Below are 141,536 nucleotides of genomic sequence, written 5' to 3'. Positions count from 1 at the left end.
GTGGAATTGGCAAAGGGATATTTGGAAGCCCATAAAGGGCTATGGTGAAAAAGGAAATATCTTCCTTTAAAAACTGGAAAGAAGTTTTCTGAAAAACTGCACTGTGTTCTGTTAATACACCTCACAGAGTTACATTTTTCCCTTCAAGAAGCCTTTCGCTAAGGCTGTTCTTGTGGAATTGGCAAAGGGATATTTGGAAGCCCATAGAGGGTTATGGTGAAAAAGGAAATATCTTCCGTTCAAAACTGGAAAGAAGCTTTCTGAGAAACTGCTCTGTGTTCTGTTAATTCATCTCACAGAGTTACACCTTTCCCTTCAAGAAGCCTTTCGCTAAGGCTGTTCTTGAGGAATTGGCAGAGGGATATTTGGAAGCCCATAGAGGGCTATGGTGAAAAAGGAAATATCTTCCGTTCAAAACTGGAAAGAAGCTTTCTGAGAAAATGCTCTGAGTTCTGTTAATTCATCTCACAAAGTTACATCGTTCCCTTCAAGAAGCCTTTCACTAAGGCTGTTCTTGTATAATTGGCAAAGGGATATTTTGACGCCCATAGAGGGCTACGGTGAAAAAGGAAATATCTTCCGTTCAAAACTGGAAAGAAGCTTTCTGAGAAACTGCTCTGTGTTCTGTTAATTCATCTCACAGAGTTACATCTTTCCCTTCAAGAAGCCTTACGCTAAGGCTGTTCTTGTGGAATTCGCAAAAGAATATTTGGACGCTCATAGTGGGTTCTGGTGAAAAAGGAAATATCTTCCGTTCAAAACTGGAAAGAAGCTTTCTGAGAAACTGCTCTGTGTTCTGTTAATTCATCTCACAGAGTTACATCTTCCCCTTCAAGAATCCTTTCCCTAAGGCTGTTCTTGTGGAATTGGCAAAGGGATATTTGGAAGCCCATAGAGGGCTATGGTGAAAAAGGAAATATCTTCCGTTCAAAACTGGAAAGAAGCTTTCTGAGAAACTGCTCTGTGTTCTGTTAATTAATCTCACAGAGTTACATCTTTCCCTTCAAGAAGCCTTTCGCTAAGTCTGTTCTTGTGGAATTGGCCAAGGGATATTTTCAAGCCCTTAGAGGGCTATGGTGAAAAAGGAAATATCTTCCGCTCAAAACTGGAAAGAAGCTTTCTGAGAAACTGCTCTGTGTTCTGTTAATTCATCTCACAGAGTTACATCTTCCCCTTCAAGAAACCTTTCGCTAAGGCTGTTCTTGTGGAATTGGCAAAGGGATATTTGGAAGCCCATAGAGGGCTATGCTGAAAAAGGAACTATCTTCCGTTCAAAACTGGAAAGAAGCTTTCTGCGAAACTGCTCTGTGTTCTGTTAATTCATCTCACAGAGTTACATCTTTCCCTTCAAGAAGCTTTTCGCTAAGGCTGTTCTTGAGGAATTGGCAAAGGGATATTTGGAAGCCCTTTGAGGGCTATGGTGAAAAAGGAAATATCTTCCGTTCAAAGCTGGAAAGAAGCTTTCTGAGAAACTGCTCTGTGTTCTGTTAATTCATCTCACAGAGTTACATCTTTCCCTTCAAGAAGCCTTTCGCTAAGGCTGTTCTTGTGGAATTCGCAAAGTGATATTTGGAAGCCCATAGAGGACTATGGTGAAAAAGGAAATATCTTCCGTTCAAAACTGTTAAGAAACTTTCTGAGAAACTGCTCTGTGTTCTGTTAATTCATCTCACGGAGTTACATCTTTCCCTTCAAGAATCCTTTCCCTAAGGCTGTTCTTGTGGAATTGGCAAAGGGATATTTGGAAGCCCTTAGAGGGCTATGGTGAAAAAGGAAATATCTTCCGTTCAAAACTGGAAAGAAGCTTTCTGAGAAACTGCTCTGTGTTCTGTTAATTTATCTCACAGAGTTACATCTTTCCCTTCAAGAAGCCTTTCGCTAAGGCTGTTCTTGTGGAATTCGCAAAGTGATATTTGGACGCACCTAGAGGGCTATGGTGAAAAAGGAAATATCTTCCGATCAAAACTGGAAAGAAGCTTTCTGAGAAACTGCTCTGTGTTCTGTTAATTCATCTCACAGAGTTACATCTTTCCCCTCAAGAGGCCTTTCGCTAAGGCTGTTCTTGTGGAATTCGCAAAGGGATATTTGGAAGCCCATAGAGGGCTATGGTGAAAAAGGAAATATCTTCCGTTCAAAACTGGAAAGAAGCTTTCTGAGAAACTGCTCTGTGTTCTGTTAATTCATCTCACAGAGTTACATCTTTCCCTTCAAGAAGCCTTTCGCTAAGGCTTTTCTTGTGGAAGTGGCCAAGGGATATTTGGAAGCCCATAGAGGGCTATGGTGAAAAAGGAAATATCTTCCGTTCAAAACTGGAAAGAAGCTTTCTGAGAAACTGCACTGTGTTCTTTTAATTCATCTCACAGAGTTACTTCTTTCCCTTCAAGAAGCCTTTCGCTAAGGCTGTTCTTGTGGAATTGGCAAAGGGATATTTGGAAGCCCATAGAGGGCTATGGTGAAAAAGGAAATAGATTCCTTTAAAAACTGGAAAGAAGCTTTCTGAGAAACTGCTCTGTGTTCTGTTAATTCATCTCACAGAGTTACATCTTTCCCTTCAAGAAGCCTTTCGCTAAGGCTTTTTTTGTGGAATTGGCAAAGGGATATTTGGAAGCCCATAGAGGGCTATGGTGAAAAAGGAAATATCTTCCGTTCAAAGCTGGAAAGAAGCTTTCTGAGAAACTGCTCTGTGTTCTGTTAATTCATCTCACAGAATTACATCTTTCCCTTCAAGAAGCCTTTCGCTAAGGCTGTTCTTGTGGAATTGGCAAAGAGATATTTGGAAGCCCGTAGAGGGCTATGGTGAAAAAGGAAATATCTTCCGTTCAAAACTGGAAAGAAGCTTTCTGAGAAAGTGCTCTGTGTTCTGTTAATTCATCTCACAGAGTTACATCTTTCCCTTCAAGAATCCTTTCGCTAAGGCTGTTCTTGTGGAATTGGCAAAGGGATATTTGGAAGCCCATTGAGGGCTATGGTGAAAAAGGAAATATCTTCCGTTCAAAAATGGAAAGAAGCTTTCTGAGAAAATGCTCTGAGTTCTGTTAATTCATCTCACAGAGTTACATCTTTCCCTTCAAGAAGCCTTTCGCTAAGGCTTTTCTTGTGGAATTGGCAAAGTGATATTTGCAAGCCCATAGATGGCTATGGTGAAAAAGAATATATCTTCCGTTCAAAATTGGAAAGAAGCTTTCTGAGAAACTGCTCTGTGTTCTGTTAATTCATCTCACAGAGTTACATCTTCCCCTTCAAGAAACCTTTCGCTAAGGCTGTTCTTGTGGAATTGGCAAAGGGATATTTGGAAGCCCATAGAGGGTTACGGTGAAAAAGGAAATATCTTCCGTTCAAAACTGGAAAGAAGCTTTCTGAGAAACTGCTCTGTGTTCTGTTAATTCATCTCACAGTGTTACACCTTTCCCTTCAAGAAGCCTTTCGCTAAGGCTGTTCTTGAGGAATTGGCAAAGGGATATTTGGAAGCCCATAGAGGGCTATGGTGAAAAAGGAAATATCTTCCGTTCAAAACTGGAAAGAAGCTTTCTGAGAAAATGCTCTGAGTTCTGTTAATTCATCTCACTGAGTTACATCGTTCCCTTCAAGAAGCCTTTCACTAAGGCTGTTCTTGTGGAATTGGCAAAGGGATATTTTGACGCCCATAGAGGGCTATGGTGAAAAAGGAAATATCTTCCGTTCAAAACTGGAAAGAAGCTTTCTGAGAAACTGCTCTGTGTTCTGTTAATTCATCTCACAGAGTTACCTCTTTCCCTTCAAGAAGCCTTTCGCTAAGGCTGTTCTTGTGGAATTGGCAAAGGGATATTTTCAAGCCCTTAGAGGGCTATGGTGAAAAAGGAAATATCTTCCGCTAAAAACTGGAAAGAAGCTTTCTGAGAAACTGCTCTGTGTTCTGTTAATTCATCTCACAGTGTTACATATTTCCCTTCAAGAAACCTTACGCTAAGGCTGTTCTTGTGGAATTCGCACAGGGATATTTGGACGCCCATAAGGGGCTATTTTGAAAAAGGAAATATCTTCCGTTCAAAACTGGAAAGAAGCTTTCTGAGAAACTGTTCTGTGTTCTGTTAATTCATCTCACAGAGTTACATATTCCCCTTCAAGAAGCGTTTCGCTAAGGCTGTTCTTGTGGAATTGGCAAAGGGATATTTTGAAGCCCATAGAGGGCTATGGTGAAAAAGGAAATAACTTCCGTTCAAAACTGGAAAGAAGCTTTCTGAGAAACTGCTCTGTGTTCTGTTAATTCATCTCACAGAGTTACATCTTTCCCTTCAAGAAGCCTTTCGCTAAGGCTGTTCTTGTGGAATTGGCAAAGGGATATTTGGAAGCCCATAGAGGGCTATGGTGAAAAAGGAAATATCTTCCGTTCAAAACTGGAAAGAAGCTTTCTGAGAAACTGCTCTGTGTTCTGTTAATACATCTCACGGAGTTACATCTTTCCCTTCAAGAAGCCTTTCGCTAAGGCTGTTCTTCTGGAATTTAGAAAGTGATATTTGGAAGCCCATAGAGGGCTATGATGAAAAAGGAAATATCTTCCTTTAAAAACTGGAAAGAAGTTTTCTGAAAAACTGCTCTGTGTTCTGTTAATTCATCTCACAGAGTTACATCTTTCCCTTCAAGAAGCCTTTCGCTAAGGCTGTTCTTGAGGAATTGGCAAAGGGATATTTGGAAGCCCATAGAGGGCTATGGTGAAAAAGGAAATATCTTCCGTTCAAAGCTGGAAAGAAGCTTTCTGAGAAACTGCTCTGTGTTCTGTTAATTCATCTCACAGAGTTACATCTTTCCCTTCAAGAAGCCTTTCGCTAAGGCTGTCCTTGTGGAATTCGCAAAGTGATATTTGGAAGCCCATAGAGGACTATGGTGAAAAAGGAAATATCTTCCGTTCAAAACTGTTAAGAAGCTTTCTGAGAAACTGCTCTGTGTTCTGTTAATTCATCTCACGGAGTTACATCTTTCCCTTCAAGAATCCTTTCCCTAAGGCTGTTCTTGTGGATTTGGCAAAGGGATATTTGGAAGCCCTTAGAGGGCTATGGTGAAAAAGGAAGTATCTTCCGTTCAAAACTGGAAAGAAGCTTTCTGAGAAACTGCTCTGTGTTCTGTTAATTTATCTCACAGAGTTACATCTTTCCCTTCAAGAAGCCTTTCGCTAAGTCTGTTCTTGTGGAATTCGCAAAGTGATATTTGGACGCACCTAGAGAGCTATGGTGAAAAAGGAAATATCTTCCGTTCAAAACTGGAAAGAAGCTTTCTGAGAAACTGCTCTGTGTTCTGTTAATTCATCTCACAGGGTTACATCTTTCCCCTCAAGAGGCCTTTCGCTAAGGCTGTTCTTGTGGAATTCGCAAAGGGATATTTGGAAGCCCATAGAGGGCTATGGTGAAAAAGGAAATATCTTCCGTTCAAAACTGGAAAGAAGCTTTCTGAGAAACTGCTCTGTGTTCTGTTAATTCATCTCACAGAGTTACATCTTTCCCTTCAAGAAGCCTTTCGCTAAGGCTTTTCTTGTGGAAGTGGCAAAGGGATATTTGGAAACCCATAGAGGGCTATGGTGAAAAAGGAAATATCTTCCGTTCAAAACTGGAAAGAAGCTTTCTGAGAAACTGCACTGTGTTCTTTTAATTCATCTCACAGAGTTACTTCTTTCCCTTCAAGAAGCCTTTCGCTAAGGCTGTTCTTGTGGAATTGGAAAAGGGGTATTTGGAAGCCCATAGAGGGCTATGGTGAAAAAGGAAAATAGATTCCTTTAAAAACTGGAAAGAAGCTTTCTGAGAAACTGCTGTGTGTTCTGTTAATTCATCTCACAGAGTTACATCTTTCCCTTCAAGAAGCCTTTCGCTAAGGCTGTTCTTGTGGAATTGGCAAAGAGATATTTGGAAGCCCGTAGAGGGCTATGGTGAAAAAGGAAATATCTTCCGTTCAAAACTGGAAAGAAGCTTTCTGAGAAACTGCTCTGTGTTCTGTTAATTCATCTCACAGAGTTACATCTTCCCCTTCAAGAAACCTTTCGCTAAGGCTGTTCTTGTGGAATTGGCAAAGGGATATTTGGAAGCCCATAGAGGGCTATGCTGAAAAAGGAACTATCTTCCGTTCAAAACTGGAAAGAAGCTTTCTGAGAAACTGCTCTGTGTTCTGTTAATTCATCTCACAGAGTTACATCTTTCCCTTCAAGAAGCCTTTCGCTAAGGCTTTTCTTGTGGAAGTGGCAAAGGGATATTTGGAAGCCCATAGAGGGCTATGGTGAAAAAGGAAATATCTTCCGTTCAAAACTGGAAAGAAGCTTTCTGAGAAACTGCACTGTGTTCTTTTAATTCATCTCACAGAGTTACTTCTTTCCCTTCAAGAAGCCTTTCGCTAAGGCTGTTCTTGTGGAATTGGAAAAGGGATATTTGGAAGCCCATAGAGGGCTATGGTGAAAAAGGAAAAAGATTCCTTTAAAAACTGGAAAGAAGGTTTCTGAGAAACTGCTCTGTGTTCTGTTAATTCATCTCACAGAGTTACATCTTTCCCTTCAAGAAGCCATTCGCTAAGGCTTTTTTTGTGGAATTGGCAAAGGGATATTTGGAAGCCCATAGAGGGCTATGATGAAAAAGGAAATATCTTCCGTTCAAAGCTGGAAAGAAGCTTTCTGAGAAACTGCTCTGTGTTCTGTTAATTCATCTCACAGAGTTACATCTTTCCCCTCAAGAGGCCTTTCGCTAAGGCTGTTCTTGTGGAATTCGCAAAGGGATATTTGGAAGCCCATAGAGGGCTATGGTGAAAAAGGAAATATCTTCCGTTGAAAACTGGAAAGAAGCTTTCTGAGAAACTGCTCTGTGTTCTGTTAATTCATCTCACAGAGTTACATCTTTCCCTTCAAGAAGCCTTTCGCTAAGGCTTTTCTTGTGGAAGTGGCAAAGGGATATTTGGAAGCCCATAGAGGTCTATGGTGAAAAAGGAAATATCTTCCGTTCAAAACTGGAAAGAAGCTCTCTGAGAAACTGCACTGTGTTCTTTTAATTCATCTCACAGAGTTACTTCTTTCCCTTCAAGAAGCCTATCGCTAAGGCTGTTCTTGTGGAATTGGAAAAGGGATATTTGGAAGCCCATAGAGGGCTATGGTGAAAAAGGAAATAGATTCCTTTAAAAACTGGAAAGAAGCTTTCTGAGAAACTGCTCTGTGTTCTGATAATTCATCTCACAGAGTTACATCTTTCCCTTCAAGAAACCTTTCGCTAAGGCTTTTCTTGTGGAATTGGCAAAGGGATATTTGGAAGCCCATAGAGGGCTATGGTGAAAAGGGAAATATCTTCCGTTTAACCTGGAAAGAAGCTTTCTGAGAATCTGATCTGTGTTCTGTTAAATCATCTCACAGAGTTACATCTTTCCTTTCCAGAAGCCTTTCGCTAAGGCTGTTCTTGTGGAATTGGCAAAGGGATATTTGGAAGCCCATAGAGGGCTATGGTGAAAAAGGAAATATCTTCCGTTCAAACCTGGAAAGAAGCTTTCTGAGAAACTGCTCTGTGTTCTGTTAATTCATCTCAGAGAGTTACATCATTCCCTTCAAGAAGCCTTTCGCTAAGGCTTTTATTGTGGAATTGGCAAAGGGATATTTGGAAGCCCATAGAGGGCTATGGTGAAAAAGGAAATATCTTCCGTTCAAAGTTGGAAAGAAGCTTTCTGAGAAACTGCTCTGTGTTCTGTTAATTCATCTCACAGAGTTACATCTTTCCCTTCAAGAAGCCTTTCGCTAAGGCTGTTCTTGAGGAATTGGCAAAGAGATATTTGGAAGCCCGTAGAGGGCTATGGTGAAAAAGGAAATATCTTCCGTTCAAAACTGGAAAGAAGCTTTCTGAGAAAGTGCTCTGTGTTCTGTTAATTCATCTCACCGAGTTACATCTTTCCCTTCAAGAATCCTTTCGCTAAGGCTGTTCTTGTGGAATTGGCAAAGGTATATTTGGAAGCCCATTGAGGGCTATGGTGAAAAAGGAATTATCTTCCGTTCAAAATTGGAAAGAAGCTTTCTGAGAAACTGCTCTGTGTTCTGTTAATTCATCTCACAGAGTTACATCTTTCCCTTCAAGAAGCCTTTCGCTAAGGCTGTTCTTGTGGAATTGGCAAAGGGATATTTGGAAGCCCATAGAGGGCTATGGTGAAAAAGGAAATATCTTCCGTTCAAAGTTGGAAAGACGCTTCCTGAGAAACTGCTCTGTGTTCTGTTAATTCATCTCACAGAGTTACATCTTTCCCTTCAAGAAGCCTTTCGCTAAAGCTTTTCTTGTGGAATTGGCAAAGTGATATTTGCAAGCCCATAGATGGCTACGGTGAAAAAGAAAATATCTTCCGTTCAAAATTGGAAAGAAGCTTTCTGAGAAACTGCTCTGTGTTCTGTTAATTCATCTCACAGAGTTACATCTTCCCCTTCAAGAAACCTTTCGCTAAGGCTCTTCTTGTGGAATTGGCAAAGGGATATTTGGAAGCCCATAGAGGGTTATGGTGAAAAAGGAAATATCTTCCGTTCAAAACTGGAAAGAAGCTTTCTGAGAAACTGCTCTGTGTTCTGTTAATTCATCTCACAGTGTTACACCTTTCCCTTCAAGAAGCCTTTCGCTAAGGCTGTTCTTGAGGAATTGGCAAAGGGATATTTGGAAGCCCATAGAGGGCTATGGTGAAAAAGGAAATATCTTCCGTTCAAAACTGGAAAGAAGCTTTCTGAGAAAATGCTCTGAGTTCTGTTAATTCATCTCACAGAGTTACATCGTTCCCTTCAAGAAGCCTTTCACTAAGGCTGTTCTTGTGGAATTGGCAAAGGGATATTTTGACGCCCATAGAGGGCTATGGTGAAAAAGGAAATATCTTCCGTTCAAAACTGGAAAGAAGCTTTCTGAGAAACTGCTCTGTGTTCTGTTAATTCATCTCACAGAGTTACATCTTTCCCTTCAAGAAGCCTTACGCTAAGGCTGTTCTTGTGGAATTCGCAAAAGGATATTTCGACGCTCATAGTGGGTTCTGGTGAAAAAGGAAATATCTTCCGTTCAAAACTGGAAAGAAGCTTTCTGAGAAACTGCTCTGTGTTCTGTTAATTCATCTCACAGAGTTACATCTTCCCCTTCAAGAATCCTTTCACTAAGGCTGTTCTTGTGGAATTGGCAAAGGGATATTTGGAAGCCCATAGAGGGCTATGGTGAAAAAGGAAATATCTTCCGTTCAAAACAGTAAAGAAGCTTTCTGAGAAACTGCTCTGTGTTCTGTTAATTAATCTCACAGAGTTACATCTTTCCCTTCAAGAAGCCTTTCGCTAAGGCTGTTCTTGTGGAATTGGCAAAGTGATATTTGGAAGCCCATAGAGGGTTATGGTGAAAAAGGAAATATCTTCCGTTCAAAACTGGAAAGAAGCTTTCTGAGAAACTGCTCTGTGTTCTGTTAATTCATCTCACAGAGTTACATCTTCCCCTTCAAGAATCCTTTCACTAAGGCTGTTCTTGTGGAATTGGCAAAGGGATATTTGGAAGCCCATAGAGGGCTATGGTGAAAAAGGAAATATCTTCCGTTCAAAACTGTAAAGAAGCTTTCTGAGAAACTGCTCTGTGTTCTGTTAATTAATCTCACAGAGTTACATCTTTCCCTTCAAGAAGCCTTTCGCTAAGGCTGTTCTTGTGGAATTGGCAAAGGGATATTTTCAAGCCCTTAGAGCGCTATGGTGAAAAAGGAAATATCTTCCGCTCAAAACTGGAAAGAAGCTTTCTGAGAAACTGCTCTGTGTTCTGTTAATTCATCTCACAGTGTTACATATTTCCCTTCAAGAAACCTTACGCTAAGGCTGTTCTTGTGGAATTCGCAAAGGGATATTTGGACGCCCTTAGAGGGCTATGGTGAAAAAGGAAATATCTTCCGTTCAAAACTGGAAAGAAGCTTTCTGAGAAACTACTCTGTGTTCTGTTAATTCATCTCACAGAGTTACATCTTTCCCTTCAAGAAGCCTTTCGCTAAGGCTTTTCTTGTGGAAGTGGCAAAGGGATATTTGGAAGCCCATAGAGGGCTATGGTGAAAAAGGAAATATCTTCCGTTCAAAACTGGAAAGAAGCTTTCTGAGAAACTGCACTGTGTTCTTTTAATTCCTCTCACAGAGTTACTTCTTTCCCTTCAAGAAGCCTTTCGCTAAGGCTGTTCTTGTGGAATTGCAAAAGGGATATTTGGAAGCCCATAGAGGGCTATGTTGAAAAAGGAAATAGATTCCTTTAAAAACTGGAAAGAAGCTTTCTGAGAAACTGCTCTGTGTTCTGTTAATTCATCTCACAGAGTTACATCTTTCCCTTCAAGAAGCCATTCGCTAAGGCTTTTTTTGTGGAATTGGCAAAGGGATATTTGGAAGCCCATAGAGGGCTATGGTGAAAAAGGAAATATCTTCCGTTCAAAGCTGGAAAGAACCTTTCTGAGAAACTGCTCTGTGTTCTGTTAATTCATCTCACAGAGTTACATCTTTCCCTTCAAGAAGCCTTTCGCTAAGGCTTTTCTTGTGGAATTGGCAAAGTGATATTTGCAAGCCCATAGATGGCTATGGTGAAAAAGAAAATATCTTCCGTTCAAAATTGGAAAGAAGCTTTGTGAGAAACTGCTCTGTGTTCTGTTAATTCATCTCACAGAGTTACATCTTCCCCTTCAAGAAACCTTTCGCTAGGGCTGTTCTTGTGGAATTGGCAAAGGGATATTTGGAAGCCCATAGAGGGTTATGGTGAAAAAGGAAATATCTTCCGTTCAAAACTGGAAAGAAGCTTTCTGAGAAACTGCTCTGTGTTCTGTTAATTCATCTCACAGAGTTACACCTTTCCCTTCAAGAAGCCTTTCGCTAAGGCTGTTCTTGAGGAATTGGCAAAGGGATATTTGGAAGCCCATAGAGGGCTATGGTGAAAAAGGAAATATCTTCCGTTCAAAACTGGAAAGAAGCTTTCTGAGAAAATGCTCTGAGTTCTGTTAATTCATCTCACAGAGTTACATCGTTCCCTTCAAGAAGCCTTTCACTAAGGCTGTTCTTGTGGAATTGGCAAAGGGATATTTTGACGCCCATAGAGGGCTATGGTGAAAAAGGAAATATGTTCCGTTCAAAACTGGAAAGAAGCTTTCTGAGAAACTGCTCTGTGTTCTGTTAATTCATCTCACAGAGTTACATCTTTCCCTTCAAGAAGCCTTACGCTAAGGCTGTTCTTGTGGAATTCGCAAAAGGATATTTGGACGCTCATAGTGGGTTCTGGTGAAAAAGGAAATATCTTCCGTTCAAAACTGGAAAGAAGCTTTCTGAGAAACTGCTCTGTGTTCTGTTAATTCATCTCACAGAGTTACATCTTCTCCTTCAAGAATCCTTTCACTAAGGCTGTTCTTGTGGAATTGGCAAAGGGATATTTGGAAGCCCATAGAGGGCTATGGTGAAAAAGAAATATCTTCCGTTCAAAACTGTAAAGAAGCTTTCTGAGAAACTGCTCTGTGTTCTGTTAATTAATCTCACAGAGTTACATATTTCCCTTCAAGAAGCCTTTCGCTAAGGCTGTTCTTGTGGAATTGGCAAAGGGATATTTTCAAGCCCTTAGAGGGCTATGGTGAAAAAGGAAATATCTTCCAATCAAAACTGGAAAGAAGCTTTCTGAGAAACTGCTCTGTGTTCTGTTAATTCATCTCACAGAGTTACATATTTCCCTTCAAGAAACCTTACGCTAAGGCTGTTCTTGTGGAATTGGCAAAGGGATATTTGGACGCACCTAGAGGGCTATGGTGAAAAAGGAAATATCTTCCGTTCAAAACTGGAAAGAAGCTTTCTGAGAAACTGCTCTGTGTTCTGTTAATTCATCTCACAGAGTTACATCTTTCCCCTCAAGAGGCCTTTCGCTAAGGCTGTTCTTGTGGAATTCGCAAAGGGATATTTGGAAGCCCTTAGAGGGCTATGTTGAAAAAGGAAATATCTTCCGTTCAAAACTGGAAAGAAGCTTTCTGAGAAACTGCTCTGTGTTCTGTTAATTCATCTCACAGAGTTACATCTTTCCCTTCAAGAAGCCTTTCGCTAAGGCTGTTCTTGTGGAATTGGAAAAGGGATATTTGGAAGCCCATAGAGGGCTATGGTGAAAAAGGAAATAGATTCCTTTAAAAACTGGAAAGAAGCTTTCTGAGAAACTGCTCTGTGTTCTGTTAATTCATCTCACAGTGTTACATCTTTCCCTTCAAGAAGCCATTCGCTAAGGCTTTTTTTGTGGAATTGGCAAAGGGATATTTGGAAGCCCATAGAGGGCTATGGTGAAAAAGGAAATATCTTCCGTTCAAAGCTGGAAAGAAGCTTTCTGAGAAACTGCTCTGTGTTCTGTTAATTCATCTCACAGAGTTACATCTTTCCATTCAAGAAGCCTTTCGCTAAGGCTGTTCTTGTGGAATTGGCAAAGAGATATTTGGAAGCCCGTAGAGGGCTATGGTGAAAAAGGAAATATCTTCCGTTCAAAACTGGAAAGAAGCTTTCTGAGAAAGTGCTCTGTGTTCTGTTAATTCATCTCACAGAGTTACATCTTTCCCTTCAAGAAGCCTTTCCCTAAGGCTTTTCTTGTGGAATTGGCAAAGTGATATTTGCAAGCCCATAGATGGCTATTTTGAAAAAGAAAATATCTTCCGTTCAAAATTGGAAAGAAGCTTTCTGAGAAACTGCTCTGTGTTCTGTTAATTCATCTCACAGAGTTACATCTTCCCCTTCAAGAAACCTTTCGCTAAGGCTGTTCTTGTGGAATTGGCAAAGGGATATTTGGAAGCCCATAGAGGGTTATGGTGAAAAAGGAAATATCTTCCGTTCAAAACTGGAAAGAAGCTTTCTGAGAAACTGCTCTGTGTTCTGTTAATTCATCTCACAGAGTTACACCTTTCCCTTCAAGAAGCCTTTCGCTAAGGCTGTTCTTGAGGAATTGGCAAAGGGATATTTGGAAGCCCATAGAGGGCTATGGTGAAAAAGGAAATATCTTCCGTTCAAAACTGGAAAGAAGCTTTCTGAGAAACTGCTCTGAGTTCTGTTAATTCATCTCACAGAGTTACATCGTTCCCTTCAAGAAGCCTTTCACTAAGGCTGTTCTTGTGGAATTGGCAAAGGGATATTTTGACGCCCATAGAGGGCTATGGTGAAAAAGGAAATATGTTCCGTTCAAAACTGGAAAGAAGCTTTCTGAGAAACTGCTCTGTGTTCTGTTAATTCATCTCACAGAGTTACATCTTCCCCTTCAAGAATCCTTTCACTAAGGCTGTTCTTGTGGAATTGGCAAAGGGATATTTGGAAGCCCATAGAGGGCTATGGTGAAAAAGAAATATCTTCCGTTCAAAACTGTAAAGAAGCTTTCTGAGAAACTGCTCTGTGTTCTGTTAATTAATCTCACAGAGTTACATATTTCCCTTCAAGAAGCCTTTCGCTAAGGCTGTTCTTGTGGAATTGGCAAAGGGATATTTTCAAGCCCTTAGAGGGCTATGGTGAAAAAGGAAATATCTTCCGTTCAAAACTGGAAAGAAGCTTTCTGAGAAACTGCTCTGTATTCTGTTAATTCATCTCACAGAGTTACATATTTCCCTTCAAGAAACCTTACGCTAAGGCTGTTCTTGTGGAATTCGCAAAGGGATATTTGGACGCCCTTAAAGGGCTATTTTGAAAAAGGAAATATCTTCCGTTCAAAACTGGAAAGAAGCTTTCTGAGAAAGTGCTCTGTGTTCTGTTAATTCATCTCACAGAGTTACATCTTTCCCTTCAAGAGCCTTTCGCTAAGGCTGTTCTTGTGGAATTGGCAAAGGGATATTTGGAAGCCCATAAAGGGCTATGGTGAAAAAGGAAATATCTTCCTTTAAAAACTGGAAAGAAGTTTTCTGAAAAACTGCACTGTGTTCTGTTAATACACCTCACAGAGTTACATTTTTCCCTTCAAGAAGCCTTTCGCTAAGGCTGTTCTTGTGGAATTGGCAAAGTGGTATTTGGAAGCCCATAGAGGGCTATGGTGAAAAAGGAAATATCTTCCGTTCAAAACTGGAAAGAAGCTTTCTGAGAAACTGCTCCGTGTTCTGTTAATACATCTCACAGAGTTACAGCTTTCCCTTCAAGAAGCCTTTCGCTAAGGCTGTTCTTGTGGAATTTAGAAGGTGATATTTCGAAGACCATAGAGGACTATGGTGAAAAAGTAAATACCTTCCGTTCAAAACTGGAAAGAAGCTTTCTGAGAAACTGCTTTGGGTTCTGTTAATACATCTCACAGAGTTACATCTTTCCCTTCAAGAAGCCTTTTGCTAAGGCTGTTCTTGTGGAATTGGCAAAGGGATAATTCGAAGCCCATAGAGGGCTATGGTGAAAAAGGAAATATCTTCCGTTCAAAACTGGAAATAAGCTTTCTGAAAAACTGCTCTGTGTTCTGTTAATTCATCTCAGAGAGTTACATCTTTCCCTTCAAAAAGCCTTTCGCTAAGGCTTTTCTTGTGGAATTGGCAAAGGGATATTTGGAATCCCTAGAGGGCTATGGTGAAAAAGGAAATATCTTCCGTTCAAAACTGGAAAGAAGCTTTCTGAGAAACTGCTCTGTGTTCTGTTAATTCATCTCACAGAGTTACATCTTTCCCTTCAAGAAGCCTTTCGCTAAGGCTGTTCTTGTGGAATTGGCAAAGGGATATTTTCAAGCCCTTAGAGCGCTATGGTGAAAAAGGAAATATCTTCCGCTCAAAACTGGAAAGAAGCTTTCTGAGAAACTGCTCTGTGTTCTGTTAATTCATCTCACAGTGTTACATATTTCCCTTCAAGAAACCTTACGCTAAGGCTGTTCTTGTGGAATTCGCAAAGGGATATTTGGACGCCCTTAGAGGGCTATGGTGAAAAAGGAAATATCTTCCGTTCAAAACTGGAAAGAAGCTTTCTGAGAAACTACTCTGTGTTCTGTTAATTCATCTCACAGAGTTACATCTTTCCCTTCAAGAAGCCTTTCGCTAAGGCTTTTCTTGTGGAAGTGGCAAAGGGATATTTGGAAGCCCATAGAGGGCTATGGTGAAAAAGGAAATATCTTCCGTTCAAAACTGGAAAGAAGCTTTCTGAGAAACTGCACTGTGTTCTTTTAATTCATCTCACAGAGTTACTTCTTTCCCTTCAAGAAGCCTTTCGCTAAGGCTGTTCTTGTGGAATTGCAAAAGGGATATTTGGAAGCCCATAGAGGGCTATGTTGAAAAAGGAAATAGATTCCTTTAAAAACTGGAAAGAAGCTTTCTGAGAAACTGCTCTGTGTTCTGTTAATTCATCTCACAGAGTTACATCTTTCCCTTCAAGAAGCCATTCGCTAAGGCTTTTTTTGTGGAATTGGCAAAGGGATATTTGGAAGCCCATAGAGGGCTATGGTGAAAAAGGAAATATCTTCCGTTCAAAGCTGGAAAGAACCTTTCTGAGAAACTGCTCTGTGTTCTGTTAATTCATCTCACAGAGTTACATCTTTCCCTTCAAGAAGCCTTTCGCTAAGGCTTTTCTTGTGGAATTGGCAAAGTGATATTTGCAAGCCCATAGATGGCTATGGTGAAAAAGAAAATATCTTCCGTTCAAAATTGGAAAGAAGCTTTGTGAGAAACTGCTCTGTGTTCTGTTAATTCATCTCACAGAGTTACATCTTCCCCTTCAAGAAACCTTTCGCTAAGGCTGTTCTTGTGGAATTGGCAAAGGGATATTTGGAAGCCAATAGAGGGTTATGGTGAAAAAGGAAATATCTTCCGTTCAAAACTGGAAAGAAGCTTTCTGAGAAACTGCTCTGTGTTCTGTTAATTCATCTCACAGAGTTACACCTTTCCCTTCAAGAAGCCTTTCGCTAAGGCTGTTCTTGAGGAATTGGCAAAGGGATATTTGGAAGCCCATAGAGGGCTATGGTGAAAAAGGAAATATCTTCCGTACAAAACTGGAAAGAAGCTTTCTGAGAAAATGCTCTGAGTTCTGTTAATTCATCTCACAGAGTTACATCGTTCCCTTCAAGAAGCCTTTCACTAAGGCTGTTCTTGTCGAATTGGCAAAGGGATATTTTGACGCCCATAGAGGGCTATGGTGAAAAAGGAAATATGTTCCGTTCAAAACTGGAAAGAAGCTTTCTGAGAAACTGCTCTGTGTTCTGTTAATTCATCTCACAGAGTTACATCTTTCCCTTCAAGAAGCCTTACGCTAAGGCTGTTCTTGTGGAATTCGCAAAAGGATATTTGGACGCTCATAGTGGGTTCTGGTGAAAAAGGAAATATCTTCCGTTCAAAACTGGAAAGAAGCTTTCTGAGAAACTGCTCTGTGTTCTGTTAATTCATCTCACAGAGTTACATCTTCTCCTTCAAGAATCCTTTCACTAAGGCTGTTCTTGTGGAATTGGCAAAGGGATATTTGGAAGCCCATAGAGGGCTATGGTGAAAAAGAAATATCTTCCGTTCAAAACTGTAAAGAAGCTTTCTGAGAAACTGCTCTGTGTTCTGTTAATTAATCTCACAGAGTTACATATTTCCCTTCAAGAAGCCTTTCGCTAAGGCTGTTCTTGTGGAATTGGCAAAGGGATATTTTCAAGCCCTTAGAGGGCTATGGTGAAAAAGGAAATATCTTCCAATCAAAACTGGAAAGAAGCTTTCTGAGAAACTGCTCTGTGTTCTGTTAATTCATCTCACAGAGTTACATCTTTCCCTTCAAGAAGCCTTTCGCTAAGGCTGTTCTTGTGGAATTGGAAAAGGGATATTTGGAAGCCCATAGAGGGCTATGGTGAAAAAGGAAATAGATTCCTTTAAAAACTGGAAAGAAGCTTTCTGAGAAACTGCTCTGTGTTCTGTTAATTCATCTCACAGTGTTACATCTTTCCCTTCAAGAAGCCATTCGCTAAGGCTTTTTTTGTGGAATTGGCAAAGGGATATTTGGAAGCCCATAGAGGGCTATGGTGAAAAAGGAAATATCTTCCGTTCAAAGCTGGAAAGAAGCTTTCTGAGAAACTGCTCTGTGTTCTGTTAATTCATCTCACAGAGTTACATCTTTCCATTCAAGAAGCCTTTCGCTAAGGCTGTTCTTGTGGAATTGGCAAAGAGATATTTGGAAGCCCGTAGAGGGCTATGGTGAAAAAGGAAATATCTTCCGTTCAAAACTGGAAAGAAGCTTTCTGAGAAAGTGCTCTGTGTTCTGTTAATTCATCTCACAGAGTTACATCTTTCCCTTCAAGAAGCCTTTCGCTAAGGCTTTTCTTGTGGAATTGGCAAAGTGATATTTGCAAGCCCATAGATGGCTATGGTGAAAAAGAAAATATCTTCCGTTCAAAATTGGAAAGAAGCTTTCTGAGAAACTGCTCTGTGTTCTGTTAATTCATCTCACAGAGTTACATCTTCCCCTTCAAGAAACCTTTCGCTAAGGCTGTTCTTGTGGAATTGGCAAAGGGATATTTGGAAGCCCATAGAGGGTTATGGTGAAAAAGGAAATATCTTCCGTTCAAAACTGGAAAGAAGCTTTCTGAGAAACTGCTCTGTGTTCTGTTAATTCATCTCACAGAGTTACATCTTTCCCTTCAAGAAGCCATTCGCTAAGGCTTTTTTTGTGGAATTGGCAAAGGGATATTTGGAAGCCCATAGAGGGCTATGGTGAAAAAGGAAATATCTTCCGTTCAAAGCTGGAAAGAACCTTTCTGAGAAACTGCTCTGTGTTCTGTTAATTCATCTCACAGAGTTACATCTTTCCCTTCAAGAAGCCTTTCGCTAAGGCTTTTCTTGTGGAATTGGCAAAGTGATATTTGCAAGCCCATAGATGGCTATGGTGAAAAAGAAAATATCTTCCGTTCAAAATTGGAAAGAAGCTTTGTGAGAAACTGCTCTGTGTTCTGTTAATTCATCTCACAGAGTTACATCTTCCCCTTCAAGAAACCTTTCGCTAAGGCTGTTCTTGTGGAATTGGCAAAGGGATATTTGGAAGCCCATAGAGGGTTATGGTGAAAAAGGAAATATCTTCCGTTCAAAACTGGAAAGAAGCTTTCTGAGAAACTGCTCTGTGTTCTGTTAATTCATCTCACAGAGTTACACCTTTCCCTTCAAGAAGCCTTTCGCTAAGGCTGTTCTTGAGGAATTGGCAAAGGGATATTTGGAAGCCCATAGAGGGCTATGGTGAAAAAGGAAATATCTTCCGTTCAAAACTGGAAAGAAGCTTTCTGAGAAAATGCTCTGAGTTCTGTTAATTCATCTCACAGAGTTACATCGTTCCCTTCAAGAAGCCTTTCACTAAGGCTGTTCTTGTCGAATTGGCAAAGGGATATTTTGACGCCCATAGAGGGCTATGGTGAAAAAGGAAATATGTTCCGTTCAAAACTGGAAAGAAGCTTTCTGAGAAACTGCTCTGTGTTCTGTTAATTCATCTCACAGAGTTACATCTTTCCCTTCAAGAAGCCTTACGCTAAGGCTGTTCTTGTGGAATTCGCAAAAGGATATTTGGACGCTCATAGTGGGTTCTGGTGAAAAAGGAAATATCTTCCGTTCAAAACTGGAAAGAAGCTTTCTGAGAAACTGCTCTGTGTTCTGTTAATTCATCTCACAGAGTTACATCTTCTCCTTCAAGAATCCTTTCACTAAGGCTGTTCTTGTGGAATTGGCAAAGGGATATTTGGAAGCCCATAGAGGGCTATGGTGAAAAAGAAATATCTTCCGTTCAAAACTGTAAAGAAGCTTTCTGAGAAACTGCTCTGTGTTCTGTTAATTAATCTCACAGAGTTACATATTTCCCTTCAAGAAGCCTTTCGCTAAGGCTGTTCTTGTGGAATTGGCAAAGGGATATTTTCAAGCCCTTAGAGGGCTATGGTGAAAAAGGAAATATCTTCCAATCAAAACTGGAAAGAAGCTTTCTGAGAAACTGCTCTGTGTTCTGTTAATTCATCTCACAGAGTTACATCTTTCCCTTCAAGAAGCCTTTCGCTAAGGCTGTTCTTGTGGAATTGGAAAAGGGATATTTGGAAGCCCATAGAGGGCTATGGTGAAAAAGGAAATAGATTCCTTTAAAAACTGGAAAGAAGCTTTCTGAGAAACTGCTCTGTGTTCTGTTAATTCATCTCACAGTGTTACATCTTTCCCTTCAAGAAGCCATTCGCTAAGGCTTTTTTTGTGGAATTGGCAAAGGGATATTTGGAAGCCCATAGAGGGCTATGGTGAAAAGGGAAATATCTTCCGTTCAACCTGGAAAGAAGCTTTCTGAGAATCTGATCTGTGTTCTGTTAAATCATCTCACAGAGTTACATCTTTACTTTCCAGAAGCCTTTCGCTAAGGCTGTTCTTGTGGAATTGGCAAAGGGATATTTGGAAGCCCATAGAGGGCTATGGTGAAAAAGGAAATATCTTCCGTTCAAACCTGGAAAGAAGCTTTCTGAGAAACTGCTCTGTGTTCTGTTAATTCATCTCAGAGAGTTACATCATTCCCTTCAAGAAGCCTTTCGCTAAGGCTTTTATTGTGGAATTGGCAAAGGGATATTTGGAAGCAAATAGAGGGCTATGGGGAAAAGGAAATATCTTCCGTTCAAAGCTGGAAAGAAGCTTTCTGAGAAACTGCTCTGTGTTCTGTTAATTCATCTCACAGAGTTACATCTTTCCCTTCAAGAAGCCTTTCGCTAAGGCTGTTCTTGTGGAATTGGCAAAGAGATATTTGGAAGCCCGTAGAGGGCTATGGTGAAAAAGGAAATATCTTCCGTTCAAAACTGGAAAGAAGCTTTCTGAGAAAGTGCTCTGTGTTCTGTTAATTCATCTCACAGAGTTACATCTTTCCCTTCAAGAATCCTTTCGCTAAGGCTGTTCTTGTGGAATTGGCAAAGGGATATTTGGAAGCCCATTGAGGGCTATGGTGAAAAAGGAAATATCTTCCGTTCAAAATTGGAAAGAAGCTTTCTGAGAAACTGCTCTGTGTTCTGTTAATTCATCTCACAGAGTTACATCTTTCCCTTCAAGAAGCCTTTCGCTAAGGCTGTTCTTGTGGAATTGGCAAAGGGATATTTGGAAGCCCATAGATGGCTATGGTGAAAAAGGAAATATCTTCCGTTCAAAGTTGGAAAGAAGCTTCCTGAGAAACTGCTCTGTGTTCTGTTAATTCATCTCACAGAGTTACATCTTTCCCTTCAAGAAGCCTTTCGCTAAGGCTTTTCTTGTGGAATTGGCAAAGTGATATTTGCAAGCCCATAGATGGCTATGGTGAAAAAGAAAATATCTTCCGTTCAAAATTGGAAAGAAGCTTTCTGAGAAACTGCTCTGTGTTCTGTTAATTCATCTCACAGAGTTACATCTTCCCCTTCAAGAAACCTTTCGCTAAGGCTGTTCTTGTGGAATTGGCAAAGGGATATTTGGAAGCCCATAGAGGGTTATGGTGAAAAAGGAAATATCTTCCGTTCAAAACTGGAAAGAAGCTTTCTGAGAAACTGCTCTGTGTTCTGTTAATTCATCTCACAGAGTTACACCTTTCCCTTCAAGAAGCCTTTCGCTAAGGCTGTTCTTGAGGAATTGGCAAAGGGATATTTGGAAGCCCATAGAGGGCTATGGTGAAAAAGGAAATATCTTCCGTTCAAAACTGGAAAGAAGCTTTCTGAGAAAATGCTCTGAGTTCTGTTAATTCATCTCACAGAGTTACATCTTTCCCTTCAAGAAGCCTTTCGCTAAGGCTGTTCTTGTGGAATTCGCAAAGTGATATTTGGACGCACCTAGAGGGCTATGGTGAAAAAGGAAATATCTTCCGTTCAAAACTGGAAAGAAGCTTTCTGAGAAACTGCTCTGTGTTCTGTTAATTCATCTCACAGAGTTACATCTTTCCCCTCAAGAGGCCTTTCGCTAAGGCTGTTCTTGTGGAATTCGCAAAGGGATATTTGGAAGCCCATAGAGGGCTATGGTGAAAAAGGAAATATCTTCCGTTCAAAACTGGAAAGAAGCTTTCTGAGAAACTGCTCTGTGTTCTGTTAATTCATCTCACAGAGTTACATCTTTCCCTTCAAGAAGCCTTTCGCTAAGGCTTTTCTTGTGGAAGTGGCCAAGGGATATTTGGAAGCCCATAGAGGGCTATGGTGAAAAAGGAAATATCTTCCGTTCAAAACTGGAAAGAAGCTTTCTGAGAAACTGCACTGTGTTCTTTTAATTCATCTCACAGAGTTACTTCTTTCCCTTCAAGAAGCCTTTCGCTAAGGCTGTTCTTGTGGAATTGGAAAAGGGATATTTGGAAGCCCATAGAGGGCTATGGTGAAAAAGGAAATAGATTCCTTTAAAAACTGGAAAGAAGCTTTCTGAGAAACTGCTCTGTGTTCTGTTAATTCATCTCACAGAGTTACATCTTTCCCTTCAAGAAGCCTTTCGCTAAGGCTTTTTTTGTGGAATTGGCAAAGGGATATTTGGAAGCCCATAGAGGGCTATGGTGAAAAAGGAAATATCTTCCGTTCAAAGCTGGAAAGAAGCTTTCTGAGAAACTGCTCTGTGTTCTGTTAATTCATCTCACAGAGTTACATCTTTCCCTTCAAGAAGCCTTTCGCTAAGGCTGTTCTTGTGGAATTGGCAAAGAGATATTTGGAAGCCCGTAGAGGGCTATGGTGAAAAAGGAAATATCTTCCGTTCAAAACTGGAAAGAAGCTTTCTGAGAAAGTGCTCTGTGTTCTGTTAATTCATCTCACAGAGTTACATCTTTCCCTTCAAGAATCCTTTCGCTAAGGCTGTTCTTGTGGAATTGGCAAAGGGATATTTGGAAGCCCATTGAGGGCTATGGTGAAAAAGGAAATATCTTCCGTTCAAAATTGGAAAGAAGCTCTCTGAGAAACTGCTCCGTGTTCTGTTAATTCATCTCACAGAGTTACATCTTTCCCTTCGAGAAGCCTTTCGCTAAGGCTGTTCTTGTGGAATTGGCAAAGGGATATTTGGAAGCCCATAGAGGGCTATGGTGAAAAAGGAAATATCTTCCGTTCAAAGTTGTAAAGAAGCTTCCTGAGAAACTGCTCTGTGTTCTGTTAATTCATCTCACAGAGTTACATCTTTCCCTTCAAGAAGCCTTTCGCTAAGCCTTTTCTTGTGGAATTGGCAAAGTGATATTTGCAAGCCCATAGATGGCTATGGTGAAAAAGAATATATCTTCCGTTCAAAATTGGAAAGAAGCTTTCTGAGAAACTGCTCTGTGTTCTGTTAATTCATCTCACAGAGTTACATCTTTCCCTTCAAGAAGCCTTTCGCTAAGGCTGTTCTTGTGGAATTCGCAAAGTGATATTTGGACGCACCTAGAGGGCTATGGTGAAAAAGGAAATATCTTCCGTTCAAAACTGGAAAGAAGCTTTCTGAGAAACTGCTCTGTGTTCTGTTAATTCATCTCACAGAGTTACATCTTTCCCCTCAAGAGGCCTTTCGCTAAGGCTGTTCTTGTGGAATTCGCAAAGGGATATTTGGAAGCCCATAGAGGGCTATGGTGAAAAAGGAAATATCTTCCGTTCAAAACTGGAAAGAAGCTTTCTGAGAAACTGCTCTGTGTTCTGTTAATTCATCTCACAGAGTTACATCTTTGCCTTCAAGAAGCCTTTCGCTAGGGCTTTTCTTGTGGAAGTGGCCAAGGGATATTTGGAAGCCCATAGAGGGCTATGGTGAAAAAGGAAATATCTTCCGTTCAAAACTGGAAAGAAGCTTTCTGAGAAACTGCACTGTGTTCTTTTAATTCATGTCACAGAGTTACTTCTTTCCCTTCAAGAAGCCTTTCGCTAAGGCTGTTCTTGTGGAATTGGAAAAGGGATATTTGGAAGCCCATAGAGGGCTATGGTGAAAAAGGAAATAGATTCCTTTAAAAACTGGAAAGAAGCTTTCTGAGAAACTGCTCTGTGTTCTGTTAATTCATCTCACAGAGTTACATCTTTCCCTTCAAGAAGCCTTTCGCTAAGGCTTTTTTTGTGGAATTGGCAAAGGGATATTTGGAAGCCCATAGAGGGCTATGGTGAAAAAGGAAATATCTTCCGTTCAAAGCTGGAAAGAAGCTTTCTGAGAAACTGCTCTGTGTTCTGTTAATTCATCTCACAGAGTTACATCTTTCCCTTCAAGAAGCCTTTCGCTAAGACTTTTCTTGTGGAATTGGCAAAGTGATGTTTGCAAGCCCATAGATGGCTATGGTGAAAAAGAATATATCTTCCGTTCAAAATTGGAAAGAAGCTTTCTGAGAAACTGCTCTGTGTTCTGTTAATTCATCTCACAGAGTTACATCTTCCCCTTCAAGAAACCTTTCGCTAAGGCTGTTCTTGTGGAATTGGCAAAGGGATATTTGGAAGCCCATAGAGGGTTACGGTGAAAAAGGAAATATCTTCCATTCAAAACTGGAAAGAAACTTTCTGAGAAACTGCTCTGTGTTCTGTTAATTCATCTCACAGTGTTACACCTTTCCCTTCAAGAAGCCTTTCGCTAAGGCTGTTCTTGAGGAATTGGCAAAGGGATATTTGGAAGCCCATAGAGGGCTATGGTGAAAAAGGAAATATCTTCCGTTCAAAACTGGAAAGAAGCTTTCTGAGAAACTGCTCTGTGTTCTGTTAATTCATCTCACAGAGTTACATCTTTCCCTTCAAGAAGCCTTACGCTAAGGCTGTTCTTGTGGAATTCGCAAAAGGATATTTCGACGCTCATAGTGGGTTCTGGTGAAAAAGGAAATATCTTCCGTTCAAAACTGGAAAGAAGCTTTCTGAGAAACTGCTCTGTGTTCTGTTAATTCATCTCACCGAGTTACATCTTCCCCTTCAAGAAGCCTTTCGCTAAGGCTGTTCTTGTGGAATTGGCAAAGGGATATTTTCAAGCCCTTAGAGGGCTATGGTGAAAAAGGAAATATCTTCCGCTCAAAACTGGAAAGAAGCTTTCTGAGAAACTGCTCTCTGTTCTGTTAATTCATCTCACAGTGTTACATATTTCCCTTCAAGAAACCTTACGCTAAGGCTGTTCTTGTGGAATTCGCAAAGGGATATTTGGACGCCCATAACGGGCTATTTTGAAAAAGGAAATATCTTCCGTTCAAAACTGGAAAGAAGCTTTCTGAGAAACTGTTCTGTGTTCTGTTAATTCATCTCACAGAGTTACATATTCCCCATCAAGAAGCGTTTCGCTAAGGCTGTTCTTGTGGAATTGGCAAAGGGATATTTGGAAGCCCATAGAGGGCTATGGTGAAAAAGGAAATACCTTCCGTTCAAAACTGGAAAGAAGCTTTCTGAGAAACTGCTCTGTGTTCTGTTAATTCATCTCACAGAGTTACAACTTTGCCTTCAAGAAGACTTTCGCTAAGGCTGTTCTTGTGGAATTGGCAAAGGGATATTTGGAAGCCCATCGATGGCTATGGTGAAAAAGGAAATATCTTCCGTTCAAAACTGGAAAGAAGCTTTCTGAGAAACTGCTCTGTGTTCTGTTAATACATCTCACAGAGTTACATCTTTCCCTTCAAGAAGCCTTTCGCTAAGGCTGTTCTTCTGGAATTTAGAAAGTGATAATTGGAAGCCCATAGAGGGCTATGGTGAAAAAGGAAATATCTTCCTTTAAAATCTGGAAAGAAGTTTTCTGAAAAACTGCACTGTGTTCTGTTAATACACCTCACAGAGTTACATTTTTCCCTTCAAGAAGCCTTTCGCTAAGGCTGTTCCTGTGGAATTGGCAAAGTGGTATTTGGAAGCCCATAGAGGGCTATGGTGAAAAAGGAAATATCTTCCGTTCAAAACTGGAAAGAAGCTTTCTGAGAAACTGCTCTGTGTTCTGTTAATACATCTCACAGAGTTACAGCTTTCCCTTCAAGAAGCCTTTCGCTAAGGCTGTTCTTGTGGAATTTAGAAGGTGATATTTGGAAGACCATAGAGGACTATGGTGAAAAAGTAAATACCTTCCGTTCAAAACTGGAAAGAAGCTTTCTGAGAAACTGCTTTGGGTTCTGTTAATACATCTCACAGAGTTACATCTTTCCCTTCAAGAAGCCTTTTGCTAAGGCTGTTCTTGTGGAATTGGCAAAGGGATAATTCGAAGCCCATAGAGGGCTATGGTGAAAAAGGAAATATCTTCCGTTTAAACCTGGAAAGAAGCTTTCTGTGAAACTGCTCTGTGTTCTGTTAATTCATCACAGAGAGTTACATCTTTCCCTTCAAGAAGCCTTTCGCTAAGGCTTTTTTTGTGGAATTGACAAAGGGATATTTGGAAGCCCATAGAGGGCTATGGTGAAAAAGGAAATATCTTCCGTTCAAAACTGGAAAGAAGCTTTCTGAGAAACTGCTCTGTGTTCTGTTAATTCATCTCACAGAGTTACATCTTTCCCTTCAAGAAGCCTTTCGCTAAGGCTGTTCTTGTGGAATTGGCAAAGAGATATTTGGAAGCCCATAGAGGACTATGGTGAAAAAGGAAATATCTTCCGTTCAAAACTGTTAAGAAGCTTTCTGAGAAACTGCTCTGTGTTCTGTTAATTCATCTCACGGAGTTACATCTTTCCCTTCAAGAATCCTTTCCCTAAGGCTGTTCTTGTGGAATTGGCAAAGGGATATTTGGAAGCCCATAGAGGGCTATGGTGAAAAGGGAAATATCTTCCGTTCAACCTGGAAAGAAGCTTTCTGAGAATCTGATCTGTGTTCTGTTAAATCATCTCACAGAGTTACATCTTTCCTTTCCAGAAGCCTTTCGCTAAGGCTGTTCTTGTGGAATTGACAAATGGATATTTGGAAGCCCATAGAGGGATATGGTGAAAAAGGAAATATCTTCCGTTCAAACCTGGAAAGAAGCTTTCTGAGAAACTGCTCTGTGTTCTGTTAATTCATCTCAGTGAGTTACATCATTCCCTTCAAGAAGCCTTTCGCTAAGGCTTTTATTGTGGAATTGGCAAAGGGATATTTGGAAGCCCATAGAGGGCTATGGTGAAAAAGGAAATATCTTCCGTTCAAAGCTGGAAAGAAGCTTTCTGAGAAACTGCTCTGTGTTCTGTTAATTCATCTCACAGAGTTACATCTTTCCCTTCAAGAAGCCTTTCGCTAAGGCTGTTCTTGTGGAATTGGCAAAGGGATATTTGGAAGCCCTTAGAGGGCTATGGTGAAAAAGGAAATATCTTCCGTTCAAAACTGGAAAGAAGCTTTCTGAGAAACTGCTCTGTGTTCTGTTAATACATCTCACAGAGTTACAGCTTTCCCTTCAAGAAGCCTTTCGCTAAGGCTGTTCTTGTGGAATTTAGAAGGTGATATTTGGAAGACCATAGAGGACTATGGTGAAAAAGTAAATACCTTCCGTTCAAAACTGGAAAGAAGCTTTCTGAGAAACTGCTTTGGGTTCTGTTAATACATCTCACAGAGTTACATCTTTCCCTTCAAGAAGCCTTTTGCTAAGGCTATTCTTGTGGAATTGGCAAAGGGATAATTCGAAGCCCATAGAGGGCTATGGTGAAAAAGGAAATATCTTCCGTTCAAAACTGGAAATAAGCTTTCTGAAAAACTGCTCTGTGTTCTGTTAATTCATCTCAGAGAGTTACATCTTTCCCTTCAAAAAGCCTTTCGCTAAGGCTTTTCTTGTGGAATTGGCAAAGGGATATTTGGACCCCTAGAGGGCTATGGTGAAAAAGGAAATATCTTCCGTTCAAAACTGGAAAGAAGCTTTCTGAGAAACTGCTCTGTGTTCTGTTAATTCATCTCACAGAGTTACATCTTTCCCTTCAAGAAGCCTTACGCTAAGGCTGTTCTTGTGGAATTCGCAAAAGGATATTTGGATGCCCATAGAGGGTTCTGTGAAAAAGGAAATATCTTCCGTTCAAAACTGGAAAGAAGCTTTCTGAGAAACTGCTCTGTGTTCTGTTAATACATCTCACAGAGTTACAGCTTTCCCTTCAAGAAGCCTTTCGCTAAGGCTGTTCTTCTGGAATTTAGAAAGTGATATTTGGAAGCCCATAGAGGGCTATGGTGAAAAAGGAAATATCTTCCTTTAAAAACTGGAAAGAAGTTTTCTGAAAAACTGCACTGTGTTCTGTTAATACACCTCACAGAGTTACATTTTTCCCTTCAAGAAGCCTTTCGCTAAGGCTGTTCCTGTGGAATTGGCAAAGTGGTATTTGGAAGCCCATAGAGGGCTATGGTGAAAAAGGAAATATCTTCCGTTCAAAACTGGAAAGAAGCTTTCTGAGAAACTGCTCTGTGTTCTGTTAATACATCTCACAGAGTTACAGCTTTCCCTTCAAGAAGCCTTTCGCTAAGGCTGTTCTTATGGAATTTAGAAGGTGATATTTGGAAGACCATAGAGGACTATGGTGAAAACGTAAATACCTTCCGTTCAAAACTGGAAAGAAGCTTTCTGAGAAACTGCTTTGGGTTCTGTTAATACATCTCACAGAGTTACATCTTTCCCTTCAAGAAGCCTTTTGCTAAGGCTGTTCTTGTGGAATTGGCAAAGGGATAATTCGAAGCCCATAGAGGGCTATGGTGAAAAAGGAAATATCTTCCGTTCAAAACTGGAAAGAAGCTTTCTGAGAAACTGCTCTGTGTTCTGTTAATTCATCTCACAGAGTTACATCTTTCCCTTCAAGAAGCCTTACGCTAAGGCTGTTCTTGTGGAATTCGCAAAAGGATATTTGGACGCTCATAGAGGGTTCTGGTGAAAAAGGAAATATCTTCCGTTCAAAACTGGAAAGAAGCTTTCTGAGAAACTGCTCTGTGTTCTGTTAATTCATCTCACAGAGTTACATCTTCCCCTTCAAGAATCCTTTCACTAAGGCTGTTCTTGTGGAATTGGCAAAGGGATATTTGGAAGCCCATAGAGGGCTATGGTGAAAAAGGAAATATCTTCCGTTCAAAACTGGAAAGAAGTTTCCTGTGAAACTGCTCTCTGTTCTGTTAATCATCTCACAGAGTTACATCTTTCCCTTCAAGAAGCCTTACGCTAAGGCTGTTCTTGTGGAATTGGCAAAGGGATATTTTCAAGCCCTTAGAGGGCTATGGTGAAAAAGGAAATATCTTCCGTTCAAAACTGGAAAGAAGCTTTCTGAGAAACTGCTCTGTGTTCTGTTAATTCATCTCACAGAGTTACATATTTCCCTTCAAGAAACCTTACGCTAAGGCTGTTCTTGTGGAATTCGCAAAGGGATATTTGGACGCCCTTAAAGGGCTATTTTGAAAAAGGAAATATCTTCCGTTCAAAACTGGAAAGAAGCTTTCTGAGAAAGTGCTCTGTGTTCTGTTAATTCATCTCACAGAGTTACATCTTTCCCTTCAAGAGCCTTTCGCTAAGGCTGTTCTTGTGGAATTGGCAAAGGGATATTTGGAAGCCCATAAAGGGCTATGGTGAAAAAGGAAATATCTTCCTTTAAAAACTGGAAAGAAGTTTTCTGAAAAACTGCACTGTGTTCTGTTAATACACCTCACAGAGTTACATTTTTCCCTTCAAGAAGCCTTTCGCTAAGGCTGTTCTTGTGGAATTGGCAAAGTGGTATTTGGAAGCCCATAGAGGGCTATGGTGAAAAAGGAAATATCTTCCGTTCAAAACTGGAAAGAAGCTTTCTGAGAAACTGCTCCGTGTTCTGTTAATACATCTCACAGAGTTACAGCTTTCCCTTCAAGAAGCCTTTCGCTAAGGCTGTTCTTGTGGAATTTAGAAGGTGATATTTCGAAGACCATAGAGGACTATGGTGAAAAAGTAAATACCTTCCGTTCAAAACTGGAAAGAAGCTTTCTGAGAAACTGCTTTGGGTTCTGTTAATACATCTCACAGAGTTACATCTTTCCCTTCAAGAAGCCTTTTGCTAAGGCTGTTCTTGTGGAATTGGCAAAGGGATAATTCGAAGCCCATAGAGGGCTATGGTGAAAAAGGAAATATCTTCCGTTCAAAACTGGAAATAAGCTTTCTGAAAAACTGCTCTGTGTTCTGTTAATTCATCTCAGAGAGTTACATCTTTCCCTTCAAAAAGCCTTTCGCTAAGGCTTTTCTTGTGGAATTGGCAAAGGGATATTTGGAATCCCTAGAGGGCTATGGTGAAAAAGGAAATATCTTCCGTTCAAAACTGGAAAGAAGCTTTCTGAGAAACTGCTCTGTGTTCTGTTAATTCATCTCACAGAGTTACATCTTTCCCTTCAAGAAGCCTTTCGCTAAGGCTGTTCTTGTGGAATTGGCAAAGGGATATTTTCAAGCCCTTAGAGCGCTATGGTGAAAAAGGAAATATCTTCCGCTCAAAACTGGAAAGAAGTTTTCTGAGAAACTGCTCTGTGTTCTGTTAATTCATCTCACAGTGTTACATATTTCCCTTCAAGAAACCTTACGCTAAGGCTGTTCTTGTGGAATTCGCAAAGGGATATTTGGACGCCCTTAGAGGGCTATGGTGAAAAAGGAAATATCTTCCGTTCAAAACTGGAAAGAAGCTTTCTGAGAAACTACTCTGTGTTCTGTTAATTCATCTCACAGAGTTACATCTTTCCCTTCAAGAAGCCTTTCGCTAAGGCTTTTCTTGTGGAAGTGGCAAAGGGATATTTGGAAGCCCATAGAGGGCTATGGTGAAAAAGGAAATATCTTCCGTTCAAAACTGGAAAGAAGCTTTCTGAGAAACTGCACTGTGTTCTTTTAATTCATCTCACAGAGTTACTTCTTTCCCTTCAAGAAGCCTTTCGCTAAGGCTGTTCTTGTGGAATTGCAAAAGGGATATTTGGAAGCCCATAGAGGGCTATGTTGAAAAAGGAAATAGATTCCTTTAAAAACTGGAAAGAAGCTTTCTGAGAAACTGCTCTGTGTTCTGTTAATTCATCTCACAGAGTTACATCTTTCCCTTCAAGAAGCCATTCGCTAAGGCTTTTTTTGTGGAATTGGCAAAGGGATATTTGGAAGCCCATAGAGGGCTATGGTGAAAAAGGAAATATCTTCCGTTCAAAGCTGGAAAGAACCTTTCTGAGAAACTGCTCTGTGTTCTGTTAATTCATCTCACAGAGTTACATCTTTCCCTTCAAGAAGCCTTTCGCTAAGGCTTTTCTTGTGGAATTGGCAAAGTGATATTTGCAAGCCCATAGATGGCTATGGTGAAAAAGAAAATATCTTCCGTTCAAAATTGGAAAGAAGCTTTGTGAGAAACTGCTCTGTGTTCTGTTAATTCATCTCACAGAGTTACATCTTCCCCTTCAAGAAACCTTTCGCTAAGGCTGTTCTTGTGGAATTGGCAAAGGGATATTTGGAAGCCCATAGAGGGTTATGGTGAAAAAGGAAATATCTTCCGTTCAAAACTGGAAAGAAGCTTTCTGAGAAACTGCTCTGTGTTCTGTTAATTCATCTCACAGAGTTACATCTTCTCCTTCAAGAAGCCTTTCGCTAAGGCTGTTCTTGTGGAATTGGCAAAGGGATATTTGGAAGCCCATAGAGGGCTATGGTGAAAAAGAAATATCTTCCGTTCAAAACTGGAAAGAAGCTTTCTGAGAAACTGCTCTGTGTTCTGTTAATTCATCTCACAGAGTTACATATTTCCCTTCAAGAAGCCTTTCGCTAAGGCTGTTCTTGTGGAATTGGCAAAGGGATATTTTCAAGCCCTTAGAGGGCTATGGTGAAAAAGGAAATATCTTCCAATCAAAACTGGAAAGAAGCTTTCTGAGAAACTGCTCTGTGTTCTGTTAATTCATCTCACAGAGTTACATATTTCCCTTCAAGAAACCTTACGCTAAGGCTGTTCTTGTGGAATTGGCAAAGGGATATTTGGACGCACCTAGAGGGCTATGGTGAAAAAGGAAATATCTTCCGTTCAAAACTGGAAAGAAGCTTTCTGAGAAACTGCTCTGTGTTCTGTTAATTCATCTCACAGAGTTACATCTTTCCCCTCAAGAGGCCTTTCGCTAAGGCTGTTCTTGTGGAATTCGCAAAGGGATATTTGGAAGCCCTTAGAGGGCTATGGTGAAAAAGGAAATATCTTCCGTTCAAAACTGGAAAGAAGCTTTCTGAGAAACTGCTCTGTGTTCTGTTAATTCATCTCACAGAGTTACATCTTTCCCTTCAAGAAGCCTTTCGCTAAGGCTGTTCTTGTGGAATTGGAAAAGGGATATTTGGAAGCCCATAGAGGGCTATGGTGAAAAAGGAAATAGATTCCTTTAAAAACTGGAAAGAAGCTTTCTGAGAAACTGCTCTGTGTTCTGTTAATTCATCTCACAGTGTTACATCTTTCCCTTCAAGAAGCCATTCGCTAAGGCTTTTTTTGTGGAATTGGCAAAGGGATATTTGGAAGCCCATAGAGGGCTATGGTGAAAAAGGAAATATCTTCCGTTCAAAGCTGGAAAGAAGCTTTCTGAGAAACTGCTCTGTGTTCTGTTAATTCATCTCACAGAGTTACATCTTTCCATTCAAGAAGCCTTTCGCTAAGGCTGTTCTTGTGGAATTGGCAAAGAGATATTTGGAAGCCCGTAGAGGGCTATGGTGAAAAAGGAAATATCTTCCGTTCAAAACTGGAAAGAAGCTTTCTGAGAAAGTGCTCTGTGTTCTGTTAATTCATCTCACAGAGTTACATCTTTCCCTTCAAGAAGCCTTTCGCTAAGGCTTTTCTTGTGGAATTGGCAAAGTGATATTTGCAAGCCCATAGATGGCTATGGTGAAAAAGAAAATATCTTCCGTTCAAAATTGGAAAGAAGCTTTCTGAGAAACTGCTCTGTGTTCTGTTAATTCATCTCACAGAGTTACATCTTCCCCTTCAAGAAACCTTTCGCTAAGGCTGTTCTTGTGGAATTGGCAAAGGGATATTTGGAAGCCCATAGAGGGTTATGGTGAAAAAGGAAATATCTTCCGTTCAAAACTGGAAAGAAGCTTTCTGAGAAACTGCTCTGTGTTCTGTTAATTCATCTCACAGAGTTACACCTTTCCCTTCAAGAAGCCTTTCGCTAAGGCTGTTCTTGAGGAATTGGCAAAGGGATATTTGGAAGCCCATAGAGGGCTATGGTGAAAAAGGAAATATCTTCCGTTCAAAACTGGAAAGAAGCTTTCTGAGAAAATGCTCTGAGTTCTGTTAATTCATCTCACAGAGTTACATCGTTCCCTTCAAGAAGCCTTTCACTAAGGCTGTTCTTGTGGAATTGGCAAAGGGATATTTTGACGCCCATAGAGGGCTATGGTGAAAAAGGAAATATGTTCCGTTCAAAACTGGAAAGAAGCTTTCTGAGAAACTGCTCTGTGTTCTGTTAATTCATCTCACAGAGTTACATCTTCCCCTTCAAGAATCCTTTCACTAAGGCTGTTCTTGTGGAATTGGCAAAGGGATATTTGGAAGCCCATAGAGGGCTATGGTGAAAAAGAAATATCTTCCGTTCAAAACTGTAAAGAAGCTTTCTGAGAAACTGCTCTGTGTTCTGTTAATTAATCTCACAGAGTTACATATTTCCCTTCAAGAAGCCTTTCGCTAAGGCTGTTCTTGTGGAATTGGCAAAGGGATATTTTCAAGCCCTTAGAGGGCTATGGTGAAAAAGGAAATATCTTCCGATCAAAACTGGAAAGAAGCTTTCTGAGAAACTGCTCTGTGTTCTGTTAATTCATCTCACAGAGTTACATATTTCCCTTCAAGAAACCTTACGCTAAGGCTGTTCTTGTGGAATTCGCAAAGGGATATTTGGACGCCCTTAAAGGGCTATTTTGAAAAAGGAAATATCTTCCGTTCAAAACTGGAAAGAAGCTTTCTGAGAAAGTGCTCTGTGTTCTGTTAATTCATCTCACAGAGTTACATCTTTCCCTTCAAGAGCCTTTCGCTAAGGCTGTTCTTGTGGAATTGGCAAAGGGATATTTGGAAGCCCATAAAGGGCTATGGTGAAAAAGGAAATATCTTCCTTTAAAAACTGGAAAGAAGTTTTCTGAAAAACTGCACTGTGTTCTGTTAATACACCTCACAGAGTTACATTTTTCCCTTCAAGAAGCCTTTCGCTAAGGCTGTTCTTGTGGAATTGGCAAAGTGGTATTTGGAAGCCCATAGAGGGCTATGGTGAAAAAGGAACTATCTTCCGTTCAAAACTGGAAAGAAGCTTTCTGAGAAACTGCTCTGTGTTCTGTTAATTCATCTCACAGAGTTACATCTTTCCCTTCAAGAAGCCTTTCGCTAAGGCTGTTCTTGAGGAATTGGCAAAGGGATATTTGGAAGCCCATAGAGGGCTATGGTGAAAAAGGAAATATCTTCCGTTCAAAGCTGGAAAGAAGCTTTCTAAGAAACTGCTCTGTGTTCTGTTAATTCATCTCACAGAGTTACATCTTTCCCTTCAAGAAGCCTTTCGCTAAGGCTGTTCTTGTGGAATTCGCAAAGTGATATTTGGAAGCCCATAGAGGGCTATGGTGAAAAAGGAAATATCTTCCGTTCAAAACTGGAAATAAGCTTTCTGAAAAACTGCTCTGTGTTCTGTTAATTCATCTCAGAGAGTTACATCTTTCCCTTCAAAAAGCCTTTCGCTAAGGCTTTTCTTGTGGAATTGGCAAAGGGATATTTGGAATCCCTAGAGGGCTATGGTGAAAAAGGAAATATCTTCCGTTCAAAACTGGAAAGAAGCTTTCTGAGAAACTGCTCTGTGTTCTGTTAATTCATCTCACAGAGTTACATCTTTCCCTTCAAGAAGCCTTACGCTAAGGCTGTTCTTGTGGAATTGGCAAAGGGATATTTGGACGCCAATAGAGGGATATGGTGAAAAAGGAAATAGATTCCTTTAAAAACTGGAAAGAAGCTTTCGGAGAAACTGCTCTGTGTTCTGTTAATTCATCTCACAGAGTTACATCTTTCCCTTCAAGAAGCCTTTCGCTAAGGCTTTTCTTGTGGAATTGGCAAAGGGATATTTGGAAGCCCATAGAGGGCTATGGTGAAAAGGGAAATATCTTCCGTTCAACCTGGAAAGAAGCTTTCTGAGAATCTGATCTGTGTTCTGTTAAATCATCTCACAGAGTTACATCTTTACTTTCCAGAAGCCTTTCGCTAAGGCTGTTCTTGTGGAATTGGCAAAGGGATATTTGGAAGCCCATAGAGGGCTATGGTGAAAAAGGAAATATCTTCCGTTCAAACCTGGAAAGAAGCTTTCTGAGAAACTGCTCTGTGTTCTGTTAATTCATCTCAGAGAGTTACATCATTCCCTTCAAGAAGCCTTTCGCTAAGGCTTTTATTGTGGAATTGGCAAAGGGATATTTGGAAGCAAATAGAGGGCTATGGGGAAAAGGAAATATCTTCCGTTCAAAGCTGGAAAGAAGCTTTCTGAGAAACTGCTCTGTGTTCTGTTAATTCATCTCACAGAGTTACATCTTTCCCTTCAAGAAGCCTTTCGCTAAGGCTGTTCTTGTGGAATTGGCAAAGAGATATTTGGAAGCCCGTAGAGGGCTATGGTGAAAAAGGAAATATCTTCCGTTCAAAACTGGAAAGAAGCTTTCTGAGAAAGTGCTCTGTGTTCTGTTAATTCATCTCACAGAGTTACATCTTTCCCTTCAAGAATCCTTTCGCTAAGGCTGTTCTTGTGGAATTGGCAAAGGGATATTTGGAAGCCCATTGAGGGCTATGGTGAAAAAGGAAATATCTTCCGTTCAAAATTGGAAAGAAGCTTTCTGAGAAACTGCTCTGTGTTCTGTTAATTCATCTCACAGAGTTACATCTTTCCCTTCAAGAAGCCTTTCGCTAAGGCTGTTCTTGTGGAATTGGCAAAGGGATATTTGGAAGCCCATAGAGGGCTATGGTGAAAAAGGAAATATCTTCCGTTCAAAGTTGGAAAGAAGCTTCCTGAGAAACTGCTCTGTGTTCTGTTAATTCATCTCACAGAGTTACATCTTTCCCTTCAAGAAGCCTTTCGCTAAGGCTTTTCTTGTGGAATTGGCAAAGTGATATTTGCAAGCCCATAGATGGCTATGGTGAAAAAGAAAATATCTTCCGTTCAAAATTGGAAAGAAGCTTTCTGAGAAACTGCTCTGTGTTCTGTTAATTCATCTCACAGAGTTACATCTTCCCCTTCAAGAAACCTTTCGCTAAGGCTGTTCTTGTGGAATTGGCAAAGGGATATTTGGAAGCCCATAGAGGGTTATGGTGAAAAAGGAAATATCTTCCGTTCAAAACTGGAAAGAAGCTTTCTGAGAAACTGCTCTGTGTTCTGTTAATTCATCTCACAGAGTTACACCTTTCCCTTCAAGAAGCCTTTCGCTAAGGCTGTTCTTGAGGAATTGGCAAAGGGATATTTGGAAGCCCATAGAGGGCTATGATGAAAAAGGAAATATCTTCCGTTCAAAACTGGAAAGAAGCTTTCTGAGAAACTGCACTGTGTTCTTTTAATTCATGTCACAGAGTTACTTCTTTCCCTTCAAGAAGCCTTTCGCTAAGGCTGTTCTTGTGGAATTCGCAAAGTGATATTTGGAAGCCCATAGAGGGCTATGGTGAAAAAGGAAATAGATTCCTTTAAAAACTGGAAAGAAGCTTTCTGAGAAACTGCTCTGTGTTCTGTTAATTCATCTCACAGAGTTACATCTTTCCCTTCAAGAAGCCTTTCGCTAAGGCTTTTTTTGTGGAATTGGCAAAGGGATATTTGGAAGCCCATAGAGGGCTATGGTGAAAAAGGAAATATCTTCCGTTCAAAGCTGGAAAGAAGCTTTCTGAGAAACTGCTCTGTGTTCTGTTAATTCATCTCACAGAGTTACATCTTTCCCTTCAAGAAGCCTTTCGCTGAGACTTTTCTTGTGGAATTGGCAAAGTGATATTTGCAAGCCCATAGATGGCTATGGTGAAAAAGAATATATCTTCCGTTCAAAATTGGAAAGAAGCTTTCTGAGAAACTGCTCTGTGTTCTGTTAATTCATCTCACAGAGTTACATCTTCCCCTTCAAGAAACCTTTTGCTAAGGCTGTTCTTGTGGAATTGGCAAAGGGATATTTGGAAGCCCATAGAGGGTTACGGTGAAAAAGGAAATATCTTCCATTCAAAACTGGAAAGAAGCTTTCTGAGAAACTGCTCTGTGTTCTGTTAATTCATCTCACAGTGTTACACCTTTCCCTTCAAGAAGCCTTTCGCTAAGGCTGTTCTTGAGGAATTGGCAAAGGGATATTTGGAAGCCCATAGAGGGCTATGGTGAAAAAGGAAATATCTTCCGTTCAAAACTGGAAAGAAGCTTTCTGAGAAACTGCTCTGTGTTCTGTTAATTCATCTCACAGAGTTACATATTTCCCTTCAAGAAACCTTACGCTAAGGCTGTTCTTGTGGAATTCGCAAAGGGATATTTGGACGCCCATAACGGGCTATTTTGAAAAAGGAAATATCTTCCGTTCAAAACTGGAAAGAAGCTTTCTGAGAAACTGTTCTGTGTTCTGTTAATTCATCTCACAGAGTTACATATTCCCCATCAAGAAGCGTTTCGCTAAGGCTGTTCTTGTGGAATTCGCAAAGGGATATTTGGAAGCCCATAGAGGGCTATGGTGAAAAAGGAAATACCTTCCGTTCAAAACTGGAAAGAAGCTTTCTGAGAAACTGCTCTGTGTTCTGTTAATTCATCTCACAGAGTTACATCTTTGCCTTCAAGAAGACTTTCGCTAAGGCTGTTCTTGTGGAATTGGCAAAGGGATATTTGGAAGCCCATCGATGGCTATGGTGAAAAAGGAAATATCTTCCGTTCAAAACTGGAAAGAAGCTTTCTGAGAAACTGCTCTGTGTTCTGTTAATACATCTCACAGAGTTACATCTTTCCCTTCAAGAAGCCTTTCGCTAAGGCTGTTCTTCTGGAATTTAGAAAGTGATAATTGGAAGCCCATAGAGGGCTATGGTGAAAAAGGAAATATCTTCCTTTAAAATCTGGAAAGAAGTTTTCTGAAAAACTGCACTGTGTTCTGTTAATACACCTCACAGAGTTACATTTTTCCCTTCAAGAAGCCTTTCGCTAAGGCTGTTCCTGTGGAATTGGCAAAGTGGTATTTGGAAGCCCATAGAGGGCTATGGTGAAAAAGGAAATATCTTCCGTTCAAAACTGGAAAGAAGCTTTCTGAGAAACTGCTCTGTGTTCTGTTAATACATCTCACAGAGTTACAGCTTTCCCTTCAAGAAGCCTTTCGCTAAGGCTGTTCTTGTGGAATTTAGAAGGTGATATTTGGAAGACCATAGAGGACTATGGTGAAAAAGTAAATACCTTCCGTTCAAAACTGGAAAGAAGCTTTCTGAGAAACTGCTTTGGGTTCTGTTAATACATCTCACAGAGTTACATCTTTCCCTTCAAGAAGCCTTTTGCTAAGGCTATTCTTGTGGAATTGGCAAAGGGATAATTCGAAGCCCATAGAGGGCTATGGTGAAAAAGGAAATATCTTCCGTTCAAAACTGGAAATAAGCTTTCTGAAAAACTGCTCTGTGTTCTGTTAATTCATCTCAGAGAGTTACATCTTTCCCTTCAAAAAGCCTTTCGCTAAGGCTTTTCTTGTGGAATTGGCAAAGGGATATTTGGAACCCCTAGAGGGCTATGGTGAAAAAGGAAATATCTTCCGTTCAATACTGGAAAGAAGCTTTCTGAGAAACTGCTCTGTGTTCTGTTAATTCATCTCACAGAGTTACATCTTTCCCTTCAAGAAGCCTTACGCTAAGGCTGTTCTTGTGGAATTCGCAAAAGGATATTTGGATGCCCATAGAGGGTTCTGTGAAAAAGGAAATATCTTCCGTTCAAAACTGGAAAGAAGCTTTCTGAGAAACTGCTCTGTGTTCTGTTAATACATCTCACAGAGTTACAGCTTTCCCTTCAAGAAGCCTTTCGCTAAGGCTGTTCTTCTGGAATTTAGAAAGTGATATTTGGAAGCCCATAGAGGGCTATGGTGAAAAAGGAAATATCTTCCTTTAAAAACTGGAAAGAAGTTTTCTGAAAAACTGCACTGTGTTCTGTTAATACACCTCACAGAGTTACATTTTTCCCTTCAAGAAGCCTTTCGCTAAGGCTGTTCCTGTGGAATTGGCAAAGTGGTATTTGGAAGCCCATAGAGGGCTATGGTGAAAAAGGAAATATCTTCCGTTCAAAACTGGAAAGAAGCTTTCTGAGAAACTGCTCTGTGTTCTGTTAATACATCTCACAGAGTTACAGCTTTCCCTTCAAGAAGCCTTTCGCTAAGGCTGTTCTTATGGAATTTAGAAGGTGATATTTGGAAGACCATAGAGGACTATGGTGAAAACGTAAATACCTTCCGTTCAAAACTGGAAAGAAGCTTTCTGAGAAACTGCTTTGGGTTCTGTTAATACATCTCACAGAGTTACATCTTTCCCTTCAAGAAGCCTTTTGCTAAGGCTGTTCTTGTGGAATTGGCAAAGGGATAATTCGAAGCCCATAGAGGGCTATGGTGAAAAAGGAAATATCTTCCGTTCAAAACTGGAAAGAAGCTTTCTGAGAAACTGCTCTGTGTTCTGTTAATTCATCTCACAGAGTTACATCTTTCCCTTCAAGAAGCCTTACGCTAAGGCTGTTCTTGTGGAATTCGCAAAAGGATATTTGGACGCTCATAGAGGGTTCTGGTGAAAAAGGAAATATCTTCCGTTCAAAACTGGAAAGAAGCTTTCTGAGAAACTGCTCTGTGTTCTGTTAATTCATCTCACAGAGTTACATCTTCCCCTTCAAGAATCCTTTCACTAAGGCTGTTCTTGTGGAATTGGCAAAGGGATATTTGGAAGCCCATAGAGGGCTATGGTGAAAAAGGAAATATCTTCCGTTCAAAACTGGAAAGAAGTTTCCTGTGAAACTGCTCTCAGTTCTGTTAATCATCTCACAGAGTTACATCTTTCCCTTCAAGAAGCCTTTCGCTAAGGCTGTTCTTGTGGAATTGGCAAAGGGATATTTGGAAGCCCATAAAGGGCTATGGTGAAAAAGGAAATATCTTCCGTTTAAACCTGGAAAGAAGCTTTCTGAGAAACTGCTCTGTGTTCTGTTAATTCATCTCAGAGAGTTACATCTTTCCCTTCAAGAAGCCTTTCGCTAAGGCTTTTTTTGTGGAATTGGCAAAGGGATATTTGGAAGCCCATAGAGGGCTATGGTGAAAAAGGAAATATCTTCCGTTCAAAACTGGAAAGAAGCTTTCTGAGAAACTGCTCTGTGTTCTGTTAATTCATCTCACAGAGTTACATCTTTCCCTTCAAGAAGCCTTTCGCTAAGGCTGTTCTTGTGGAATTGGCAAAGAGATATTTGGAAGCCCGTAGAGGGCTATGGTGAAAAAGGAAATATCTTCCGTTCAAAACTGGAAAGAAGCTTTCTGAGAAACTGCTCTGTGTTCTGTTAATTCATCTCACAGAGTTACATCTTCCCCTTCAAGAAACCTTTCGCTAAGGCTGTTCTTGTGGAATTGGCAAAGGGATATTTGGAAGCCCATAGAGGGCTATGGTGAAAAAGGAACTATCTTCCGTTCAAAACTGGAAAGAAGCTTTCTGAGAAACTGCTCTGTGTTCTGTTAATTCATCTCACAGAGTTACATCTTTCCCTTCAAGAAGCCTTTCGCTAAGGCTGTTCTTGAGGAATTGGCAAAGGGATATTTGGAAGCCCATAGAGGGCTATGGTGAAAAAGGAAATATCTTCCGTTCAAAGCTGGAAAGAAGCTTTCTAAGAAACTGCTCTGTGTTCTGTTAATTCATCTCACAGAGTTACATCTTTCCCTTCAAGAAGCCTTTCGCTAAGGCTGTTCTTGTGGAATTCGCAAAGTGATATTTGGAAGCCCATAGAGGACTATGGTGAAAAAGGAAATATCTTCCGTTCAAAACTGTTAAGAAGCTTTCTGAGAAACTGCTCTGTGTTCTGTTAATTCATCTCACGGAGTTACATCTTTCCCTTCAAGAATCCTTTCCCTAAGGCTGTTCTTGTGGAATTGGCAAAGGGATATTTGGAAGCCCTTAGAGGGCTATGGTGAAAAAGGAAATATCTTCCGTTCAAAACTGGAAAGAAGCTTTCTGAGAAACTGCTCTGTGTTCTGTTAATTTATCTCACAGAGTTACATCTTTCCCTTCAAGAAGCCTTTCGCTAAGGCTGTTCTTGTGGAATTCGCAAAGTGATATTTGGACGCACCTAGAGGGCTATGGTGAAAAAGGAAATATCTTCCGTTCAAAACTGGAAAGAAGCTTTCTGAGAAACTGCTCTGTGTTCTGTTAATTCATCTCACAGAGTTACATCTTTCCCCTCAAGAGGCCTTTCGCTAAGGCTGTTCTTGTGGAATTCGCAAAGGGATATTTGGAAGCCCATAGAGGGCTATGGTGAAAAAGGAAATATCTTCCGTTCAAAACTGGAAAGAAGCTTTCTGAGAAACTGCTCTGTGTTCTGTTAATTCATCTCAGAGAGTTACATCTTTCCCTTCAAATAGCCTTTCGCTAAGGCTTTTCTTGTGGAATTGGCAAAGGGATATTTGGAACCCCTAGAGGGCTATGGTGAAAAAGGAAATATCTTCCGTTCAAAACTGGAAAGAAGCTTTCTGAGAAACTGCTCTGTGTTCTGTTAATTCATCTCACAGAGTTACATCTTTCCCTTCAAGAAGCCTTACGCTAAGGCTGTTCTTGTGGAATTCGCAAAAGGATATTTGGACGCCCATAGAGGGTTCTGTGAAAAAGGAAATATCTTCCGTTCAAAACTGGAAAGAAGCTTTCTGAGAAACTGCTCTGTGTTCTGTTAATTCATCTCACAGAGTTACATCTTCCCCTTCAAGAATCCTTTCACTAAGGCTGTTCTTGTGGAATTGGCAAAGGGATATTTGGAAGCCCCTAGAGGGCTATGGTGAAAAAGGAATTATCTTCCGTTCAAAACTGTAAAGAAGCTTTCTGAGAAACTGCTCTGTGTTCTGTTAATTCATCTCACAGAGTTACATCTTTCCCTTCAAGAAGCCTTTCGCTAAGGCTTTTCTTGTGGAAGTGGCAAAGGGATATTTGGAAGCCCATAGAGGGCTATGGTGAAAAAGGAAATATCTTCCGTTCAAAACTGGAAAGAAGCTTTCTGAGAAACTGCACTGTGTTCTTTTAATTCATCTCACAGAGTTACTTCTTTCCCTTCAAGAAGCCTTTCGCTAAGGCTGTTCTTGTGGAATTGGAAAAGGGATATCTGGAAGCCCATAGAGGGCTATGGTGAAAAAGGAAATAGATTCCTTTAAAAACTGGAAAGAAGCTTTCTGAGAAACTGCTCTGTGTTCTGTTAATTCATCTCACAGAGTTACATCTTTCCCTTCAAGAAGCCTTTCGCTAAGGCTTTTCTTGTGGAATTGGCAAAGGGATATTTGGAAGCCCATAGAGGGCTATGGTGAAAAGGGAAATATCTTCCGTTCAACCTGGAAAGAAGCTTTCTGAGAATCTGATCTGTGTTCTGTTAAATCATCTCACAGAGTTACATCTTTCCCTTCCAGAAGCCTTTCGCTAAGGCTCTTCTTAAAAATTGGCAAAGGGATATTTGGAAGCCCATAGAGGGCTATGGTGAAAAAGGAAATATCTTCCGTTCAAACCTGGAAAGAAGCTTTCTGAGAAACTGCTCTGTGTTCTGTTAATTCATCTCACAGAGTTACATCTTTCCCTTCAAGAAGCCTTTCGCTAAGGCTGTTCTTGTGGAATTGACAAAGAGATATTTGGAAGCCCGTAGAGGGCTATGGTGAAAAAGGAAATATCTTCCGTTCAAAACTGGAAAGAAGCTTTCTGAGAAAGTGCTCTGTGTTCTGTTAATTCATCTCACAGAGTTACATCTTTCCCTTCAAGAAGCCTTTCGCTAATGCTGTTCTTGTGGAATTGGCAAAGGGATATTTGGAAGCCCATTGATGGCTATGGTGAAAATGGAAATATCTTCCGTTCAAAAATGGAAAGAAGCTTTCTGAGAAACTGCTCTGTGTTCTGTTAATTCATCTCACAGAGTTACATCTTTCCCTTCATAAGCCTTTCGCTAAGGCTGTTCTTGTGGAATTGGCAAAGGGATATTTGGATGCCCATAGAGGGCTATGGTGAAAAAGGAAATAGCTTCCGTTCAAAGTTGGAAAGAAGCTTCCTGAGAAACTGCTCTGTGTTCTGTTAATTCATCTCACAGAGTTACATCTTTCCCTTCAAGAAGCCTTTCGCTAAGGCTTTTCTTGTGGAATTGGCAAAGTGATATTTGGAAGCCCATAGAGGGCTATGGTGAAAAAGAAAATATCTTCCGTTCAAAATTGGAAAGAAGCTTTCTGAGAAACTGCTCTGTGTTCTGTTAATTCATCTCACAGAGTTACATCTTCCCCTTCAAGAAACCTTTCGCTAAGGCTGTTCTTGTGGAATTGGCAAAGGGATATTTGGAAGCCCATAGAGGGTTATGGTGAAAAAGGAAATATCTTCCGTTCAAAACTGGAAAGAAGCTTTCTGAGAAACTGCTCTGTGTTCTGTTAATTCATCTCACAGAGTTACACCTTTCCCTTCAACAAGCCTTTCGCTAAGGCTGTTCTTGAGGAATTGGCAAAGGGATATTTGGAAGCCCATAGAGGGCTATGGTGAAAAAGGAAATATCTTCCGTTCAAAACTGGAAAGAAGCTTTCTGAGAAAATGCTCTGAGTTCTGTTAATTCATCTCACAGAGTTACATCGTTCCCTTCAAGAAGCCTTTCACTAAGGCTGTTCTTGTGGAATTGGCAAAGGGATATTTTGACGCCCATAGAGGGCTATGGTGAAAAAGGAAATATCTTCCGTTCAAAACTGGAAAGAAGCTTTCTGAGAAACTGCTCTGTGTTCTGTTAATTCATCTCACAGAGTTACATCTTTCCCTTCAAGAAGCCTTACGCTAAGGCTGTTCTTGTGGAATTCGCAAAAGGATATTTGGACGCTCATAGAGGGTTCTGGTGAAAAAGGAAATATCTTCCGTTCAAAACTGGAAAGAAGCTTTCTGAGAAACTGCTCTGTGTTCTGTTAATTCATCTCACAGAGTTACATCTTCCCCTTCAATAATCCTTTCACTAAGGCTGTTCTTGTGGAATTGGCAAAGGGATATTTGGAAGCCCATAGAGGGCTATGGTGAAAAAGGAAATATCTTCCGTTCAAAACTGTAAAGAAGCTTTCTGAGAAACTGCTCTGTGTTCTGTTAATTAATCTCACAGAGTTACATCTTTCCCTTCAAGAAGCCTTTCGCTAAGGCTGTTCTTGTGGAATTGGCAAAGGGATATTTTCAAGCCCTTAGAGGGCTATGGTGAAAAAGGAAATATCTTCCGCTCAAAACTGGAAAGAAGCTTTCTGAGAAACTGCTCTGTGTTCTGTTAATTCATCTCACAGAGTTACATATTTCCCTTCAAGAAACCTTACGCTAAGGCTGTTCTTGTGGAATTCGCAAAGGGATATTTGGACGCCCATAACGGGCTATTTTGAAAAAGGAAATATCTTCCGTTCAAAACTGGAAAGAAGCTTTCTGAGAAACTGTTCTGTGTTCTGTTAATTCATCTCACAGAGTTACATATACCCCTTCAAGAAGCGTTTCGCTAAGGCTGTTCTTGTGGAATTGGCAAAGGGATATTTGGAAGCCCATAGAGGGCTATGGTGAAAAAGGAAATATCTTCCGTTCAAAACTGGAAAGATGCTTTCTGAGAAACTGCTCTGTGTTCTGTTAATTCATCTCACAGAGTTACATCTTTCCCTTCAAGAAGCCTTTCGCTAAAGCTGTTCTTGTGGAATTGGCAAAGGGATATTTGGAAGCCCATAGATGGCTATGGTGAAAAAGGAAATATCTTCCGTCAAAACTGGAAAGAAGCTTTCTGAGAAACTGCTCTGTGTTCTGTTAATACATCTCGCAGAGTTACATCATTCCCTTAAAGAAGCCTTTCGCTAAGTCTGTTCTTCTGGAATTTAGAAAGTGATATTTGGAAGCCCATAGAGGGCTATGGTGAAAAAGGAAATATCTTCCTTTAAAAACTGGAAAGAAGTTTTCTGAAAAACTGCACTGTGTTCTGTTAATACACCTCACAGAGTTACATTTTTCCCTTCAAGAAGCCTTTCGCTAAGGCTGTTCTTGTGGAATTGGCAAAGTGGTATTTGGAAGCCCATAGAGGGCTATGGTGAAAAAGGAAATATCTTCCGTTCAAAACTGGAAAGAAGCTTTCTGAGAAACTGCTCTGTGTTCTGTTAATTCATCTCACAGAGTTACATCTTTCCCTTCAAGAAACCTTTTGCTAAGGCTGTTCTTGTGGATTTAGCAAAGGGATATTTGGACGCCCATAGAGGGCTATGGTTAAAAAGGAAATATCTTCCGTTCAAAACTGGAAAGAAGCTTTCTGAGAAACTGCTCTGTGTTCTGTTAATACATCTCACAGAGTTACAGCTTTCCCTTCAAGAAGCCTTTCGCTAAGGCTGTTCTTGTGGAATTTAGAAGGTGATATTTGGAAGACCATAGAGGACTATGGTGAAAAAGTAAATACCTTCCGTTCAAAACTGGAAAGAAGCTTTCTGAGAAACTGCTTTGGGTTCTGTTAATACATCTCACAGTGTTACATCTTTCCCTTCAAGAAGCCTTTTGCTAAGGCTGTTCTTGTGGAATTGGCAAAGGGATAATTCGAAGCCCATAGAGGGCTATGGTGAAAAAGGAAATATCTTCCGTTCAAAACTGGAAATAAGCTTTCTGAAAAAATGCTCTGTGTTCTGTTAATTCATCTCAGACAGTTACATCTTTCCCTTCAAAAAGCCTTTCGCTAAGGCTTTTCTTGTGGAATTGGCAAAGGGATATTTGGAACCCCTAGAGGGCTATGGTGAAAAAGGAAATATCTTCCGTTCAAAACTGGAAAGAAGCTTTCTGAGAAACTGCTCTGTGTTCTGTTAATTCATCTCACAGAGTTACATCTTTCCCTTCCAGAAGCCTTTCGCTAAGGCTGTTCTTAAAAATTGGCAAAGGGATATTTGGAAGCCCATAGAGGGCTATGGTGAAAAAGGAAATATCTTCCGTTCAAACCTGGAAAGAAGCTTTCTGAGAAACTGCTCTGTGTTCTGTTAATTCATCTCAGAGAGTTACATCATTCCCTTCAAGAAGCCTTTCGCTAAGGCTTTTTTTGTGGAATTGGCAAAGGGATATTTGGAAGCCCATAGAGGGCTATGGTGAAAAAGGAAATATCTTCCGTTCAAAGCTGGAAAGAAGCTTTCTGAGAAACTGCTCTGTGTTCTGTTAATTCATCTCACAGAGTTACATCTTTCCCTTCAAGAAGCCTTTCGCTAAGGCTGTTCTTGTGGAATTGGCAAAGGGATATTTTCAATCCCTTAGAGGGCTATGGTGAAAAAGGAAATATCTTCCGCTCAAAACTGGAAAGAAGCTTTCTGAGAAACTGCTCTGTGTTCTGTTAATTCATCTCACAGAGTTACATATTTCCCTTCAAGAAACCTTACGCTAAGGCTGTTCTTGTGGAATTCGCAAAGGGATATTTGGACGCCCATAACGGGCTATTTTGAAAAAGGAAATATCTTCCGTTCAAAACTGGAAAGAAGCTTTCTGAGAAACTGCTCTGTGTTCTGTTAATACATCTCACAGAGTTACAGCTTTCCCTTCAAGAAGCCTTTCGCTAAGGCTGTTCTTGTGGAATTTAGAAGGTGATATTTGGAAGACCATAGAGGATTATGGTGAAAAAGGAAATACATTCCGTTCAAAACTGGAAAGAAGCTTTCTGAGAAACTGCTTTGGGTTCTGTTAATTCATCTCAGAGAGTTACATTTTTCCCTTCAGAAAGCCTTTCGCTAAGGCTTTTCTTGTGGAATTGGCAAAGGGATATTTGGAAGCCCATAGAGGGCTATGGTGAAAAAGGCAATAGGTTCCTTTAAAAACTGGAAAGAAACATTCTGAGAATCTGCTCTGTGTTCTGTTAATTCATCTCACAGAGTTACATCTTTCCCTTCAGGAAACCTTTCGCTAAGGCCGTTCTTGTGGAATTGGCAAAGGGATATTTGGAAGCCCATAGAGGGCTATGGTGAAAAAGGAAATATCTTCCGTTCAACCTGGAAAGAAGCTTCCTGAGAATCTGATCTGTGTTCTGTTAAATCATCTCACAGAGTTACATCTTCCCCATCAAGAAATGTTTCGCTAAGGCTGTTCTTGTGGAATTGGCAAAGGGATATTTGGAAGCCCATAGAGGGCTATGGTGAAAAAGGAAATATCTTCCGTTCAAAACTGGAAAGAAGCTTTCTGAGAAACTGCTCTGTGTTCTGTTAATTCATCTCACAGAGTTACATCTTCCCCTTCAAGAAGCGTTTCGCTAAGGCTGTTCTTGTGGAATTCTCAAAGTGATATTTGGAAGCCCATAGAGGGCTATGGTGAAAAAGGAAAGATCTTCCGTTCAAAACTGGAAAGAAGCTTTCTGAGAAACTGCTCTGTGTTCTGTTAATTCATCTCACGGAGTTACATCTTTCCCTTCCAGAAGCCTTTCCCTAAGGCTGTTCTTGTGGAATTGACAAAGGGATATTTGGAAACCCATAGAGGGCTATGGTGTAAAAAGGAAATAACTTCCGTTCAAAATTGGAAAGAAGCTTTCTGAGAAACTGCTCTGTGTTCTGTTAATTCATCTCACAGAGTTACATCTTTCCCTTCAAGAATCCTTTCGCTAAGGCTGTTCTTGTGGAATTGGCAAAGGGATATTTGGAAGCCCATAGAGGGCTATGGTGAAAAAGGAAATATCTTCCGTTCAAAACTGGAAAGAAGCTTTCTGAGAAACTGCTCTGTGTTCTGTTAATTCATCTCACAGAGTTACATCTTTCCCTTCAAGAAGCCTTTCGCTAAGGCTGTTCTTGTGGAATTGGCAATGTGGTATTTGGAAGCCCATAGAGGGCTATGGTGAAAAAGGAAATATCTTCGGTTCAAAACTGGAAAGAAGCATTCTGAGAAACTGCTTTGTGTTCTCTTAAGATATCTCACAGAGTTACATCTTTCCCTTCAAGAAGCCTTTCGCTAAGGCTTTTCTTGTGGAATTGGCAAAATGATATTTGGAAGCCCATAGAGGGCTATGGTGAAAAAGGAAATATCTTCCGTTCAAAACTGGAAAGAAGCTTTCTGAGAAACTGCTCTGTGTTCTGTTAATTCATCTCACAGAGTTACATATTACCCTTCAAGATGCCTTACGCTAAGGCTGTTCTTGTGGAATTCGCAAAGGGATATTTGGACGCCCATAGAGGGCTATGGTGAAAAAGGAAATATCTTCCGTTCAAAACTGGAAAGAATCTTTCTGAGAAACTGCTCTGTGTTCTGTTAATTCATGTCACAGAGTTACATCTTCCCTTTCAAGAAGCCTTTCGCTAAGGCTGTTCTTGTGGAATTGGCAAAGGGATATTTGGAAGCCCATAGAGGTCTATGGTGAAAAAGGAAATATCTTCCGTTCAGAACTGGAAAGAAGCTTTCTGAGAAACTGCTCTGTGTTCTGTTAATTCATCTCACAGAGTTACAGCTTTCCCTTCAAGAAGCCTTTCGCTAAGGCTGTTCTTGTGGAATTTAGAAGGTGATATTTGGAAGACCATAGAGGATTATGGTGAAAAAGGAAATACATTCCGTTCAAAACTGGAAAGAAGCTTTCTGAGAAACTGCTTTGGGTTCTGTTAATTCATCTCAGAGAGTTACATTTTTCCCTTCAAAAAGCCTTTCGCTAAGGCTTTTCTTGTGGAATTGGCAAAGGGATATTTGGAAGCCCATAGAGGGCTATGGTGAAAAAGGAAATAGGTTCCTTTAAAAACTGGAAAGAAACTTTCTGAGAATCTGCTCTGTGTTCTCTTAATTCATCTCACAGAGTTACATCTTTCCCTTCAGGAAACCTTTCGCTAAGGCCGTTCTTGTGGAATTGGCAAAGGGATATTTGGAAGCCCATACAGGGCTATGGTGAAAAAGGAAATATCTTCCGTTCAACCTGGAAAGAAGCTTCCTGAGAATCTGATCTGTGTTCTGTTAAATCATCTCACAGAATTACATCTTCCCCATCAAGAAATGTTTCGCTAAGGCTGTTCTTGTGGAATTGGCAAAGGGATATTTGGAAGCCCATAGAGGGCTATGGTGAAAAAGGAATTATCTTCCGTTCAAAACTGGAAAGAAGCTTTCTGAGAAACTGCTCTGTGTTGTGTTAATTCATCTCACAGAGTTACATCTTTCCCTTCAAGGAGCCTTTCGCTAAGGCTGTTCTTGTGGAATTGGCAAAGGGATATTTGGAAGCCCATAGAGGGCTATGGTGAAAAAGGAAATATCTTCCGTTCAAAACTGTAAAGAAGCTTTCTGAGAAACTGCTCTGTGTTCTGTTAATTCATCTCACAGAGTTACATCTTTCCCTTCAAGAAGCCTTTCGCTAAGGCTTTTCTTGTGGATGTGGCAAAGGGATATTTGGAAGCCCATAGAGGGCTATGGTGAAAAAGGAAATATCTTCCGTTCAAAACTGGAAAGAAGCTTTCTGAGAAACTGCACTGTGTTCTTTTAATTCATCTCACAGAGTTACTTCTTTCCCTTCAAGAAGCCTTTCGCTAAGGCTGTTCTTGTGGAATTGGAAAAGGGATATCTGGAAGCCCATAGAGGGCTATGGTGAAAAAGGAAATAGATTCCTTTAAAAACTGGAAAGAAGCTTTCTGAGAAACTGCTCTGTGTTCTGTTAATTCATCTCACAGAGTTACATCTTTCCCTTCAAGAAGCCTTTCGCTAAGGCTTTTCTTGTGGAATTGGCAAAGGGATATTTGGAAGCCCATAGAGGGCTATGGTGAAAAGGGAAATATCTTCCGTTCAACCTGGAAAGAAGCTTTCTGAGAATCTGATCTGTGTTCTGTTAAATCATCTCACAGAGTTACATCTTTCCCTTCCAGAAGCCTTTCGCTAAGGCTCTTCTTAAAAATTGGCAAAGGGATATTTGGAAGCCCATAGAGGGCTATGGTGAAAAAGGAAATATCTTCCGTTCAAACCTGGAAAGAAGCTTTCTGAGAAACTGCTCTGTGTTCTGTTAATTCATCTCACAGAGTTACATCTTTCCCTTCAAGAAGCCTTTCGCCAAGGCTGTTCTTGTGGAATTGACAAAGAGATATTTGGAAGCCCGTAGAGGGCTATGGTGAAAAAGGAAATATCTTCCGTTCAAAACTGGAAAGAAGCTTTCTGAGAAAGTGCTCTGTGTTCTGTTAATTCATCTCACAGAGTTACATCTTTCCCTTCAAGAAGCCTTTCGCTAATGCTGTTCTTGTGGAATTGGCAAAGGGATATTTGGAAGCCCATTGATGGCTATGGTGAAAATGGAAATATCTTCCGTTCAAAAATTGAAAGAAGCTTTCTGAGAAACTGCTCTGTGTTCTGTTAATTCATCTCACAGAGTTACATCATTCCCTTCATAAGCCTTTCGCTAAGGCTGTTCTTGTGGAATTGGCAAAGGGATATTTGGATGCCCATAGAGGGCTATGGTGAAAAAGGAAATAGCTTCCGTTCAAAGTTGGAAAGAAGCTTCCTGAGAAACTGCTCTGTGTTCTGTTAATTCATCTCACAGAGTTACATCTTTCCCTTCAAGAAGCCTTTCGCTAAGGCTTTTCTTGTGGAATTGGCAAAGTGATATTTGGAAGCCCATAGAGGGCTATGGTGAAAAAGAAAATATCTTCCGTTCAAAATTGGAAAGAAGCTTTCTGAGAAACTGCTCTGTGTTCTGTTAATTCATCTCACAGAGTTACATCTTCCCCTTCAAGAAACCTTTCGCTAAGGCTGTTCTTGTGGAATTGGCAAAGGGATATTTGGAAGCCCATAGAGGGTTATGGTGAAAAAGGAAATATCTTCCGTTCAAAACTGGAAAGAAGCTTTCTGAGAAACTGCTCTGTGTTCTGTTAATTCATCTCACAGAGTTACACCTTTCCCTTCAACAAGCCTTTCGCTAAGGCTGTTCTTGAGGAATTGGCAAAGGGATATTTGGAAGCCCATAGAGGGCTATGGTGAAAAAGGAAATATCTTCCGTTCAAAACTGGAAAGAAGCTTTCTGAGAAAATGCTCTGAGTTCTGTTAATTCATCTCACAGAGTTACATCGTTCCCTTCAAGAAGCCTTTCACTAAGGCTGTTCTTGTGGAATTGGCAAAGGGATATTTTGACGCCCATAGAGGGCTATGGTGAAAAAGGAAATATCTTCCGTTCAAAACTGGAAAGAAGCTTTCTGAGAAACTGCTCTGTGTTCTGTTAATTCATCTCACAGAGTTACATCTTTCCCTTCAAGAAGCCTTACGCTAAGGCTGTTCTTGTGGAATTCGCAAAAGGATATTTGGACGCTCATAGAGGGTTCTGGTGAAAAAGGAAATATCTTCCGTTCAAAACTGGAAAGAAGCTTTCTGAGAAACTGCTCTGTGTTCTGTTAATTCATCTCACAGAGTTACATCTTCCCCTTCAATAATCCTTTCACTAAGGCTGTTCTTGTGGAATTGGCAAAGGGATATTTTCAAGCCCTTAGAGGGCTATGGTGAAAAAGGAAATATCTTCCGCTCAAAACTGGAAAGAAGCTTTCTGAGAAACTGCTCTGTGTTCTGTTAATTCATCTCACAGAGTTACATATTTCCCTTCAAGAAACCTTACGCTAAGGCTGTTCTTGTGGAATTCGCAAAGGGATATTTGGACGCCCATAACGGGCTATTTTGAAAAAGGAAATATCTTCCGTTCAAAACTGGAAAGAAGCTTTCTGAGAAACTGTTCTGTGTTCTGTTAATTCATCTCACAGAGTTACATATACCCCTTCAAGAAGCGTTTCGCTAAGGCTGTTCTTGTGGAATTGGCAAAGGGATATTTGGAAGCCCATAGAGGGCTATGGTGAAAAAGGAAATATCTTCCGTTCAAAACTGGAAAGATGCTTTCTGAGAAACTGCTATGTGTTCTGTTAATTCATCTCACAGAGTTACATCTTTCCCTTCAAGAAGCCTTTCGCTAAAGCTGTTCTTGTGGAATTGGCAAAGGGATATTTGGAAGCCCATAGATGGCTATGGTGAAAAAGGAAATATCTTCCGTTCAAAACTGGAAAGAAGCTTTCTGAGAAACTGCTCTGTGTTCTGTTAATACATCTCACAGAGTTACATCATTCCCTTAAAGAAGCCTTTCGCTAAGTCTGTTCTTCTGGAATTTAGAAAGTGATATTTGGAAGCCCATAGAGGGCTATGGTGAAAAAGGAAATATCTTCCTTTAAAAACTGGAAAGAAGTTTTCTGAAAAACTGCACTGTGTTCTGTTAATACACCTCACAGAGTTACATTTTTCCCTTCAAGAAGCCTTTCGCTAAGGCTGTTCTTGTGGAATTGGCAAAGTGGTATTTGGAAGCCCATAGAGGGCTATGGTGAAAAAGGAAATATCTTCCGTTCAAAACTAGAAAGAAGCTTTCTGAGAAACTGCTTTGTGTTCTCTTAAGATATCTCACAGAGTTACATATTTCCCTTCAAGAAGCCTTTTGCTAAGGCTTTTCTTGTGGAATTGGCAAAATGATATTTGGAAGCCCATAGAGGGCTATGGTGAAATAGGAAATATCTTCCGTTCAAACCTGGAAAGAAGCTTTCTGAGAAACTGCTCTGTGTTCTGTTAATTCATCTCACAGAGTTACATCTTTCCCTTCAAGAAACCTTTTGCTAAGGCTGTTCTTGTGGATTTAGCAAAGGGATATTTGGACGCCCATAGAGGGCTATGGTTAAAAAGGAAATATCTTCCGTTCAAAACTGGAAAGAAGCTTTCTGAGAAACTGCTCTGTGTTCTGTTAATACATCTCACAGAGTTACAGCTTTCCCTTCAAGAAGCCTTTCGCTAAGGCTGTTCTTGTGGAATTTAGAAGGTGATATTTGGAAGACCATAGAGGACTATGGTGAAAAAGTAAATACCTTCCGTTCAAAACTGGAAAGAAGCTTTCTGAGAAACTGCTTTGGGTTCTGTTAATACATCTCACAGAGTTACATCTTTCCCTTCAAGAAGCCTTTTGCTAAGGCTGTTCTTGTGGAATTGGCAAAGGGATAATTCGAAGCCCATAGAGGGCTACGGTGAAAAAGGAAATATCTTCCGTTCAAAACTGGAAATAAGCTTTCTGAAAAACTGCTCTGTGTTCTGTTAATTCATCTCAGACAGTTACATCTTTCCCTTCAAAAAGCCTTTCGCTAAGGCTTTTCTTGTGGAATTGGCAAAGGGATATTTGGAACCCCTAGAGGGCTATGGTGAAAAAGGAAATATCTTCCGTTCAAAACTGGAAAGAAGCTTTCTGAGAAACTGCTCTGTGTTCTGTTAATTCATCTCACAGAGTTACATCTTTCCCTTCCAGAAGCCCTTCGCTAAGGCTGTTCTTAAAAATTGGCAAAGGGATATTTGGAAGCCCATAGAGGGCTATGGTGAAAAAGGAAATATCTTCCGTTCAAACCTGGAAAGAAGCTTTCTGAGAAACTGCTCTCTGTTCTGTTAATTCATCTCAGAGAGTTACATCATTCCCTTCAAGACGCCTTTCGCTAAGGCTTTTTTTGTGGAATTGGCAAAGGGATATTTGGAAGCCCATAGAGGGCTATGGTGAAAAAGGAAATATCTTCCGTTCAAAGCTGGAAAGAAGCTTTCTGAGAAACTGCTCTGTGTTCTGTTAATTCATCTCACAGAGTTACATCTTTCCCTTCAAGAAGCCTTTCGCTAAGGCTGTTCTTGTGGAATTGGCAAAGAGATATTTGGAAGCCCGTAGAGGGCTATGGTGAAAAAGGAAATATCTTCCGTTCAAAACTGGAAAGAAGCTTTCTGAGAAAGTGCTCTGTGTTCTGTTAATTCATCTCACAGAGTTACATCTTTCCCTTCAAGAATCCTTTCGCTAATGCTGTTCTTGTGGAATTGGCAAAGGGATATTTGGAAGCCCATTGATGGCTATGGTGAAAATGGAAATATCTTCCGTTCAAAGTTGGAAAGAAGCTTTCTGAGAAACTGCTCTGTGTTCTGTTAATTCATCTCTCAGAGTTACATCTTTCCCTTCAAGAAGCCTTTCGCTAAGGCTGTTCTTGTGGAATTGGCAAAGGGATATTTGGAAGCCCATAGAGGGCTATGGTGAAAAAGGAAATATCTTCCGTTCAAAGTTGGAAAGAAGCTTCCTGAGAAACTGCTCTGTGTTCTGTTAATTCATCTCACAGAGTTACATCTTTCCCTTCAAGAAGCCTTTCGCTAAGGCTTTTCTTGTGGAATTGGCAAAGTGATATTTGGAAGCCCATAGAGGGCTATGGTGAAAAAGAAAATATCTTCCGTTCAAAATTGGAAAGACGTTTTCTGAGAAACTGCTCTGTGTTCTGTTAATTCACCTCACAGAGTTACATCTTCCCCTTCAAGAAACCTTTCGCTAAGGCTGTTCTTGTGGAATTGGCAAAGGGATATTTGGAAGCCCATAGAGGGTTATGGTGAAAAAGGAAATATCTTCCGTTCAAAACTGGAAAGAAGCTTTCTGAGAAACTGCTCTGTGTTCTGTTAATTCATCTCACAGAGTTACACCTTTCCCTTCAAGAAGCCTTTCGCTAAGGCTGTTCATGAGGAATTGGCGAAGGGATATTTGGAAGCCCATAGAGGGCTATGGTGAAAAAGGAAATATCTTCCGTTCAAAACTGGAAAGAAGCTTTCTGAGAAAATGCTTTGAGTTTTGTTAATTCATCTCACAGAGTTACATCGTTCCCTTCAAGAAGCCTTTCACTAAGGCTGTTCTTGTGGAATTGGCAAAGGGATATTTTGACGCCCATAGAGGGCTATGGTGAAAAAGGAAATATCTTCCGTTCAAAACTGGAAAGAAGCTTTCTGAGAAACTGCTCTGTGTTCTGTTAATTCATCTCACAGAGTTACATCTTTCCCTTCAAGAAGCCTTACGCTAAGGCTTTTCTTGTGGAATTCGCAAAAGGATATTTGGACGCTCATAGAGGGTTCTGGTGAAAAAGGAAATATCTTCCGTTCAAAACTGGAAAGAAGCTTTCTGAGAAACTGCTCTGTGTTCTGTTAATTCATCTCTCAGAGTTACATCTTCCCCTTCAAGAATCCTTTCACTAAGGCTGTTCTTGTGGAATTGGCAAAGGGATATTTGGAAGCCCATAGAGGGCTATGGTGAAAAAGGAAATATCTTCCGTTCAAAACTGTAAAGAAGCTTTCTGAGAAACTGCTCTGTGTTCTGTTAATTAATCTCACAGAGTTACATCTTTCCCTTCAAGAAGCCTTTCGCTAAGGCTGTTCTTGTGGAATTGGCAAAGGGATATTTTTAAGCCCTTAGAGGGCTATGGTGAAAAAGGAAATATCTTCCGCTCAAAACTGGAAAGAAGCTTTCTGAGAAACTGCTCTGTGTTCTGTTAATTCATCTCACAGAGTTACATATTTCCCTTCAAGAAACCTTACGCTAAGGCTGTTCTTGTGGAATTCGCAAAGGGATATTTGGACGCCCATAAAGGGCTATTTTGAAAAAGGAAATATCTTCCGTTCAAAACTGGAAAGAAGCTTTCTAGAAACTGTTCTGTGTTCTGTTAATTCATCTCAGAGAGTTACATATTCCCCTTCAAGAAGCGTTTCGCTAAGGCTGTTCTTGTGGAATTGGCAAAGGGATATTTGGAAGCCCATAGAGGGCTATGGTGAAAAAGGAAATATCTTCCGTTCAAAACTGGAAAGAAGCTTTCTGAGAAACTGCTTTGTGTTCTCTTAAGATATCTCACAGAGTTACATATTTCCCTTCAAGAAGCCTTTCGCTAAGGCTTTTCTTGCGGAATTGGCAAAATGATATTTGGAAGCCCATAGAGGGCTATGGTGAAAAAGGAAATATCTTCCGTTCAAAACTGGAAAGAAGCTTTCTGAGAAACTGCTCTGTGTTCTGTTAATTCATCTCACAGAGTTACATCTTTCCCTTCAAGAAACCTTTTGCTAAGGCTGTTCTTGTGGATTTAGCAAAGGGATATTTAGACGCCCATAGAGGGCTATGGTTAAAAAGGAAATATCTTCCGTTCAAAACTGGAAAGAAGCTTTCTGAGAAACTGCTCTGTGTTCTGTTAATACATCTCACAGAGTTACAGCTTTCCCTTTAAGAAGCCTTTCGCTAAGGCTGTTCTTGTGGAATTTAGAAGGTGATATTTGGAAGACCATAGAGGACTATGGTGAAAAAGTAAATACCTTCCGTTCAAAACTGGAAAGAAGCTTTCTGAGAAACTGCTTTGGGTTCTGTTAATACATCTCACAGAGTTACATCTTTCCCTTCAATAAGCCTTTTGCTAAGGCTGTTCTTGTGGAATTGGCAAAGGGATAATTCGAAGCCCATAGAGGGCTATGGTGAAAAAGGAAATACCTTCCGTTCAAAACTGGAAATAAGCTTTCTGAAAAACTGCTCTGTGTTCTGTTAATTCATCTCAGAGAGTTACATCTTTCCCTTCAAAAAGCCTTTCGCTAAGGCTTTTCTTGTGGAATTGGCAAAGGGATATTTGGAACCCCTAGAGGGCTATGGTGAAAAAGGAAATATCTTCCGTTCAAAACTGGAAAGAAGCTTTCTGAGAAACTGCTCTGTGTTCTGTTAATTCATCTCACAGAGTTACATCTTTCCCTTCAAGAAGCCTTTCGCTAATGCTGTTCTTGTGGAATTGGCAAAGGGATATTTGGAAGCCCATAGAGGGCTATGGTGAAAAAGGAAATATCTTCCGTTCAAACCTGGAAAGAAGCTTTCTGAGAAACTGCTCTGTGTTCTGTTAATTCATCTCAGAGAGATACATCTTTCCCTTCAAGGAGCCTTTCGCTAAGGCTGTACTTGTGGAATTGGCAAAGGGATATTTGGAAGCCCATAGAGGGCTATGGTGAAAAAGGAAATATCTTCCGTTCAAAACTGGAGAGAAGCTTTGTGAGAAACTGCTTTGTGTTCTCTTAGGATATCTCACAGAGTTACATCTTTGCCTTCAAGAAGCCTTTCGCTAAGCCTTTTCTTGTGGAATTGGCAAAGTGATAATTGGAAGCCCATAGAGGTCTATGGTGAAAAAGGAAATATCTTCCGTTCAGAACTGGAAAGAAGCTTTCTGAGAAACTGCTCTGTGTTCTGTTAATACATCTCACAGAGTTACAGCTTTCCCTTCAAGAAGCCTTTCGCTAAGGCTGTTCTTGTGGAATTTAGAAGGTGATATTTGGAAGACCATAGAGGATTATGGTGAAAAAGGAAATACATTCCGTTCAAAACTGGAAAGAAGCTTTCTGAGAAACTGCTTTGGGTTCTGTTAATTCATCTCAGAGAGTTACATTTTTCCCTTCAGAAAGCCTTTCGCTAAGGCTTTTCTTGTGGAATTGGCAAAGGGATATTTGGAAGCCCATAGAGGGCTATGGTGAAAAAGGAAATAGGTTCCTTTAAAAACTGGAAAGAAACATTCTGAGAATCTGCTCTGTGTTCTGTTAATTCATCTCACAGAGTTACATCTTTCCCTTCAAGAAACCTTTCGCTAAGGCCGTTCTTGTGGAATTGGCAAAGGGATATTTGGAAGCCCATAGAGGGCTATGGTGAAAAAGGAAATATCTTCCGTTCAACCTGGAAAGAAGCTTCCTGAGAATCTGATCTGTGTTCTGTTAAATCATCTCACAGAGTTACATCTTCCCCATCAAGAAATGTTTCGCTAAGGCTGTTCTTGTGGAATTGGCAAAGGGATATTTGGAAGCCCATAGAGGGCTATGGTGAAAAAGGAAATATCTTCCGTTCAAAACTGGAAAGAAGCGTTCTGAGAAACTGCTCTGTGTTCTGTTAATTCATCTCACAGAGTTACATCTTCCCCTTCAAGAAGCGTTTCGCTAAGGCTGTTCTTGTGGAATTCTCAAAGTGATATTTGGAAGCCCATAGAGGGCTATGGTGAAAAAGGAAAGATCTTCCGTTCAAAACTGGAAAGAAGCTTTCTGAGAAACTGCTCTGTGTTCTGTTAATTCATCTCACGGAGTTACATCTTTCCCTTCCAGAAGCCTTTCCCTAAGGCTGTTCTTGTGGAATTGACAAAGGGATATTTGGAAACCCATAGAGGGCTATGGTGTAAAAAGGAAATAACTTCCGTTCAAAATTGGAAAGAAGCTTTCTGAGAAACTGCTCTGTGTTCTGTTAATTCATCTCACAGAGTTACATCTTTCCCTTCAAGAATCCTTTCGCTAAGGCTGTTCTTGTGGAATTGGCAAAGGGATATTTGGAAGCCCATAGAGGGCTATGGTGAAAAAGGAAATATCTTCCGTTCAAAACTGGAAAGAAGCTTTCTGAGAAACTGCTCTGTGTTCTGTTAATTCATCTCACAGAGTTACATCTTTCCCTTCAAGAAGCCTTTCGCTAAGGCTGTTCTTGTGGAATTGGCAATGTGGTATTTGGAAGCCCATAGAGGGCTATGGTGAAAAAGGAAATATCTTCGGTTCAAAACTGGAAAGAAGCATTCTGAGAAACTGCTTTGTGTTCTCTTAAGATATCTCACAGAGTTACATCTTTCCCTTCAAGAAGCCTTTCGCTAAGGCTTTTCTTGTGGAATTGGCAAAATGATATTTGGAAGCCCATAGAGGGCTATGGTGAAAAAGGAAATATCTTCCGTTCAAAACTGGAAAGAAGCTTTCTGAGCAAATGCTTTGAGTTTTGTTAATTCATCTCACAGAGTTACATCGTTCCCTTCAAGAAGCCTTTCACTAAGGCTGTTCTTGTGGAATTGGCAAAGGGATATTTTGACGCCCATAGAGGGCTATGGTGAAAAAGGAAATATCTTCCGTTCAAAACTGGAAAGAAGCTTTCTGAGAAACTGCTCTGTGTTCTGTTAATTCATCTCACAGAGTTACATCTTTCCCTTCAAGAAGCCTTACGCTAAGGCTTTTCTTGTGGAATTCGCAAAAGGATATTTGGACGCTCATAGAGGGTTCTGGTGAAAAAGGAAATATCTTCCGTTCAAAACTGGAAAGAAGCTTTCTGAGAAACTGCTCTGTGTTCTGTTAATTCATCTCTCAGAGTTACATCTTCCCCTTCAAGAATCTTTTCACTAAGGCTGTTCTTGTGGAATTGGCAAAGGGATATTTGGAAGCCCATAGAGGGCTATGGTGAAAAAGGAAATATCTTCCGTTCAAAACTGTAAAGAAGCTTTCTGAGAAACTGCTCTGTGTTCTGTTAATTAATCTCACAGAGTTACATCTTTCCCTTCAAGAAGCCTTTCGCTAAGGCTGTTCTTGTGGAATTGGCAAAGGGATATTTTTAAGCCCTTAGAGGGCTATGGTGAAAAAGGAAATATATTCCGCTCAAAACTGGAAAGAAGCTTTCTGAGAAACTGCTCTGTGTTCTGTTAATTCATCTCACAGAGTTACATATTTCCCTTCAAGAAACCTTACGCTAAGGCTGTTCTTGTGGAATTCGCAAAGGGATATTTGGACGCCCATAAAGGGCTATTTTGAAAAAGGAAATATCTTCCGTTCAAAACTGGAAAGAAGCTTTCTAGAAACTGTTCTGTGTTCTGTTAATTCATCTCAGAGAGTTACATATTCCCCTTCAAGAAGCGTTTCGCTAAGGCTGTTCTTGTGGAATTGGCAAAGGGATATTTGGAAGCCCATAGAGGGCTATGGTGAAAAAGGAAATATCTTCCGTTCAAAACTGGAAAGAAGCTTTCTGAGAAACTGCTTTGTGTTCTCTTAAGATATCTCACAGAGTTACATATTTCCCTTCAAGAAGCCTTTCGCTAAGGCTTTTCTTGCGGAATTGGCAAAATGATATTTGGAAGCCCATAGAGGGCTATGGTGAAAAAGGAAATATCTTCCGTTCAAAACTGGAAAGAAGCTTTCTGAGAAACTGCTCTGTGTTCTGTTAATTCATCTCACAGAGTTACATCTTTCCCTTCAAGAAACCTTTTGCTAAGGCTGTTCTTGTGGATTTAGCAAAGGGATATTTAGACGCCCATAGAGGGCTATGGTTAAAAAGGAAATATCTTCCGTTCAAAACTGGAAAGAAGCTTTCTGAGAAACTGCTCTGTGTTCTGTTAATACATCTCACAGAGTTACAGCTTTCCCTTTAAGAAGCCTTTCGCTAAGGCTGTTCTTGTGGAATTTAGAAGGTGATATTTGGAAGACCGTAGAGGACTATGGTGAAAAAGTAAATACCTTCCGTTCAAAACTGGAAAGAAGCTTTCTGAGAAACTGCTTTGGGTTCTGTTAATACATCTCACAGAGTTACATCTTTCCCTTCAATAAGCCTTTTGCTAAGGCTGTTCTTGTGGAATTGGCAAAGGGATAATTCGAAGCCCATAGAGGGCTATGGTGAAAAAGGAAATATCTTCCGTTCAAAACTGGAAATAAGCTTTCTGAAAAACTGCTCTGTGTTCTGTTAATTCATCTCAGAGAGTTACATCTTTCCCTTCAAAAAGCCTTTCGCTAAGGCTTTTCTTGTGGAATTGGCAAAGGGATATTTGGAACCCCTAGAGGGCTATGGTGAAAAAGGAAATATCTTCCGTTCAAAACTGGAAAGAAGCTTTCTGAGAAACTGCTCTGTGTTCTGTTAATTCATCTCACAGAGTTACATCTTTCCCTTCAAGAAGCCTTTCGCTAATGCTGTTCTTGTGGAATTGGCAAAGGGATATTTGGAAGCCCATAGAGGGCTATGGTGAAAAAGGAAATATCTTCCGTTCAAACCTGGAAAGAAGCTTTCTGAGAAACTGCTCTGTGTTCTGTTAATTCATCTCAGAGAGATACATCTTTCCCTTCAAGGAGCCTTTCGCTAAGGCTGTACTTGTGGAATTGGCAAAGGGATATTTGGAAGCCCATAGAGGGCTATGGTGAAAAAGGAAATATCTTCCGTTCAAAACTGGAGAGAAGCTTTGTGAGAAACTGCTTTGTGTTCTCTTAGGATATCTCACAGAGTTACAACTTTGCCTTCAAGAAGCCTTTCGCTAAGCCTTTTCTTGTGGATTTGGCAAAGTGATAATTGGAAGCCCATAGAGGTCTATGGTGAAAAAGGAAATATCTTCCGTTCAGAACTGGAAAGAAGCTTTCTGAGAAACTGCTCTGTGTTCTGTTAATACATCTCACAGAGTTACAGCTTTCCCTTCAAGAAGCCTTTCGCTAAGGCTGTTCTTGTGGAATTTAGAAGGTGATATTTGGAAGACCATAGAGGATTATGGTGAAAAAGGAAATACATTCCGTTCAAAACTGGAAAGAAGCTTTCTGAGAAACTGCATTGGGTTCTGTTAATTCATCTCAGAGAGTTACATTTTTCCCTTCAGAAAGCCTTTCGCTAAGGCTTTTCTTGTGGAATTGGCAAAGGGATATTTGGAAGCCCATAGAGGGCTATGGTGAAAAAGGAAATAGGTTCCTTTAAAAACTGGAAAGAAACATTCTGAGAATCTGCTCTGTGTTCTGTTAATTCATCTCACAGAGTTACATCTTTCCCTTCAGGAAACCTTTCGCTAAGGCCGTTCTTGTGGAATTGGCAAAGGGATATTTGGAAGCCCATAGAGGGCTATGGTGAAAAAGGAAATATCTTCCGTTCAACCTGGAAAGAAGCTTCCTGAGAATCTGATCTGTGTTCTGTTAAATCATCTCACAGAGTTACATCTTCCCCATCAAGAAATGTTTCGCTAAGGCTGTTCTTGTGGAATTGGCAAAGGGATATTTGGAAGCCCATAGAGGGCTATGGTGAAAAAGGAAATATCTTCCGTTCAAAACTGGAAAGAAGCTTTCTGAGAAACTGCTCTGTGTTCTGTTAATTCATCTCACAGCGTTACATCTTCCCCTTCAAGAAGCGTTTCGCTAAGGCTGTTCTTGTGGAATTCTCAAAGTGATATTTGGAAGCCCATAGAGGGCTATGGTGAAAAAGGAAAGATCTTCCGTTCAAAACTGGAAAGAAGCTTTCTGAGAAACTGCTCTGTGTTCTGTTAATTCATCTCACGGAGTTACATCTTTCCCTTCCAGAAGCCTTTCCCTAAGGCTGTTCTTGTGGAATTGACAAAGGGATATTTGGAAACCCATAGAGGGCTATGGTGTAAAAAGGAAATAACTTCCGTTCAAAATTGGAAAGAAGCTTTCTGAGAAACTGCTCTGTGTTCTGTTAATTCATCTCACAGAGTTACATCTTTCCCTTCAAGAATCCTTTCGCTAAGGCTGTTCTTGTGGAATTGGCAAAGGGATATTTGGAAGCCCATAGTGGGCTATGGTGAAAAAGGAAATATCTTCCGTTCAAAACTGGAAAGAAGCTTTCTGAGAAACTGCTCTGTGTTCTGTTAATTCATCTCACAGAGTTACATCTTTCCCTTCAAGAAGCCTTTCGCTAAGGCTGTTCTTGTGGAATTGGCAATGTGGTATTTGGAAGCCCATAGAGGGCTATGGTGAAAAAGGAAATATCTTCGGTTCAAAACTGGAAAGAAGCATTCTGAGAAACTGCTTTGTGTTCTCTTAAGATATCTCACAGAGTTACATCTTTCCCTTCAAGAAGCCTTTCGCTAAGGCTTTTCTTGTGGAATTGGCAAAATGATATTTGGAAGCCCATAGAGGGCTATGGTGAAAAAGGAAATATCTTCCGTTCAAAACTGGAAAGAAGCTTTCTGAGAAACTGCTCTGTGTTCTGTTAATTCATCTCACAGAGTTACATATTACCCTTCAAGATGCCTTACGCTAAGGCTGTTCTTGTGGAATTCGCAAAGGGATATTTGGACGCCCATAGAGGGCTATGGTGAAAAAGGAAATATCTTCCGTTCAAAACTGGAAAGAATCTTTCTGAGAAACTGCTCTGTGTTCTGTTAATTCATGTCACAGAGTTACATCTTCCCTTTCAAGAAGCCTTTCGCTAAGGCTCTTCTTGTGGAATTGGCAAAGGGATATTTGGAAGCCCATAGAGGTCTATGGTGAAAAAGGAAATATCTTCCGTTCAGAACTGGAAAGAAGCTTTCTGAGAAACTGCTCTGTGTTCTGTTAATTCATCTCACACAGTTACAGCTTTCCCTTCAAGAAGCCTTTCGCTAAGGCTGTTCTTGTGGAATTTAGAAGGTGATATTTGGAAGACCATAGAGGATTATGGTGAAAAAGGAAATACATTCCGTTCAAAACTGGAAAGAAGCTTTCTGAGAAACTGCTTTGGGTTCTGTTAATTCATCTCAGAGAGTTACATTTTTCCCTTCAAAAAGCCTTTCGCTAAGGCTTTTCTTGTGGAATTGGCAAAGGGATATTTGGAAGCCCATAGAGGGCTATGGTGAAAAAGGAAATAGGTTCCTTTAAAAACTGGAAAGAAACTTTCTGAGAATCTGCTCTGTGTTCTGTTAATTCATCTCACAGAGTTACATCTTTCCCTTCAGGAAACCTTTCGCTAAGGCCGTTCTTGTGGAATTGGCAAAGGGATATTTGGAAGCCCATAGAGGGCTATGGTGAAAAAGGAAATATCTTCCGTTCAACCTGGAAAGAAGCTTCCTGAGAATCTGATCTGTGTTCTGTTAAATCATCTCACAGAGTTACATCTTCCCCATCAAGAAATGTTTCGCTAAGGCTGTTCTTGTGGAATTGGCAAAGGGATATTTGGAAGCCCATAGAGGGCTATGGTGAAAAAGGAAATATCTTCCGTTCAAAACTGGAAAGAAGCTTTCTGAGAAACTGCTCTGTGTTCTGTTAATTCATCTCACAGAGTTACCTCTTCCCCTTCAAGAAGCGTTTCGCTAAGGCTGTTCTTGTGGAATTCGCAAAGTGATATTTGGAAGCCCATAGAGGGCTATGGTGAAAAAGGAAAGATCTTCCGTTCAAAACTGTAAAGAAGCTTTCTGAGAAACTGCTCTGTGTTCTGTTAATTCATCTCACGGAGTTACATCTTTCGCTTCCAGAAGCCTTTCCCTAAGGCTGTTCTTGTGGAATTGACAAAGGGATATTTGGAAGCCCATAGAGGGCTATGGTGTAAAAAGGAAATATCTTCCGTTCAAAATTGGAAAGAAGCTTTCTGAGAAACTGCTCTGTGTTCTGTTAATTCATCTCACAGAGTTACATCTTTCCCTTCAAGAATACTTTCGCTAAGGCTGTTCTTGTGGAATTGGCAAAGGGATATTTGGAAGCCCATAGAGGGCTATGGTGAAAAAGGAAATATCTTCCGTTCAAAACTGGAAAGAAGCTTTCTGAGAAACTGCTCTGTGTTCTGTTAATTCATCTCACAGAGTTACATCTTTCCCTTCAAGAAGCCTTTCGCTAATGCTGTTCTTGTGGAATTGGCAATGTGGTATTTGGAAGCCCATAGAGGGCTATGGTGAAAAAGGAAATATCTTCGGTTCAAAACTGGAAAGAAGCATTCTGAGAAACTGCTTTGTGTTCTCTTAAGATATCTCACAGAGTTACATCTTTCCCTTCAAGAAGCCTTTCGCTAAGGCTTTTCTTGTGGAATTGGCAAAATGATATTTGGAAGCCCATAGAGGGCTATGGTGAAAAAGGAAATATCTTCCGTTCAAAACTGGAAAGAAGCTTTCTGAGAAACTGCTCTGTGTTCTGTTAATTCATCTCACAGAGTTACATATTTCCCTTCAAGATGCCTTACGCTAAGGCTGTTCTTGTGGAATTCGCAAAGGGATATTTGGACGCCCATAGAGGGCTATGGTGAAAAAGGAAATATCTTCCGTTCAAAACTGGAAAGAATCTTTCTGAGAAACTGCTCTGTGTTCTGTTAATTCATGTCACAGAGTTACATCTTCCCCTTCAAGAAGCCTTTCGCTAAGGCTGTTCTTGTGGAATTGGCAAAGGGATATTTGGAAGCCCATAGAGGGCTATGGTGAAAAAGGAAATATCTTCCGTTCAAAACTGGAAAGAAGCTTTCTGAGAAACTGCTCTGTTTTCTGTTAATACATCTCACAGAGTTACAGCTTTCCCTTCAATAAGCCTTTCGCTAAGGCTGTTCTTGTGGAATTTAGAAGGTGATATTTGGAAGACCATAGAGGACTATGGTGATAAAGGAAATATATTCCGTTCAAAACTGGAAAGAAGCTTTCTGAGAAACTGCTTTGGGTTCTGTTAATACATCTCACAGAGTTACACCTTTCCCGTCAAGAAGCCTTTCGCTAAGGCTGTTCTTGTGGAATTTGCAAAGGGATATTTCGAAGCCCATAGAGGGCTATGGTGAAAAAGGAAATATCTTCCGTTCAAAACTGGAAATAAGCTTTCTGAAAAACTCCTCTGTGTTTTGTTAATTCATCTCATAGAGTTACATCTTTCCCTTCCAGAAGCCTTTCGCTAAGGCTGTTCTTGTGGAATTGGCAAAGGGATATTTGGAAGCCCATAGAGGGCTATGGTGAAAAAGGAAATATCTTCCCTTCAAAACTGGAAAGAAGCTTTCTGAGAAACTGCTCTGTGTTCTGTTAATTCATCTCACAGAGTTACATCTTGCCCTTCAAGAAGCCTTTCGCTAAGGCTGTTCTTGTGGAATTGGCAAAGGGATATTTGGAAGCCCTTAGAGGGTTATGGTGAAAAAGGAAATATCTTCCGTTCAAAACTGGAAAGAAGCTTTCTGTGAAACTGCTCTGTGTTCTGTTAATTCATCTCACAGAGTTACATATTTCCCTTCAAGATGCCTTACGCTAAGGCTGTTCTTGTGGAATTCGCAAAGGGATATTTGGACGCCCATAGAGGGCTATGGTGAAAAAGGAAATATCTTCCGTTCAAAACTGGAAAGAAGCTTTCTGAGAAACTGCTCTGTGTTCTGTTAATTCATCTCACAGAGTTACATCTTCCCCTTCAAGAATCCTTTTACTAAGTCTGTTCTTGTGGAATTGGCAAAGGGATATTTGGAAGCCCATTGAGCGCTATGGTCAAAAAGGAAATATCTTCCGTTGAAAACTGGAAAGAAGCTTTCTGAGAAACTGCTCTGTGTTCTGTTAATTCATCTCACAGAGTTACATCTTTCCCTTCAAGAATCCTTTCTCTAAGGCTGTTCTTGTGGAATTGGCAAAGGGATATTTTCAAGCCCTTAGAGGGCTATGGTGAAAAAGGAAATATCTTCCGCTCAAAACTGGAAAGAAGCTTTCTGAGAAACTGCTCTGTGTTCTGTTAATTCATCTCACAGAGTTACATATTTCCCTTCAAGAAACCTTACGCTAAGGCTGTTCTTGTGGAATTCGCAAAGGGATATTTGGACGCCCATAAAGGGCTATTTTGAAAAAGGAAATATCTTCCGTTCAAAACTGGAAAGAAGCTTTCTGAGAAACTGTTCTGTGTTCTGTTAATTCATCTCACAGAGTTACATATTCCCCTTCAAGAAGCGTTTGTCTAAGGCTGTTCTTGTGGAATTGGCAAAGGGATATTTGGAAGCCCATAGAGGGCTATGGTGAAAAAGGAAATATCTTCCGTTCAAAACTGGAAAGAAGCTTTCTGAGAAACTGCTCTGTGTTCTGTTAATTCATCTCACAGAGTTACATCTTTCCCTTCAAGAAGCCTTTCGCTAAGGCTGTTCTTGTGGAATTGGCAAAGAGATATTTGGAAGCCCGTAGAGGGCTATGGAGAAAAAGGAAATATCTTCCGTTCAAAACTGGAAAGAAGCTTTCTGAGAAACTGCTCTGTGTTCTGTTAATTCATCTCACAGAGTTACATCTTCCCCTTCAAGAAACCTTTCGCTAAGGCTGTTCTTGTGGAATTGGCAAAGGGATATTTGGAAGCCCATAGAGGACTATGGTGAAAAAGGAAATATCTTCCGTTCAAAACTGTTAAGAAGCTTTCTGAGAAACTGCTCTGTGTTCTGTTAATTCATCTCACGGAGTTACATCTTTCCCTTCAAGAATCCTTTCCCTAAGGCTGTTCTTGTGGAATTGGCAAAGGGATATTTGGAAGCCCTTAGAGGGCTATGGTGAAAAAGGAAATATCTTCCGTTCAAAACTGGAAAGAAGCTTTCTGAGCAACTGCTCTGTGTTCTGTTAATTTATCTCACAGAGTTACATCTTTCCCTTCAAGAAGCCTTTCGCTAAGGCTGTTCTTGTGGAATTCGCAAAGTGATATTTGGACGCACCTAGAGGGCTATGGTGAAAAAGGAAATATCTTCCGTTCAAAACTGGAAAGAAGCTTTCTGAGAAACTGCTCTGTGTTCTGTTAATTCATCTCACAGAGTTACATCTTTCCCCTCAAGAAACCTTTCGCTAAGGCTGTTCTTGTGGAATTCGCAAAGGGATATTTGGAAGCCCATAGAGGGCTATGGTGAAAAAGGAAATATCTTCCGTTCAAAACTGGAAAGAAGCTTTCTGAGAAACTGCTCTGTGTTCTGTTAATTAATCTCACAGAGTTACATCTTTCCCTTCAAGAAGCCTTTCGCTAAGGCTTTTCTTGTGGAAGTGGCAAAGGGATATTTGGAAGCCCATAGAGGGCTATGGTTAAAAAGGAAATATCTTCCGTTCAAAACTGGAAAGAAGCTTTCTGAGAAACTGCACTGTGTTCTTTTAATTCATCTCACAGAGTTACTTCTTTCCCTTCAAGAAGCCTTTCGCTAAGGCTGTTCTTGTGGAATTGGAAAAGGGATATTTGGAAGCCCATAGAGGGCTATGGTGAAAAAGGAAATAGATTCCTTTAAAAACTGGAAAGAAGCTTTCTGAGAAACTGCTCTGTGTTCTGTTAATTCATCTCACAGAGTTACATCTTTCCCTTCAAAAAGCCTTTCGCTAAGGCTTTTCTTGTGGAATTGGCAAAGGGATATTTGGAACCCCTAGAGGGCTATGGTGAAAAAGGAAATATCTTCCGTTCAAAACTGGAAAGAAGCTTTCTGAGAAACTGCTCTGTGTTCTGTTAATTCATCTCACAGAGTTACATCTTTCCCTTCCAGAAGCCTTTCGCTAAGGCTGTTCTTAAAAATTGGCAAAGGGATATTTGGAAGCCCATAGAGGGCTATGGTGAAAAAGGAAATATCTTCCGTTCAAACCTGGAAAGAAGCTTTCTGAGAAACTGCTCTGTGTTCTGTTAATTCATCTCAGAGAGTTACATCATTCCCTTCAAGAAGCCTTTCGCTAAGGCTTTTTTTGTGGAATTGGCAAAGGGATATTTGGAAGCCCATAGAGGGCTATGGTGAAAAAGGAAATATCTTCCGTTCAAAGCTGGAAAGAAGCTTTCTGAGAAACTGCTCTGTGTTCTGTTAATTCATCTCACAGAGTTACATCTTTCCCTTCAAGAAGCCTTTCGCTAAGGCTGTTCTTGTGGAATTGGCAAAGAGATATTTGGAAGCCCGTAGAGGGCTATGGTGAAAAAGGAAATATCTTCCGTTCAAAACTGGAAAGAAGCTTTCTGAGAAAGTGCTCTGTGTTCTGTTAATTCAACTCACAGAGTTACATCTTTCCCTTCAAGAATCCTTTCGCTAATGCTGTTCTTGTGGAATTGGCAAAGGGATATTTGGAAGCCCATTGATGGCTATGGTGAAAATGGAAATATCTTCCGTTCAAAAATGGAAAGAAGCTTTCTGAGAAACTGCTCTGTGTTCTGTTAATTCATCTCTCAGAGTTACATCTTTCCCTTCAAGAAGCCTTTCGCTAAGGCTGTTCTTGTGGAATTGGCAAAGGGATATTTGGAAGCCCATAGAGGGCGATGGTGAAAAAGGAAATATCTTCCGTTCAAAGTTGGAAAGAAGCTTCCTGAGAAACTGCTCTGTGTTCTGTTAATTCATCTCACAGAGTTACATCTTTCCCTTCAAGAAGCCTTTCGCTAAGGCTTTTCTTGTGGAATTGGCAAAGTGATATTTGGAAGCCCATAGAGGGCTATGGTGAAAAAGAAAATATCTTCCGTTCAAAATTGGAAAGAAGCTTTCTGAGAAACTCCTCTGTGTTCTGTTAATTCACCTCACAGAGTTACATCTTCCCCTTCAAGAAACCTTTCGCTAAGGCTGTTCTTGTGGAAATGGCAAAGGGATATTTGGACTCCCATAGAGGGTTATGGTGAAAAAGGAAATATCTTCCGTTCAAAACTGGAAAGAAGCTTTCTGAGAAACTGCTCTGTGTTCTGTTAATTCATCTCACAGAGTTACACCTTTCCCTTCAAGAAGCCTTTCGATAATGCTGTTCTTGTGGAATTGGCAAAGGGATATTTGGAAGCCCATTGATGGCTATGGTGAAAATGGAAATATCTTCCGTTCAAAAATGGAAAGAAGCTTTCTGAGAAACTGCTCTGTGTTCTGTTAATTCATCTCACAGAGTTACATCTTTCCCTTCAAGAAGCCTTTCGCTAAGGCTGTTCTTGTGGAATTGGCAAAGGGATATTTGGAAGCCCATAGAGGGCTATGGTGAAAAAGGAAATATCTTCCGTTCAAAGTTGGAAAGAAGCTTCCTGAGAAACTGCTCTGTGTTCTGTTAATTCATCTCACAGAGTTACATCTTTCCCTTCAAGAAGCCTTTCGCTAAGGCTGTCCTTGAGGAATTGGCAAAGGGATATTTGGAAACCCATAGAGGGCTATGGTGAAAAAGGAAATATCTTCCGTTCAAAACTCGAAAGAAGCTTTCTGAGAAAATGCTCAGAGTTCTGTTAACTCATCTCACAGAGTTACATCGTTCCCTTCAAGAAGCCTTTCACTAAGGCTGTTCTTGTGGAATTGGCAACGGGATATTTTGACGCCCATAGAGGGCTATGGTGAAAAAGGAAATATCTTCCGTTCAAAACTGGAAAGAAGCTTTCTGAGAAACTGCTCTGTGTTCTGTTAATTCATCTCACAGAGTTACATCTTTCTCTTCAAGAAGCCTTACGCTAAGGCTGTTCTTGTGGAATTCGCAAAAGGATATTTGGACGCTCATAGAGGGTTCTGGTGAAAAAGGAAATATCTTCCGTTCAAAACTGGAAAGAAGCTTTCTGAGAAACTGCTCTGTGTTCTGTTAATTCATCTCACAGAGTTACATCTTCCCCTTCAAGAATCCTTTCACTAAGGCTGTTCTTGTGGAATTGGCAAAGGGATATTTGGAAGCCCATAGAGGGCTATGGTGAAAAAGGAAATATCTTCCGTTCAAAACTGTAAAGAAGCTTTCTGAGAAACTGCTCTGTGTTCTGTTAATTAATCTCACAAAGTTACATCTTTCCCTTCAAGAAGCCTTTCGCTAAGGCTGTTCTTGTGGAATTGGCAAAGGGATATTTTCAAGCCCTTAGAGGGCTATGGTGAAAAAGGAAATATCTTCCGCTCAAAACTGGAAAGAAGCTTTCTGAGAAACTGCTCTGTGTTCTGTTAATTCATCTCACAGAGTTACATATTTCCCTTCAAGAAACCTTACGCTAAGGCTGTTCTTGTGGAATTCGCAAAGGGATATTTGGACGCCCATAACGGGCTATTTTGAAAAAGGAAATATCTTCCGTTCAAAACTGGAAAGAAGCTTTCTGAGAAACTGTTCTGTGTTCTGTTAATTCATCTCACAGAGTTACATATTCCCCTTCAAGAAGCGTTTCGCTAAGGCTGTTCTTGTGGAATTGGCAAAGGGATATTTGGAAGCCCATAGAGGGCTATGGTGAAAAAGGAAATATCTTCCGTTCAAAACTGGAAAGAAGCTTTCTGAGAAACTGCTCTGTGTTCTGTTAATTCATCTCACAGAGTTACATCTTTCCCTTCAAGAAGCCTTTCGCTAAGGCTGTTCTTGTGGAATTGGCAAAGGGATATTTGGAAGCCCATAGATGGCTATGGTGAAAAAGGAAATATCTTCCGTTCAAAACTGGAAAGAAGCTTTCTGAGAAACTGCTCTGTGTTCTGTTAATACATCTCACAGAGTTACATATTTCCCTTCAAGAAGCCTTTCGCTAAGGCTTTTCTTGTGAAATTGGCAAAATGATATTTGGAAGCCCATAGAGGGCTATGGTGAAAAAGGAAATATCTTCCGTTCAAAACTGGAAAGAAGCTTTCTGAGAAACTGCTCTGTGTTCTGTTAATTCATCTCACAGAGTTACATCTTTTCCTTCAAGAAACCTTTTGCTAAGGCTGTTCTTGTGGATTTAGCAAAGGGATATTTGGACGCCCATAGAGGGCTATGGTTAAAAAGGAAATATCTTCCGTTCAAAACTGGAAAGAAGCTTTCTGAGAAACTGCTCTGTGTTCTGTTAATACATCTCACAGAGTTACAGCTTTCCCTTCAAGAAGCCTTTCGCTAAGGCTGTTCTTGTGGAATTTAGAAGGTGATATTTGGAAGACCATAGAGGACTATGGTGAAAAAGTAAATACCTTCCGTTCAAAACTGGAAAGAAGCTTTCTGAGAAACTGCTTTGGGTTCTGTTAATACATCTCACAGAGTTACATCTTTCCCTTCAAGAAGCCTTTTGCTAAGGCTGTTCTTGTGGAATTGGCAAAGGGATAATTCGAAGCCCATAGAGGGCTATGGTGAAAAAGGAAATATCTTCCGTTCAAAACTGGAAATAAGCTTTCTGAAAAACTGCTCTGTGTTCTGTTAATTCATCTCAGAGAGTTACATCTTTCCCTTCAAAAAGCCTTTCGCTAAGGCTTTTCTTGTGGAATTGGCAAAGGGATATTTGGAACCCCTAGAGGGCTATGGTGAAAAAGGAAATATCTTCCGTTCAAAACTGGAAAGAAGCTTTCTGAGAAACTGCTCTGTGTTCTGTTAATTCATCTCACAGAGTTACATCTTTCCCTTCCAGAAGCCTTTCGCTAAGGCTGTTCTTAAAAATTGGCAAAGGGATATTTGGAAGCCCATAGAGGGCTATGGTGAAAAAGGAAATATCTTCCGTTCAAACCTGGAAAGAAGCTTTCTGAGAAACTGCTCTGTGTTCTGTTAATTCATCTCAGAGAGTTACATCATTCCCTTCAAGAAGCCTTTCGCTAAGGCTTTTTTTGTGGAATTGGCAAAGGGATATTTGGAAGCCCATAGAGGGCTATGGTGAAAAAGGAAATATCTTCCGTTCAAAGCTGGAAAGAAGCTTTCTGAGAAACTGCTCTGTGTTCTGTTAATTCATCTCACAGAGTTACATCTTTCCCTTCAAGAAGCCTTTCGCTAAGGCTGTTCTTGTGGAATTGGCAAAGAGATATTTGGAAGCCCGTAGAGGGCTATGGTGAAAAAGGAAATATCTTCCGTTCAAAACTGGAAAGAAGCTTTCTGAGAAAGTGCTCTGTGTTCTGTTAATTCATCTCACAGAGTTACATCTTTCCCTTCAAGAATCCTTTCGCTAATGCTGTTCTTGTGGAATTGGCAAAGGGATATTTGGAAGCCCATTGATGGCTATGGTGAAAATGGAAATATCTTCCGTTCAAAAATGGAAAGAAGCTTTCTGAGAAACTGCTCTGTGTTCTGTTAATTCATCTCTCAGAGTTACATCTTTCCCTTCAAGAAGCCTTTCGCTAAGGCTGTTCTTGTGGAATTGGCAAAGGGATATTTGGAAGCCCATAGAGGGCTATGGTGAAAAAGGAAATATCTTCCGTTCAAAGTTGGAAAGAAGCTTCCTGAGAAACTGCTCTGTGTTCTGTTAATTCATCTCACAGAGTTACATCTTTCCCTTCAAGAAGCCTTTCGCTAAGGCTTTTCTTGTGGAATTGGCAAAGTGATATTTGGAAGCCCATAGAGGGCTATGGTGAAAAAGAAAATATCTTCCGTTCAAAATTGGAAAGAAGCTTTCTGAGAAACTCCTCTGTGTTCTGTTAATTCACCTCACAGAGTTACATCTTACCCTTCAAGAAACCTTTCGCTAAGGCTGTTCTTGTGGAATTGGCAAAGGGATATTTGGAAGCCCATAGAGGGTTGTGGTGAAAAAGGAAATATCTTCCGTTCAAAACTGGAAAGAAGCTTTCTGAGAAACTGCTCTGTGTTCTCTTAATTCATCTCACAGAGTTACACCTTTCCCTTCAAGAAGCCTTTCGCTAAGGCTGTTCTTGAGGAATTGGCAAAGGGATATTTGGAAGCCCATAGAGGGCTATGGTGAAAAAGGAAATATCTTCCGTTCAAAACTTGAAAGAAGCTTTCTGAGAAACTGCTCTGTGTTCTGTAAATACATCTCACAGAGTTACAGCTTTCCCTTCAAGAAGCCTTTCTCTAAGGCTGTTCTTGTGGAGTTTAGAAGGTGATACTTGGAAGACCATAGAGGAGTATGGTGAAAAAGTAAATACCTTCCGTTCAAAACTGGAAAGAAGCTTTCTGAGAAACTGCTTTGGGTTCTGTTAATACATCTCACAGAGTTACATCTTTCCCTTCAATAAGCCTTTTGCTAAGGCTGTTCTTGTGGAATTGGCAAAGGGATAATTCGAAGCCCATAGAAGGCTATGGTGAAAAAGGAAATATCTTCCGTTCAAAACTGGAAATAAGCTTTCTGAGAAAGTGCTCTGTGTTCTGTAAATTCATCTCACAGAGTTACATCTTTCATTTCAAGAAGCCTTTCGCTAAGGCTGTTCTTGTGGAATTGGCAAAGGGATATTTGGAAGCCCATAGAGGGCTATGGTGAAAAAGGAAATAGGTTCCTTTAAAAACTGGAAAGAAACTTTCTGAGAATCTGCTCTGTGTTCTGTTAATTCATCTCACAGAGTTACATCTTTCCCTTCAAGAATCCTTTCGCTAAGGCTGTTCTTGTGGAATTGGCAAAGGGATATTTGGAAGCCCATAGAGGGCTATTGTGAAAAAGGAAATATCTTCGGTTAAAAACTGGAAAGAAGCTTTCTGAGAAACTGCTCTGTGTTCTGTTAATTCATCTCACAGAGTTACATCTTTCCCTTCAAGAAGCCTTTCGCTAAGGCTGTTCTTGTGGAATTGGCAATGTGGTATTTGGAAGCCCATAGAGGGCTATGGTGAAAAAGGAAATATCTTCGGTTCAAAACTGGAAAGAAGCATTCTGAGAAACTGCTTTGTGTTCTCTTAAGATATCTCACAGAGTTACATCTTTCCCTTCAAGAAGCCTTTCGCTAAGGCTTTTCTTGTGGAATTGGCAAAATGATATTTGGAAGCCCATAGAGGGCTATGGTGAAAAAGGAAATATCTTCCGTTCAAAACTGGAAAGAAGCTTTCTGAGAAACTGTTCTGTGTTCTGTTAATTCATCTCACAGAGTTACATATTCCCCTTCAAGAAGCGTTTCGCTAAGGCTGTTCTTGTGGAATTGGCAAAGGGATATTTGGAAGCCCATAGAGGGCTCTGGTGAAAAAGGAAATATCTTCCGTTCAAAACTGGAAAGAAGCTTTCTGAGAAACTGCTCTGTGTTCTCTTAATTCATCTCACAGAGTTACATCTTCCCCTTCAAGAAGCCTTTCGCTAAGGCTGTTCTTGTGGAATTGGCAAAGGGATATTTGGAAGCCCATAGATGGCTATGGTGAAAAAGGAAATATCTTCCGTTCAAAACTGGAAAGAAGCTTTCTGAGAAACTGCTCTGTGTTCTGTTAATACATCTCACAGAGTTACATCTTTCCCTTCAAGAAGCCTTTCGCTAAGGCTGTTCTTCTGGAATTTAGAAAGTGATATTTGGAAGCCCATAGAGGGCTATGGTGAAAAAGGAAATATCTTCCTTTAAAAACTGGAAAGAAGTTTTCTGAAAAACTGCACTGTGTTCTGTTAATACACCTCACAGAGTTATATTTTTCCCTTCAAGAAGCCTTTCGCTAAGGCTGTTCTTGTGGAATTGGCAAAGTGGTATTTGGAAGCCCATAGTGGGCTATGGTGAAAAAGGAAATATCTTCCGTTCAAAACTGGAAAGAAGCTTTCTGAGAAACTGCTTTGTGTGTTCTTAAGATATCTCACAGAGTTACATGTTTCCCTTCAAGAAGCCTTTCGCTAAGGCTTTTCTTGTGGAATTGGCAAAATGATATTTGGAAGCCCATAGAGGGCTATGGTGAAAAAGGAAATATCTTCCGTTCAAAACTGGAAAGAAGCTTTCTGTGAAACTGCTCTGTGATCTGTTAATTCATCTCACAGAGTTACATATTTCCCTTCAAGATGCCTTACGCTAAGGCTGTTCTTGTGGAATTCACAAAGTGATATTTGGACGCCCATAGAGGACTATGGTGAAAAAGGAAATATCTTCCGTTCAAAACTGGAAAGAAGCTTTCTGAGAAACTGCTCTGTGTTCTGCTAATTCATCTCACAGAGTTACATCTTTCCCTTCAAGAAGCCTTTCGCTAAGGCTGTTCTTGTGGAATTTAGATGGTGATATTTGGAAGACCATAGAGGACTATGGTGAAAAAGGAAATACCTTCCGTTCAAAACTGGAAAGAAGCTTTCTGAGAAACTGCTTTGGGTTCTGTTAATACATCTCACAGAGTTACATCTTTCCCTTCAAGAAGCCTTTCGCTAAGGCTGTTCTGGTGGAATTGGCAAAGGGATATTTCGAAGCCCATAGAGGGCTATGGTGAAAAAGGAAATATCTTCCGTTCAAAACTGGAAATAAGCTTTCTGAAAAACTGCTCTGTGTTCTGTTAATTCATCTCAGAGAGTTACATCTTTCCCTTCAAAAAGCCTTTCGCTAAGGCTTTTCTTGTGGAATTGGCAAAGGGATATTTGGAAGCCCATAGGGGGCTATGGTGAAAAAGGAAATAGATTCCTTTAAAAACTGGAAAGAAAATTTCTGAGAAACTGCTCTGTGTTCTGTTAATTCATCTCACAGAGTTACATCTTTCCCTTCAAGAAGCCTTTCGCTAAGGGCGTTCTTGTGGAATTGGCAAAGGGATATTTGGAAGCCCATAGAGGGCTATGGTGAAAAAGGAAATATCTTCCGTTCAACCTGGAAAGAAGCTTCCTGAGAATCTGATCTGTGTTCTGTTAAATCATCTCACAGAGTTACATCTTCCCCATCAAGGATTGTTTCGCTAAGGCTGGTATTGTGGAATTGGCAAAGGGATATTTGGAAGCCCATAGAGGGCTATGGTGAAAAAGGAAATATCTTCCGTTCATAACTGGAAAGAAGCTTTCTGAGAAACTCCTCTGTGTTCTGTTAATTCATCTCACAGAGTTACATCTTCCCCTTCAAGAAGCGTTTCGCTAACGCTGTTCTTGTGGAATTCGCAAAGTGATATTTGGAAGCCCATAGAGGGCTATGGTGAAAAAGGAAAGATCTTCCGTTCAAAACTGGAAAGAAGCTTTCTGAGAAACTGCTCTGTTTTCTGTTTATTCATCTCACGGAGTTACATCTTTCCCTTCCAGAAGCCTTTCGCTAAGGCTGTTCTTGTGGAATTGGCAAAGGGATATTTGGAAGCCCATAGAGGGCTACGGTGTAAAAGGGAAATATCTTCCGTTCAAAACTGGAAAGAAACTTTCTGAGAAACTGCTTTGTGTTCTCTTAGGATATCTCACAGAGTTACATCTTTGCCTTCAAGAAGCCTTTCGCTAAGTCTTTTCTTGTGGAATTGGCAAAGTGATATTTGGAAGCCCATAGAGGGCTATGGTGAAAAAAAAAATATCTTCCGTTCAAAACTGGAAAGATGCTTTCTGAGAAACTGCTCTGTGTTCTGTTAATTCATCTCACAGAGTTACATCTTCCCCTTCAAGAAGCCTTTCGCTAAGGCTGTTCTTGTGGAATTGGCAAAGGGATATTTGGAAGCCCATAGAGGGCTACGGTGAAAAGGGAAATATCTTCCGTTCAAAACTGGAAAGAAGCTTTCTGTGAAACTGCTCTGTGTTCTGTTAATTCTTCTCACAGAGTTACATCTTCCCCTTCAAGAAGCCTTTCGCTAAGGCTGTTCTTGTGGAATTGGCAAAGGGATATTTGGAAGCCCATAGAGGGCTATGGTGAAAAAGGAAATATCTTCCGTTCAAAACTGGAAAGAAGTTTCTGAGAAACTGCTCTGTGTTCTGTTAATACATCTCACAGAGTTACAGCTTTCCCTTCAAGAAGCCCTTCGCTAAGGCTGTTCTTGTGGAATTTAGAAGGTGATATTTGGAAGACCATAGAGGACTATGGTGAAAAAGGAAATACCTTCCGTTCAATACTGGAAAGAAGCTTCCTGAGCAACTGCTTTGGGTTCTGTTAATACATCTCACAGAGTTACATCTTTCCCTTCAAGAAGCCTTTTGCTAAGGCTGTTCTTGTGGAATTGGCAAAGGGATATTTCGAAGCCCATAGAGGGCTATGGTGAAAAAGGGAATATCTTCCGTTCAAAACTGGAAATAAGCTTTCTGAAAAACTGCTCTGTGTTCTGTTAATTCCTCTCAGAGAATTACATCTTTCCCTTCAGAAAGCCTTTCTCGAAGGCTTTTCTTGTGGAATTGGCAAAGGGATATTTGGAACCCCTAGAGGGCTATGGTTTAAATAGAAATATCTTCCGTTCAAAACTGGAAAGAAGCTTTCTGAGAAACTGCTCTGTGTTCTGTTAATTCATCTCACAGAGTTACATCTTCCCCTTCAAGATGCCTTACGCTAAGGCTGTTCTTGTGGAATTTGCAAAGTGATATTTGGACGACCATAGAGGGCTATGGTGAAAAAGGAAATATCTTCCGTTCAAAACTGGAAAGAAGCTTTCTGAGAAACTGCTATGTGTTCTGTTAATTCATCTCACAGAGTTACATCTTTCCCTTCAAGAAGCCTTTCGCTAAGGCTTTTTTTGTGGAATTGGCAAAGGGATATTTGGAAGCCCATAGAGGGCTATGCTGAAAAAGGAAATATCTTCCGTTCAAAACTGGAAAGAAGCTTTCTGAGAAACTGCTCTGTGTTCTGTTAATTCATCTCACAGAGTTACATCTTTCCCTTCAAGAAGCCTTTCGCTAAGGCTGTTCTTGTGGAATTGGCAAAGAGATATTTGGAAGCCCGTAGAGGGCTATGGTGAAAAAGGAAATATCTTCCGTTCAAAACTGGAAAGAAGCTTTCTGAGAAACTGCTCTGTGTTCTGTTAATTCATCTCACAGAGTTACATCTTCCCCTTCAAGAAAACTTTCGCTAAGGCTGTTCTTGTGGAATTGGCAGAGGGATATTTGGAAGCCCATAGAGGGCTATGGTGAAAAAGGAACTATCTTCCGTTCAAAACTGGAAAGAAGCTTTCTGAGAAACTGCTCTGTGTTCTGTTAATTCATCTCACAGAGTTACATCTTTCCCTTCAAGAAGCCTTTCGCTAAGGCTGTTCTTGAGGAATTGGCAAAGGCATATTTGGAAGCCCATAGCGGGCTATGGTGAAAAAGGAAATATCTTCCGTTCAAAGCTGGAAAGAAGTTTTCTGAGAAACTGCTCTGTGTTCTGTTAATTCATCTCACAGAGTTACATCTTTCCCTTCAAGAAGCCTTTCGCTAAGGCTGTTCTTGTGGAATTCGCAAAGTGATATTTGGACGCACCTAGAGGGCTATGGTGAAAAAGGAAATATCTTCCGTTCAAAACTGGAAAGAAGCTTTCTGAGAAACTGCTCTGTGTTCTGTTAGTTCATCTCACCGAGTTACATCTTTCCCTTCAAGAGGCCTTTCGCTAAGGCTGTTCTTGTGGAATTGGCAAAGGGATATTTGGAAGCCCATAGAGGGCTATGGTGAGAAAGGAAATATCTTCCGTTCAAAACTGGAAAGAAGCTTTCTGAAAAACTGCTCTGTGTTCTGTTAATTCCTCTCAGAGAATTACATCTTTCCCTTCAGAAAGCCTTTCTCGAAGGCATTTCTTGTGGAATTGGCAAAGGGATATTTGGAACCCCTAGAGGGCTATGGTTTAAATAGAAATATCTTCCGTTCAAAACTGGAAAGAAGCTTTCTGAGAAACTGCTCTGTGTTCTGTTAATTCATCTCACAGAGTTACATCTTTCCCTTCAAGAAGCCTTTCGCTAAGGCTGTTCTTGTGGAATTGGCAAAGAGATATTTGGAAGCCCGTAGACGGCTATGGTGAAAAAGGAAATATCTTCCGTTCAAAACTGGAAAGAAGCTTTCTGAGAAACTGCTCTGTGTTCTGTTAATTCATCTCACAGAGTTACATCTTCCCCTTCAAGAAACCTTTCGCTAAGGCTGTTCTTGTGGAATTGGCAAAGGGATATTTGGAAGACCATAGAGGGCTATGGTGAAAAAGGAACTATCTTCCGTTCAAAACTGGAAAGAAGCTTTCTGAGAAACTGCTCTGTGTTCTGTTAATTCATCTCACAGAGTTACATCTTTCCCTTCAAGAAGCCTTTCGCTAAGGCTGTTCTTGAGGAATTGGCAAAGGGATATTTGGAAGCCCATAGAGGGCTATGGTGAAAAAGGAAATATCTTCCCTTCAAAACTGGAAAGAAGCTTTCTGAGAAACTGCTCTGTGTTCTGTTAATTCATCTCACAGAGTTACATCTTGCCCTTCAAGAAGCCTTTCGCTAAGGCTGTTCTTGTGGAATTGGCAAAGGGATATTTGGAAGCCCTTAGAGGGTTATGGTGAAAAAGGAAATATCTTCCGTTCAAAACTGGAAAGAAGCTTTCTGTGAAACTGCTCTGTGTTCTGTTAATTCATCTCACAGAGTTACATATTTCCCTTCAAGATGCCTTACGCTAAGGCTGTTCTTGTGGAATTCGCAAAGGGATATTTGGACGCCCATAGAGGGCTATGGTGAAAAAGGAAATATCTTCCGTTCAAAACTGGAAAGAAGCTTTCTGAGAAACTGCTCTGTGTTCTGTTAATTCATCTCACAGAGTTACATCTTCCCCTTCAAGAATCCTTTTACTAAGTCTGTTCTTGTGGAATTGGCAAAGGGATATTTGGAAGCCCATTGAGCGCTATGGTCAAAAAGGAAATATCTTCCGTTGAAAACTGGAAAGAAGCTTTCTGAGAAACTGCTCTGTGTTCTGTTAATTCATCTCACAGAGTTACATCTTTCCCTTCAAGAATCCTTTCTCTAAGGCTGTTCTTGTGGAATTGGCAAAGGGATATTTTCAAGCCCTTAGAGGGCTATGGTGAAAAAGGAAATATCTTCCGCTCAAAACTGGAAAGAAGCTTTCTGAGAAACTGCTCTGTGTTCTGTTAATTCATCTCACAGAGTTACATATTTCCCTTCAAGAAACCTTACGCTAAGGCTGTTCTTGTGGAATTCGCAAAGGGATATTTGGACGCCCATAAAGGGCTATTTTGAAAAAGGAAATATCTTCCGTTCAAAACTGGAAAGAAGCTTTCTGAGAAACTGTTCTGTGTTCTGTTAATTCATCTCACAGAGTTACATATTCCCCTTCAAGAAGCGTTTGTCTAAGGCTGTTCTTGTGGAATTGGCAAAGGGATATTTGGAAGCCCATAGAGGGCTATGGTGAAAAAGGAAATATCTTCCGTTCAAAACTGGAAAGAAGCTTTCTGAGAAACTGCTCTGTGTTCTGTTAATTCATCTCACAGAGTTACATCTTTCCCTTCAAGAAGCCTTTCGCTAAGGCTGTTCTTGTGGAATTGGCAAAGAGATATTTGGAAGCCCGTAGAGGGCTATGGAGAAAAAGGAAATATCTTCCGTTCAAAACTGGAAAGAAGCTTTCTGAGAAACTGCTCTGTGTTCTGTTAATTCATCTCACAGAGTTACATCTTCCCCTTCAAGAAACCTTTCGCTAAGGCTGTTCTTGTGGAATTGGCAAAGGGATATTTGGAAGCCCATAGAGGACTATGGTGAAAAAGGAAATATCTTCCGTTCAAAACTGTTAAGAAGCTTTCTGAGAAACTGCTCTGTGTTCTGTTAATTCATCTCACGGAGTTACATCTTTCCCTTCAAGAATCCTTTCCCTAAGGCTGTTCTTGTGGAATTGGCAAAGGGATATTTGGAAGCCCTTAGAGGGCTATGGTGAAAAAGGAAATATCTTCCGTTCAAAACTGGAAAGAAGCTTTCTGAGCAACTGCTCTGTGTTCTGTTAATTTATCTCACAGAGTTACATCTTTCCCTTCAAGAAGCCTTTCGCTAAGGCTGTTCTTGTGGAATTCGCAAAGTGATATTTGGACGCACCTAGAGGGCTATGGTGAAAAAGGAAATATCTTCCGTTCAAAACTGGAAAGAAGCTTTCTGAGAAACTGCTCTGTGTTCTGTTAATTCATCTCACAGAGTTACATCTTTCCCCTCAAGAAACCTTTCGCTAAGGCTGTTCTTGTGGAATTCGCAAAGGGATATTTGGAAGCCCATAGAGGGCTATGGTGAAAAAGGAAATATCTTCCGTTCAAAACTGGAAAGAAGCTTTCTGAGAAACTGCTCTGTGTTCTGTTAATTAATCTCACAGAGTTACATCTTTCCCTTCAAGAAGCCTTTCGCTAAGGCTTTTCTTGTGGAAGTGGCAAAGGGATATTTGGAAGCCCATAGAGGGCTATGGTTAAAAAGGAAATATCTTCCGTTCAAAACTGGAAAGAAGCTTTCTGAGAAACTGCACTGTGTTCTTTTAATTCATCTCACAGAGTTACTTCTTTCCCTTCAAGAAGCCTTTCGCTAAGGCTGTTCTTGTGGAATTGGAAAAGGGATATTTGGAAGCCCATAGAGGGCTATGGTGAAAAAGGAAATAGATTCCTTTAAAAACTGGAAAGAAGCTTTCTGAGAAACTGCTCTGTGTTCTGTTAATTCATCTCACAGAGTTACATCTTTCCCTTCAAAAAGCCTTTCGCTAAGGCTTTTCTTGTGGAATTGGCAAAGGGATATTTGGAACCCCTAGAGGGCTATGGTGAAAAAGGAAATATCTTCCGTTCAAAACTGGAAAGAAGCTTTCTGAGAAACTGCTCTGTGTTCTGTTAATTCATCTCACAGAGTTACATCTTTCCCTTCCAGAAGCCTTTCGCTAAGGCTGTTCTTAAAAATTGGCAAAGGGATATTTGGAAGCCCATAGAGGGCTATGGTGAAAAAGGAAATATCTTCCGTTCAAACCTGGAAAGAAGCTTTCTGAGAAACTGCTCTGTGTTCTGTTAATTCATCTCAGAGAGTTACATCATTCCCTTCAAGAAGCCTTTCGCTAAGGCTTTTTTTGTGGAATTGGCAAAGGGATATTTGGAAGCCCATAGAGGGCTATGGTGAAAAAGGAAATATCTTCCGTTCAAAGCTGGAAAGAAGCTTTCTGAGAAACTGCTCTGTGTTCTGTTAATTCATCTCACAGAGTTACATCTTTCCCTTCAAGAAGCCTTTCGCTAAGGCTGTTCTTGTGGAATTGGCAAAGAGATATTTGGAAGCCCGTAGAGGGCTATGGTGAAAAAGGAAATATCTTCCGTTCAAAACTGGAAAGAAGCTTTCTGAGAAAGTGCTCTGTGTTCTGTTAATTCAACTCACAGAGTTACATCTTTCCCTTCAAGAATCCTTTCGCTAATGCTGTTCTTGTGGAATTGGCAAAGGGATATTTGGAAGCCCATTGATGGCTATGGTGAAAATGGAAATATCTTCCGTTCAAAAATGGAAAGAAGCTTTCTGAGAAACTGCTCTGTGTTCTGTTAATTCATCTCTCAGAGTTACATCTTTCCCTTCAAGAAGCCTTTCGCTAAGGCTGTTCTTGTGGAATTGGCAAAGGGATATTTGGAAGCCCATAGAGGGCGATGGTGAAAAAGGAAATATCTTCCGTTCAAAGTTGGAAAGAAGCTTCCTGAGAAACTGCTCTGTGTTCTGTTAATTCATCTCACAGAGTTACATCTTTCCCTTCAAGAAGCCTTTCGCTAAGGCTTTTCTTGTGGAATTGGCAAAGTGATATTTGGAAGCCCATAGAGGGCTATGGTGAAAAAGAAAATATCTTCCGTTCAAAATTGGAAAGAAGCTTTCTGAGAAACTCCTCTGTGTTCTGTTAATTCACCTCACAGAGTTACATCTTCCCCTTCAAGAAACCTTTCGCTAAGGCTGTTCTTGTGGAAATGGCAAAGGGATATTTGGACTCCCATAGAGGGTTATGGTGAAAAAGGAAATATCTTCCGTTCAAAACTGGAAAGAAGCTTTCTGAGAAACTGCTCTGTGTTCTGTTAATTCATCTCACAGAGTTACACCTTTCCCTTCAAGAAGCCTTTCGATAATGCTGTTCTTGTGGAATTGGCAAAGGGATATTTGGAAGCCCATTGATGGCTATGGTGAAAATGGAAATATCTTCCGTTCAAAAATGGAAAGAAGCTTTCTGAGAAACTGCTCTGTGTTCTGTTAATTCATCTCACAGAGTTACATCTTTCCCTTCAAGAAGCCTTTCGCTAAGGCTGTTCTTGTGGAATTGGCAAAGGGATATTTGGAAGCCCATAGAGGGCTATGGTGAAAAAGGAAATATCTTCCGTTCAAAGTTGGAAAGAAGCTTCCTGAGAAACTGCTCTGTGTTCTGTTAATTCATCTCACAGAGTTACATCTTTCCCTTCAAGAAGCCTTTCGCTAAGGCTGTCCTTGAGGAATTGGCAAAGGGATATTTGGAAACCCATAGAGGGCTATGGTGAAAAAGGAAATATCTTCCGTTCAAAACTCGAAAGAAGCTTTCTGAGAAAATGCTCAGAGTTCTGTTAACTCATCTCACAGAGTTACATCGTTCCCTTCAAGAAGCCTTTCACTAAGGCTGTTCTTGTGGAATTGGCAACGGGATATTTTGACGCCCATAGAGGGCTATGGTGAAAAAGGAAATATCTTCCGTTCAAAACTGGAAAGAAGCTTTCTGAGAAACTGCTCTGTGTTCTGTTAATTCATCTCACAGAGTTACATCTTTCTCTTCAAGAAGCCTTACGCTAAGGCTGTTCTTGTGGAATTCGCAAAAGGATATTTGGACGCTCATAGAGGGTTCTGGTGAAAAAGGAAATATCTTCCGTTCAAAACTGGAAAGAAGCTTTCTGAGAAACTGCTCTGTGTTCTGTTAATTCATCTCACAGAGTTACATCTTCCCCTTCAAGAATCCTTTCACTAAGGCTGTTCTTGTGGAATTGGCAAAGGGATATTTGGAAGCCCATAGAGGGCTATGGTGAAAAAGGAAATATCTTCCGTTCAAAACTGTAAAGAAGCTTTCTGAGAAACTGCTCTGTGTTCTGTTAATTAATCTCACAAAGTTACATCTTTCCCTTCAAGAAGCCTTTCGCTAAGGCTGTTCTTGTGGAATTGGCAAAGGGATATTTTCAAGCCCTTAGAGGGCTATGGTGAAAAAGGAAATATCTTCCGCTCAAAACTGGAAAGAAGCTTTCTGAGAAACTGCTCTGTGTTCTGTTAATTCATCTCACAGAGTTACATATTTCCCTTCAAGAAACCTTACGCTAAGGCTGTTCTTGTGGAATTCGCAAAGGGATATTTGGACGCCCATAACGGGCTATTTTGAAAAAGGAAATATCTTCCGTTCAAAACTGGAAAGAAGCTTTCTGAGAAACTGTTCTGTGTTCTGTTAATTCATCTCACAGAGTTACATATTCCCCTTCAAGAAGCGTTTCGCTAAGGCTGTTCTTGTGGAATTGGCAAAGGGATATTTGGAAGCCCATAGAGGGCTATGGTGAAAAAGGAAATATCTTCCGTTCAAAACTGGAAAGAAGCTTTCTGAGAAACTGCTCTGTGTTCTGTTAATTCATCTCACAGAGTTACATCTTTCCCTTCAAGAAGCCTTTCGCTAAGGCTGTTCTTGTGGAATTGGCAAAGGGATATTTGGAAGCCCATAGATGGCTATGGTGAAAAAGGAAATATCTTCCGTTCAAAACTGGAAAGAAGCTTTCTGAGAAACTGCTCTGTGTTCTGTTAATACATCTCACAGAGTTACATATTTCCCTTCAAGAAGCCTTTCGCTAAGGCTTTTCTTGTGAAATTGGCAAAATGATATTTGGAAGCCCATAGAGGGCTATGGTGAAAAAGGAAATATCTTCCGTTCAAAACTGGAAAGAAGCTTTCTGAGAAACTGCTCTGTGTTCTGTTAATTCATCTCACAGAGTTACATCTTTTCCTTCAAGAAACCTTTTGCTAAGGCTGTTCTTGTGGATTTAGCAAAGGGATATTTGGACGCCCATAGAGGGCTATGGTTAAAAAGGAAATATCTTCCGTTCAAAACTGGAAAGAAGCTTTCTGAGAAACTGCTCTGTGTTCTGTTAATACATCTCACAGAGTTACAGCTTTCCCTTCAAGAAGCCTTTCGCTAAGGCTGTTCTTGTGGAATTTAGAAGGTGATATTTGGAAGACCATAGAGGACTATGGTGAAAAAGTAAATACCTTCCGTTCAAAACTGGAAAGAAGCTTTCTGAGAAACTGCTTTGGGTTCTGTTAATACATCTCACAGAGTTACATCTTTCCCTTCAAGAAGCCTTTTGCTAAGGCTGTTCTTGTGGAATTGGCAAAGGGATAATTCGAAGCCCATAGAGGGCTATGGTGAAAAAGGAAATATCTTCCGTTCAAAACTGGAAATAAGCTTTCTGAAAAACTGCTCTGTGTTCTGTTAATTCATCTCAGAGAGTTACATCTTTCCCTTCAAAAAGCCTTTCGCTAAGGCTTTTCTTGTGGAATTGGCAAAGGGATATTTGGAACCCCTAGAGGGCTATGGTGAAAAAGGAAATATCTTCCGTTCAAAACTGGAAAGAAGCTTTCTGAGAAACTGCTCTGTGTTCTGTTAATTCATCTCACAGAGTTACATCTTTCCCTTCCAGAAGCCTTTCGCTAAGGCTGTTCTTAAAAATTGGCAAAGGGATATTTGGAAGCCCATAGAGGGCTATGGTGAAAAAGGAAATATCTTCCGTTCAAACCTGGAAAGAAGCTTTCTGAGAAACTGCTCTGTGTTCTGTTAATTCATCTCAGAGAGTTACATCATTCCCTTCAAGAAGCCTTTCGCTAAGGCTTTTTTTGTGGAATTGGCAAAGGGATATTTGGAAGCCCATAGAGGGCTATGGTGAAAAAGGAAATATCTTCCGTTCAAAGCTGGAAAGAAGCTTTCTGAGAAACTGCTCTGTGTTCTGTTAATTCATCTCACAGAGTTACATCTTTCCCTTCAAGAAGCCTTTCGCTAAGGCTGTTCTTGTGGAATTGGCAAAGAGATATTTGGAAGCCCGTAGAGGGCTATGGTGAAAAAGGAAATATCTTCCGTTCAAAACTGGAAAGAAGCTTTCTGAGAAAGTGCTCTGTGTTCTGTTAATTCATCTCACAGAGTTACATCTTTCCCTTCAAGAATCCTTTCGCTAATGCTGTTCTTGTGGAATTGGCAAAGGGATATTTGGAAGCCCATTGATGGCTATGGTGAAAATGGAAATATCTTCCGTTCAAAAATGGAAAGAAGCTTTCTGAGAAACTGCTCTGTGTTCTGTTAATTCATCTCTCAGAGTTACATCTTTCCCTTCAAGAAGCCTTTCGCTAAGGCTGTTCTTGTGGAATTGGCAAAGGGATATTTGGAAGCCCATAGAGGGCTATGGTGAAAAAGGAAATATCTTCCGTTCAAAGTTGGAAAGAAGCTTCCTGAGAAACTGCTCTGTGTTCTGTTAATTCATCTCACAGAGTTACATCTTTCCCTTCAAGAAGCCTTTCGCTAAGGCTTTTCTTGTGGAATTGGCAAAGTGATATTTGGAAGCCCATAGAGGGCTATGGTGAAAAAGAAAATATCTTCCGTTCAAAATTGGAAAGAAGCTTTCTGAGAAACTCCTCTGTGTTCTGTTAATTCACCTCACAGAGTTACATCTTACCCTTCAAGAAACCTTTCGCTAAGGCTGTTCTTGTGGAATTGGCAAAGGGATATTTGGAAGCCCATAGAGGGTTGTGGTGAAAAAGGAAATATCTTCCGTTCAAAACTGGAAAGAAGCTTTCTGAGAAACTGCTCTGTGTTCTCTTAATTCATCTCACAGAGTTACACCTTTCCCTTCAAGAAGCCTTTCGCTAAGGCTGTTCTTGAGGAATTGGCAAAGGGATATTTGGAAGCCCATAGAGGGCTATGGTGAAAAAGGAAATATCTTCCGTTCAAAACTTGAAAGAAGCTTTCTGAGAAACTGCTCTGTGTTCTGTAAATACATCTCACAGAGTTACAGCTTTCCCTTCAAGAAGCCTTTCTCTAAGGCTGTTCTTGTGGAGTTTAGAAGGTGATACTTGGAAGACCATAGAGGAGTATGGTGAAAAAGTAAATACCTTCCGTTCAAAACTGGAAAGAAGCTTTCTGAGAAACTGCTTTGGGTTCTGTTAATACATCTCACAGAGTTACATCTTTCCCTTCAATAAGCCTTTTGCTAAGGCTGTTCTTGTGGAATTGGCAAAGGGATAATTCGAAGCCCATAGAAGGCTATGGTGAAAAAGGAAATATCTTCCGTTCAAAAGTGGAAATAAGCTTTCTGAGAAAGTGCTCTGTGTTCTGTAAATTCATCTCACAGAGTTACATCTTTCATTTCAAGAAGCCTTTCGCTAAGGCTGTTCTTGTGGAATTGGCAAAGGGATATTTGGAAGCCCATAGAGGGCTATGGTGAAAAAGGAAATAGGTTCCTTTAAAAACTGGAAAGAAACTTTCTGAGAATCTGCTCTGTGTTCTGTTAATTCATCTCACAGAGTTACATCTTTCCCTTCAAGAATCCTTTCGCTAAGGCTGTTCTTGTGGAATTGGCAAAGGGATATTTGGAAGCCCATAGAGGGCTATTGTGAAAAAGGAAATATCTTCGGTTAAAAACTGGAAAGAAGCTTTCTGAGAAACTGCTCTGTGTTCTGTTAATTCATCTCACAGAGTTACATCTTTCCCTTCAAGAAGCCTTTCGCTAAGGCTGTTCTTGTGGAATTGGCAATGTGGTATTTGGAAGCCCATAGAGGGCTATGGTGAAAAAGGAAATATCTTCGGTTCAAAACTGGAAAGAAGCATTCTGAGAAACTGCTTTGTGTTCTCTTAAGATATCTCACAGAGTTACATCTTTCCCTTCAAGAAGCCTTTCGCTAAGGCTTTTCTTGTGGAATTGGCAAAATGATATTTGGAAGCCCATAGAGGGCTATGGTGAAAAAGGAAATATCTTCCGTTCAAAACTGGAAAGAAGCTTTCTGAGAAACTGTTCTGTGTTCTGTTAATTCATCTCACAGAGTTACATATTCCCCTTCAAGAAGCGTTTCGCTAAGGCTGTTCTTGTGGAATTGGCAAAGGGATATTTGGAAGCCCATAGAGGGCTCTGGTGAAAAAGGAAATATCTTCCGTTCAAAACTGGAAAGAAGCTTTCTGAGAAACTGCTCTGTGTTCTCTTAATTCATCTCACAGAGTTACATCTTCCCCTTCAAGAAGCCTTTCGCTAAGGCTGTTCTTGTGGAATTGGCAAAGGGATATTTGGAAGCCCATAGATGGCTATGGTGAAAAAGGAAATATCTTCCGTTCAAAACTGGAAAGAAGCTTTCTGAGAAACTGCTCTGTGTTCTGTTAATACATCTCACAGAGTTACATCTTTCCCTTCAAGAAGCCTTTCGCTAAGGCTGTTCTTCTGGAATTTAGAAAGTGATATTTGGAAGCCCATAGAGGGCTATGGTGAAAAAGGAAATATCTTCCTTTAAAAACTGGAAAGAAGTTTTCTGAAAAACTGCACTGTGTTCTGTTAATACACCTCACAGAGTTATATTTTTCCCTTCAAGAAGCCTTTCGCTAAGGCTGTTCTTGTGGAATTGGCAAAGTGGTATTTGGAAGCCCATAGTGGGCTATGGTGAAAAAGGAAATATCTTCCGTTCAAAACTGGAAAGAAGCTTTCTGAGAAACTGCTTTGTGTGTTCTTAAGATATCTCACAGAGTTACATGTTTCCCTTCAAGAAGCCTTTCGCTAAGGCTTTTCTTGTGGAATTGGCAAAATGATATTTGGAAGCCCATAGAGGGCTATGGTGAAAAAGGAAATATCTTCCGTTCAAAACTGGAAAGAAGCTTTCTGTGAAACTGCTCTGTGATCTGTTAATTCATCTCACAGAGTTACATATTTCCCTTCAAGATGCCTTACGCTAAGGCTGTTCTTGTGGAATTCACAAAGTGATATTTGGACGCCCATAGAGGACTATGGTGAAAAAGGAAATATCTTCCGTTCAAAACTGGAAAGAAGCTTTCTGAGAAACTGCTCTGTGTTCTGCTAATTCATCTCACAGAGTTACATCTTTCCCTTCAAGAAGCCTTTCGCTAAGGCTGTTCTTGTGGAATTTAGATGGTGATATTTGGAAGACCATAGAGGACTATGGTGAAAAAGGAAATACCTTCCGTTCAAAACTGGAAAGAAGCTTTCTGAGAAACTGCTTTGGGTTCTGTTAATACATCTCACAGAGTTACATCTTTCCCTTCAAGAAGCCTTTCGCTAAGGCTGTTCTGGTGGAATTGGCAAAGGGATATTTCGAAGCCCATAGAGGGCTATGGTGAAAAAGGAAATATCTTCCGTTCAAAACTGGAAATAAGCTTTCTGAAAAACTGCTCTGTGTTCTGTTAATTCATCTCAGAGAGTTACATCTTTCCCTTCAAAAAGCCTTTCGCTAAGGCTTTTCTTGTGGAATTGGCAAAGGGATATTTGGAAGCCCATAGGGGGCTATGGTGAAAAAGGAAATAGATTCCTTTAAAAACTGGAAAGAAAATTTCTGAGAAACTGCTCTGTGTTCTGTTAATTCATCTCACAGAGTTACATCTTTCCCTTCAAGAAGCCTTTCGCTAAGGGCGTTCTTGTGGAATTGGCAAAGGGATATTTGGAAGCCCATAGAGGGCTATGGTGAAAAAGGAAATATCTTCCGTTCAACCTGGAAAGAAGCTTCCTGAGAATCTGATCTGTGTTCTGTTAAATCATCTCACAGAGTTACATCTTCCCCATCAAGGATTGTTTCGCTAAGGCTGGTATTGTGGAATTGGCAAAGGGATATTTGGAAGCCCATAGAGGGCTATGGTGAAAAAGGAAATATCTTCCGTTCATAACTGGAAAGAAGCTTTCTGAGAAACTCCTCTGTGTTCTGTTAATTCATCTCACAGAGTTACATCTTCCCCTTCAAGAAGCGTTTCGCTAACGCTGTTCTTGTGGAATTCGCAAAGTGATATTTGGAAGCCCATAGAGGGCTATGGTGAAAAAGGAAAGATCTTCCGTTCAAAACTGGAAAGAAGCTTTCTGAGAAACTGCTCTGTTTTCTGTTTATTCATCTCACGGAGTTACATCTTTCCCTTCCAGAAGCCTTTCGCTAAGGCTGTTCTTGTGGAATTGGCAAAGGGATATTTGGAAGCCCATAGAGGGCTACGGTGTAAAAGGGAAATATCTTCCGTTCAAAACTGGAAAGAAACTTTCTGAGAAACTGCTTTGTGTTCTCTTAGGATATCTCACAGAGTTACATCTTTGCCTTCAAGAAGCCTTTCGCTAAGTCTTTTCTTGTGGAATTGGCAAAGTGATATTTGGAAGCCCATAGAGGGCTATGGTGAAAAAAAAAATATCTTCCGTTCAAAACTGGAAAGATGCTTTCTGAGAAACTGCTCTGTGTTCTGTTAATTCATCTCACAGAGTTACATCTTCCCCTTCAAGAAGCCTTTCGCTAAGGCTGTTCTTGTGGAATTGGCAAAGGGATATTTGGAAGCCCATAGAGGGCTACGGTGAAAAGGGAAATATCTTCCGTTCAAAACTGGAAAGAAGCTTTCTGTGAAACTGCTCTGTGTTCTGTTAATTCTTCTCACAGAGTTACATCTTCCCCTTCAAGAAGCCTTTCGCTAAGGCTGTTCTTGTGGAATTGGCAAAGGGATATTTGGAAGCCCATAGAGGGCTATGGTGAAAAAGGAAATATCTTCCGTTCAAAACTGGAAAGAAGTTTCTGAGAAACTGCTCTGTGTTCTGTTAATACATCTCACAGAGTTACAGCTTTCCCTTCAAGAAGCCCTTCGCTAAGGCTGTTCTTGTGGAATTTAGAAGGTGATATTTGGAAGACCATAGAGGACTATGGTGAAAAAGGAAATACCTTCCGTTCAATACTGGAAAGAAGCTTCCTGAGCAACTGCTTTGGGTTCTGTTAATACATCTCACAGAGTTACATCTTTCCCTTCAAGAAGCCTTTTGCTAAGGCTGTTCTTGTGGAATTGGCAAAGGGATATTTCGAAGCCCATAGAGGGCTATGGTGAAAAAGGGAATATCTTCCGTTCAAAACTGGAAATAAGCTTTCTGAAAAACTGCTCTGTGTTCTGTTAATTCCTCTCAGAGAATTACATCTTTCCCTTCAGAAAGCCTTTCTCGAAGGCTTTTCTTGTGGAATTGGCAAAGGGATATTTGGAACCCCTAGAGGGCTATGGTTTAAATAGAAATATCTTCCGTTCAAAACTGGAAAGAAGCTTTCTGAGAAACTGCTCTGTGTTCTGTTAATTCATCTCACAGAGTTACATCTTCCCCTTCAAGATGCCTTACGCTAAGGCTGTTCTTGTGGAATTTGCAAAGTGATATTTGGACGACCATAGAGGGCTATGGTGAAAAAGGAAATATCTTCCGTTCAAAACTGGAAAGAAGCTTTCTGAGAAACTGCTATGTGTTCTGTTAATTCATCTCACAGAGTTACATCTTTCCCTTCAAGAAGCCTTTCGCTAAGGCTTTTTTTGTGGAATTGGCAAAGGGATATTTGGAAGCCCATAGAGGGCTATGCTGAAAAAGGAAATATCTTCCGTTCAAAACTGGAAAGAAGCTTTCTGAGAAACTGCTCTGTGTTCTGTTAATTCATCTCACAGAGTTACATCTTTCCCTTCAAGAAGCCTTTCGCTAAGGCTGTTCTTGTGGAATTGGCAAAGAGATATTTGGAAGCCCGTAGAGGGCTATGGTGAAAAAGGAAATATCTTCCGTTCAAAACTGGAAAGAAGCTTTCTGAGAAACTGCTCTGTGTTCTGTTAATTCATCTCACAGAGTTACATCTTCCCCTTCAAGAAAACTTTCGCTAAGGCTGTTCTTGTGGAATTGGCAGAGGGATATTTGGAAGCCCATAGAGGGCTATGGTGAAAAAGGAACTATCTTCCGTTCAAAACTGGAAAGAAGCTTTCTGAGAAACTGCTCTGTGTTCTGTTAATTCATCTCACAGAGTTACATCTTTCCCTTCAAGAAGCCTTTCGCTAAGGCTGTTCTTGAGGAATTGGCAAAGGCATATTTGGAAGCCCATAGCGGGCTATGGTGAAAAAGGAAATATCTTCCGTTCAAAGCTGGAAAGAAGTTTTCTGAGAAACTGCTCTGTGTTCTGTTAATTCATCTCACAGAGTTACATCTTTCCCTTCAAGAAGCCTTTCGCTAAGGCTGTTCTTGTGGAATTCGCAAAGTGATATTTGGACGCACCTAGAGGGCTATGGTGAAAAAGGAAATATCTTCCGTTCAAAACTGGAAAGAAGCTTTCTGAGAAACTGCTCTGTGTTCTGTTAGTTCATCTCACCGAGTTACATCTTTCCCTTCAAGAGGCCTTTCGCTAAGGCTGTTCTTGTGGAATTGGCAAAGGGATATTTGGAAGCCCATAGAGGGCTATGGTGAGAAAGGAAATATCTTCCGTTCAAAACTGGAAAGAAGCTTTCTGAAAAACTGCTCTGTGTTCTGTTAATTCCTCTCAGAGAATTACATCTTTCCCTTCAGAAAGCCTTTCTCGAAGGCATTTCTTGTGGAATTGGCAAAGGGATATTTGGAACCCCTAGAGGGCTATGGTTTAAATAGAAATATCTTCCGTTCAAAACTGGAAAGAAGCTTTCTGAGAAACTGCTCTGTGTTCTGTTAATTCATCTCACAGAGTTACATCTTTCCCTTCAAGAAGCCTTTCGCTAAGGCTGTTCTTGTGGAATTGGCAAAGAGATATTTGGAAGCCCGTAGACGGCTATGGTGAAAAAGGAAATATCTTCCGTTCAAAACTGGAAAGAAGCTTTCTGAGAAACTGCTCTGTGTTCTGTTAATTCATCTCACAGAGTTACATCTTCCCCTTCAAGAAACCTTTCGCTAAGGCTGTTCTTGTGGAATTGGCAAAGGGATATTTGGAAGACCATAGAGGGCTATGGTGAAAAAGGAACTATCTTCCGTTCAAAACTGGAAAGAAGCTTTCTGAGAAACTGCTCTGTGTTCTGTTAATTCATCTCACAGAGTTACATCTTTCCCTTCAAGAAGCCTTTCGCTAAGGCTGTTCTTGAGGAATTGGCAAAGGGATATTTGGAAGCCCATAGAGGGCTATGGTGAAAAAGGAAATATCTTCCCTTCAAAACTGGAAAGAAGCTTTCTGAGAAACTGCTCTGTGTTCTGTTAATTCATCTCACAGAGTTACATCTTGCCCTTCAAGAAGCCTTTCGCTAAGGCTGTTCTTGTGGAATTGGCAAAGGGATATTTGGAAGCCCTTAGAGGGTTATGGTGAAAAAGGAAATATCTTCCGTTCAAAACTGGAAAGAAGCTTTCTGTGAAACTGCTCTGTGTTCTGTTAATTCATCTCACAGAGTTACATATTTCCCTTCAAGATGCCTTACGCTAAGGCTGTTCTTGTGGAATTCGCAAAGGGATATTTGGACGCCCATAGAGGGCTATGGTGAAAAAGGAAATATCTTCCGTTCAAAACTGGAAAGAAGCTTTCTGAGAAACTGCTCTGTGTTCTGTTAATTCATCTCACAGAGTTACATCTTCCCCTTCAAGAATCCTTTTACTAAGTCTGTTCTTGTGGAATTGGCAAAGGGATATTTGGAAGCCCATTGAGCGCTATGGTCAAAAAGGAAATATCTTCCGTTGAAAACTGGAAAGAAGCTTTCTGAGAAACTGCTCTGTGTTCTGTTAATTCATCTCACAGAGTTACATCTTTCCCTTCAAGAATCCTTTCTCTAAGGCTGTTCTTGTGGAATTGGCAAAGGGATATTTTCAAGCCCTTAGAGGGCTATGGTGAAAAAGGAAATATCTTCCGCTCAAAACTGGAAAGAAGCTTTCTGAGAAACTGCTCTGTGTTCTGTTAATTCATCTCACAGAGTTACATATTTCCCTTCAAGAAACCTTACGCTAAGGCTGTTCTTGTGGAATTCGCAAAGGGATATTTGGACGCCCATAAAGGGCTATTTTGAAAAAGGAAATATCTTCCGTTCAAAACTGGAAAGAAGCTTTCTGAGAAACTGTTCTGTGTTCTGTTAATTCATCTCACAGAGTTACATATTCCCCTTCAAGAAGCGTTTGTCTAAGGCTGTTCTTGTGGAATTGGCAAAGGGATATTTGGAAGCCCATAGAGGGCTATGGTGAAAAAGGAAATATCTTCCGTTCAAAACTGGAAAGAAGCTTTCTGAGAAACTGCTCTGTGTTCTGTTAATTCATCTCACAGAGTTACATCTTTCCCTTCAAGAAGCCTTTCGCTAAGGCTGTTCTTGAGGAATTGGCAAAGGCATATTTGGAAGCCCATAGCGGGCTATGGTGAAAAAGGAAATATCTTCCGTTCAAAACTGGAAAGAAGCTTTCTGAGAAACTGCTCTGTGTTCTGTTAGTTCATCTCACAGAGTTACATCTTTCCCTTCAAGAGGCCTTTCGCTAAGGCTGTTCTTGTGGAATTGGCAAAGGGATATTTGGAAGCCCATAGAGGGCTATGGTGAGAAAGGAAATATCTTCCGTTCAAAACTGGAAAGAAGCTTTCTGAGAAACTGCTCTGTGTTCTGTTAATTCATCTCACAGAGTTACATCTTTCCCTTCAAGAAGAATTTCGCTAAGGCTTTTCTTGTGGAAGTGGCAAAGGGATATTTGGAAGCCCATAGAGGGCTCTGGTGAAAAAGGAAATATCTTCCGTTCAAAACTGGAAAGAAGCTTTCTGAGAAACTGATCTGTGTTCTGTTAATTCATCTCACAGAGTTACATGTTTCCCTTCAAGAAGCCTTTCGCTAAGGCTGTTCTTGTGGAATTGGCAAAGAGATATTTGGAAGCCCGTAGAGGGCTATGGTGAAAAAGGAAATATCTTCCGTTCAAAACTGGAAAGAAGCTTTCTGAGAAACTGCTCTGTGTTCTGTTAATTCATCTCACAGAGTTACATCTTTCCCTTCAAGAAGCCTTTCGCTAAGGCTGTTCTTGTGGAACTGGCAAAGGGATATTTGGAAGCCCATAGAGGGATATGGTGAAAAAGGAAATATCTTCCGTTCAAACATGGAAAGAAGCTTTCTGAGAAACTACTCTGTGTTCTGTTAATTCATCTCACAGAGTTACATCTTTCCCTTCAAGAAGCCTTTCGCTAAGGCTTTTCTTGTGGAATTGGCAAAGGGATATTTGGAAGCCCATAGAGGGCTATGGTGAAAAAGGAAATATCTTCCGTTCAAAGTTGGAAAGAAGCTTCCTGAGAAACTGCTCTGTGTTCTGTTAATTCATCTCACAGAGTTACATCTTTCCCTTCAAGAAGCCTTTCGCTAAGACTTTTCTTGTGGAATTGGCAAAGTGATATTTGGAAGCCCATAGAAGGCTATGGTGAAAAAGAAAATATCTTCCGTTCAAAATTGGAAAGAAGCTTTCTGAGAAACTGCTCTGTGTTCTGTTAATTCATCTCACAGAGTTACATCTTCCCCTTCAAGAAACCTTTCGCTAAGGCTGTTCTTGTGGAATTGGCAAAGGGATATTTGGAAGCCCATAGACGGTTATGGTGAAAAAGGAAATATCTTCCCTTCAAAACTGGAAAGAAGCTTTCTGAGAAACTGCTCTGTGTTCTCTTAATTCATTTCACAGAGTTACATCTTTCCCTTCAAGAAGCCTTTCGCTAAGGCTGTTCTTGAGGAATTGGCAAAGGGATATTTGGAAGCCCAGGGAGGGCTATGGTGAAAAAGGAAATATCTTCCGTTCAAAACTGGAAAGAAGCTTTCTGAGAAACTGCTCTGTGTTCTGTTAATTAATCTCACAGAGTTACATCTTTCCCTTCAAGAAGCCTTTCGCTAAGGCTGTTCTTGTGGAATTGGCAAAGGGATATTTTCAAGCCCTTAGAGGGCTATGGTGAAAAAGGAAATATCTTCCGCTCAAAACTGGAAAGAAGCTTTCTGAAAAACTGCTCTGTGTTCTGTTAATTCATCTCACAGAGTTACATATTTCCCTTCAAGAAACCTTACGCTAAGGCTGTTCTTGTGGAATTCGCAAAGGGATATTTGGACGCCCATAAAGGGCTATTTTGAAAAAGGAAATATCTTCCGTTCAAAACTTGAAAGAAGTTTCTGAGAAACTGTTTTGTGTGTTCTTAAGATATCTCACAGAGTTACATATTTCCCTTCAAGAAGCCTTTCGCTAAGGCTTTTCTTGTGGAATTGGCAAAATGATATTTGGAAGCCCATAGAGGGCTATGCTGAAAAAGGAAATATCTTCCGTTCAAAACTGGAAAGAAGCTTTCTGAGAAACTGCTCTGTGTTCTGTTAATTCATCTCACAGAGTTACATCTTTCCCTTCAAGAAACCTTTTGCTAAGGCTGTTCTTGTGGATTTAGCAAAGGGATATTTGGACGCCCATAGAGGGCTATGGTGAAAAAGGAAATATCTTCCCGTCAAAACTGGAAAGAAGCTTTCTGAGAAACTGCTCTGTGTTCTGTTAATTCATCTCACAGAGTTACATCTTTCCCTTCAAGAAGCCTTTCGCTAAGGCTGTCCTTGTGGAAGTGGCAAAGGGATATTTGGAAGCCCATAGAGGGCTATGGTGAAAAAGGAAATATCTTCCGTTCAAAACTGGAAAGAAGCTTTCTGAGAAACTGCACTGTGTTCTTTTAATTCATCTCACAGAGTTACTTCTTTCCCTTAAAGAAGCCTTTCGCTAAGGCTGTTCTTGTGGAATTGGAAAAGGGATATTTGGAAGCCCTTAGAGGGCTATGGTGAGAAAGGAAATAGATTCCTTTAAAAACTGGAAAGAAGCTTTCTGAGAAACTGCTCTGTGTTCTGTTAATTCATCTCACAGAGTTACATCTTTCCCTTAAAGAAGCCTTTCGATAAGGCTGTTCTTGTGGAATTGGCAGAGGGATATTTGGAAGCCCATAGAGACTATGGTGAAAAAGGAAATATCTTCCGTTCAACCTGGAAAAAAGCTTTCTGAGAATCTGATCTGTGTTCCGTTAATTCATCTCACAGAGTTACATCTTTCCCTTCAAGAAGCATTTCGCTAAGGCTTTTCTTGTGGAGTTGGCAAAAGGATATTTGGAAGCCCATAGAGGGCTATGGTGTAAAAGGAAATATCTTCCGTTCAAAACTGGAAAGAAGCTTTCTGAGAACCTGCTCTGTGTTCTGTTAATTCACCTCACAGAGTTACATCTTTCCCAACAAGAAGCATTTCGCTAAGGCTGTTTGTGGAATTGGCAAAGGGATATTTGGAAGCCCCTAGAGGGCTATGTTGAAAAAGGAAATAGCTTCCGTTCAAAAATGGAAAGAAGCTTTCTGAGAAACTGCTCTGTGTTCTGTTAATTCATCTCACAGAGTTACATCTTTCCCTTAAAGAAGCCTTTCACTAAGGCTGTTCTTGTGGAATTGGCAAAGGGATATTTTGACGCCCATAGAGGGCCATGGTGAAAAAGGAAATATCTTCCGTTCAAAACTGGAAAGAAGCTTTCTGAGAAACTGCTCTGTGTTCTGTTACTTCATCTCACAGAGTTACATCTTTCCCTTCAAGAAGCCTTACGCTAAGGCTGTTCTTGTGGAATTCGCAAAAGGATATTTGGACGCTCATAGAGGGTTCTGGTGAAAAAGGAAATATCTTCCGTTCAAAACTGGAAAGAATCTTTCTGAGAAACTGCTCTGTGTTCTGTTAATTCATCTCACAGAGTTACATATTTCCCTTCAAGAAACCTTACGCTAAGGCTGTTCTTGTGGAATTCGCAAAGGGATATTTGGACGCCCATAAAGGGCTATTTTGAAAAAGGAAATATCTTCCGTTCAAAACTGGAAAGAAGCTTTCTGAGAAACTGCTCTGTGCTCTGTTAATTCATCTCACAGAGTTACATCTTTCCCTTCAAGAAGCCTTTCGCTAAGGCTGTTCTTGTGGAATTGGCAAAGGGATATTTGGAAGCCCATAGAGGGATATGGTGAAAAAGGAAATATCTTCCGTTCAAAACTGGAAAGAAGCTTTCTGAGAAACTACTCTGTGTTCTGTTAATTCATCTCACAGAGTTACATCTTTCCCTTCAAGAAACCTTTCGCTAAGGCTGTTCTTGTGGAATTGGCAAAGGGATATTTGGAAGCCCATAGAGGGCTATGGTGAAAAAGAAAATATCTTCCGCTCAAAACTGGAAAGAAGCTTTCTGAGAAACTGCTCTGTGTTCTGTTATTTCATCTCACAGAGTTACATATTTCCCTTCAAGAAACCTTACGCTAAGGCTGTTCTTGTGGAATTGGCAAAGGGATATTTGGACGCCCATAAAGGGCTATTTTGAAAAAGGAAATATCTTCCGTTCAAAACTGGAAAGAAGCTTTCTGAGAAACTGTTCTGTGTTCTGTTAATTCATGTCACAGAGTTATATATTCCCCTTCAAGAAGCCTTTCGCTAAGGCTGTTCTTGTGGAATTGGCAAAGGGATATTTGGAAGCCCATAGAGGGCTATGGTGAAAAAGGAAATATCTTCCGTTCAAAACTGGAAAGAAGCTTTCTGAGAAACTGCTCTGTGTTCTGTTAATTCATCTCACAGAGTTACATCTTTCCCTTCAAGAAGCCTTTCGCTAAGGCTGTTCTTGTGGAATTGGCAAAGGGACATTTGGAATCCCATTGATGGCTATGGTGAAAAAGGAAATATCTTCCGTTCAAAACTGGAAAGAAGTTTTCTGAAAAACTGCACTGTGTTCTGTTAATACACCTCACAGAGTTACATTTTTCCCTTCAAGAAGCCTTTCGCTAAGGCTGTTCTTGTGGAATTGGCAAAGTGGTAATTGGAAGCCCATAGAGGGCTATGGTGAAAAAGGAAATATCTTCCGTTCAAAACTGGAAAGAAGCTTTCTGAGAAACTGCTTTGTGTTCTCTTAAGATATCTCACAGAGTTACATATTTCCCTTCAAGAAGCCTTTCGCTAAGGCTTTTCTTGTGGAATTGGCAAAATGATATTTGGAAGCCCATAGAGGGCTATGGTGAAAAAGGAAATATCTTCCGTTCAAAACTGGAAAGAAGCTTTCTGAGAAACTGCTCTGTGTTCTGTTAATTCATCTCACAGAGTTACATCTTTCCCTTCAATAAACCTTTTGCTAAGGATGTTCTTGTGGATTTAGCAAAGGGATATTTGGACGCCCATAGAGGGCTATGGTTAAAAAGGAAATATCTTCCGTTCAAAACTGGAAAGAAGCTTTCTGAGAAACTGCTCTGTGTTCTGTTAATACATCTCACAGAGTTACAGCTTTCCCTTCAAGAAGCCTTTCGCTAAGGCTGTTCTTGTGGAATTTAGAAGGTGATATTTGGAAGACCGTAGAGGACTATGGTGAAAAAGTAAATACCTTCCGTTCAAAACTGGAAAGAAGCTTTCTGAGAAACTGCTCTGTGTTCTGTTAATTCATCTCACAGAGTTACACCTTTCCCTTCAAGAAGCCTTTCGCTAAGGCTGTTCTTGAGGAATTGGCAAAGGGATATTTGGAAGCCCATAGAGGGCTATGGTGAAAAAGGAAATATCTTCCGTTCAAAACTGGAAAGAAGCTTTCTGAGAAAATGCTCTGAGTTCTGTTAATTCATCTCACAGAGTTACATCGTTCCCTTCAAGAAGCCTTTCACTAAGGCTGTTCTTGTGGAATTGGCAAAGGGATATTTTGACGCCCATAGAGGGCTATGGTGAAAAAGGAAATATCTTCCGTTCAAAACTGGAAAGAAGCTTTCTGAGAAACTGCTCTGTTTTCAGTTAATTCATCTCACAGAGTTACATCTTTCCCTTCAAGAAGCCTTACGCTAAGGCTGTTCTTGTGGAATTCGCAAAAGGATATTTGGACGCTCATAGAAGGTTCTGGTGAAAAAGTAAATACCTTCCGTTCAAAACTGGAAAGAAGCTTTCTGAGAAACTGCTCTGTGTTCTGTTAATTCATCTCACAGAGTTACATGTTACACTTCAAGAATCCTTTCACTAAGGCTGTTCTTGTGGAATTGGCAAAGGGATATTTGGAAGCCCATAGAGGACTATGGTGAAAAAGGAAATATCTTCCGTTCAAAAGTGTAAAGAAGCTTTCTGAGAAACTGCTCTGTGTTCTGTTAATTAATTTCACAGAGTTACATCTTTCCCTTCAAGAAGCCTTTCGCTAAGGCTGTTCTTGTGGAATTGGCAAAGGGATATTTGGAAGCCCATAGAGGGCTATGGTGAAAAAGGAAATATCTTCCGTTCAAAACTGGAAAGAAGCTTTCTGAGAAACTGCTCTGTGTTCTGTTAATTCATCTCACAGAGTTACATCTTTCCCTTCAAGAAGCCTTTCGCTAAGGCTGTTCTTGTGGAATTGGCAAAGGGATATTTGGAAGCCCATAGATGGCTATGGTGAAAAAGGAAATATATTCCGTTCAAAACTGGAAAGAAGCTTTCTGAGAAACTGCTCTGTGTTCTGTTAATACATCTCACAGAGTTACATCTTTCCCTTCAAGAAGCCTTTCGCTAAAACTGTTCTTCTGGAATTTAGAAAGTGATATTTGGAAGCCCATAGAGGGCTATGGTGAAAAAGGAAATATCTTCCTTTAAAAACTGGAAAGAAGTTTTCTGAAAAACTGCACTGTGTTCTGTTAATACACCTCACAGAGTTATATTTTTCCCTTCAAGAAGCCTTTCGCTAAGGCTGTTCTTGTGGAATTGGCAAAGTGGTATTTGGAAGCCCATAGAGGGCTATGGTGAAAAAGGAAATATCTTCCGTTCAAAACAGGAAAGAAGCTTTCTGAGAAACTGTTTTGTGTGTTCTTAATATATCTTACAGAGTTACATATTTCCCTTCAGGAAGCCTTTCGCTAAGGCTTTTCTTGTGGAATTGGCAAAATGATATTTGGAAGCCCATAGAGGGCTATGGTGAAAAAGGAAATATCTTCCGTTCAAAACTGGAAAGAAGCTTTCTGAGAAACTGCACTGTGTTCTTTTAATTCATCTCACAGAGTTACTTCTTTCCCTTAAAGAAGCCTTTCGCTAAGGCTGTTCTTGTGGAATTGGAAAAGGGATATTTGGAAGCTCTTAGAGGGCTATGGTGAAAAAGGAAATAGATTCCTTTAAAAACTGGAAAGAAGCTTTCTGAGAAACTGCTCTGTTTTCTGTTAATTCATCTCACAGAGTTACATCTTTCCCTTCAAGAAGCCTTTCGATAAGGCTGTTCTTGTGGAATTGGCAGAGGGATATTTGGAAGCCCATAGAGGCTATGGTGAAAAAGGAAATATCTTCCGTTCAACCTGGAAAAAAGCTTTCTGAGAATCTGATGTGTGTTCCGTTAATTCATCTCACAGAGTTACATCTTTCCCTTCAAGAAGCCTTTCGCTAAGGTTTTTCTTGTGGAGTTGGCAAAAGGATATTTGGAAGCCCATAGAGGGCTATGGTGTAAAAGGAAATATCTTCCGTTCAAAACTGGAAAGAAGCTTTCTGAGAAACTGCTCTGTGTTCTGTTAATTCACCACACAGAGTTACATCTTTCCCAACAAGAAGCATTTCGCTAAGGCTGTTCTTGTGGAATTGGCAAAGGGATATTTGGAAGCCCCTAGAGGGCTATGTTGAAAAAGGAAATAGCTTCCGTTCAAAAATGGAAAGAAGCTTTCTGAGAAAGTGCTCTGTGTTCTGTTAATTCATCTCACAGAGTTACATCTTTCCCTTCAAGAAGCCTTTCACTAAGGCTGTTCTTGTGGAATTGGCAAAGGGATATTTTGACGCCCATAGAGGGCTATGTTGAAAAAGGAAATATCTTCCGTTCAAAACTGGAAAGAAGCTTTCTGAGAAACTGCTCTGTGTTCTGTTACTTCATCTCACAGAGTTACATCTTTCCCTTCAAGAAGCCTTACGGTAAGGCTGTTCTTGTGGAATTCGCAAAAGGATATTTGGACGCTCATAGAGGGTTCTGGTGAAAAAGGAAATATCTTCCGTTCAAAACTGGAAAGAAGCTTTCTGAGAAACTGCTCTGTGTTCTGTTAATTCATCTCACAGAGTTACATATTTCCCTTCAAGAAACCTTACGCTAAGGCTGTTCTTGTGGAATTCGCAAAGGGATATTTGGACGCCCATAAAGGGCTATTTTGAAAAAGGAAATATCTTCCATTCAAAACTGGAAAGAAGCTTTCTGAGAAACTGCTCTGTGTTCTGTTAATTCATCTCACAGAGTAAAATATTCCCCTTCAAGAAACCTTTCGCTAAGGCTGTTCTTGTGGAATAGGCAAAGGGATATTTGGAAGCCCATAGAGGGCTATGGTGAAAAAGGAAATATCTTCCGTTCAAAACTGGAAAGAAGCTTTCTGAGAAACTGCTCTGTGTTCTGTTAATTCATCTCACAGAGTTACATCTTTCCCTTCAAGAAGCCTTTCGCTAAGGCTGTTCTTGTGGAATTGGCAAAGGGATATTTGCAAGCCCATACAGGGCTATGGTGAAAAAGGAAATATCTTCCGTTCAAACTGGAAAGTATCTTTCTGAGAAACTGCTCTGTGTTCCGTTAATTCATCTCACAGAGTTACATCTTTCCCTTCAAGAAGCCTTTCGCTAAGGCTGTTCTTCTGGAATTTAGAAAGTGATATTTGGAAGCCCATAGGGGGGTATGGTGAAAAAGGAAATATCTTCCTTTAAAAACTGGAAAGAAGTTTTCTGAAAAACTGCACTGTGTTCTGTTAATACACCTCACAGAGTTACATTTTTCCCTTCAAGAAGCCTTTCGCTAAGGCTGTTCTTGTGGAATTGGCAAAGTGGTATTTGGAAGCCCATAGAGGGCTACGGTGAAAAAGGAAATATCTTCCGTTCAAAACTGGAAAGAAGCTTTCAGAGAAACTGCTTTGTGTTCTTTTAAGATATCTCATAGAGTTACATCTTTCCCTTCAAGAAGCCTTTCGCTAAGGCTTTTCTTGTGGAAATGGCAAAATGATATTTGGAAGCCCATAGAGGGCTATGGTGAAAAAGGAAATATCTTCCGTTCAAAATTGGAAAGAAGCTTTCTGAGAAACTGCTTTGGGTTCTGTTAGTACATCTCACAGAGTTACATCTTTCCCTTCAAGAAGCCTTTCGCTAAGGCTGTTCTTGTGGAATTAGCAAAGGGATATTTGGAAGCCCATTGAGGGCTATGGTGAAAAAGGAAATATCTTCCGTTCAAAACTGGAAATAAGCTTTCTGAAAAACTGCTCTGTGTTCTGTTAATTCATCTCAGAGAGTTTCATCTTTCCCTTCAAAAAGCCTTTCGCTAAGGCTTTTCTTGTGGAATTGGCAAAGGGATATTTGGAAGCCCATAGAGGGCTATGGTGAAAAAGGAAATATCTTCCGTTCAAAACTGGAAAGAAGCTTTCTGAGAAAGTGCTCTGTGTTCTGTTAATTCATCTCACAGAGTTACATCTTTCCCTTCAAGAAGCCTTTCGCTAAGGCTGTTCTTGTGGAATTGGCAAAGGGATATTTGGAAGCCCATAGAGGGCTATGGTGAAAAAGGAAATATCTTCCGTTCAAAACTGGAAAGAAGCTTTCTGAGAAACTGCTCTGTGTTCTGTTAATTCATCTCAGAGAGTTACATCTTTCCCTTCAAGGAGCCTTTCGCTAAGGCTGTTCTTGTGGAATTGGCAAAGGGATATTTGGAAGCCCATAGAGGGCTATGGTGAAAAAGGAACTATCTTCAATTCAAAACATGGAAAGAAGCTTTCTGTGAAACTGCTCTGTTTTCTGTTAAATCATCTCACAGAGTTACATCTTCCCCTTCAAGAAGCGTTTCGCTAAGGCTGTTCTTGTGGAATTGGCAAATGGATATTTGGAAGCCCATAGAGGGCTATGGCGAAAAAGGAAATATCTTCCCTGCAAAATTGGAAAGAATCTTTCTGAGATACTGCTCTGTGTTCTGTTAATTCATCTCACAGTATTACATCTTTCCCTTCAAGAAGCCTTTCGCTAAGGCTGTTCTTGTGGGAATGGCAAAGCGGTATTTGGAAGCCCATAGAGGGCTATGGTGAAAAAGGAAATATCTTCCGTTCAAAACTGGAAAGAAGCTTTCTGAGAAACTGCTTTGTGTTTTCTTAAGATATCTCACAGAGTTACATCTTTCCCTTCAAGAAGCCTTTCGCTAAGGCTGTTCTTCTGGAATTTAGAAAGTGATATTTGGAAGCCCATAGAGGGCTATGGTGAAAATGGAAATATCTTCCTTTAAAAACTGGAAAGAAGTTTTCTGAAAAACTGCACTGTGTTCTGTTAATACACCTCACAGAGTTACATCTTTCCCTTCAAGAAGCCTTTCGCTAAGGCTGTTCTTGTGAAATTGGCAAAGTGGTATTTGGAAGCCCATAGAGGGCTATGGTGAAAAAGGAATTATCTTCCGTTCAAAACTGGAAAGAAGCTTTCTGAGAAACTGCTTTGTGTTCTCTTAAGATATCTCACAGAGTTACATCTTTCCCTTCAAGAAGCCTTTCGCTAAGGCTTTTCTTGTGGAATTGGCAAAATGATATTTGGAAGTCCATAGAGGGCTATGGTGAAAAAGGAAATATCTTCCGTTCAAAACTGGAAAGAAGCTTTCTGAGAAACTGCTCTCTGTTCTGTTAATTCATCTCACAGAGTTACATATTTCCCTTCAAGATGCCTTACGCTAAGGCTGTTCTTGTGGAATTCGCAAAGGGATATTTGGACGCCCATAGAGGGCTACGGTGAAAAAGGAAATATCTTCCGTTCAAAACTGGAAAGAAGCTTTCAGAGAAACTGCTTTGTGTTCTTTTAAGATATCTCATAGAGTTACATCTTTCCCTTCAAGAAGCCTTTCGCTAAGGCTTTTCTTGTGGAAATGGCAAAATGATATTTGGAAGCCCATAGAGGGCTATGGTGAAAAAGGAAATATCTTCCGTTCAAAATTGGAAAGAAGCTTTCTGAGAAACTGCTTTGGGTTCTGTTAGTACATCTCACAGAGTTACATCTTTCCCTTCAAGAAGCCTTTCGCTAAGGCTGTTCTTGTGGAATTAGCAAAGGGATATTTGGAAGCCCATTGAGGGCTATGGTGAAAAAGGAAATATCTTCCGTTCAAAACTGGAAATAAGCTTTCTGAAAAACTGCTCTGTGTTCTGTTAATTCATCTCAGAGAGTTTCATCTTTCCCTTCAAAAAGCCTTTCGCTAAGGCTTTTCTTGTGGAATTGGCAAAGGGATATTTGGAAGCCCATAGAGGGCTATGGTGAAAAAGGAAATATCTTCCGTTCAAAACTGGAAAGAAGCTTTCTGAGAAAGTGCTCTGTGTTCTGTTAATTCATCTCACAGAGTTACATCTTTCCCTTCAAGAAGCCTTTCGCTAAGGCTGTTCTTGTGGAATTGGCAAAGGGATATTTGGAAGCCCATAGAGGGCTATGGTGAAAAAGGAAATATCTTCCGTTCAAAACTGGAAAGAAGCTTTCTGAGAAACTGCTCTGTGTTCTGTTAATTCATCTCAGAGAGTTACATCTTTCCCTTCAAGGAGCCTTTCGCTAAGGCTGTTCTTGTGGAATTGGCAAAGGGATATTTGGAAGCCCATAGAGGGCTATGGTGAAAAAGGAACTATCTTCAATTCAAAACATGGAAAGAAGCTTTCTGTGAAACTGCTCTGTTTTCTGTTAAATCATCTCACAGAGTTACATCTTCCCCTTCAAGAAGCGTTTCGCTAAGGCTGTTCTTGTGGAATTGGCAAATGGATATTTGGAAGCCCATAGAGGGCTATGGCGAAAAAGGAAATATCTTCCCTGCAAAATTGGAAAGAATCTTTCTGAGATACTGCTCTGTGTTCTGTTAATTCATCTCACAGTATTACATCTTTCCCTTCAAGAAGCCTTTCGCTAAGGCTGTTCTTGTGGGAATGGCAAAGCGGTATTTGGAAGCCCATAGAGGGCTATGGTGAAAAAGGAAATATCTTCCGTTCAAAACTGGAAAGAAGCTTTCTGAGAAACTGCTTTGTGTTTTCTTAAGATATCTCACAGAGTTACATCTTTCCCTTCAAGAAGCCTTTCGCTAAGGCTGTTCTTCTGGAATTTAGAAAGTGATATTTGGAAGCCCATAGAGGGCTATGGTGAAAATGGAAATATCTTCCTTTAAAAACTGGAAAGAAGTTTTCTGAAAAACTGCACTGTGTTCTGTTAATACACCTCACAGAGTTACATCTTTCCCTTCAAGAAGCCTTTCGCTAAGGCTGTTCTTGTGAAATTGGCAAAGTGGTATTTGGAAGCCCATAGAGGGCTATGGTGAAAAAGGAATTATCTTCCGTTCAAAACTGGAAAGAAGCTTTCTGAGAAACTGCTTTGTGTTCTCTTAAGATATCTCACAGAGTTACATCTTTCCCTTCAAGAAGCCTTTCGCTAAGGCTTTTCTTGTGGAATTGGCAAAATGATATTTGGAAGTCCATAGAGGGCTATGGTGAAAAAGGAAATATCTTCCGTTCAAAACTGGAAAGAAGCTTTCTGAGAAACTGCTCTCTGTTCTGTTAATTCATCTCACAGAGTTACATATTTCCCTTCAAGATGCCTTACGCTAAGGCTGTTCTTGTGGAATTCGCAAAGGGATATTTGGACGCCCATAGAGGGCTATGGTTAAAAAGGAAATATCTTCCGTTCAAAACTGGAAAGAAGCTTTCTGAGAAACTGCTCTGTGTTCTGTTAATTCATCTCAGAGAGTTACATCTTCCCCTTCATGAAGCCTTTCGCTAAGGCTGGTCTTTTGGAATTGGCAAAGGGATATTTGGAAGCCCATAGAGGGCTACGGTGAAAAAGGAAATATCTTCCGTTCAAAACTGGAAAGAAGCTTTCTGAGAAACTGCTCTGTGTTCTGTTAATACATCTCACAGAGTTACATCTTTCCCTTCAAGAAGCCTTTCGCTAAGGCTGTTCATGTGGAATTGGCAAAGAGATATTTGGAAGCCCATAGAGGGCTATGGTGAAAAAGGAAATATCTTCCGTTCAAAACTGGAAAGAAGCTTTCTGAGAAACTGCTCTGTGTTCTGTTAATTCATCTCACAGAGTTACATCTTCCCTCAAGAAACCTTTCGCTAAGGCTGTTCTTGTGGAATTGGCAAAGGGATATTTGGAAGCCCATAGAGGGCTATGGTGAAAAAGGAACTATCTTCCGTTCAAAACTGGAAAGAAACTTTCTGTGAAACTGCTCTGTGTTCTGTTAATTCATCTCACAGAGTTACATCTTTCCCTTCAAGAAGCCTTTCGCTAAGGCTGTTCTTGTGGAATTGGCAAAGGGATATTTGGAAGCCCATAGAGGGCCATGGTGAAAAAGGAAATATCTTCCGTTCAAAGCTGGAAAGAACCTTTCTGAGAAACTGCTCTGTGTTCTGTTAATTCATCTCACAGAGTTACATCTTTCCCTTCAAGAAGCCTTTTGCTAAGGCTGTTCTTGTGGAATTCGCAAAGTGATATTTGGAAGCCCATAGAGGGCTATGGTGAAAAAGGAAATATCTTCCGTTCAAAACTGGAAAGAAGCTTTCTGAGAAACTGCACTGTGTTCTTTTAATTCATCTCACAGAGTTACTTCTTTCCCTTCAAGAAGCCTTTCGCTAAGGCTGTTCTTGTGGAATTGGAAAAGGGATATTTGGAAGCCCATAGAGGGCTATGGTGAAAAAGGAAATATCTTCCGTTCAAACCTGGAAAGAAGCTTTCTGAGAAACTGCTCTGTGTTCTGTTAATTCATCTCAGAGAGTTACATCTTTCCCTTCAAGAAGCCTTTCGCTAAGGCTTTTTTTGTGGAATTGGCAAAGGGATATTTTCAAGCCCTTAGAGGGCTATGGTGAAAAAGGAAATATCTTCCGCTCAAAACTGGAAAGAAGCTTTCTGAGAAACTGCTCTGTGTTCGGTTAATTCATCTCACAGAGTTACATATTTCCCTTCTAGAAACCTTACGCTAAGGCTATTCTTGTGGAATTCGCAAAGGGATATTTGGACGCCCATAAAGGGCTATTTTGAAAAAGGAAATATCTTCCGTTCAAAACTGGAAAGAAGCTTTCTGAGAAACTGCTCTGTGTTCTGTTAATTCATCTCACAGAGTTACATCTTTGCCTTCAAGAAGCCTTTCGCTAAGGCTGTTCTTATGGAATTGGCAAAGGGATATTTGGAAGCCCATAGATGGCTATGGTGAAAAAGGAAGTATCTTCCGTTCAAAACTGGAAAGAAGCTTTCTGAGAAACTGCTCTGTGTTCTGTTAATACATCTCACAGAGTTACATCTTTCCCTTCAACAAGCCTTTCGCTAAGGCTGTTCTTCTGGAATTTAGAAAGTGATATTTGGAAGCCCATAGAGGGCTATTGTGAAAAAGGAAATATCTGCCTTTAAAAACTGGAAAGAAGTTTTCTAAAAAACTGCACTGTGTTCTGTTAATAAACCTCACAGAGTTACATTTTTCCCTTCAAGAAGCCTTTCGCTAAGGCTGTTCTTGTGGAATTCGCAAAGAGGTATATGGAAGCCCTTAGAGGGCTATGGTGAAAAAGGAAATATCTTCCGTTCAAAACTGGAAAGAAGCTTTCTGAAAAACTGCTTTGTGTTCTCCTAAGATATCTCACAGAGTTACACCTTTCCCTTCAAGAAGCCTTTCGCTAAGGCTTTTCTTGTGGAATTGGCAAAATGATATTTGGAAGCCCATAGAGGGCTATGGTGAAAAAGGAAATATCTTCCGTTCAAAACTGGAAAGAAGCTTTCTGAGAAACTGCTGTGTGTTCTGTTAATTCATCTCACAGAGTTACATCTTTCCCTTCAAGAAACCTTTTGCTAAGGCTGTTCTTGTGGATTTAGCAAAGGGATATTTGGAAGCCCATAGAGGGCTACGGTGAAAAAGGAAATATCTTCCGTTCAAAACTGGAAAGAAGCTTTCTGAGAAACTGCTCTGTGTTCTGTTAATTCATCTCACAGAGTTACATCTTTCCCTTCAAGAAGCCTTTCGCTAAGGCTGTCCTTGTGGAAGTGGCAAAGGGATATTTGGAAGCCCATAGAGGGCTATGTTGAAAAAGGAAATATCTTCCGTTCAAAACTGGAAAGAAGCTTTCTGAGAAACTGCACTGTGTTCTTTTAATTCATCTCACAGAGTTACTTCTTTCCCTTCAAGAAGCCTTTCGCTAAGGCTGTTCTTGTGGAATTGGAAAAGGGATATTTGGAAGCCCATAGAGGGCTATGGTGAAAAAGGAAATAGATTCCTTTAAAAACTGGAAAGAAGCTTTCTGAGAAACTGCTCTGTGTTCTGTTAATTCATCTCACAGAGTTACATCTTTCCCTTCAAGAAGCATTTCGCTAAGGCTTTTCTTGTGGAATTGACAAAGGGATATTTGGAAGCCCATAGAGGGCTATGGTGAAAAAGGAAATATCTTCCGTTCAACCTGGAAAAAAGCTTTCTGAGAATCTGATCTGTGTTCTGTTAAATCATCTCACAGAGTTACATCTTCCCCATCAAGAAGCGTTTCGCTAAGGCTGTTCTTCTGGAATTGGCAAAGGGATATTTGGAAGCCCATAGAGGGCTATGGTGAAAAAGGAAATATCTTCCGTTCAAAACTGGAAAGAAGCTTTCTGAGAAACTGCTCTGTGTTCTGTTAATTCATCTCACAGAGTTACATCTTTCCCTTCAAGAAGCCTTTCGCTAAGGCTGTCCTTGTGGAAGTGGCAAAGGGATATTTGGAAGCCCATTGAGGGCTAAGGTGAAAAAGGAAATATCTTCCGTTCAAAACTGGAAAGAAGCTTTCTGAGAAACTGCTTTGTGTGTTCTTAAGATATCTCACAGAGTTACATATTTCCCTTCAAGAAGCCTTTCGCTAAGGCTTTTCTTGTGGAATTGGCAAAATGATATTTGGAAGCCCATAGAGGGCTATGGTGAAAAAGGAAATATCTTCCGTTCAAAACTGGAAAGAAGCTTTCTGAGAAACTGCTCTGTGTTCTGTTAATTCATCTCACAGAGTTACATCTTTCCCTTCAAGAAACCTTTTGCTAAGGCTGTTCTTGTGGATTTAGCAAAGGGATATTTGGACGCCCATAGAGGGCTATGGTGAAAAAGGAAATATCTTCCCGTCAAAACTGGAAAGAAGCTTTCTGAGAAACTGCTCTGTGTTCTGTTAATTCATCTCACAGAGTTACATCTTTCCCTTCAAGAAGCCTTTCGCTAAGGCTGTCCTTGTGGAAGTGGCAAAGGGATATTTTGACGCCCATAGAGGGCTATGGTGAAAAAGGAAATATCTTCCCGTCAAAAATGGAAAGAAGCTTTCTGAGAAACTGCTCTGTGTTCTGTTAATTCATCTCACAGAGTTACATCTTTCCCTTCAAGAAGCCTTTCACTAAGGCTGTTCTTGTGGAATTGGCAAAGGGATATTTTGACGCCCATAGAGGGCTATGGTGAAAAAGGAAATATCTTCCGTTCAAAACTGGAAAGAAGCTTTCTGAGAAACTGCTCTGTGTTCTGTTACTTCATCTCACAGAGTTACATCTTTCCCTTGAAGAAGCCTTACGGTAAGGCTGTTCTTGTGGAATTCGCAAAAGGATATTTGGACGCTCATAGAGGGTTCTGGTGAAAAAGGAAATATCTTCCGTTCAAAACTGGAAAGAAGCTTTCTGAGAAACTGCTCTGTGTTCTGTTAATTCATCTCACAGAGTTACATATTTCCCTTCAAGAAACCTTACGCTAAGGCTGTTCTTGTGGAATTCGCAAAGGGATATTTGGACGCCCATAAAGGGCTATTTTGAAAAAGGAAATATCTTCCATTCAAAACTGGAAAGAAGCTTTCTGAGAAACTGCTCTGTGTTCTGTTAATTCATCTCACAGAGTAAAATATTCCCCTTCAAGAAACCTTTCGCTAAGGCTGTTCTTGTGGAATAGGCAAAGGGATATTTGGAAGCCCATAGAGGGCTATGGTGAAAAAGGAAATATCTTCCGTTCAAAACTGGAAAGAAGCTTTCTGAGAAACTGCTCTGTGTTCTGTTAATTCATCTCACAGAGTTACATCTTTCCCTTCAAGAAGCCTTTCGCTAAGGGTGTTCTTGTGGAATTGGCAAAGGGATATTTGCAAGCCCATACAGGGCTATGGTGAAAAAGGAAATATCTTCCGTTCAAAACTGGAAAGTATCTTTCTGAGAAACTGCTCTGTGTTCCGTTAATTCATCTCACAGAGTTACATCTTTCCCTTCAAGAAGCCTTTCGCTAAGGCTGTTCTTCTGGAATTGGCAAAGTGATATTTGGAAGCCCATAGGGGGCTATGGTGAAAAAGGAAATATCTTCCTTTAAAAACTGGAAAGAAGTTTTCTGAAAAACTGCACTGTGTTCTGTTAATACACCTCACAGAGTTACATTTTTCCCTTCAAGAAGCCTTTCGCTAAGGCTGTTCTTGTGGAATTGGCAAAGTGGTATTTGGAAGCCCATAGAGGGCTACGGTGAAAAAGGAAATATCTTCCGTTCAGAACTGGAAAGAAGCTTTCAGAGAAACTGCTTTGTGTTCTCTTAAGATATCTCATAGAGTTACATCTTTCCCTTCAAGAAGCCTTTCGCTAAGGCTTTTCTTGTGGAATTAGCAAAGGGATATTTGGAAGCCCATTGAGGGCTATGGTGAAAAAGGAAATATCTTCCGTTCAAAACTGGAAATAAGCTTTCTGAAAAACTGCTCTGTGTTCTGTTAATTCATCTCAGAGAGTTACATCTTTCCCTTCAAAAAGCCTTTCGCTAAGGCTTTTCTTGTGGAATTGGCAAAGGGATATTTGGAAGCCCATAGAGGGCTATGGTGAAAAAGGAAATATCTTCCGTTCAAAACTGGAAAGAAGCTTTCTGAGAAAGTGCTCTGTGTTCTGTTAATTCATCTCACAGAGTTACATCTTTCCCTTCAAGAAGCCTTTCGCTAAGGCTGTTCTTGTGGAATTGGCAAAGGGATATTTGGAAGCCCATAGAGGGCTATGGTGAAAAAGGAAATATCTTCCGTTCAAAACTGGAAAGAAGCTTTCTGAGAAACTGCTCTGTGTTCTGTTAATTCATCTCAGAGAGTTACATCTTTTCCTTCAAGGAGCCTTTCGCTAAGGCTGTTCTTGTGGAATTGGCAAAGGGATATTTGGAAGCCCATAGAGGGCTATGGTGAAAAAGGAACTATCTTCAATTCAAAACATGGAAAGAAGCTTTCTGTGAAACTGCTCTGTTTTCTGTTAAATCATCTCACAGAGTTACATCTTCCCCTTCAAGAAGCCTTTCGCTAAGGCTGTTCTTGTGGAATTGGCAAATGGATATTTGGAAGCCCATAGAGGGCTATGGCGAAAAAGGAAATATCTTCCCTGCAAAATTGGAAAGAATCTTTCTGAGATACTGCTCTGTGTTCTGTTAATTCATCTCACAGTATTACATCTTTCCCTTCAAGAAGCCTTTCGCTAAGGCTGTTCTTGTGGGAATGGCAAAGCGGTATTTGGAAGCCCATAGAGGGCTATGGTGAAAAAGGAAATATCTTCCGTTCAAAACTGGAAAGAAGCTTTCTGAGAAACTGCACTGTGTTCTTTTAATTCATCTCCCAGAGTTACATCTTCCCGTTCAAGAAACCTTTCGCTAAGGCTGTTCTTGTGGAATTGGCAAAGGGATATTTTCAAGACCTTAGAGGGCTATGGTGAAAAAGGAAATATCTTCCGCTCAAAACTGGAAAGAAGCTTTCTGAGAAACTGCTCTGTGTTCTGTTAATTCATCTCACAGAGTTACATGTTTCCCTTCAAGAAACCTTACGCTAAGGCTGTTCTTGTGGAATTCGCAAAGGGATATTTGGACGCCAATAAAAGGCTATTTTGAAAAAGGAAATATCTTCGGTTCAAAACTGGAAAGAAGCTTTCTGAGAAACTGCTCTGTGTTCTGTTAATTCATCTCACAGAGTTACATATTCCCCTTCAAGAAGCGTTTCGCTAAGGCTTTTTTTGTGGAATTGGCAAAGGGATATTTGGAAGCCCATAGAGGGCTATGGTGAAAAAGGAAATATCTTCCTTTAAAAACTGGAAAGAAGTTATCAGAAAAAGTGCACTGTGTTCTGTTAATACACCTCACAGAGTTACATTTTTCCCTTCAAGAAGCCTTTCGCTAAGGCTGTTCTTGTGGAATTAGCAAAGTTTTATTTGGAAGCCCATAGAGGGCTATGGTGAAAAAGGAAATATCTTCCGTTCAAAACTGGAAAGAAGCTTTCTGAGAAACTGCTTTGTGTTCTCTTAAGATATCTCACAGAGTTACATCTTTCCCTTCAAGAAGCCTTTCGCTAAGGCTTTTCTTGTGGAATTGGCAAAATGATATTTGGAAGCCCATAGAGGGCTATGGTGAAAAAGGAAATATCTTCCGTTCAAAACTGGAAAGAAGCTTTCTGAGAAACTGCTCTGTGTTCTGTTAATTCATCTCACAGAGTAACATCTTTCACTTCAAGAAACCTTTCGCTAAGGCTGTTCTTGTAGATTTAGCAAAGGGATATCTGGACGCCCATAGAGGGCTATGGTGAAAAAGGAAATATCTTCCCGTCAAAACTGGAAAGAAGCTTTCTGAGAAACTGCTCTGTGTTCTGTTAATTCATCTCACAGAGTTACATCTTTCCCTTCAAGAAGCCTTTCGCTAAGGCTGTCCTTGTGGAAGTGGCAAAGGGATATTTGGAAGCCCATTGAGGGCTATGGTGAAAAAGGAAATATCTTCCGTTCAAAACTGGAAAGAAGCTTTCTGAGAAACTGCACTGTGTTCTTTTAATTCATCTCACAGAGTTACTTCTTTCCCTTAAAGAAGCCTTTCGCTAAGGCTGTTCTTGTGGAATTGGAAAAGGGATATTTGGAAGCCCTTAGAGGGCTATGGTGAAAAAGGAAATAGATTCCTTTAAAAACTGGAAAGAAGCTTTCTGAGAAACTGCTCTGTGTTCTGTTAATTCATCTCACAGAGTTACATCTTTCCCTTCAAGAAGCATTTCGCTAAGGCTTTTCTTGTGGAATTGACAAAGGGATATTTGGAAGCCCATAGAGGGCTATGGTGAAAAAGGAAATATCTTCCGTTCAACCTGGAAAAAAGCTTTCTGAGAATCTGATCTGTGTTCTGTTAAATCATCTCACAGAGTTACATCTTCCCCATCAAGAAGCGTTTCGCTAAGGCTGTTCTTCTGGAATTGGCAAAGGGATATTTGGAAGCCCATAGAGGGCTATGGTGAAAAAGGAAATATCTTCCGTTCAAAACTGGAAAGAAGCTTTCTGAGAAACTGCTCTGTGTTCTGTTAATTCATCTCACAGAGTTACATCTTTCCCTTCAAGAAGCCTTTCGCTAAGGCTGTCCTTGTGGAAGTGGCAAAGGGATATTTGGAAGCCCATTGAGGGCTAAGGTGAAAAAGGAAATATCTTCCGTTCAAAACTGGAAAGAAGCTTTCTGAGAAACTGCTTTGTGTGTTCTTAAGATATCTCACAGAGTTACATATTTCCCTTCAAGAAGCCTTTCGCTAAGGCTTTTCTTGTGGAATTGGCAAAATGATATTTGGAAGCCCATAGAGGGCTATGGTGAAAAAGGAAATATCTTCCGTTCAAAACTGGAAAGAAGCTTTCTGAGAAACTGCTCTGTGTTCTGTTAATTCATCTCACAGAGTTACATCTTTCCCTTCAAGAAACCTTTTGCTAAGGCTGTTCTTGTGGATTTAGCAAAGGGATATTTGGACGCCCATAGAGGGCTATGGTGAAAAAGGAAATATCTTCCCGTCAAAACTGGAAAGAAGCTTTCTGAGAAACTGCTCTGTGTTCTGTTAATTCATCTCACAGAGTTACATCTTTCCCTTCAAGAAGCCTTTCGCTAAGGCTGTCCTTGTGGAAGTGGCAAAGGGATATTTTGACGCCCATAGAGGGCTATGGTGAAAAAGGAAATATCTTCCCGTCAAAAATGGAAAGAAGCTTTCTGAGAAACTGCTCTGTGTTCTGTTAATTCATCTCACAGAGTTACATCTTTCCCTTCAAGAAGCCTTTCACTAAGGCTGTTCTTGTGGAATTGGCAAAGGGATATTTTGACGCCCATAGAGGGCTATGGTGAAAAAGGAAATATCTTCCGTTCAAAACTGGAAAGAAGCTTTCTGAGAAACTGCTCTGTGTTCTGTTACTTCATCTCACAGAGTTACATCTTTCCCTTGAAGAAGCCTTACGGTAAGGCTGTTCTTGTGGAATTCGCAAAAGGATATTTGGACGCTCATAGAGGGTTCTGGTGAAAAAGGAAATATCTTCCGTTCAAAACTGGAAAGAAGCTTTCTGAGAAACTGCTCTGTGTTCTGTTAATTCATCTCACAGAGTTACATATTTCCTTCAAGAAACCTTACGCTAAGGCTGTTCTTGTGGAATTCGCAAAGGGATATTTGGACGCCCATAAAGGGCTATTTTGAAAAAGGAAATATCTTCCATTCAAAACTGGAAAGAAGCTTTCTGAGAAACTGCTCTGTGTTCTGTTAATTCATCTCACAGAGTAAAATATTCCCCTTCAAGAAACCTTTCGCTAAGGCTGTTCTTGTGGAATAGGCAAAGGGATATTTGGAAGCCCATAGAGGGCTATGGTGAAAAAGGAAATATCTTCCGTTCAAAACTGGAAAGAAGCTTTCTGAGAAACTGCTCTGTGTTCTGTTAATTCATCTCACAGAGTTACATCTTTCCCTTCAAGAAGCCTTTCGCTAAGGGTGTTCTTGTGGAATTGGCAAAGGGATATTTGCAAGCCCATACAGGGCTATGGTGAAAAAGGAAATATCTTCCGTTCAAAACTGGAAAGTATCTTTCTGAGAAACTGCTCTGTGTTCCGTTAATTCATCTCACAGAGTTACATCTTTCCCTTCAAGAAGCCTTTCGCTAAGGCTGTTCTTCTGGAATTGGCAAAGTGATATTTGGAAGCCCATAGGGGGCTATGGTGAAAAAGGAAATATCTTCCTTTAAAAACTGGAAAGAAGTTTTCTGAAAAACTGCACTGTGTTCTGTTAATACACCTCACAGAGTTACATTTTTCCCTTCAAGAAGCCTTTCGCTAAGGCTGTTCTTGTGGAATTGGCAAAGTGGTATTTGGAAGCCCATAGAGGGCTACGGTGAAAAAGGAAATATCTTCCGTTCAGAACTGGAAAGAAGCTTTCAGAGAAACTGCTTTGTGTTCTCTTAAGATATCTCATAGAGTTACATCTTTCCCTTCAAGAAGCCTTTCGCTAAGGCTTTTCTTGTGGAATTAGCAAAGGGATATTTGGAAGCCCATTGAGGGCTATGGTGAAAAAGGAAATATCTTCCGTTCAAAACTGGAAATAAGCTTTCTGAAAAACTGCTCTGTGTTCTGTTAATTCATCTCAGAGAGTTACATCTTTCCCTTCAAAAAGCCTTTCGCTAAGGCTTTTCTTGTGGAATTGGCAAAGGGATATTTGGAAGCCCATAGAGGGCTATGGTGAAAAAGGAAATATCTTCCGTTCAAAACTGGAAAGAAGCTTTCTGAGAAAGTGCTCTGTGTTCTGTTAATTCATCTCACAGAGTTACATCTTTCCCTTCAAGAAGCCTTTCGCTAAGGCTGTTCTTGTGGAATTGGCAAAGGGATATTTGGAAGCCCATAGAGGGCTATGGTGAAAAAGGAAATATCTTCCGTTCAAAACTGGAAAGAAGCTTTCTGAGAAACTGCTCTGTGTTCTGTTAATTCATCTCAGAGAGTTACATCTTTTCCTTCAAGGAGCCTTTCGCTAAGGCTGTTCTTGTGGAATTGGCAAAGGGATATTTGGAAGCCCATAGAGGGCTATGGTGAAAAAGGAACTATCTTCAATTCAAAACATGGAAAGAAGCTTTCTGTGAAACTGCTCTGTTTTCTGTTAAATCATCTCACAGAGTTACATCTTCCCCTTCAAGAAGCCTTTCGCTAAGGCTGTTCTTGTGGAATTGGCAAATGGATATTTGGAAGCCCATAGAGGGCTATGGCGAAAAAGGAAATATCTTCCCTGCAAAATTGGAAAGAATCTTTCTGAGATACTGCTCTGTGTTCTGTTAATTCATCTCACAGTATTACATCTTTCCCTTCAAGAAGCCTTTCGCTAAGGCTGTTCTTGTGGGAATGGCAAAGCGGTATTTGGAAGCCCATAGAGGGCTATGGTGAAAAAGGAAATATCTTCCGTTCAAAACTGGAAAGAAGCTTTCTGAGAAACTGCACTGTGTTCTTTTAATTCATCTCCCAGAGTTACATCTTCCCGTTCAAGAAACCTTTCGCTAAGGCTGTTCTTGTGGAATTGGCAAAGGGATATTTTCAAGACCTTAGAGGGCTATGGTGAAAAAGGAAATATCTTCCGCTCAAAACTGGAAAGAAGCTTTCTGAGAAACTGCTCTGTGTTCTGTTAATTCATCTCACAGAGTTACATGTTTCCCTTCAAGAAACCTTACGCTAAGGCTGTTCTTGTGGAATTCGCAAAGGGATATTTGGACGCCAATAAAGGGCTATTTTGAAAAAGGAAATATCTTCGGTTCAAAACTGGAAAGAAGCTTTCTGAGAAACTGCTCTGTGTTCTGTTAATTCATCTCACAGAGTTACATATTCCCCTTCAAGAAGCGTTTCGCTAAGGCTTTTTTTGTGGAATTGGCAAAGGGATATTTGGAAGCCCATAGAGGGCTATGGTGAAAAAGGAAATATCTTCCTTTAAAAACTGGAAAGAAGTTATCAGAAAAAGTGCACTGTGTTCTGTTAATACACCTCACAGAGTTACATTTTTCCCTTCAAGAAGCCTTTCGCTAAGGCTGTTCTTGTGGAATTAGCAAAGTTTTATTTGGAAGCCCATAGAGGGCTATGGTGAAAAAGGAAATATCTTCCGTTCAAAACTGGAAAGAAGCTTTCTGAGAAACTGCTTTGTGTTCTCTTAAGATATCTCACAGAGTTACATCTTTCCCTTCAAGAAGCCTTTCGCTAAGGCTTTTCTTGTGGAATTGGCAAAATGATATTTGGAAGCCCATAGAGGGCTATGGTGAAAAAGGAAATATCTTCCGTTCAAAACTGGAAAGAAGCTTTCTGAGAAACTGCTCTGTGTTCTGTTAATTCATCTCACAGAGTAACATCTTTCACTTCAAGAAACCTTTCGCTAAGGCTGTTCTTGTAGATTTAGCAAAGGGATATCTGGACGCCCATAGAGGGCTATGGTGAAAAAGGAAATATCTTCCCGTCAAAACTGGAAAGAAGCTTTCTGAGAAACTGCTCTGTGTTCTGTTAATTCATCTCACAGAGTTACATCTTTCCCTTCAAGAAGCCTTTCGCTAAGGCTGTCCTTGTGGAAGTGGCAAAGGGATATTTGGAAGCCCATTGAGGGCTATGGTGAAAAAGGAAATATCTTCCGTTCAAAACTGGAAAGAAGCTTTCTGAGAAACTGCACTGTGTTCTTTTAATTCATCTCACAGAGTTACTTCTTTCCCTTAAAGAAGCCTTTCGCTAAGGCTGTTCTTGTGGAATTGGAAAAGGGATATTTGGAAGCCCTTAGAGGGCTATGGTGAAAAAGGAAATAGATTCCTTTAAAAACTGGAAAGAAGCTTTCTGAGAAACTGCTCTGTGTTCTGTTAATTCATCTCACAGAGTTACATCTTTCCCTTCAAGAAGCCTTTCGATAAGGCTGTTCTTGTGGAATTGGCAGAGGGATATTTGGAAGCCCATAGAGGCTATGGTGAAAAAGGAAATATCTTTCGTTCAACTTGGAAAAAAGGTTTCTGAGAATCTGATCTGTGTTCCGTTAATTCATCTCACAGAGTTACATCTTTCCCTTCAAGAAGCCTTTCGCTAAGGTTTTTCTTGTGGAGTTGGCAAAAGGATATTTGGAAGCCCATAGAGGGCTATGGTGTAAAAGGAAATATCTTCCGTTCAAAACTGGAAAGAAGCTTTCTGAGAAACTGCTCTGTGTTCTGTTAATTCACCTCACAGAGTTACATCTTTCCCAACAAGAAGCATTTCGCTAAGGCTGTTCTTGTGGAATTGGCAAAGGGATATTTGGAAGCCCCTGGAGGACTATGTTGAAAAAGGAAATAGCTTCCGTTCAAAAATGGAAAGAAGCTTTCTGAGAAACTGCTCTGTGTTCTGTTAATTCATCTCACAGAGTTACATCTTTCCCTTCAAGAAGCCTTTCACTAAGGCTGTTCTTGTGGAATTGGCAAAGGGATATTTTGACGCCCATAGAGGGCTATGGTGAAAAAGGAAATATCTTCCGTTCAAAACTGGAAAGAAGCTTTCTGAGAAACTGCTCTGTGTTCTGTTACTTCATCTCACAGAGTTACATCTTTCCCTTGAAGAAGCCTTACGGTAAGGCTGTTCTTGTGGAATTCGCAAAAGGATATTTGGACGCTCATAGAGGGTTCTGGTGAAAAAGGAAATATCTTCCGTTCAAAACTGGAAAGAAGCTTTCTGAGAAACTGCTCTGTGTTCTGTTAATTCATCTCACAGAGTAAAATATTCCCCTTCAAGAAACCTTTCGCTAAGGCTGTTCTTGTGGAATAGGCAAAGGGATATTTGGAAGCCCATAGAGGGCTATGGTGAAAAAGGAAGTATCTTCCGTTCAAAACTGGAAAGAAGCTTTCTGAGAAACTGCTCTGTGTTCTGTTAATTCATCTCACAGAGTTACATCTTTCCCTTGAAGAAGCCTTTCGCTAAGGCTGTTCTTGTGGAATTGGCAAAGGGATATTTGCAAGCCCATACAGGGCTATGGTGAAAAAGGAAATATGTTCCGTTCAAAACTGGAAAGTATCTTTCTGAGAAACTGCTCTGTGTTCCGTTAATTCATCTCACAGAGTTACATCTTTCCCTTCAAGAAGCCTTTCGCTAAGGCTGTTCTTCTGGAATTTAGAAAGTGATATTTGGAAGCCCATAGGGGGCTATGGTGAAAAAGGAAATATCTTCCTTTAAAAACTGGAAAGAAGTTTTCTGAAAAACTGCACTGTGTTCTGTTAATACACCTCACAGAGTTACATTTTTCCCTTCAAGAAGCCTTTCGCTAAGGCTGTTCTTGTGGAATTGGCAAAGTGGTATTTGGAAGCCCATAGAGGGCTACGGTGAAAAAGGAAATATCTTCCGTTCAGAACTGGAAAGAAGCTTTCAGAGAAACTGCTTTGTGTTCTCTTAAGATATCACATAGAGTTACATCTTTCCCTTGAAGAAGCCTTTCGCTAAGGCTTTTGTTGTGGAAATGGCAAAATGATATTTGGAAGCCCTTAGAGGGCTACGGTGAAAAAGGAAATATCTTCCGTTCAAAATTGGAAAGAAGCTTTCTGAGAAACTGCTTTGGGTTCTGTTAGTACATCTCACAGAGTTACATCTTTCCCTTCAAGAAGCCTTTCGCTAAGGCTGTTCTTGTGGAATTAGCAAAGGGATATTTGGAAGCCCATAGAGGGCTATGGTGAAAAAGGAAATATCTTCCGTTCAAAACTGGAAATAAGCTTTCTGAAAAACTGCTCTGTGTTCTGTTAATTCATCTCAGAGAGTTACATCTTTCCCTTCAAAAAGCCTTTCGCTAAGGCTTTTCTTGTGGAATTGGCAAAGGGATATTTGGAAGCCCATAGAGGGCTATGGTGAAAAAGGAAATATCTTCCGTTCAAAACTGGAAAGAAGCTTTCTGAGAAACTGCTCTGTGTTCTGTTAATTCATCTCACAGAGTTACATCTTTCCCTTCAAGAAGCCTTTCGCTAAGGCTGTTCTTGTGGAATTGGCAAAGGGATATTTGGAAGCCCATAGAGGGCTATGGTGAAAAAGGAAATATCTCCCGTTCAAAACTGGAAAGAAGCTTTCTGAGAAACAGCTCTGTGTTCTGTTAATTCATCTCAGAGAGTTACATCTTTCCCTTCAAGGAGCCTTTCGCTAAGGCTGTTCTTGTGGAATTGGCAAAGGGATATTTGGAAGCCCATAGAGGGCTATGGTGAAAAAGGAACTATCTTCAATTCAAAACATGGAAAGAAGCTTTCTGTGAAACTGCTCTGTTTTCTGTTAAATCATCTCACAGAGTTACATCTTCCCCTTCAAGAAGCGTTTCGCTAAGGCTGTTCTTGTGGAATTGGCAAATGGATATTTGGAAGCCCATAGAGGGCTATGGCGAAAAAGGAAATATCTTCCCTGCAAAATTGGAAAGAAGCTTTCTGAGATACTGCTCTGTGTTCTGTTAATTCATCTCACAGAATTACATCTTTCCCTTCAAGAAGCCTTTCGCTAAGGCTGTTCTTGTGGGAATGGCAAAGCGGTATTTGGAAGCCCATAGAGGGCTATGGTGAAAAAGGAAATATCTTCCGTTCAAAACTGGAAAGAAGCTTTCTGAGAAACTGCTTTGTGTTTTCTTAAGATATCTCACAGAGTTACATCTTTCCCTTCAAGAAGCCTTTCGCTAAGGCTGTTCTTCTGGAATTTAGAAAGTGATATTTGGAAGCCCATAGAGGGCTATGGTGAAAATGGAAATATCTTCCTTTAAAAACTGGAAAGAAGTTTTCTGAAAAACTGCACTGTGTTCTGTTAATACACCTCACAGAGTTACATCTTTCCCTTCAAGAAGCCTTTCGCTAAGGCTGTTCTTGTGAAATTGGCAAAGTGGTATTTGGAAGCCCATAGAGGGCTATGGTGAAAAAGGAAATATCTTCCGTTCAAAACTGGAAAGAAGCTTTCTGAGAAACTGCTTTGTGTTCTCTTAAGATATCTCACAGAGTTACATCTTTCCCTTCAAGAAGCCTTTCGCTAAGGCTTTTCTTGTGGAATTGGCAAAATGATATTTGGAAGTCCATAGAGGGCTATGGTGAAAAAGGAAATATCTTCCGTTCAAAACTGGAAAGAAGCTTTCTGAGAAACTGCTCTGTGTTCTGTTAATTCATCTCACAGAGTTACATATTTCCCTTCAAGATGCCTTACGCTAAGGCTGTTCTTGTGGAATTCGCAAAGGGATATTTGGACGCCCATAGAGGGTTATGGTTAAAAAGGAAATATCTTCCGTTCAAAACTGGAAAGAAGCTTTCTGAGAAACTGCTCTGTGTTCTGTTAATTCATCTCACAGAGTTACATCTTCCCCTTCATGAAGCCTTTCGCTAAGGCTGGTCTTGTGGAATTGGCAAAGGGATATTTGGAAGCCCATAGAGGGCTATGATGAAAAAGGAAATATCTTCCGTTCAAAACTGGAAAGAAGCTTTCTGAGAAACTGCTCTGTGTTCTGTTAATACATCTCACAGAGTTACATCTTTCCCTTCAAGAAGCCTTTCGCTAAGGCTGTTCATGTGGAATTGGCAAAGAGATATTTGGAAGCCCATAGAGGGCTATGGTGAAAAAGGAAATATCTTCCGTTCAAAACTGGAAAGAAGCTTTCTGAGAAACTGCTCTGTGTTCTGTTAATTCATCTCACAGAGTTACATCTTCCCCTTCAAGAAGCCTTTCGCTAAGGCTGTTCTTCTGGAATTTAGAAAGTGATATTTGGAAGCCCATAGAGGGCTATGGTGAAAATGGAAATATCTTCCTTTAAAAACTGGAAAGAAGTTTTCTGAAAAACTGCACTGTGTTCTGTTAATACACCTCACAGAGTTACATCTTTCCCTTCAAGAAGCCTTTCGCTAAGGCTGTTCTTGTGAAATTGGCAAAGTGGTATTTGGAAGCCCATAGAGGGCTATGGTGAAAAAGGAAATATCTTCCGTTCAAAACTGGAAAGAAGCTTTCTGAGAAACTGCTTTGTGTTCTCTTAAGATATCTCACAGAGTTACATCTTTCCCTTCAAGAAGCCTTTCGCTAAGGCTTTTCTTGTGGAATTGGCAAAATGATATTTGGAAGTCCATAGAGGGCTATGGTGAAAAAGGAAATATCTTCCGTTCAAAACTGGAAAGAAGCTTTCTGAGAAACTGCTCTGTGTTCTGTTAATTCATCTCACAGAGTTACATATTTCCCTTCAAGATGCCTTACGCTAAGGCTGTTCTTGTGGAATTCGCAAAGGGATATTTGGACGCCCATAGAGGGCTATGGTTAAAAAGGAAATATCTTCCGTTCAAAACTGGAAAGAAGCTTTCTGAGAAACTGCTCTGTGTTCTGTTAATTCATCTCACAGAGTTACATCTTCCCCTTCATGAAGCCTTTCGCTAAGGCTGGTCTTGTGGAATTGGCAAAGGGATATTTGGAAGCCCATAGAGGGCTATGGTGAAAAAGGAAATATCTTCCGTTCAAAACTGGAAAGAAGCTTTCTGAGAAACTGCTCTGTGTTCTGTTAATTCATCTCACAGAGTTACATCTTCCCCTTCAAGAAACCTTTCGCTAAGGCTGTTCTTGTGGAATTGGCAAAGGGATATTTGGAAGCCCATAGAGGGCTATGGTGAAAAAGGAACTATCTTCCGTTCAAAACTGGAAAGAAACTTTCTGAGAAACTGCTCTGTGTTCTGTTAATTCATCTCACAGAGTAACATCTTTCACTTCAAGAAACCTTTCGCTAAGGCTGTTCTTGTAGATTTAGCAAAGGGATATTTGGACGCCCATAGAGGGCTATGGTGAAAAAGGAAATATCTTCCCTTCAAAACTGGAAAGAAGCTTTCTGAGAAACTGCTCTGTGTTCTGTTAATTCATCTCACAGAGTTACATCTTCCCCTTCAAGAAACCTTTCGCTAAGGCTGTTCTTGTGGAATTGGCAAAGGGATATTTGGAAGCCCACAGAGGCCTATGGTGAAAAAGGAACTATCTTCCGTTCAAAACTGAAAAGAAGCTTTCTGAGAAACAGCTCTGTGTTCTGTTAATTCATCTCACAGAGTTACATCTTTCCCTTCAAGAAGCCTTTCGCTAAGGCTGTCCTTGTGGAAGTGGCAAAGGGATATTTGGAAGCCCATAGAGGGCTATGGTGAAAAAGGAAATATCTTCCGTTCAAAACAGGAAAGAAGCTTTCTGAGAAACTGCACTGTGTTCTTTTAATTCATCTCACAGAGTTACTTCTTTCCCTTCAAGAAGCCTTTCGCTAAGGCTGTGCTTGTGGAATTGGCAAAGGGATATTTGGAAGCCCATAGAGGGCTATGGTGAAAAAGGAAATATCTTCCGTTCAAAACTGGAAAGAAGCTTTCTGAGAAACTGTTCTGTGTTCTGTTAATTCATCTCACAGAGTTACATCTTTCCCTTCAAGAAGCCTTTCCCTAAGGCTTTTCTAGTGGAATTGGAAAAGGGATATTTGGAAGCTCATAGAGGGCTATGGTGAAAAAGGAAATATCTTCCGTTCAAAACTGGAAAGAAGCTTTCTGAGAAACTGCTCTGTGTTCTGTTAATTCATCTCACAGAGTTACATCTTTCCCTTCAAGAAACCTTTCGCTAAGGCTGTTCTTGTGGATTCAGCAAAGGGATATTTGGACGCCCATAGAGGGCTATGTTGAAAAAGGAAATATCTTCCCTTCAAAACTGGAAAGAAGCTTTCTGAGAAACTGCTCTGTGTTCTGTTAATTCATCTCACAGAGTTACATCTTCCCCTTCAAGAAATCTTTCGATAAGGCTGTTCTTGTGGAATTGGCAAAGGGATATTTGGAAGCCCACAGAGGGCTATGGTGAAAAAGGAACTATCTTCCGTTCAAAACTGAAAAGAAGCTTTCTGAGAAACTGCTCTGTGTTCTGTTAATTCATCTCACAGAGTTACATCTTACCCTTCAAGAAGCCTTTCGCTAAGGCTGTTCTTCTGGAATTTAGAAAGTGATATTTTGAAGCCCATAGAGGGCTATTGTGAAAAAGGAAATATCTGCCTTTAAAAACTGGAAAGAAGTTTTCTAAAAAACTGCCCTGTGTTCTGTTAATAAACCTCACAGAGTTACATTTTTCCCTTCAAGAAGCCTTTCGCTAAGGCTGTTCTTGTGGAATTCGCAAAGAGGTATATGGAAGCCCTTAGAGGGCTATGGTGAAAAAGGAAATATCTTCCGTTCAAAACTGGAAAGAAGCTTTCTGAAAAACTGCTTTGTGTTCTCCTAAGATATCTCACAGAGTTACATCTTTCCCTTCAAGAAGCCTTTCGCTAAGGCTTTTCTTGTGGAATTGGCAAAATGATATTTGGAAGCCCATAGAGGGCTATGGTGAAAAAGGAAATATCTTCCGTTCAAAACTGGAAAGAAGCTTTCTGAGAAACTGCTGTGTGTTCTGTTAATTCATCTCACAGAGTTACATCTTTCCCTTCAAGAAACCTTTTGCTAAGGCTGTTCTTGTGGATTTAGCAAAGGGATATTTGGAAGCCCATAGAGGGCTATGGTGAAAAAGGAAATATCTTCCGTTCAAAACTGGAAAGAAGCTTTCTGAGAAACTGCTCTGTGTTCTGTTAATTCATCTCACAGAGTTACATCTTTCCCTTCAAGAAGCCTTTCGCTAAGGCTGTCCTTGTGGAAGTGGCAAAGGGATATTTGGAAGCCCATAGAGGGCTATGTTGAAAAAGGAAATATCTTCCATTCAAAACTGGAAAGAAGCTTTCTGAGAAACTGCACTGTGTTCTTTTAATTCATCTCACAGAGTTACTTCTTTCCCTTCAAGAAGCCTTTCGCTAAGGCTGTTCTTGTGGAATTGGAAAAGGGATATTTGGAAGCCCATAGAGGGCTATGGTGAAAAAGGAAATAGATTCCTTTAAAAACTGGAAAGAAGCTTTCTGAGAAACTGCTCTGTGTTCTGTTAATTCATCTCACAGAGTTACATCTTTCCCTTCAAGAAGCCTTTCGCTAAGGCTTTTCTTGTGGAATTGGCAAAGGGATATTTGGAAGCCCATAGAGGGCTATGGTGAAAAAGGAAATATCTTCCGTTCAACCTGGAAAAAAGCTTTCTGAGAATCTGATCTGTGTTCTGTTAAATCATCTCACAGAGTTACATCTTCCCCATCAAGAAGCGTTTCGCTAAAGCTGTTCTTCTGGAATTGGCAAAGGGATATTTGGAAGCCCATAGAGGGCTATGGTGAAAAAGGAAATATCTTCCGTTCAAAACTGGAAAGAAGCTTTCTGAGAAACTGCTCTGTGTTCTGTTAATTCATCTCACAGAGTTACATCTTTCCCTTCAAGAAGCCTTTCGCTAAGGCTGTCCTTGTGGAAGTGGCAAAGGGATATTTGGAAGCCCATTGAGGGCTATGGTGAAAAAGGAAATATCTTCCGTTCAAAACTGGAAAGAAGCTTTCTGAGAAACTGCTTTGTGTGTTCTTAAGATCTCTCACAGAGTTACATATTTCCCTTCAAGAAGCCTTTCGCTAAGGCTTTTCTTGTGGAATTGGCAAAATGATATTGGGAAGCCCATAGAGGGCTATGGTGAAAAAGGAAATATCTTCCGTTCAAAACTGGAAAGAAGCTTTCTGAGAAACTGCTCTGTGTTCTGTTAATTCATCTCACAGAGTTACATCTTTCCCTTCAAGAAGCCTTTCGCTAAGGCTGTTCTTGTGGAATTGGCAAAGGGATATTTTCAAGACCTTAGAGGGCTATGGTGAAAAAGGAAATATCTTCCGCTCAAAACTGGAAAGAAGCTTTCTGAGAAACTGCTCTGGGTTCTGTTAATTCATCTCACAGAGTTACATCTTTCCCTTCAAGAAGCCTTTCGCTTAGGCTGTTCTTCTGGAATTTAGAAAGTGATATTTGGAAGCCCATAGAGGGCTATGGTGAAAAAGGAAATATCTTCCTTTAAAAACTGGAAAGAAGTTTTCAGAAAAACTGCACTGTGTTCTGTTAATACACCTCACAGAGTTACATTTTTCCCTTCAAGAATCCTTTCGCTAAGGCTGTTCTTGTGGAATTAGCAAAGTTTTATTTGGAAGCCCATAGAGGGCTATGGTGAAAAAGGAAATATCTTCCGTTCAAAACTGGAAAGAAGCTTTCTGAGAAACTGCTTTGTGTTCTCTTAAGACATCTCACAGAGTTACATCTTTCCCTTCAAGAAGCCTTTCGCTAAGGCTTTTCTTGTGGAATTGGCAAAATGATATTTGGAAGCCCATAGAGGGCTATGGTGAAAAAGGAAATATCTTCCGTTCAAAACTGGAAAGAAGCTTTCTGAGAAACTGCTCTGTGTTCTGTTAATTCATCTCACAGAGTAACATCTTTCACTTCAAGAAACCTTTCGCTAAGGCTGTTCTTGTAGATTTAGCAAAGGGATATTTGGACGCCCATAGAGGGCTATGGTGAAAAAGGAAATATCTTCCCTTCAAAACTGGAAAGAAGCTTTCTGAGAAACTGCTCTGTGTTCTGTTAATTCATCTCACAGAGTTACATCTTCCCCTTCAAGATACCTTTCGCTAAGGCTGTTCTTGTGGAATTGGCAAAGGGATATTTGGAAGCCCACAGAGGCCTATGGTGAAAAAGGAACGATCTTCCGTTCAAAACTGAAAAGAAGCTTTCTGAGAAACTGCTCTGTGTTCTGTTAATTCATCTCACAGAGTTACATCTTTCCCTTCAAGAAGCCTTTCGCTAAGGCTGTCCTTGTGTAAGTGGCAAAGGGATATTTGGAAGCCCATAGAGGGCTATGGTGAAAAAGGAAATATCTTCCGTTAAAAACAGGAAAGAAGCTTTCTGAGAAACTGCACTGTGTTCTTTTAATTCATCTCACAGAGTTACTTCTTTCCCTTCAAGAAGCCTTTCGCTAAGGCTGTGCTTGTGGAATTGGCAAAGGGATATTTGGAAGCCCATAGAGGGCTATGGTGAAAAAGGAAATATCTTCCGTTCAAAACTGGAAAGAAGCTTTCTGAGAAACTGTTCTGTGTTCTGTTAATTCATCTCACAGAGTTACATCTTTCCCTTCAAGAAGCCTTTCCCTAAGGCTTTTCTTGTGGAATTGGAAAAGGGATATTTGGAAGCTCATAGAGGGCTATGGTGAAAAAGGAAATATCTTCCGTTCAAAACTGGAAAGAAGCTTTCTGAGAAACTGCTCTGTGTTCTGTTAATTCATCTCACAGAGTTACATCTTTCCCTTCAAGAAACCTTTCGCTAAGGCTTTTCTTGTGGATTCAGCAAAGGGATATTTGGACGCCCATAGAGGGCTATGTTGAAAAAGGAAATATCTTCCCTTCAAAACTGGAAAGAAGCTTTCTGAGAAACTGCTCTGTGTTCTGTTAATTCATCTCACAGAGTTACATCTTCCCCTTCAAGAAACCTTTCGATAAGGCTGTTCTTGTGGAATTGGCAAAGGGATATTTGGAAGCCCACAGAGGGCTATGGTGAAAAAGGAACTATCTTCCGTTCAAAACTGAAAAGAAGCTTTCTGAGAAACTGCTCTGTGTTCTGTTAATTCATCTCACAGAGTTACATCTTTCCCTTCAAGAAGCCTTTCGCTAAGGCTGTTCTTGTGGAATTGGCAAAGGGATATTTGGAAGCCCATAGAGGGCTATGGTGAAAAAGGAAATATCTCCCGTTCAAAACTGGAAAGAAGCTTTCTGAGAAACAGCTCTGTGTTCTGTTAATTCATCTCAGAGAGTTACATCTTTCCCTTCAAGGAGCCTTTCGCTAAGGCTGTTCTTGTGGAATTGGCAAAGGGATATTTGGAAGCCCATAGAGGGCTATGGTGAAAAAGGAACTATCTTCAATTCAAAACATGGAAAGAAGCTTTCTGTGAAACTGCTCTGTTTTCTCTTAAATCATCTCACAGAGTTACATCTTCCCCTTCAAGAAGCGTTTCGCTAAGGCTGTTCTTGTGGAATTGGCAAATGGATATTTGGAAGCCCATAGAGGGCTATGGTGAAAAAGGAAATATCTTCCGTTCAAATCTGGAAAGAAGCTTTCTGAGAAACTGCACTGTGTTCTTTTAATTCATCTCCCAGAGTTACATCTTCCCGTTCAAGAAACCTTTCGCTAAGGCTGTTCTTGTGGAAATGGAAAAGGGATATTTGGATGCCCATAGAGGGCTATGGTGAAAAAGGAAATATCTTCCGTTCAAAACTGGAAAGAAGCTTTCTGAGAAACTGCTCTGTGTTCTGTTAATTCATCTCACAGAGTTACATCTTTCCCTTCAAAAAGCCTTTCGCTAAGGCTTTTCTTGTGGAATTGGCAAAGGGATATTTGGAAGCCCATAGAGGGCTATGGTGAAAAAGGAAATATCTTCCGTTCAAAACTGGAAAGAAGCTTTCTGAGAAAGTGCTCTGTGTTCTGTTAATTCATCTCACAGAGTTACATCTTTCCCTTCAAGAAGCCTTTCGCTAAGGCTGTTCTTGTGGAATTGGCAAAGGGATATTTGGAAGCCCATAGAGGGCTATGGTGAAAAAGGAAATATCTCCCGTTCAAAACTGGAAAGAAGCTTTCTGAGAAACAGCTCTGTGTTCTGTTAATTCATCTCAGAGAGTTACATCTTTCCCTTCAAGGAGCCTTTCGCTAAGGCTGTTCTTGTGGAATTGGCAAAGGGATATTTGGAAGCCCATAGAGGGCTATGGTGAAAAAGGAACTATCTTCAATTCAAAACATGGAAAGAAGCTTTCTGTGAAACTGCTCTGTTTTCTGTTAAATCATCTCACAGAGTTACATCTTCCCCTTCAAGAAGCGTTTCGCTAAGGCTGTTCTTGTGGAATTGGCAAATGGATATTTGGAAGCCCATAGAGGGCTATGGCGAAAAAGGAAATATCTTCCCTGCAAAATTGGAAAGAAGCTTTCTGAGAAACTGCTCTGTGTTCTGTTAATTCATCTCACAGAGTTACATCTTTCCCTTCAAGAAGCCTTTCGCTAAGGCTGTCCTTGTGGAAGTGGCAAAGGGATATTTGGAAGCCCATAGAGGGCTATGTTGAAAAAGGAAATATCTTCCATTCAAAACTGGAAAGAAGCTTTCTGAGAAACTGCACTGTGTTCTTTTAATTCATCTCACAGAGTTACTTCTTTCCCTTCAAGAAGCCTTTCGCTAAGGCTGTTCTTGTGGAATTGGAAAAGGGATATTTGGAAGCCCATAGAGGGCTATGGTGAAAAAGGAAATAGATTCCTTTAAAAACTGGAAAGAAGCTTTCTGAGAAACTGCTCTGTGTTCTGTTAATTCATCTCACAGAGTTACATCTTTCCCTTCAAGAAGCCTTTCGCTAAGGCTTTTCTTGTGGAATTGGCAAAGGGATATTTGGAAGTCCATAGAGGGCTATGGTGAAAAAGGAAATATCTTCCGTTCAACCTGGAAAAAAGCTTTCTGAGAATCTGACCTGTGTTCTGTTAAATCATCTCACAGAGTTACATCTTCCCCATCAAGAAGCGTTTCGCTAAGGCTGTTCTTCTGGAATTGGCAAAGGGATATTTGGAAGCCCATAGAGGGCTATGGTGAAAAAGGAAATATCTTCCGTTCAAAACTGGAAAGAAGCTTTCTGAGAAACTGCTCTGTGTTCTGTTAATTCATCTCACAGAGTTACATCTTTCCCTTCAAGAAGCCTTTCGCTAAGGCTGTCCTTGTGGAAGTGGCAAAGGGATATTTGGAAGCCCATTGAGGGCTATGGTGAAAAAGGAAATATCTTCCGTTCAAAACTGGAAAGAAGCTTTCTGAGAAACTGCTTTGTGTGTTCTTAAGATCTCTCACAGAGTTACATATTTCCCTTCAAGAAGCCTTTCGCTAAGGCTTTTCTTGTGGAATTGGCAAAATGATATTGGGAAGCCCATAGAGGGCTATGGTGAAAAAGGAAATATCTTCCGTTCAAAACTGGAAAGAAGCTTTCTGAGAAACTGCTCTGTGTTCTGTTAATTCATCTCACAGAGTTACATCTTTCCCTTCAAGAAGCCTTTCGCTAAGGCTGTTCTTGTGGAATTGGCAAAGGGATATTTTCAAGACCTTAGAGGGCTATGGTGAAAAAGGAAATATCTTCCGCTCAAAACTTAAAAGAAGCTTTCTGAGAAACTGCTCTGGGTTCTGTTAATTCATCTCACAGAGTTACATCTTTCCCTTCAAGAAGCCTTTCGCTTAGGCTGTTCTTCTGGAATTTAGAAAGTGATATTTGGAAGCCCATAGAGGGCTATGGTGAAAAAGGAAATATCTTCCTTTAAAAACTGGAAAGAAGTTTTCAGAAAAACTGCACTGTGTTCTGTTAATACACCTCACAGAGTTACATTTTTCCCTTCAAGAATCCTTTCGCTAAGGCTGTTCTTGTGGAATTAGCAAAGTTTTATTTGGAAGCCCATAGAGGGCTATGGTGAAAAAGGAAATATCTTCCGTTCAAAACTGGAAAGAAGCTTTCTGAGAAACTGCTTTGTGTTCTCTTAAGATATCTCACAGAGTTACATCTTTCCCTTCAAGAAGCCTTTCGCTAAGGCTTTTCTTGTGGAATTGGCAAAATGATATTTGGAAGCCCATAGAGGGCTATGGTGAAAAAGGAAATATCTTCCGTTCAAAACTGGAAAGAAGCTTTCTGAGAAACTGCTCTGTGTTCTGTTAATTCATCTCACAGAGTAACATCTTTCACTTCAAGAAACCTTTCGCTAAGGCTGTTCTTGTGGAATTGGCAAAGGGATATTTTGAAGCCCACAGAGGGCTATGGTGAAAAAGGAACGATCTTCCGTTCAAAACTGAAAAGAAGCTTTCTGAGAAACTGCTCTGTGTTCTGTTAATTCATCTCACAGAGTTACATCTTTCCCTTCAAGAAGCCTTTCGCTAAGGCTGTCCTTGTGTAAGTGGCAAAGGGATATTTGGAAGCCCATAGAGGGCTATGGTGAAAAAGGAAATATCTTCCGTTCAAAACAGGAAAGAAGCTTTCTGAGAAACTGCACTGTGTTCTTTTAATTCATCTCACAGAGTTACTTCTTTCCCTTCAAGAAGCCTTTCGCTAAGGCTGTGCTTGTGGAATTGGCAAAGGGATATTTGGAAGCCCATAGAGGGCTATGGTGAAAAAGGAAATATCTTCCGTTCAAAACTGGAAAGAAGCTTTCTGAGAAACTGTTCTGTGTTCTGTTAATTCATCTCACAGAGTTACATCTTTCCCTTCAAGAAGCCTTTCCCTAAGGCTGTTCTTGTGGAATTGGCAAAGGGATATTTGGAAGCCCTTAGAGGGCTATGGTGAAAATGAAATATCTTCCGTTTTAAACTGGAAAGAAGCTTTTTGAGAAACTGCTCTGTGTTCTGTTAATTCATCTCACAGAGTTACATCTTTCCCTTCAAGAAGCCTTTCGCTAAGGCTGTTCTTGTGGAATTCGCAAAGTGATATTTGGACGCACCTAGACTTCTATGGTGAAAAAGGAAATATCTTCCGTTCAAAACTGGAAAGAAGCTTTCTGAGAAACTGCACTGTGTTCTTTTAATTCATCTCCCAGAGTTACATCTTCCCGTTCAAGAAACCTTTCGCTAAGGCTGTTCTTGTGGAATTGGAAAAGGGATATTTGGATGCCCATAGAGGGCTATGGTGAAAAAGGAAATATCTTCCGTTCAAAACTGGAAAGAAGCTTTCTGAGAAACTGCTCTGTGTTCTGTTAATTCATCTCACAGAGTTACATCTTTCCCTTCAAGAAGCCTTTCGCTAAGGCTGTTCTTGTGGAATTGGCAAAGGGATATTTTCAAGACCTTAGAGGGCTATGGTGAAAAAGGAAATATCTTCCGCTCAAAACTGGAAAGAAGCTTTCTGAGAAACTGCTCTGTGTTCTGTTAATTCATCTCACAGAGTTACATGTTTCAATTCAAGAAACCTTACGCTAAGGCTGTTCTTGTGGAATTCGCAAAGGGATATTTGGACGCCAATAAAGGGCTATTTTGAAAAAGGAAATATCTTCGGTTCAAAACTGGAAAGAAGCTTTCTGAGAAACTGCTCTGTGTTCTGTTAATTCATCTCACAGAGTTACATATTCCCCTTCAAGAAGCGTTTCGCTAAGGCTTTTTTTGTGGAATTGGCAAAGGGATATTTGGAAGCCCATAGAGGGCTATGGTGAAAAAGGAAATATCTTCCTTTAAAAACTGGAAAGAAGTTATCAGAAAAAGTGCACTGTGTTCTGTTAATACACCTCACAGAGTTACATTTTTCCCTTCAAGAAGCCTTTCGCTAAGGCTGTTCTTGTGGAATTAGCAAAGTTTTATTTGGAAGCCCATAGAGGGCTATGGTGAAAAAGGAAATATCTTCCGTTCAAAACTGGAAAGAAGCTTTCTGAGAAACTGCTTTGTGTTCTCTTAAGATATCTCACAGAGTTACATCTTTCCCTTCAAGAAGCCTTTCGCTAAGGCTGTCCTTGTGGAAGTGGCAAAGGGATATTTGGAAGCCCATTGAGGGCTATGGTGAAAAAGGAAATATCTTCCGTTCAAAACTGGAAAGAAGCTTTCTGAGAAACTGCACTGTGTTCTTTTAATTCATCTCACAGAGTTACTTCTTTCCCTTAAAGAAGCCTTTCGCTAAGGCTGTTCTTGTGGAATTGGAAAAGGGATATTTGGAAGCCCTTAGAGGGCTATGGTGAAAAAGGAAATAGATTCCTTTAAAAACTGGTAAGAAGCTTTCTGAGAAACTGCTCTGTGTTCTGTTAATTCATCTCACAGAGTTACATCTTTCCCTTCAAGAAGCCTTTCGATAAGGCTGTTCTTGTGGAATTGGCAGAGGGATATTTGGAAGCCCATAGAGGCTATGGTGAAAAAGGAAATATCTTTCGTTCAACTTGGAAAAAAGCTTTCTGAGAATCTGATCTGTGTTCCGTTAATTCATCTCACAGAGTTACATCTTTCCCTTCAAGAAGCCTTTCGCTAAGGTTTTTCTTGTGGAGTTGGCAAAAGGATATTTGGAAGCCCATAGAGGGCTATGGTGTAAAAGGAAATATCTTCCGTTCAAAACTGGAAAGAAGCTTTCTGAGAAACTGCTCTGTGTTCTGTTAATTCACCTCACAGAGTTACATCTTTCCCAACAAGAAGCATTTCGCTAAGGCTGTTCTTGTGGAATTGGCAAAGGGATATTTGGAAGCCCCTAGAGGGCTATGTTGAAAAAGGAAATAGCTTCCGTTCAAAAATGGAAAGAAGCTTTCTGAGAAACTGCTCTGTGTTCTGTTAATTCATCTCACAGAGTTACATCTTTCCCTTCAAGAAGCCTTTCACTAAGGCTGTTCTTGTGGAATTGGCAAAGGGATATTTTGACGCCCATAGAGGGCTATGGTGAAAAAGGAAATATCTTCCGTTCAAAACTGGAAAGAAGCTTTCTGAGAAACTGCTCTGTGTTCTGTTACTTCATCTCACAGAGTTACATCTTTCCCTTGAAGAAGCCTTACGGTAAGGCTGTTCTTGTGGAATTCGCAAAAGGATATTTGGACGCTCATAGAGGGTTCTGGTGAAAAAGGAAATATCTTCCGTTCAAAACTGGAAAGAAGCTTTCTGAGAAACTGCTCTGTGTTCTGTTAATTCATCTCACAGAGTAAAATATTCCCCTTCAAGAAACCTTTCGCTAAGGCTGTTCTTGTGGAATAGGCAAAGGGATATTTGGAAGCCCATAGAGGGCTATGGTGAAAAAGGAAGTATCTTCCGTTCAAAACTGGAAAGAAGCTTTCTGAGAAACTGCTCTGTGTTCTGTTAATTCATCTCACAGAGTTACATCTTTCCCTTCAAGAAGCCTTTCGCTAAGGCTGTTCTTGTGGAATTGGCAAAGGGATATTTGCAAGCCCATACAGGGCTATGGTGAAAAAGGAAATATCTTCCGTTCAAAACTGGAAAGTATCTTTCTGAGAAACTGCTCTGTTTTCCGTTAATTCATCTCACAGAGTTACATCTTTCCCTTCAAGAAGCCTTTCGCTAAGGCTGTTCTTCTGGAATTTAGAAAGTGATATTTGGAAGCCCATAGGGGGCTATGGTGAAAAAGGAAATATCTTCCTTTAAAAACTGGAAAGAAGTTTACTGAAAAACTGCACTGTGTTCTGTTAATACACCTCACAGAGTTACATTTTTCCCTTCAAGAAGCCTTTCGCTAAGGCTGTTCTTGTGGAATTGGCAAAGTGGTATTTGGAAGCCCATAGAGGGCTACGGTGAAAAAGGAAATATCTTCCGTTCAGAACTGGAAAGAAGCTTTCAGAGAAACTGCTATGTGTTCTCTTAAGATATCTCATAGAGTTACATCTTTCCCTTCAAGAAGCCTTTCGCTAAGGCTTTTGTTGTGGAAATTGCAAAATGATATTTGGAAGCCCTTAGAGGGCTACGGTGAAAAAGGAAATATCTTCCGTTCAAAATTGGAAAGAAGCTTTCTGAGAAACTGCTTTGGGTTCTGTTAGTACATCTCACAGAGTTACATCTTTCCCTTCAAGAAGCCTTTCGCTAAGGCTGTTCTTGTGGAATTAGCAAAGGGATATTTGGAAGCCCATAGAGGGCTATGGTGAAAAAGGAAATATCTTCCGTTCAAAACTGGAAATAAGCTTTCTGAAAAACTGCTCTGTGTTCTGTTAATTCATCTCAGAGAGCTACATCTTTCCCTTCAAAAAGCCTTTCGCTAAGGCTTTTCTTGTGGAATTGGCAAAGGGATATTTGGAAGCCCATAGAGGGCTATGGTGAAAAAGGAAATATCTTCCGTTCAAAACTGGAAAGAAGCTTTCTGAGAAAGTGCTCTGTGTTCTGTTAATTCATCTCACAGAGTTACATCTTTCCCTTCAAGAAGCCTTTCGCTAAGGCTGTTCTTGTGGAATTGGCAAAGGGATATTTGGAAGCCCATAGAGGGCTATGGTGAAAAAGGAAATATCTCCCGTTCAAAACTGGAAAGAAGCTTTCTGAGAAACAGCTCTGTGTTCTGTTAATTCATCTCAGAGAGTTACATCTTTCCCTTCAAGGAGCCTTTCGCTAAGGCTGTTCTTGTGGAATTGGCAAAGGGATATTTGGAAGCCCATAGAGGGCTATGGTGAAAAAGGAACTATCTTCAATTCAAAACATGGAAAGAAGCTTTCTGTGAAACTGCTCTGTTTTCTGTTAAATCATCTCACAGAGTTACATCTTCCCCTTCAAGAAGCGTTTCGCTAAGGCTGTTCTTGTGGAATTGGCAAATGGATATTTGGAAGCCCGTAGAGGGCTATGGCGAAAAAGGAAATATCTTCCCTGCAAAATTGGAAAGAAGCTTTCTGAGATACTGCTCTGTGTTCTGTTAATTCATCTCACAGAATTACATCTTTCCCTTCAAGAAGCCTTTCGCTAAGGCTGTTCTTGTGGGAATGGCAAAGCGGTATTTGGAAGCGCATAGAGGGCTATGGTGAAAAAGGAAATATCTTCCGTTCAAAACTGGAAAGAAGCTTTCTGAGAAACTGCTTTGTGTTTTCTTAAGATATCTCACAGAGTTACATCTTTCCCTTCAAGAAGCCTTTCGCTAAGGCTGTTCTTCTGGAATTTAGAAAGTGATATTTGGAAGCCCATAGAGGGCTATGGTGAAAATGGAAATATCTTCCTTTAAAAACTGGAAAGAAGTTTTCTGAAAAACTGCACTGTGTTCTGTTAATACACCTCACAGAGTTACATCTTTCCCTTCAAGAAGCCTTTCGCTCCGGCTGTTCTTGTGAAATTGGCAAAGTGGTATTTGGAAGCCCATAGAGGGCTATGGTGAAAAAGGAAATATCTTCCGTTCAAAACTGGAAAGAAGCTTTCTGAGAAACTGCTTTGTGTTCTCTTAAGATATCTCACAGAGTTACATCTTTCCCTTCAAGAAGCCTTTCGCTAAGGCTTTTCTTGTGGAATTGGCAAAATGATATTTGGAAGTCCATAGAGGGCTATGGTGAAAAAGGAAATATCTTCCGTTCAAAACTGGAAAGAAGCTTTCTGAGAAACTGCTCTGTGTTCTGTTAATTCATCTCACAGAGTTACATATTTCCCTTCAAGATGCCTTACGCTAAGGCTGTTCTTGTGGAATTCGCAAAGGGATATTTGGACGCCCATAGAGGGCTATGGTTAAAAAGGAAATATCTTCCGTTCAAAACTGGAAAGAAGCTTTCTGAGAAACTGCTCTGTGTTCTGTTAATTCATCTCACAGAGTTACATCTTCCCCTTCATGAAGCCTTTCGCTAAGGCTGGTCTTGTGGAATTGGCAAAGGGATATTTGGAAGCCCATAGAGGGCTATGGTGAAAAAGGAAATATCTTCCGTTCAAAACTGGAAAGAAGCTTTCTGAGAAACTGCTCTGTGTTCTGTTAATACATCTCACAGAGTTACATCTTTCCCTTCAAGAAGCCTTTCGCTAAGGCTGTTCATGTGGAATTGGCAAAGAGATATTTGGAAGCCCATAGAGGGCTATGGTGAAAAAGGAAATATCTTCCGTTCAAAACTGGAAAGAAGCTTTCTGAGAAACTGCTCTGTGTTCTGTTAATTCATCTCACAGAGTTACATCTTCCCCTTCAAGAAACCTTTCGCTAAGGCTGTTCTTGTGGAATTGGCAAAGGGATATTTGGAAGCCCATAGAGGGCTATGGTGAAAAAGGAACTATCTTCCGTTCAAAACTGGAAAGAAACTTTCTGAGAAACTGCTCTGTGTTCTGTTAATTCATCTCACAGAGTTACATCTTTCCCTTCAAGAAGCCTTTCGCTAAGGCTGTTCTTGTGGAATTGGCAAAGGGATATTTGGAAGCCCATAGAGGCCTATGGTGAAAAAGGAAATATCTTCCGTTCAAAGCTGGAAAGAACCTTTCTGAGAAACTGCTCTGTGTTCTGTTAATTCATCTCACAGAGTTACATCTTTCCCTTCAAGAAGCCTTTCGCTAAGGCTGTTCTTGTGGAATTCGCAAAGTGATATTTGGAAGCCCATAGAGGGCTATGGTGAAAAAGGAAATATCTTCCGTTCAAAAATGGAAAGAAGCTTTCTGAGAAACTGCACTGTGTTCTTTTAATTCATCTCACAGAGTTACTTCTTTCCCTTCAAGAAGCCTTTCGCTAAGGCTGTTCTTGTGGAATTGGAAAAGGGATATTTGGAAGCCCATAGAGGGCTATGGTGAAAAAGGAAATATCTTCCGTTCAAACCTGGAAAGAAGCTTTCTGAGAAACTGCTCTGTGTTCTTTTAATTCATCTCACAGAGTTACTTCTTTCCCTTCAAGAAGCCTTTCGCTAAGGCTGTTCTTGTGGAATTGGAAAAGGGATATTTGGAAGCCCATAGAGGCCTATGGTGAAAAAGGAAATATCTTCCGTTCAAAACTAGAAAGAAGCTTTCTGAGAAACTGCACTGTGTTCTTTTAATTCATCTCACAGAGTTACTTCTTTCCCTTCAAGAAGCCTTTCGCTAAGGCTGTTCTTGTGGAATTGGAAAAGGGATATTTGGAAGCCCATAGAGGGCTATGTTGAAAAAGGAAATAGTTTCCTTTAAAAACTGTAAAGAAGCTTTCTGAGAAACTGCTCTGTGTTCTGTTAATTCATCTCACAGAGTTACATCTTTCCCTTCAAGAAGCCTTTCGCTAAGGCTTTTCTTGTGGAATTGGCAAAGGGATATTTGGAAGCCCATAAAGGGCTATGGTGAAAAAGGAAATATCTTCCGTTCAACCTGGAAAAAAGCTTTCTGAGAATCTGATCTGTGTTCTGTTAAATCATCTCACAGAGTTACATCTTCCCCATCAAGAAGCGTTTCGCTAAGGCTGTTCTTGTGGAATTGGCAAAGGGATATTTGGAAGCCCATAGAGGGCTATGGTGAAAAAGGAAATATCTTCCGTTCAAAACTGGAAAGAAGCTTTCTGAGAAACTGCTCTGTGTTCTGTTAATTCATCTCACAGAGTTACATCTTTCCCTTCAAGAAGCCTTTCGCTAAGGCTGTTCTTGTGGAATTGGCAAAGGGATATTTGGAAGCCCATAGAGGGCTATGGTGAAAAAGGAAATATCTTCCGTTCAAAACTGGAAAGAAGCCCTCTGAGAAACTGCTCTGTGTTCTGATAATTCATCTCACAGAGTTACATCTTTCCCTTCAAGAAGCCTTACGCTAAGGCTGTTCTTGTGGAATTCGCAAAAGGATATTTGGACGCTCATAGAGGGTTCTGGTGAAAAAGGAAATATCTTCCGTTCAAAACTGGAAAGAAGCTTTCTGAGAAACTGCTCTGTGTTCTGTTAATTCATCTCACACAGTTACATCTTCTCCTTCAAGAATGCTTTCACTAAAGCTGTTCTTGTGGAATTGGCAAAGGGATATTTGGAATCCCATAGAGGGCTATGGTGAAAAAGGAAATATCTTTCGTTCAAAACTGTAAAGAAGCTTTCTGAGAAACTGCTCTGTGTTCTGTTAATTAATCTCACAGAGTTACATCTTTCCCTTCAAGAAGCCTTTCGCTAAGGCTGTTCTTGTGGAATTGGCAAAGGGATATTTTCAAGACCTTAGAGGGCTATGGTGAAAAAGGAAATATCTTCCGCTCAAAACTGGAAAGAAGCTTTCTGAGAAACTGCTCTGTGTTCTGTTAATTCATCTCACAGAGTTACATATTTCCCTTCAAGAATCCTTACGCTAAGGCTGTTCTTGTGGAATTCGCAAAGGGATATTTGGACGCCAATAAAGGGCTATTTTGAAAAAGGAAATATCTTCGGTTCAAAACTGGAAAGAAGCTTTTTGAGAAACTGCTCTGTGTTCTGTTAATTCATCTCACAGAGTTTCATATTCCCCTTCAAGAAACCTTTCGCTAAGGCTTTTTTTGTAGAATTGGCAAAGGGATATTTGGAAGCCCATAGAGGGCTATGGTGAAAAAGGAAATATCTTCCGTTCAAAACTGGAAAGAAGCTTTCTGAGAAACTGCTCTGGGTTCTGTTAATTCATCTCACAGAGTTACATCTTTCCCTTCAAGAAGCCTTTCGCTTAGGCTGTTCTTCTGGAATTTAGAAAGTGATATTTGGAAGCCCATAGAGGGCTATGGTGAAAAAGGAAATATCTTCCTTTAAAAACTGGAAAGAAGTTTTCAGAAAAACTGCACTGTGTTCTGTTAATACACCTCACAGAGTTACATTTTTCCCTTCAAGAAGCCTTTCGCTAAGGCTGTTCTTGTGGAATTAGCAAAGTTTTATTTGGAAGCCCATAGAGGGCTATGGTGAAAAAGGAAATATCTTCCGTTCAAAACTGGAAAGAAGCTTTCTGAGAAACTGCTTTGTGTTCTCTTAAGATATCTCACAGAGTTACATCTTTCCCTTCAAGAAGCCTTTCGCTAAGGCTTTTCTTGTGGAACTGGCAAAATGATATTTGGAAGCCCATAGAGGGCTATGGTGAAAAAGGAAATATCTTCCGTTCAAAACTGTAAAGAAGCCTTCTGAGAAACTGCTCTGTGTTCTGTTAATTTATCTCACAGAGTTACATCTTTCCCTTCAAGAAGCCTTTCGCTAAGGCTGTTCTTGTGGAATTGGCAAAGGGATATTTGGAAGCCCATAGAGGGCTATGGTGAAAAAGGAAATATCTTCCGTTCAAAACTGGAAAGAAGCTTTCTGAGAAACTGCTCTGTGTTCTGTTAATACATCTCACAGAGTTACATCTTTCCCTTCAAGAAGCCTTTCGCTAAGGCTGTTCTTCTGGAATTTAGAAAGTGATATTTGGAAGCCCATAGAGGGCTATGGTGAAAAAGGAAATATCTTCCTTTAAAAACTGGAAAGAAGTTTTCTAAAAAACTGCACTGTGTTCTGTTAATAAACCTCACAGAGTTACATTTTTCCCTTCAAGAAGCCTTTCGCTAAGGCTGTTCTTGTGGAATTGGCAAAGTGGTATTTGGAAGCCCATAGAGGGCTATGGTGAAAAAGGAAATATCTTCCGTTCAAAACTGGAAAGAAGCTTTCTGAGAAACTGCACAGTGTTCTTTTAATTCATCTCACAGAGTTACTTCTTTCCCTTCAAGTAGCCTTTCGCTAAGGCTTTTCTTGTGGAATTGGAAAAGGGATATTTGGAAGCCCATAGAGGGCTATGGTGAAAAAGGAAATAGATTCCTTTAAAAACTGGAAAGAAGCTTTCTGAGAAACTGCTCTGTGTTCTGTTAATTCATCTCACAGAGTTACATCTTTCCCTTCAAGAAGCCTTTCGCTAAGGCTTTTCTTGTGGAATTGGCAAAGGGATATTTGGAAGCCCATAGAGGGCTATGGTGAAAAAGGAAATATCTTCCGTTCAACCTGGAAAAAAGCTTTCTGAGAATCTGATCTGTGTTCTGTTAAATCATCTCACAGAGTTACATCTTCCCCATCAAAAAGCGTTTCGCTAAGGCTGTTCTTCTGGAATTGGCAAAGGGATATTTGGAAGCCCATAGAGGGCTATGGTGAAAAAGGAAATATCTTCCGTTCAAAACTGGAAAGAAGCTTTCTGAGAAACTGCTCTGTGTTCTGTTAATTCATCTCACAGAGTTACATCTTTCCCTTCAAGAAGCCTTTCGCTAAGGCTGTTCTTGTGGAATTGGCAAAGGGATATATGGAAGCCCATAGAGGGCTATGGTGAAAAAGGAAATATCTTCCGTTCAAAACTGGAAAGAAGCTTTCTGAGAAACTGCTCTGTGTTCTGTTAATTCATCTCACAGAGTTACATCTTTCCCTTCAAGAAGCCTTACGCTAAGGCTGTTCTTGTGGAATTCGCAAAAGGATATTTGGACGCTCATAGAGGGTTCTTGTGAAAAAGGAAATATCTTCCGTTCAAAACTGGAAAGAAGCTTTCTGAGAAACTGCTCTGTGTTCTGTTCATTCATCTCACAGAGTTACATCTTCTCCTTCAAGAATCCTTTCACTAAGGCTGTTCTTGTGGAATTGGCAAAGGGATATTTGGAAGCCCATAGAGGGCTATGGTGAAAAAGGAAATATCTTCCGTTCAAAACTGTAAAGAAGCTTTCTGAGAAACTGCTCTGTGTTCTGTTAATTAATCTCACAGAGTTACATCTTTCCCTTCAAGAAGCCTTTCGCTAAGGCTGTTCTTGTGGAATTGGCAAAGGGATATTTTCAAGACCTGAGAGGGCTATGGTGAAAAAGGAAATATCTTCCGCTCAAAACTGGAAAGAAGCTTTCTGAGAAACTGCTCTGTGTTCTGTTAATTCATCTCACAGAGTTACATATTTCCCTTCAAGAAACCTTACGCTAAGGCTGTTCTTGTGGAATTCGCAAGGGGATATTTGGACGCCAATAAAGGGCTATTTTGAAAAAGGAAATATCTTCGGTTCAAAACTGGAAAGAAGCTTTCTGAGAAACTGCTCTGTGTTCTGTTAATTCATCTCACAGAGTTACATATTCCCCTTCAAGAAACCTTTCGCTAAGGCTTTTTTTGTGGAATTGGCAAAGGGATATTTGGAAGCCCATAGAGGGCTATGGTGAAAAAGGAAATATCTTCCGTTCAAAACTGGAAAGAAGCTTTCTGAGAAACTGCTCTGGGTTCTGTTAATTCATCTCACAGAGTTACATCTTTCCCTTCAAGAAGCCTTTCGCTTAGGCTGTTCTTCTGGAATTTAGAAAGTGATATTTGGAAGCCCATAGAGGGCTATGGTGAAAAAGGAAATATCTTCCTTTAAAAACTGGAAAGAAGTTTTCAGAAAAACTGCACTGTGTTCTGTTAATACACCTCACAGAGTTACATTTTTCCCTTCAAGACTCCTTTCGCTAAGGCTGTTCTTGTGGAATTAGCAAAGTTTTATTTGGAAGCCCATAGAGGGCTATGGTGAAAAAGGAAATATCTTCCGTTCAAAACTGGAAAGAAGCTTTCTGAGAAACTGCTTTGTGTTCTCTTAAGATATCTCACAGAGTTACATCTTTCCCTTCAAGAAGCCTTTCGCTAAGGCTTTTCTTGTGGAATTGGCAAAATGATATTTGGAAGCCCATAGAGGGCTATGGTGAAAAAGGAAATATCTTCCGTTCAAAACTGGAAAGAAGCTTTCTGAGAAACTGCTCTGTGTTCTGTTAATTCATCTCACAGAGTAACATCTTTCACTTCAAGAAACCTTTCGCTAAGGCTGTTCTTGTAGATTTAGCAAAGGGATATTTGGACGCCCATAGAGGGCTATGGTGAAAAAGGAAATATCTTCCCTTCAAAACTGGAAAGAAGCTTTCTGAGAAACTGCTCTGTGTTCTGTTAATTCATCTCACAGAGTTACATCTTCCCCTTCAAGAAACCTTTCTCTAAGGCTGTTCTTGTGGAATTGGCAAAGGGATATTTGGAAGCCCACAGAGGCCTATGGTGAAAAAGGAACTATCTTCCGTTCAAAACTGAAAAGAAGCTTTCTGAGAAACAGCTCTGTGTTCTGTTAATTCATCTCACAGAGTTACATCTTTCCCTTCAAGAAGCCTTTCGCTAAGGCTGTCCTTGTGGAAGTGGCAAAGGGATATTTGGAAGCCCATAGAGGGCTATGGTGAAAAAGGAAATATCTTCCGTTCAAAACAGGAAAGAAGCTTTCTGAGAAACTGCACTGTGTTCTTTTAATTCATCTCACAGAGTTACTTCTTTCCCTTCAAGAAGCCTTTCGCTAAGGCTGTGCTTGTGGAATTGGCAAAGGGATATTTGGAAGCCCATAGAGGGCTATGGTGAAA

Source organism: Chlorocebus sabaeus, chromosome 8, assembly GCF_047675955.1.
Source record: "Chlorocebus sabaeus isolate Y175 chromosome 8, mChlSab1.0.hap1, whole genome shotgun sequence".
Classification (NCBI taxonomy): domain Eukaryota; kingdom Metazoa; phylum Chordata; class Mammalia; order Primates; family Cercopithecidae; genus Chlorocebus; species Chlorocebus sabaeus.
This window is presented reverse-complemented; position numbering follows the sequence as displayed.